This window comes from Magnolia sinica, chromosome 9, assembly GCF_029962835.1.
Source record: "Magnolia sinica isolate HGM2019 chromosome 9, MsV1, whole genome shotgun sequence".
Taxonomy (NCBI): Eukaryota; Viridiplantae; Streptophyta; class Magnoliopsida; order Magnoliales; family Magnoliaceae; genus Magnolia; species Magnolia sinica.
The window spans coordinates 38,009,260-38,153,438 of record NC_080581.1 but is presented as its reverse complement, the minus strand read 5'-3'; the positions used below and the strand labels follow the sequence as shown (position 1 = coordinate 38,153,438).

At 39.8% G+C, this 144,179-nt stretch overlaps 1 protein-coding gene across 4 annotated transcripts; it reads left to right on the top strand.

Annotated features, from left to right (window-relative positions):
• Positions 1-76,239: 76,239 nt before the first annotated feature.
• Positions 76,240-123,588, top strand: LOC131255288 (uncharacterized). Of its 4 annotated transcripts, XM_058255983.1 has the most exons (10): positions 76,240-76,969; positions 77,073-77,372; positions 99,524-99,712; positions 105,667-105,759; positions 105,883-106,065; positions 106,151-106,253; positions 111,945-112,130; positions 118,353-120,889; positions 122,007-122,602; positions 123,207-123,588. In XM_058255983.1, the coding sequence occupies exons 2-10, from the start codon at positions 77,157-77,159 to the stop codon at positions 123,265-123,267; spliced, it is 4,164 nt and encodes a 1,387-aa protein (XP_058111966.1). In that variant the 5' UTR covers positions 76,240-76,969; positions 77,073-77,156; the 3' UTR covers positions 123,268-123,588. The 4 variants fall into 4 exon arrangements, with proteins under 4 accessions (XP_058111966.1, XP_058111968.1, XP_058111965.1 ...); XM_058255985.1 differs by having other exon boundaries at positions 76,240-77,372; positions 111,945-112,049; XM_058255982.1 differs by having other exon boundaries at positions 76,240-77,372.
• Positions 123,589-144,179: the final 20,591 nt, after the last annotated feature.

The window sequence follows — 144,179 nt, the reverse complement described above, 5'->3', positions numbered from 1 at the left end:
TTCCTTGGTGCAAAATTCTAGTCCTCGGCTTGTTTGATATGTCATCATGTATTTTAAATGTTGATAATTGTCAATTTTGTCCGTATACGATAGTCTCACCTGTAAGTGCTTATACCTAAAGCACAGTTATGATTGTCAAATTTCGTAGTTCCGAATGGATCACAATCACTCATGAAGATGTTCTTCGACGATCATGGAGACTACGTAAAGACTAGATTAACATCTCAAGGAACACTCATTATCACAAGCTTTATATTGGCTTGGTTCGAAGTTTAAAGCATCTGTATGTGTTAACCATCAGGTGGTATAACCTTAGATTGACACTAGGTTATGTGTATTTCATATGGTATCATAATAAACATAATTCTAATTAAAATACATTGAACTTAGGCCAACCCGACGTCTGTTTCAGCCAGCCTAATCCAACACATTTCGGGCAAGTATACAGCAAGATAAGCATTTTTCGTGTCAAGTTCGGCCAGCCCAACTTGTCAATTCGGCCAGCCTGAAGTGTTCGGTCAAGTTTCCAGTAGCCTTAAATTTTTGGATCTGAGGGAGATTCATCCAGCTGAACCCTATATTTGGCCAATCGAATTTTTGAAAAATCTTATCCCGTGAAATCAGAATGGATCAATATCATTGGAATTCAGCCAACCGAACCGAAAATCTGACCAACTAAATTTCCAAGACCTTTGGCTATAAATAGAGGCCTTCTCTCATTCATTTCAATAATGAAAAATAGTGAGCAATATACTTTAGTAAGGAGAGAAAGTCAAGGCCTTTTTAAGTTATTCGTGCGGTAAAACTTATTTTAATTTAACTTATTCTATTCTCTTTTCTCAAGTTAGTTTTAATCATTTTCAATAGAGTAATCTGTACTCCACTTGAGAATTAGAGAATTGAATTTGCAGCATTAACGTTTTTATTCATTGAAAATACATTAAAACCTATACACTTTTTGGGTTGAACATATATATGTCTTCATCAATATCCCAATAAAGAAGATCACTACAATCAAGCTACAGTTACATCTTCGACTCGACATCAAAAGATAAAAACTTTAATTTCTTTTATTGTCTTTTGGGTTTTTCTGAGATAGCCCAGAAATCTCAACAGGTTGTTTTGTGGTGATCTCGTGAAAATCATAAAGTGGGTTTTGTTGTGATAGCCCGTGAAAATCACAAGAACTATATCAAATTGCTAAGGTGACCCTATGAAAACCTTGAAATAATGAAAGCCACATTTATAAGGTAGTAATTTGGGAGGAGTAGGTGTGGGGTTAAGCACCGAACCACTATAACTCCTTTAGTAGTGGTGGTGAATGAGTATTTATTTATTGCTTTCCTTGCGATTGATTGTCTTTTTCTAAATTTGGTATTTTGATCTCAAAGACATCGTGAAATGAGGTTAAATCTTTTAGGTGAAGGTTGTCTTACGAACTATTTAGATTCAAGATTTCAATACTCTAAGCTATTGAGAATATTTGTATTATTATTTCACATTATATCAAATTATTTTGTATTGTCCTATTCACCTCTCCCCCCCTCTAGGACATTTATAGCTCGTCCTTTCAAGTGGTATCATAGCGATGTTACTCTTTTTGGGATTAACCTCCTAGAGCAAGATCTAGAGCTATTAGAATGTCAAATTTTGATAGTTTGTTCTTTACCAGGCCACCTTCCTTTGATGGCTCAAATTATTCCTATTGGAAAGCCAGAATGAAGGTTTTCCTCTATTGAGGAAAACCCTTATTTTGGCTTTTCCTCAAATCTATTGGTTGATGATGAAACCACATACTTGAAAGAAACTGCTTATACTTTTTGGACTACCATTCAGAAAAGTGAAAGCAGCGCTAATGCAAAAGCCTTAAATGCAATTATATGTGCTCTATCACCAGATGAATTCAAAAGAATCATTTCCTGTGATACAGCTAAAAAACATGGGATATTCTCGAAATGACACATGAAGGAACTAACATTGTCAAAAAATCTAAGATTCAAATCATCATAACTAAGTTTGAAGAAATTCGTATGGAAGAAAGTGAGTCATTCATGAACTTCTATATGAAACTAAATGACATTGTTAATTCGATGTGGGGTCTTGGAGAAAAAGTCCTTGAAAGCAAGGTTTGTGCTAAGATACTACGATTTCTTATTCCTGATAGGTTCAATTCTAAAGTCATTGCTATATAGGAATTGAGAGATACCGATGTTATGAAAGTCAAGGAATTAGTTGGATCTCTACAAACCTATGAACTGAATTTCAAAGCTCCTAAAAACAAGTTCATAGCTCTTAAATCCTCTAAATTTAAATCGAAAGATACAAATATAAATTCTGATAATGAAATGGGTTCCAAAGGTTAAGTGTCTTATCATCCACATAGCTTTCAAAGCAAGTAGCCATTCGAGATGGTACCTGGATAGTGGATGTTCTAGACATATGACAGGTGATAAGGAGATTTTATCAGACATCAATCAAATCGATGGTGGCTTAGTTACTTTTATAGATGGTAGCAACTGCGAAATCATCGGAAGAGGTAATGTAAAACTTCTCAACCTACCTATCTTTAAGGATGTGCTATATGTTAAAGGATTAAAACATAATTTGTTGAGCATATCTTAAATTTGTAATAATAATCATAGTGTAAAATTTACAGATCACGAATGTGAGATAATTAACAATAAAGGTCATATAATATTAAATGGTCGCGGGACCTCTAAAAATTGTTATACCATTGATGACTCTTTCTCTACAAATCATTCTTGTTACATGGTCCAAACAGACGAAACTGAACTTTGGCATCAATGTCTTGGACATGTAAATTACAAAGACCTATATAAATTGAGCAAAAGAGATCATCTACATGGTCTACCCAAATTGAAAAAGGCAGAAAATAAAATATGTGGTGCTTGTTGAATAGGCAAACAAATTAGGAGTAGTCACAAAAAGGTAAACTCTTTAGCCACTATAAGACCTCTTGAACTACTTCATATAGACTTAGTTGGACCAACTCGAATGGAGAGTAGAGGCTGAAAGAAATACTTTCTAGTTGTAGTAAATGACTACACTAAATATTCTTGGGTAGCTTTCTTAAAAGAAAATTCAGATGCTTTTGACGAAGTCAAAAAATTAATTAAACGCATCCTAACTGAAAAAGAACTGTTTGTAATTAGAATAAGAAGTGACCATGGTTCTGAATTTGAAAATAACAATTTTGAGAAATACTGAAATGATCATGGAATTTTACATGAGTTTTATGCTCCTAAAACTCCTCGCAAAATGGAGTTGGTGAGAGAAAAAAATAGAGTTTTACAAGATATGGCGAGTGTTATGCTTAACAGCCTGAAATTAGTTAAAAATCTATGGGCTGAAGTTGTTATACCACTTGTTATATTATTAACCATGTATATATAAGGGCAGGTAAAAATAAAACAGCTTATGAACTTTGGTTTAATAAAAAACCTTCTCTGAAATATTTTCATACCTTTGGAAGCAAGTGTTTAATTTTACAAGATCAGGAACATTTGGAAAAGTTTGAAGCTAAAAGCGATGAGGATATATTCTTAGGATAAGCTTTAAACAACAGAGCATATCGTGCCCTAAATAAAAGAACTAGGGTGATATAAGAATCTATAAATGTTGTTATCGATGATCAAACTATCACACCTAAACTTGATCAAGATGATGAAATTACTATAGTCAATCAATCTGAATCATCATTAAAATCAGATTTAACTGAGATAAGATTAATTAAGGATCATTTGATTAATCAAATACTTGGTAACCCTCACATTTGAGTTCAAACCAGAAGATAGTTAGAAAACTTATGTAATCATTTTTGCTTCACTTCCCAGGTAGAACCAACTAATGTAAATGAAGCCCTGGCTGATGAAAGTTGGATTTTGGCCATGCAAGATGAATTAAATCAGTTTGTTAGAAATGATGTTTTGTATTTGGTTCCTAGACCTTCTAACAAATATGTGATTGGAACTAAATGGATTTTCAAAAATAAATCTGATGAATTATGTAATATTATAAGAAATAAGGCACGATTGGTTGTACAAGCTTACCCTCAAATTGAAGGGATTGACTATGATGAGACCTTTGCACCAGTCGCTCATCTTGAATCTATAAGATTATTTATTTCTATTGCATGCCATAAAAATTTTAAAATATATTAAATGGAGGTTAAAAGTGTCTTTTTAAATGGTGACTTAAACGAGGAAGTATATGTTAAACAATCTAAGGGCTTTAAAGATCCCAAACTTCCTAATAATGTTTATCATCTTAAAAAGGCTCTGTATGGTTTAAAACAAGCCCCAAGAACATGGTATGAAGAACTGACTAAATTTCTTCTTAGTCAAAAGTTTAAAATGGGGAGTGTTGATAAACCTTATTTATCAAAAAATGTAATGAAGATATGTTAATTGTGCAAATATATGTTGATGATAGTATTTATGGATCAACTTGTACTGACCTCTCCTCTAAGTTTGCAGATTCGATGAAATCAGAATTCGAAATCAATATGGTTGGTGAGCTAAATTATTTCATTGGTCTCCAAGTGAAACAGCTCAAAGATGTGACCCTATTTTCTCTATTTCCTTGCATTTTCTTTCATGGAACCGTGATACAAACGCACCATTCGTAAACCTCACTCTGATTCCACTTTCCGCTCTGCTCCTCTGGTTGTCCGGACCATACGTGCACCAAAGGATGATCCAGAGAATGTACGGGAATTCCGTACTCGGAGCATTATCATTGAGCGATTGGTTAATATCAATCACATCGCTCAATATGGTCTTGTTGAACTTCTCTCCGAGGTAAGATAGGAGAAAATTTTAAAATGGGGCGGGGCAACTTACCGATCCATTTCACAAGGGATGTACACATCCATCAATAAAGTTTCTTTTGATAACTTAATGTTTTATATTCAATTTCTGGAAGACACTATCACGATAACACCCTCCATCATATCGTCCCTTATGAACTTTGAGATGGCGAATGATGGAGTACTAATTCCTACTCTCTCTGAAGATATGATCAATTCGAAAAGAAATTCACTTACTCGGGTGTTTTGTAGTTTTGACGCCCAATGACGATCCAGTAACTCTCTCCCCACTTATAATTTACTTCCAAAATACTGCATTCTTCACCACATCTTCACATCTAATGTCTATCCTAGGGCGGGGAATAAGACCAACCTTACTCCCTTCATGATGCGTGTTATGCATGTTATTGCATCCAAAATTCATATTTGTCTTCCATCGTTGATTTCCTTCCTGATTATCCAATATCGCCTCCATCCACGTCGTGGCTCTATTCCTTTTGCATTCCTCATGAATTCCCGTACTTTACACTTTAATGTTCAATTCTTGCGATCAAAGCACTAGAATCCGAACTCCCATTTGGAAATGTAAACTTGAACATGATGAAGTTATATCTAAGGCCTGAGCAGCAAGGCAATCAAGAAGAGGATCTCGATGCTGATATCAACATGGATGACATTTTTACTAATTAGGATGAGTCAGGAGACATGAATGATTTTAATTTCCGGCCTTCTCAATTTAGCGATAGGTTGGAGAGTTTAGAGAAGAAGGTGGACGCTTTACAAGTATCCGAGGACTTACTCCATCAAGCTCAAAAATAGCACATGAAGTACATCAAAAAGTACTTTCATCACTTCAATAGTAGTTTGAGGATTAATGATCCCGAGATGCCTGCACCATCCTCCTCTAAATCAGAATGATTTAACAGTTATGGTCTATAATAAATTTTTATTACTCCTTGGATTTGCTACACTCATACTTTGATTTTTCTCTAGATTACTTAGATAATTGTCTTGATACATTTGGATGATCTTATTATTGATCTTTATAACATTATCTTTGTTATTTATGCCTTCTATTATGCATCTTTTGATTTCATTCTTCCTTTGTCAACTTCTAACAATGGGGGGGTGGGGGAGACTATGATATTCAGGGATATATCAATCTTGGTTTCTTTGATGCATGCATGATATATATATATATATATGGAGATCGATGAATGATTACATGATATGAGATGAATGATTTTTTTATGATTTGAAATTATATTTGTTTGCATTGGATTGCATATGGTGAAAAAATGGATATATATTTTTCTTCTTAATCGAGCTACTGATGCATATTATAAGGGGGAGCATCAAGTAAGAACTTCATGTATATGGCGTGGTGATGTGTTAGGCTCTGTGGGGCCCACCTTGATGTGTGTGTGTGTGTCTATATATATATATATATATATATATATATATATATATATATATATATATATATATATATGGAGATCGATGAATGATTACATGATATGAGATGAAGGATTTTTTGATTATTTGAAATTATATTTGTTTACATTGGATTGCATATGGTGAAAAAATGGATATATATTTTTCTTCTTAATCGAGCTACTGATGCATATTATAAGGGGGAGCATCAAGTAAGAACTTCATGTATAATACTTCAGGTGTTGTACAAATGATCTTTTGAACCGGAGCATATTTTGTATGATGAGTTTGTGAGAAGTTGTAATGTTGTGTGATGAGTTTTGTGTGATTGTGTTTTGTCATGAAATTGACAAAAGGGGATATTGTAAGTGCTTATACTTAAAGCACAATTAAGATTGCCAAATTTCATAGTCCTGAATGTGTCACAAGCACTCATGAAGACTACGTAAAAACTAGTCTTCATCGCAAGCACTCAAGGAAGACTCATCATCGCAAGCTTTATAGTGGCTTGGTTCAAAGTTTAAATCATCTTTATCTGTCAACCATCAGGTGGTATAACCTTAGATTGACCCTAGGTTAGGTGTTTTTCACATGGTATCATAATGAACATAATTCTAAGTAAAATATACTGAAGTTAGGCCAGCCCGACTTCTGGTTCGACAAACCTAAGCACTCAAGGAAGACTCATCATTGCAAGCTTTATATTGGTATGGTTCGAAGTTTAAAGCATCTGTATGTGTCAACCGTCAGGTGGTATAACCTTAGATTGACCCTAGGTTAGGTGTTTTTCATATGGTATCATACTGAACATAATTCTAAGTAAAATATACTGAAGTTAGGCCAGCCCGACTTTTGGTTCAGCCAGCCTAACTACCTTCGGCTAACCCAACACATTTCGGGAAAGTATACAGCAAGATAAGGATTTTTCACGTCAAGTTCATCCAGCCCAACCTGTCAGTTCGATCAGTCCTAAGTGTTCAGTCAGGTTTCCAGTAGCCTTAAATTTTTTGATATATAGCTCGTCCTTTCATCACCTAATTTGTGTCTGACTTGATTCTTGGATTAAGCATAAGTTGTAGGTGAGGTTTCCAAAGCCCACATGTGTGTGGAGCATTGCCCAACCAAATACAACCACATGCACCAATGTAGCATAAGAGTGTTACATAGGACCTTTCCATCAAGAAGGTCAATTTTTTTAGAACTTCCAACTTAAAAATAAGTGTTTCCTCCTCAAGTGGATCACTGTGTATAAACAGATGGATGTTCACAAAGAGTTGTATTAGCTATTCATTTCTTTTGTATATTGTGCCTAACTTAAGGGCAGAAAAGCTTAATTCTTACATGTGGCTCATCTAATGAAAAGTTGGGATCTCACTCACGTTCCATATTGGTATGTGTCGCCGCATGTGGATGGTCACGATTCCACATGCACATGGGCTTAACCTCCGTTTTATGTTTACTTCATATGGTTTTAGACTTCTTTGGTCCCATATGATATATAGCTGGCATCATAGCATGTATAAATGTTTAATTATAGTAGCTTAGTTTTTTTGTCTTGGTGCTAGACTCATAAGAGTTTCAACACGAGGTCATGGGTTCGAGTACCCATTGTGGTAAAATCCCACTATGATATGAGTGCGTGTGGGTTGTGAATGCGTGTGTAAAAAAAAGGTAGCTTAGTTTTTTATTTGTGCATAGAGACTCATTGAGAAGCCAATGTGTCTGGATTTATATATTTTTTTCAGTCAATCTATCATTTGAAGCTCATATTGGATGAGTATAGTAATTTCACATCTTGAGTATGAAATATAACTGTGTTAGTCATATTCTTATAAAGAGTTATCTTTTTGTTATGACTTAAGAAAATTTAATTGAGAATTCTTGCCATATAAACTTTAGCCATCTTTTTTATAGGCAATTGATTTATTATTTTTTAAACCTTTTTTTAGGACATTTATTTAAGATTAGGAACTTCGATCTGTAAGATTTTTGGAGCATCTTCCATCTATGGCAAAGCCTATCAAATTACGGTTCGGATTTTTAAACCATTAACCCACTTGTAACAAGCATCAAGACACTTGGACCGAATGCCCTAGGAACTTATACTTCCTGTTTAATCCATGATTAGTTTCTAAAGTTAGTTATATACTTTGAATTCCTTTATAAATTTTGAGCAACTAAATTCTAGCATACAACTTTCAAGTTTTAATCACAATTTTCACTTTCAGACATTTTTCTCATTGCAGAGAATGCAATGGTCTGCACATGCAAATTGACTAAACTAAATGAAGAATGGTGGAATGGTGACTAGGCGGTGATGAAATGTTTGGATGATATCTTGTAGTTGTAACATGAGGGCATGGATGTTTTGTTTCGGATCTTTTAATATGTAACCATGTGCTAATATTTGTTATATGTTCTATACTTTAATTAGCACAAACAGTTCAATTAATGTTTGATTTATTTCACTGTAGGCATTGTCTGCCTGTAATATGTTTGTTAAAAGCTAAAATAGGAAGTAATTTCTTTACAGTATATGCCTATTTGGGCTTCCAAGATTTTTCATTTTTTAGATATCAAATACTTAGAATTGGTAGATCTCCCTACTGATTTCCCATGTGCCCAAAAAATCTCTATATTGAAAGATCCTATGGTGTGGAATGTTTAGTCCTTTCTTATTAAACATGAATTGTGATGCAAGGATGAACGTGATGAGGTCAATCACCGTCTTCCTCAAGGATAACTACTCCGAATCCATTGAGCTTCTCTGGACTCCTCACAGAGACTTCTCGAATCCACAAGAAAAAAATAAGGAAAATAGAAATAAATTCTATAAAATTCATAATTTCATTGATGAATGAAATAAATGAGTTCACAACCCTTTAAATAGGGATACTAAGTAATGGGAGAGGTTTCAGAATCAAATTACAACTAAAACTCCTAGAATTTGCAACTTACTATAAATAGTAAACTTACTATTTATAGACAGTCGTGATGTCTACTAGTGCACAAGTTTTCAGCCAAAAATAGTGTCTTATTTAGCTTCACCATGTTTTTCTCCTAATTATTCTAAGCACTTTTCACATTAGGTGCAACTCCTAAAGCCCAACGGTGAAGAGTTATAATCAAACTAAAAGTTAATATTATAGTAAAAACGGAATTAAAATAAGGAAACAACCGTCGATCTAATGGTATTTCAAAAATATGGCTTGCGCAACCTGACATAGTGGGTTGGGTGGCTAAAGTAACTCGTTTTACCCCAAAATCATATATTTTACGTCTGATAGCTCATTCTGGATTGCGAGATACACCAATGTAAGGTCTAATGGTCCGAATCACTTCTATCGTTGACCGGGCCTTTTCTAATCCATCTTGGCCATGAAATTGTCCCCTCCACTTCAAAAGAACTCATCCTCGAGTTCTCATCTTATTTTAGTTTATGATACTCGGTCAGGTCCACGATGTTGAAAGTCCATAAGATTACCATGTCATCTGGAAGATCAATAACGTAAGCATTGTCATTGATCTTTCGAATGATTGGTACTAGTCCAACATTCTTATTCTTTAATTTGTTGTATATCCTATTAGAAAATCTTTCTTTCAGCAGATGGACCATAACATGGTCGCCCACCTCGAACACTTTTCGTTATTGATGCTTGTCCGCTTGCTCCTCGTACTTCTCATTTGAAGCATGTAGCTTGGTCTACACCTCCGCATGAATGCCCATAATCCTGTCTGCCATATGTTCTGCTACAATGCTCATACCTGGGAGCTTGGACAAAGGGACCAAGTCAAGTGTATGGCGAGACACTCTTATTTAAATAATCTAGAATGGGAATTTCCCTGTCGAGTGATTCACCATATTGTTGAATGCAAACTCCGCTTGAGACAAGGCCAAATCCCACTTCTTTATTTTTTTCTCCTCAAAATACATCGAAGGAGGTTTCCCAACATGCAATTCACAACCTCGGTCTGGCCATCAGTCTGTGGATTGTAGGCGTTGCTGAACTGAAGTCATGTATTAAATCGAGTCTACAAAGTCCGTCAAAAGTGGCTAATGAACTTCTTGTCATGGTCAGAAGTAATAGTTTTGAGAACCCCGTGTAGCCGCACAACCTCTCTGAAGAATAGATTTGTCACATGTGTTACATTGAGTCTTCTTGCACGTGATAAAGTGCGTCATCTTAGAGAAACGATCTACCACCACGAACACTGAATCCATGCTGTGTTGTGTTCTTGGGAGACCAAGCACGAAGTCCATAGATAAATCTTCCCAAGGTCCGTCAGGCACAGGTAATGGGGTGTAGAGGCCCATATTTTGAGATTTTTCCTTTAAGATCTAACAAACATGACAATGTTATACTTCTTTTCCCACATCATGTACTAATTGCGGTCAGTAATATCGCTCTTCTACAAGAGCTCACGTCTTGTCTCGTCCAAGGTGTAAGGCCTATGTCCTAGTCCGTATCATTCCCCCAACTCCCGCGATCCTCCCGGTTGAATTCCAGCGACCCACGACCTATACACGGCATTTTCCCGTGACCCTAAGTCACATTCCAAAGATCTGAGTCAACTTGACTCGAAACCTATACCCTAACGACACGTCGTCGCAGCGGTTCCAACGCCGTGTCTCGTGGCCAATGCGATACCCAGGCTACAAGTTATAGGCCCGCTCATATTTCGAGAAAAATGCTATGCATTGCGAATCTTGAGAAAATCTCTACCCACTTATCACATCAATCAATCAAGTACAAGTCAAGTACACATCCCATCACAACCCATGCTTTCTTTCTCCCCAAGACAAGCAACCCACCCTAAAGTCAACCCTCATGTCTCCTCTCTTACACACCCATCACTCCACCCATCACTCTACCATCACTCCATCCCATCTCCCTTACAACCCATCATCTCATGCTCATTCTTCACCCATTCCCCAAGAAACTAAGGAGAGAAAACGTCCAAGCATTCCAAGGAGAGATTAGCTAAGTGTGTGGCCCACTTCCTACCCCAAAACTCTCAATCCAACCCTTCAATCTTCATCTTCCACCATTAAAGGTTGAGCCAAGGAGCTTAGCATTCCAATCAACCAAGAAGAAGATCCAACGGTGGGCGTTTTGTAGGATTATATTGTAATTTTAGTGATGGCCCAAGTGGGGCCTACCAATTGATGGTATGGATCTCATTTTGGACCCAAGGTGTCACCAATGGCCTACCATGATATGATATATTTAATCCATGATGGGGTCATTCTCCATGGACCCCACCATGATGTTTATTTGATAATCAACATATAGTGGTCATCTAGACCCTTGATCTTATGGTGGCTGGTATCCCCACCTTGATTTCATATTTGTAGGCCCACATGTGGTGGGACCCATTTGATGTATGTGTTGTAATGCTTGGAGGGGAGCTCATAGTGGCGGAGCTCCTCCCTCACACATGATTTCTCTCTCTCTCTCTCTCTCTCTCTCTCTCTCTCTCTCTCTCTCTCCATCTTCTTGTGGCCCACTTGATGTGTGCACGATTGATCAAGACCATCCAGCAGGTGGGACGGCCTTACTGTCCAGATTTCTAGACGTTTGGCCAGCCCACCTTGTTGTCCCTTGTGCACAGTTGAAGGGAAACACAAATATTAGTTTGATTGAGTAGGGTGGCCCACTCATGTGGACCCCACCTTGATGTATGTGCGATGACCACACCATCCAACCCCAACAGGCCAACGGCCCAGCAGGCCCGTGCTGTCCAGCAGCACCATCGCTGGCCGTTTTTGGGCAGGCCCTGTATGGAGAGAAAATACAAGTATCAGCTTGATTAAATAAAATATATAGTAGGTGGGCCACAACCACGTGGACCCACATGATATATGTATTGCATCCACCACTGTCCATTGCCCTAACTTGATATATGTATTACATCCACCACCGTCCAGCAATGGACGGTGGGGCCACATGATGTAAGTGTTGTATCCTCACCGTCCAGAGGACGTGGGACCCACCCTTTGCACGTGTGGTGTCCACACCGTCCAGCTGGGACGGTGAGACCCACCCTCTGCACGTGTGGTATCCACACCATCCAACAAGGATGGTGGGATCCACCATGATGTATGTATTTCATATCCGCGCCATCCATCTGAGGACGTGGGACCCACAGATGTATGGGTTTTATCCTCATCGTCCATCTGAGGATGTGGACCCCACCTTGATGTATGTGCTCCATCTCCACCATCCATAGGACGTGGGATCCACCTTGATATATGTGTTTTGTACACACCGTCCAGATGGGACGGCGCTGCGCCACCTGTTGTATGCAGGGCCCACTTGTTGTATGAGGCCCATGTGATGAGGCCCAATGTGATGATCCATGGCCCTTGTGTGAGGCCCAATATGATGTATGTAAGGCCCATATGGTGAGGCCCAATGCGATGTATATGTGGCCCTTGTGTGAGGCCCAATGTGATGTAATGAGGCACAATGTGATGTATATAAGGCCCTTGTGTGAGGTCCATTGTGGTGCATATGAGGCTTATGTGATGAGGCCCAATTGTGATGTATGATTCCATCATGATGTATGTGATAATGTTTATGATGCCCATCCATCTCCTAGCTAGAATAAGGGTCGTGGGCCCCATTGTAGTTAGATTCTAGGTTTTAAATGGGCCACACCTTAAGAGCAATGGTGGTTAAATGTCCACGTTGTAAACGGTGGTTAAATGTCCACCGTTAGGAACCATCCTAAGGCCCACCATGAAGCCCATCTCCCCATCCTCTCTTTTACCCCAACCTTGAGTAGAGTCCCACCATAATGTATGTGTTATTTATACGTTGTTCATCCACTCTTCCAAATCTCATAGGGCTGTGGGCCCCATTGAGAGTCAGATCCAAATCCCAAGTGGACCGCATCATAGGAATAGTGATGGTTAAACGCCCACCATTGAAAACCATACCTTGTAGGGCCCACTGTGATACCCAATTTTCAACCCACCTTCCCTTATTGGGCTATCCCAAATCATTAGGCCCCATGGATGTTAATACTACCCGTCTTTCTTATTGGGCTAACCCAAATCATTGGGCCCCCATTAATGTAGAGGTGACCACCTTCTCTTATTGGGCTAACCTAAACCGTTGGGTCTCCATTGATGCTAATACCTTCCCACCATGCCCTGTAAGATTGTCCAAACCTTGGAGCCCACATTATGTTTATATCGGGCCTTCCAAAGAAATGTGACTCACCTAGATTCATGTTTTGCCTAAGTTTAGTGACCATACCCAAGGTCCACTTAGGAGTTGAGTGGGCTACCCAATCTGTTAGAAGGACACATAGTCTTAAATGTATGAACTCTACCAAGCCCACTATGTGTATGTAATGGGCCTCATAAGGAAGCCCAGTTTATTCATGATAAGAGATTAAAAAAGCCTAATTGTTCAGCTGATTAGCTCACCCTGTGAACTCACCTTGTTGTATACCCACTTCACTCCTCACGAGAGATGTATCCTACCCTTGTACCCCATTTGCTAGGACCTCGTGACATATACATATCTTTTACACCGTCCATCTCCTTGTTGAGACAAGTGTGAGTCCATCCTTAACATTAGTGCATCATCATCCCTTGCTGTAGATGGAAGAATACATGGTATTAAATTTGGTATATCCACTATGTGGAAACTACCTTAATGCATGGATTAGACCCACCATCCTTTCAGTGGACCCCACCTTAAGACATATTATATGCTAGTACCCAGAGTAGGTTATGATAGTCTAACATGGACCATTCCATATAAACTTCTATATGTCTAATGGGGCGTATTGTTCAGCCCCTACTCTCGTAAGAAATATATCGGTTAAGGCCGATCATCGCCTATTATATTTGATAATCATGCTACTGTACTTAGTCTAACAGGACACACTAAGTTCGTGCTAGCATAGCATCGTGATATATGCCCATACGCATCATATGTATGCTTGGTATGAGGAGTGACTGATTATAGCATATGTCATTGGGAAGATTGTTTATGGGACTCCCTAATAAATGGAGTTGCCCCACATGAGCGCGCGGTATATGCAGGATTGATGTATGACTAGATAGTATGACTCATGCATCTTGCATTGTGTGATATGATCATTGTACACCCTAGCGACATCAGGGTTGTGACCTCTGCAGGTATATCATGGATGGAAGGATTGGATACCGAAAATACTTTGGTTCTAGCACTGGGGTGCAAGGGTGTCCTAGGGTGAAAGTCCTTAAACCCTTATGGTACCAGGAGGTTGCTCCAATGTCGAGACTAAGTAGATACATGAGCGCATGAGGGCCGTGTACTGTTAGGTTGTGTCTCCCACTGTGTCGTGGTCGGTTAAAAGGTGGTGTGGCCTTATCCGCCCAAGGGTAGGGGGCATAGCTAGGCTGAGTTTCACCAGCTCATAAATGGGTCCTCTATCAACATGCCAGGTAGATATTAGCCGACTACTGGCCAGACGGATAGTGTGGTGTCTTCCACTTACATGGTTGCGCATCTAGTGGGTGGCGATCAGGTATAGAGTGTACTAGACCCCAGTGATATTCCAGAGTTGAGCTATATTAATATGTGGATTCGAATGAAGATTGGTATGTTTGAGTTGCATCTTACATATAACATTGGCCATGTAAGCATTGGATTACATAGCCTTGGTATAGCTGATAGCATTCATGGATTTACCAGCATGTTTTCACATTACTCTGATATTACATACTTGGCACTTACCTTGCGCACACACTTTATCACCCTCTAAGTTTTCTATAAGTTTATGCACAATCGTTGCGTGCAAGTGACGCTAGGACGTAGTCAAGCTGAGGCAGGAACGTGCGGGTGAGCTTCTTGAGCTTTGATATCTATCTTGTATTTCCCCTTTATGTATTATATTCTAAAGTTTTTTATTATAGTGGATATGTGGTAATGTTGTCGTTTGTGACTTGGTTATGCTTGTGGTTATGCTCCTTTTAAAAAAATCACACTGAAAATCCTCTTTGTAGGATCCCAGGATCGGAATCGGGCGTATGGGCACTGGAAGCAAAGAATAGGATACTACAGAGGCTGTCGGTGCTAGATTCGGTGATCAGGAATTCTATGAGCCCAGTTTTCGAGTTTGGGGTGTGACACAAGGTGTCCACCAAAGCCACCTCCATGTAGCTCTTGAATAATCTGCTCTCTCAGAGAACTTTTGGGGATACACAATCGATTCCCTTTGAAGAGGAAATCATCCTATATATGTAGGTCATTGAGATGACCTTCTTGGCATTTCATCCAAGAATCTTTGAAGTCCTTGTCGTCGGCATACAGCTCCTTGAGATAGTCAAAGCTGACCACTTCATTGCTTATTGTAATAAGTAGTGTTGCACGACAGGTAAGTGCATCAGCCACCTTGTTCTGCTACCCTGACTTGTGCTTCAGAATGAATGTGAATTCCTGTAAAAATACAACCCATCTAGCATGCACATGATTTACGTTAGTCTGACTATTAATTAACTTTAATGTTTGATGGTCAGTGTACAGAACGAACTCTCTTTAAATCAGATAATGCTGCCAATGTCGTAGTACCTGAATAACTGTATACAACTCAAGCTCATACGTTGACTACTTCTTTCAAGCTTCGTTGAGCTTCTCACTGTAGAAGGCTATTGGCCTGCCTTCCTATGATAATACTCCTCCAATTCCATCATAAGAAGTGTTAAACTCAACCTTAAATAGCTTGCCGAAATTAGGAAGAACCAAGACTGGTGTTGTCAACAACCGATGCTTGATTTCATGAAAGCTCTTGTCAGCCTCATCGGTCCACTGAAACGGTCTTTTTTCATACAATATGTAATAGATGCGACTATCATGCTAAAATTTCGTATGAATCGACGATAGAAGGTTGCCAACCCGTGGAAACTCCTCACCTCATGAGTGTTTGTTGGGATCGGTCATTCCCTAATGGATCACAACTTTTCATCGCCCACAAGGATGCTCGTGGACATTGCAACGAATCCTAGGAACAACAAGTTGTCCATTATAAACTACAATTTTTCAAGTTGAGGTACAACTTATTAACTTGTAGGACCTGCAGCACCTGCCTGAGATGTTCCCTGCGCTCAATCTCATCATGGATATATATCAGGATGTCATTAAAATATACTACCACAAATTGGCTTGTGAACAGTTTTAGTACTTTATTCATTAAACACATAAAAGTGCTTGGTGTGTTCGATAGACCGAAGGGCATGACCAACCACTCATACAACCCTTCCTTGGTCTTGCATGTCGTCTTTCACTCATCACCGAGTCGGATACGAATCTGATGGTACCCGCTCCTTGGTCTAGCTTAGAGAACACCTTAGCCCCTTCTAGCATATCGAACATGTCATCGAACCATGGTCTTAGGAATCGATATTTGATGGTAATTTTGTTGATTGCCTAGCTGTCGATACACATGCACTAGCTCCCATCTTTTTTAAACATTAATAACACTGGTATGACACATGGGCTCATGCTCCCTCTCAAAAGACCCTTACGGATCAATTCCTCCACTTGCCCCTAAAATATCTCACACTCCTTCGGACTTATCCGATAATGAGGGCGATTGGGCAAGCTAGCCCCAGGGACGAGGTCTATGTGATGTTGGATGTCCCTCATGGGGAGCAATCCATCAGATAAATCTTCAGGCCAAACTTCTTTGAATTCGTTTAGTAATAGTCTTAAACTTAGAGGAATGTTTGAGGGCTCTGATTCCTTGCCCTTCACCACTACGGCATATACCTTGCCTGTTTCCTTAGATTCCTCCATGAAATCTCAAATGGTCAAAAGGGAACTCTTCTCCACTTTAGAGGCTTCAGGGTGGTTCTCTGGTGCCATAGGGGGAAGGATTATTTTTCAACTATCCTTGACGAAGACGTAAACATTGTCTCGTCGTCGATGGGTCGTATCATGGTTGATGCAGGGATTAACATGATAAGGTCGATCACCATCTTCCTCAAGGATAACTACTTCAAATCCACGGAGCTTGTCTAAACTCTGAAATTGCGGTAAGACCGTTACTATTGAAGTATGGATATATGTCCAAGTGTCCTAGAGGGGGGTGAATAGGACGTTTAAAACTTTACGCCTTCTTAACTGTAAATTCTACCAATTTTAAAATAAGTTAAGTAGGATTATCAAGAAGTCATTCATATTCAACTACTAAGATAGTGAAAATCTAAGTGTTGCATTATATCAAACATGTATTGTACATAATATAAACATTCAAACAGTTAATACATATAGGCAAGATCAATCATCACAAATGCAACAATGTATAATGGTTTAGCTACTTGCCTACTCCATTACCAACTGACGCACTCCACCCTAAAGTGTGCTGGATTTCACTATTCAATAGTTTTAAATCATGTTAACCGTAAACCTTTACAACCTACACAAGGTTAGCTAAGGAGTCTACACAAGACAACTTTAGGAGCCTACACAAGGCAACTCATTATGCCTATAGAAGGCAAACATACTATACCTACACAAGGCAAACACACAAGCCTACACAAGGCAATGCCCACTCAAGGCAATATGTCTTATACAAGGACACTATAAGTATTCTCCCGTCGGAGGCCTACAAAAGGTCTTAACGAGTTTCAGAACAAACTCTGAAACCAAATTCTACACAAGGAAGAGGCCTCAAACTCTTTAGACTCTTACATTTACTTGTAAGTGAGTAAGCCCCTTGTCAGCACATGTTGATGAAGATCTTCCTGTTGATGAATATAATGATCAGTGAATATAATGATCTTGGACATATCAAGTATGACATAAACTTGTCCAAAGCGAATACCACGGCTAGGAGCTTTTCTATAGTGGATTAATTCACTTAGGTAGGACTCACAAAGTAAATGACGTAGGGTTTCTTCTCTTTTCTCTTGCCTAGCATCATCCCAATTGCATTGTCGCTTGTATCACACATAATTTCGAAAGGTAAACTCTAATCGGGTAGTTGCATGATGGGAGTGTTATTCGACATAACCTTTAGATTGGTTAAAGTTGTTTGACATTCTTCGCTCCACTCAAAGAGGGTTTCCTTTTGAAAAAGGTTACACAAAGGATGAGAGACGAGACTAAAATTCTTTATGAACCTTTGACAAAATCTAGTCTGTTCTAAAAGGATCACATGTCGTGTATGCTCTTAGGTGGAAGTAAGTTAGAGATTGAGTCGATTTTGTTTTTATTTACAATAATTCCATCGGATGATATAATGTGTCCAAGGATTATCCCTTTCTGAACCATAAAATAACATTTCCTCCAATTTAGCACAAGTTTTTTTTTTAATCTCTTTAACACTAATTACAAGTGTTCAAGGCATTCGATGAAGGATGAACCAAAGACATAGAAGTCATCCATAAAGACCTTTAAAAACTACCCCACTATGTTAGAAAAATACTCAACACGCATTTCTGGAATGTGACAAGAGCATTGCATGGTCCCAATGTAATCCTTCGGTATGTGAAAGTGTCAAAAGGACATGTGAACGTGGATTTTCTTGGTCTTCAAGGGCCATCTCTAAATAATTGTAGCCTGAATACCCGTAAATGAAGTAGTTATAGGAATGGCCCGCTAGACTTTCTAAATTTTGATTAACAAAAGGCAAAGGAAGGTGGTCTTTCCTTATGATAGTATTCAATTTTCGATAGACAATGCACATTCTCCAACCAATAGTGACTCTAGTTGGCATGAGTTTATTATCCACATTATTTATGGTGGTCATCCTGAACTTCTTGGGCACCACCTGAGTTGGACTCACCCATTGGCCATCGGATATAAGGTATATGATCCCCACATCCAATAATGTTCATACATCAGATTTAACCACCTCTTTCATGTTTGGATTTAAACAACATTGTAGTTGTCTGGACGTTTTTGCATTATCATTGAGTTGAATATGGTGGGCGTAAATCAAAGGATTGATTCCCTTAAGGTCCACAATCGACCATCTAAGGGTTCCTTTATATTCTTTGAGAGTATAAATGAGCATACTCTCTTGTTCCTCATACAAGTGAGAAAAAATCACCACTAGATATATTTCATCTTCACCAAAATAGGCATATTTAAGATCAGTAGGCAATGGTTTTAGGTCAAGCTTCGGTGCCTTGACACTAGACGATAGAGGCTTTTCGTCAGTTTGAGGTAATCTTTCAAATTTCGGCCTCCACTGGTTAGTTTCAAGTATCAGTGTAGCATCAAGCAAGGCATCCATCTCCATAATCATGTCATTATCTAAATAAGTGGAGTGGGCCAGGCACATCTCTAAAGTGTCGGAGTATAGAGTCAAAAGTGAATTATCTTCCACGAATGAATCTATACATTTATTTCATGGAAATCATCACCATCCTCTGGTTGTTTACACGTGTTAAACATGTTCAGCTCAAGAGGCATGTTCCCAAAGGATAATATCATAACCCCATTCCTACAATTGATTATGGAGTTTGATGTGGCTAGGAATGGTCGGCCAAGGATGACAGGAATTTGAGTGTTAACATCAATGATGGGTTGTGTGTCCAAAATAATAAAATCTACTTACTGGTAGAATTTATCAACTTGGACTACCATGTCCTTTATCATCCCTCTCGGTATACGAACTGAACGATAGTTAGTTGAAGTATGGTCCTGGTGGATTTTAATTCACCTAGGCCAAACTGTATATAAATTGAGTATGGGATTAAATTCACACTTGACCCTAAATCAAGTAGTGCATGTTCAATCCGATGATCCCCAATCACACAAGAGATGGTAGGGCTACCGAGATCTTTGTATTTTTGAGGGACATCTCATTTGATGATGGTGCTGACTTTCTTCATCAAAAATACTTTTTTCTGAATATAATTTTGTCTCTTGTCTTTACATAAATCTTTTAAGAACTTGGCATCGATACATCGAACAGAGGGATGTTGATTTTCACATGTTTTAACACCTCTAAGATATCCTAGGTATTTGGTCTGGTTTTAGTAAGATCAACCTTTGTGGGAACGGGGCAACTGGCTTGTATTGTTTCTCCAGTTCTTTCTCATATGTAGTGTTGTTGGGCACATTATTCCTCTCAAATTCTTTTAAGTCATTAGGCTTCTCAGCCCTTGTCAAGGTGTTTTTGTCAATTATCTTTCCACTTCTAATAGTGGTGATGTACTTTACTTGCTTCACATGCTAATTCGAAGAGTTTGGGTCACTTATTTCACATTGTGGTTTTGGGTTAGGTAAAGGTTGGGCTGGAAGAGTACATTTTTCCCTAATAGCAAGTTGTGACTCTATTATTTTAATGCACGATGCAAATACTCCCAAGGATATTTTAATATCTTAGAATGCCTGCAACATGTTTTGATTGAACTACTCCTGGTTATGGACAAAATTTTGAATTGTATCCTCTTAGGCTCTTGTCTAATTAACAATGGATTGAAGGTCAAAGGAAGAGCACCTTGAGGATTTCTATCTGTATTGTCCATTTTTCCATTTCTTCAACTAAAGTTCGGGTGGTTCTGCCAACAAGAATTGTACGTCTTTGAGATGAAAGCATTGAACAGCCTTTGATAATTGTTCATGGCATTAGTTTTCTCATGTAACAACTCTTGGAATGCAAGAATTATAAGACACTCCTGCATCAAGTGTATGTTACTAACATAAATACCACAAATAATTTCAACAGTATTGTCGGGTTTGACCATTTCTACTCTTTTCAATTCCATGGCCTTGACTTTTCGCGTGAAATTTTCCACCCTAACATTGACATCATCCTCCTCCCTTAAGATAAAAATCCCTCCATTCTACTTGGATTGAGTTGAAATGGGGATAGTGGGCTTAGATAAAGAATCCCATGACTGTGCATTTTTAGCAAGCATATCAAAATAATCCCACGCGTCATTGGAATTTTTGTTCATGAATTCCCCATTGCACATCATCTTTATGAATTGGCGCATGGGCAAAGTCAGTCCGTCATAAAAAAAAGCTTAAGACTCACCAAAGTTAGTAGCCATGATGTGGGCACGCATTTAGAATTTTCTTGAACCTTTCCCAGCTTTAGAAGAAGGTTTCCTCCACTTTCTTTAAGAAATTCATAATTGCCCTTCGAACGGTGTTGGTTTTATGAACTGGTAAGAACTTTTTAAGGAACTCTTAGACCATGTCCCAATCAATCTCGATCTCAAGAAGTGAAGTCATGACTTGGCCTTCTTTAAATAGAAAAGAAACAATTTTAATCTTAAGGTGTCATCTGACAAATTATGGAAGTGCAAGGTTGTTACAATCTCATCAAATTCTTTAAGATGTAGGTATGGACTCTCAGAATCTAGTACATGAAACTTTGGGAGAAGTTGGATTACTACCGACTTGAAATCCACATTTCCTATATTATGCGGGAATACCATGTAGGAAGGTGTACTCGTCCTTGCTGGTTGTAAATAGTCACGTAATGTTCTAGGTGGATGAACATTGTATGCATCGTTCTCATCTTGTTGCTCCTTAGTGGGACAATGAGCTTGATTTTTAGCCATATTTTCTGGTAACTTAGAAGGTCTTAGGTATTGTCTAATCCAATGATGGATAGACAAACTTTCAACTAATCATCCTTCACTTAAGAGACGTAGAGTGTTGTCACGGACCCACTTAGGTACGACACACGCTCAGACTGACTTTTAAACTCAACCTACTTCTATTAAAAAAATTAATTACAAGAAAAACAATAAATCAAAAATACTAGAGCAAGAGGGTTGGAAGGATAATACCCAATTGCCGATTCTAGGTTAGATTCTACAAAATAGAAGAAACAATGTTAGTGTCCAATATTTCAAAAAACCCTAATCTATAAACATAGTGGAAAACTAAACATAATCCTACACTAATTTTAATACTAATGTATTTTAGAAAAAATGTAGCATAAGTCCCCGGTAACAGTGCTAAAAACTTGTTCAGACAACCCCAAGTGCAGGGCTACGATTTAATAATAACTTGGTGAGACCGAGGTCGTACTTATAAGGACTTATGATTATGTGATTTCTAGAAAACTTTAGAACTAGACTAAACTAACTACTAGGATTTACTTTAAGGAATAATTGTGAGAGAAACTATCAATGATAAAACACTAGTCTTGAGGATCCACTTATAATTATATGTTAATGTTAACTCACTTGATTCAATTATATAACTCAATTGGAATCAAAGTCCTATCTTACCATCCAGATAATGGAGTGGTTAGATCATCATTCATGTACCAAAGCAGAATTGAACTTCAATTGAATTGGTTCCCACACCATGCACCAAAAAATTAATCGTAGGGAATTCAAAGCATCTATCATCCCCATAGTCTATGATAGATTAATGGATTTTACATAGTAAACTCTTGCAAAATAAATAAGTATTACTTTTAGCTTTCCTAAGCAGCCAATGTGACCGGAGTCGACAATGGATTAAAGTAAACCAAAAATAAATCTTCATACAAACAAAATATCAATGAATTATTCAACAATCAAATCAAATACTTGATTCAAAGTAAACCAAAATATTAAGAATAACTACAAGCTTCGCCTCTTAGCCTTAACTACGAGATTAGCCAACTAAAGACATGATTGAACTAAAACTTTAAAAAAACATAAAAACTAACAAGAACTGAAGAATTGCAGGACTCCTTAAAGTCTCCATAACTCCTCGATCTACCCCTTCTACCCTAATTGTATCTAAGAAAGCCTAAAGCATTCCTTAAAATAGGAAAAATCGCAACCAACTTGTAAATGACTTCAATTTACGCACTTTGGTTGTGCTTCAACTGCGGTCGATGATACACTTCAGTCACATCGAACATAGCCTTCAGTTGCACCAGATTAACTCTCGGTTGCAGCTGAATTTCCTTGATTTACATCTGAAGTCTTTATCTTCCTTAGGTCACATCGAAGGAATCTTTGGTGGCATCGAACCTAGCTTCGGTTGGACCAAATGTTGAGCCGAATTAACTTTAAAAAATCATAGTTTCTTGTTGGACTGTTCTGTGCACATTTGGTCGGACCAAACCAACCTTAAATGGCACCGAACAATATGTTTATTATGTTGTCGAGCTCTACGATTTCGCCAGTCTTTTCTCTCTCCTTTGTACTTAGTTTCCTTGAATCTTTGGCACTTGAATTCTTCATTAATCACTTCCAAATCTTCCCTTGGTCATTCTTTGAGCATTAAATCTTTTCTTTAATCACTCTTTTCATCCTAGCTCTCCAAATCATCTCGCATAGGAAAACATATGTAATTAGAATGATTAAGCACATCTATGCTTATAAAACCAACGCATAACAAGGGGAAAATATACAATATTTCTCACTCAACGTTTCTATACACTTTCTACTCTAATTCGTATTTAAGAAAGTTTAAAACTTCCCTTTAAATAGAAAAATTCGCACCGTCTTGGAATCGACTTCAATTTATGCACTTTTGTTACACTTCGATTGCAGCCAACTGGGAGCTTCAGTCTCACTAAACATAGCCTTCGGTCGCACCAAATTAACTCTTGGTTACAGCCGAATTTCACTAATTTCCATCTGAAGTCTTTGTCTTCCTTAGGTCACACCGAAGGCAGGTTTGGAGGCACCGAACCTGACTTCAATCAAACCGAATATCGAACCGAATTATCTCTGAAAATCATAGTTTGTTACTAGACTATTCTGTGAGCATTCGGTTGGACCGAATAAACTTTAGGTGACATTGAACAGTCTGTTATTTCTATTGTAGAACTTTGTGATTTCGCTAGTCTTTTCTCTCTCCTTTGCACTTAGTTTTCTTAGATCTTTGCACTTGATTTCTTCATTAAATACTCATAAATCTCTAAATCTTCACTTGGTCATTTTTTAAACATTAAAACTTCTCTTTAGTCGTTCTTTTCATCTTAGCTCTCCAAATCGCCTCGCATAGGAAAACATATGCAATTGGATCGATTAAGTGCATCTATACTTATAAAACTAATGCAAAACAAGGGGGAAATATACAATATTTCATACTCAACAAAGACTCAAAGACCAAACTTTAAGGCCGAAGTCAACAAGTAAATCATGAGGTGCCTTGGTAACCCTAGCCCAGGGCCCCTTTAGGTCTAAAACAACCTATTCTGGATGACTTGATCCATATAGGAAAACCCTTAGTCATCAAGTTAGTGTCGATTAGTTCATGTGCAAAAGAAAGTAAACCATATGAACAAGTTCGATCGAACCTCAATCAATCGAACGAATCCTTGATCAGTCTCAATTAATCGAAGGCACTTTGCTTGATCGATCAATGGTGCACTCAATCGTCCAGTGAGTTGTTCACCTTATTTCATAGAAATCTCAATTGATCGACATATCGAGCTTTATCAATCGAAAGTTCACAAAAGTGTCCAACGAGCTTTCTGCCTTTTTATCAAACCAAGTTTGATTGATCAAAGGGGTCGCTCGATCAATCAAAGCTAACTATTATAGATCCATTAGAGCCTTCTTTTATAAATTCAGCAACCAGATCTTTTCACAAATGATGGATTATGGTGTTTTAGATACCCTAGTATATCCTACACTCTACCATACCTCCTAGGCTCTATCCCAAAGAGATTTATGCTCTCATCTTAGTAATTCTTTATTCTAATGAGTATTCAAAACTCCATTCCAAAAAGAGCATGATCTCAAGTCTTCTCTAGAGTGTAAACATCAATCGCATAGGTAAATCCTAATGTCTATCAATCTTTAGAGTATCCATCTAGATAAATCCCTACTAGGAACAAACTAAAACTATTTTTGTAGTAGATTTAACCCAACTCCTATTACCTTGGTATCCTCATTAGAGCATCAAATGCAAAGTGATTGATCATAGGATCTAAAGCATCCACATCAACGAGCAAGAGAGCAAATGAGAAGTTGTTTCAAGCATGGGAAATCATTACAAAAACATCCCAAGAAGGCACATCAATGGGGCTCAATCCGATAAGTAAGGTTTTCAATTATGAGAGTCCACATACTCTTTCCTTGTGTAGCATTGAGTATAGAGTTTGTGACCCAAATCGTGTAAGTTCTTGTGTATAACCGTATTGCCACCAACTCTAGTGAGTACATGTGTAAGTCCTTTTATAGGCCTACGATGATAGTGTACTTATGTTAAGTCCTTGTGTAGGCCTCCAATGAGAGTATACATTTGTCAAGTCCTTGTGTAGGCCTTCGGTGGGAGTATACACTTGTAAAGATTAGGGGTAAACCTATTGAAAACTTTTAAGAAAGTAAAATCTAGTACACTTAAGGAGAGTGCATCTGGATTTTTTAATTGGTTTTATTCATCCAACTCTAGAACTTAAACGTAATCCTAAGCTCCGCTAAGCTTATACGTGCCATAGTAGACAGTCTACGCAATTTCAACTTTGGCTTCTTTATAGACTTAACCATCTAAAGTAAGATTCATCGAGAGCTTTAGAATTATATCTACCTATGAAAGTAAAAGAACTCTTAGGTTCCTTATAAACTTATGACCTATAGTTTAGTACCCCCTCTAGAGTAAAGAAACTAGTCATTTTTAAAATATCTCATAAACTCTCACATAGGCATAAAATTGTTGAATCAGATAGTGATAGTGATGATAAGGATGATGATGAGGATTAGGATTTCGAAAGAAAATTTAAGAAATTCTTCAAATTGAATAGAGGGAAGAGTTATAATAAAAGGGATAAGAGGGTTGAAAATCGTAAAGGTAAATTTGTTAAACAACCTAAGTAGGTCCAATGTTACAACTGAGGGTTATGGACACATTACCACCGATTGCCGTAGTAAAATAAGATCTAAAGGTAAGGCTATGGCGGTAACATGAGATGATGCGGAGGAGCTTGAATGCACGTCAAAAGACTCTTCTAGTATTGAAGACCTTAGTCATGTGTCTTAACATCCTACACCACAATATCCCTCCTTAGAGACTTAGGAGACGATAACACCTCAGGTATGTGACCTTAGAAGGTTCCCTTTGGCTGAATTGTTAAATCAGAGGATTTCAGCCTCTTTAGTGAGTACTATAAGAAAATGCAAGGATTATAACCTCATTTGCTTTTTTATTGTTTAAGCTTTAAAGTTGCTAAATTTTGATATCATATGTTTTTGCTCAGACTATCATTAGTCATTTCTAATTCAATTGGTATATCCTTTAAATGACCGTAATAAGCATGTTTCATATATTTAATGTTTATAGACACCTTATTCCCTTGTTAGTATGTGCTTATAGTAACATATGTGACTTATTGAGTTTTTTAGATTATGTTTTTTTGGTATATTTATGGAACTAACCCTTTTTCAAATATTGACAAAAGGGAGGAGAAAGATCAAGTCCCATAAAAAATGAATTATGTATTGCAGGATTTATTTATTTTATGTAGGGATTGATGAAGATGGGGGGAGCATAGCAAGTGTTACATGTCTTAGTATATTCGAGTTGTAAATCTATTTTTTTAATATGTAATATTTTATGTTATTTTGGTATGTCATTGGTATGGAATATCACATTATCTAGGTTAGATTTTTATCATGTAATTGACAAAAGGGGAGATTGTTAGTGTACTGATTTGTACACCTTATTTTTCAATCACGTAAGTCATTTTGTCAGGGAGTCGATTGAGCCCTCAAAAGCTGAAAATAGAAGACATGAGTGGATATGAGCATCAAGGAGGAAAGAATAGTTATATTAGGTGCCTTGGTGGCCCTAACCCTTAACCCAAAATAATCCTTGAACTTCTACATGATCCTAGGCTTGATAGGTATACTTTGTTAATCATCCCTTAGCCTTTGGAGCCTTATTGAAACATGATAAGAAAAGGTATAAGAGGTCTCGAGCTACTGTAAATCAAACTTTCCAAACCAGCAGACTCAAAGGTGTGCTCGAGCAAAGCTTGATGGATTGAATTGATCAACCGAACATACCAAAAAACATCCAGCAAACATCTGGCCTAAATTAACTCAGTTTAAATTCTCGAGGCACAAGCTCAATCAATCAAGGGATCTTATATTCCTCTCGAATGATTGAGCTTGATCAATCGAACATGGCCAAAACAGTGTCGCAAGTTCACTAATCAATTTTTGGCCTAGCTTGATTAAATGAGGGCCAGACTTGATTGCTTAAGCCTAGTCATTAGAGATCCATTAAAGCCTTTTTGTTATAAATATTGCATTCGAATCTTTGAGTGAATCATAAATTTTGGCATTTTAGAGACCTTAATGCATCACAAGCTCTATTAAACCTCACATGCTCTATCCCAATGAAATTCATGCTTTTTTCTTTGTGATATTCACTCTAATGAGCATTCGGATCTCCTCTACAAGAATATTATGATATCAAGCCTTCACTAGAGTTTAGACACTAATTCTATTTGTAAATTCTAATGTCTATCAACCTCTAGAGTGTCCGTCAAGTAGAATCCCCTACAAATTCAACTTCCCATTAGTAGGAGATATACCCAACCTCCATTAACATTGGTCACCTTAAAGGAGCACTAAATATAAGGTTTTTGATCTTTGATCTGAAGCCCTAGCAAAGCATTGGCATCAACAATCGGGGAAGCAAAAGGGGAGCTTCTTGAAGCACGAGAGAGCATCAATCAAGCAACCCAAGATGGCACATAAACGGGACTTAATCCCATAAGTAAGGTTATCATTCGAAGAATTCATGTATACTCCTTCCTTGTATAGGATTAAGTGTAAGAGTTTGATTGAAAAACTCAATTAGGTTATTATATAAAATGTTGGTTCTTGTGTATGACCTAAATCAAGACATTGTGTAGGCCACCAGACACGGGTGTTTATGTATTAGTCTCTGTGGGAACCTCCAACGGGAGTAAATGTAAGTCCTTAAACTGGGACCAAGGTTTGTAGCTAGCCTATAGAAAACTATAAAAGTCTCCAAGGGAGTCAGTCCTTATGTAGGATAGTAAAGGTTAGAGGTGAACCTGATTTAAAACCTTCGATAGTGAAATCCGGTACACTCATGGATCAAGTGCATCTGCCGACAATGGAGTAGGGAAACCGAATCACTATACATGCTTCTGTTTGAGATTGTCTTTTAGCACTTCTTTAATTATGCTTATGTGATTGATTGATGAATTATATGTATGGATGATTAGATAATTGCTAGGAGTTAACAGTTAGCACATCCCAGACACACATGTACACTATCTTTTTAGTCTATGTAATTGGACCCACTAATGGCTTAAAAGCATTAGTGTTAAATTGTATTACTTATCATGAATGACATATTATTTAAAATAAGAAATTGTGTGTTAAATGACTAAAATTTTATTTGGTCTTAATCCCCCCCCCCCCCCCTCCTTTGGGACATAGCTACCATTCTATCGCCCTACCAAGCTTCCTCACGCATAGCCCATGGGCCCACCACGTGCAATTTCAATAATGACTGAGAAATTAGAAAACCAATGGAGAATCACTCCTAGAGGATCACCAGAAAAGGAGAAGAAGTTTTCGACCCCTCCTAAAATGACTAATCATATTAGGAAGTTGTTAAAATAGGTTGCCCTCCTAAATAAGAAAGGTAGAAAAATGCTTATTTGGGAAAACTACAACTAGGGGAGGAATAACATAGGTAAATCTCCTACCAAACATAGATCTCCAAATAGGACTTTACGTAGGAGAGAATAATATGGGAAAGAAAATCTCTCTCCCAAACATATCTAGGACCTAAGAAATTCACACCCAAATAGATTGTAAAACAGGATAGGTGATCCATGTGGATCTATGTGAGCTTGTATGTAAATCTGAGAATTTTAGCCTCATTATAATGCTTAATAGGTAAATCTGAGGATCTTAGCTTCTTTTATTTTTTGTAGTTTAGCTTTAAATATGCTTAATTTTGGTATCGTATGTTTTTGTTAAACTATCATTAGTCATGTTGCTTAATTGTAATATCTTTTAAATGATCATAATATGCATTCTTCCTATTTTTAATGATTATATGCACCTTACATTCCCTTATTAGTATATGCTTATAGGTAAATCTATTATTTATAGAGCTTACCATATTTTTTATTTCATTAGAATATTTATAGAATTAACTCTTTCTAAAATATTGACAAAAGGGAAGAGAAAGATCAAGTCCCACCAAAACAAGTAAAATTTTATTTTACAGGTTTTATTTGCTGTTGCGGGGAATTGATGAAGATAGTGGAAGCAATTAAGGCGGATAATTGAATTTTTATATGTCAAGTCCTGTATTTATGTTGTAAATCATTGTAATTTTGACTTTAATATTTTGAGTTATTTTAGTTTGTCATTGGTATGGACCATGACACGGTCTAGGTTAGTTTTGTCACATAATTGACAAAGGGGAAGATTGTTAGTGCCTCACTTTTGGCAATGACATGAGATAGGGTGTCTTGAGTTGGTTGAGCCTCCATAGGAAGACATTGAAGACTGAAGGCTCGAAGACTTGAAGCATGGTCACGCCCCAGACTCGGTAACTGGATTCATAAGGAACCCGATGGCCGGTTCTAACCTCAACAGCCTCCGTAGTACCCCATTCTCGGCTCCTGAAGCAGGTTCCGATCCTGGGATCCTACAAGGAGGTTTCCATAAAATATAACCATTTCCAATACGAGCATACCTAAGATCATAACAAGTAAATCTGAGAATAAAAAAAGGCACATACCACAAAATACACTATGAATTTGAACTTTTACAAGTTTACATAAGGTCCAAAAGGACATACATAAGATAATAGAAGAAAGAAAGGAAGGATGCAATACTGGGTCCTCAAGCTCAGCTTTAATCCAAACTCTGCCACTGCGACACCTACCTAGAATCTCCTGCACGCATCAATCGTGCATAAGATTATAGAAGCTTAAAGGGTGGTGTAAGTGTGTGATAATAGTGCACAGAAGAATAATAGGAGATACAGGAAGGAGACATGCTCAATTAGAATATCACTAGCCTTACCAAGGCTTATCATGAATATGATGCAATGAGTACTGGACGCCATACCAAGGCAATATATGAAGGGGCTTACATAACCAATACTAATGCGATGCAAGTAATGCCAGTGCTCATAACCAAACCGTATATCAAGTATATTTCTAATCATAAGGAAATCACCGGGGTCCATTACATTGCTGGATGACTGCCGCTCTACAGACCCCGCACAGTCAAACGAGCATAAGAGACCTCACTACCTGCCTGTGGACAACCAATCACCAGTAAGGCCTGATGGTAGTAGACCCATTCACGAGCTGGTCAGACTCAGCCTAGCAATGCCCTCTTACATCAAGCGAGTAAGGCCACACCCCTATCCAACCGACTACACGACAGTGGGAGTCGCGGCCTAATGGTATAAGGCCCTCTTACGCTCATATATTCCACCCGGTCACAGCGTTGGAGCAGATCCTTGGTACCATGGAAGTTTTGGAAATTTCACCCATGGGCATCCTATGCACCCGGTATGCTCAAATAACATTTTCGGTGTCCAAACATGGCCATCCACGATGTATCTGTGGAGGCTACAACCTTGATGAAGCAAGGGTAATAATGCTCATATATTATGCAATGCTAGATGCATGAATCACACAATCAACTATGCATCAATTCCAAGCATCCAACATGCTCAAGAGGGAATATTACGTCCCTCGGGAAGATAGCATCTAATGCCCAATGGCACAATCATAACCACACACACAGTGTCATCCAAGCATACAGTGATGCACATGGGCCATGAAGATGGGTCTAAGCGCATCATGTGACGATATACAAATTAAATTACATTCCTCCTATCCAGGAAGGAACCAAGACTAGGTACTTAGACAATATCCATAAGGAATCCCACCTCTAGTGGGGGCCCATTTACCTGGGGTAGCCCACGAGACTAAGCATACAACTACGGGTCTAAGTAATATAGAAATGAGCCTAGCAACTGTCTAAGATAAGTATCCAATCACTCTTAAATACAACCGGACCTAGAGGGGTCCATAATGGGGACATTTAACCACCATTCCCCAAAAAGGCATATCAACCATGAACTATATGGATAAAAGGCCCAAGGCCTACATTTAAGATAAAAATAAAAGTAACCACATACATATATTCCTCATAATAGGCCATAAAAAGATATAATACCACTTTTAACAACATGGGCTCTAAGAGGGGAATTAAAGCCCAAGGCCCAATTCCCAATGGCCATAGAATCCATGCATTAAGTTGGACTTGGTGGGCAGCCCGCGTACACAATATATGGCCCAAAAAAATAGGTTTAAGTTTGGATGAAATGGGCCCCACTACATCAGCCCAATAACTAGCAATTTAAGTGGGCAACCGAGGGCCCAATACTATCCTTACCTCAGCCCACAAGTCCATCAAAATGGTGGAAGTCAGCCCAATGTATGGTTGGGCCAAGCTGGGATGTCCCTGCCCAATCTGGGCTCACTGGATGTCCCAAAATTTTGATCTTAAGAATGGGTCCTCATAAGATCACTAAAAGTGATCCAAAAGAATGCACTGATTAAGCCCAAAGATTATAAGAAAGCATAAGCATGTAACACGTACACAAGTTCTCAATATGGTGAGCCCCACAGCCAAATAAAGTTGTAACCATAAAATTGTACATCGAAGGCCTTTTGATAAACTTTTGGCCCGTTTGACTTCCTGGGCCTGCTAAGGTCCATAAATTAGTTGAGTATGTGGAAATAATCTCATGAAGGCCAACTATACTCACTGGGGGACCCCACAAGATGGAGAGTGTGTATATATCATGAAAAGATCAAGTAGGCCTGCTACTGGATTGTGAGTCCAGCAGTAACCCAAGGCAGAGAGTGCTTCCACAATCGGGCGATCCAAGGCTTGGATGGCCTGGACCAAACATGCATTAAGGTAGGTTCCACATACATGCACATTGAGCCTTAAATAAATGGCTTAAGGTCTATGGTGGGCCTTTAACCACCCATAGAGAAACCTATGAGCTTACCTTAGGATCACCCAGGAGGACATCCAACCTCAACTGGTTTCCAAGAGGTAGCTCGCCACTACCCATATAATGAAAGATCTAAGGCCTAAGCAATGTGTGGACTAGTAGGCCATACACCAAGCCCAACTCATAGGCCATATAGTTGGCCCTCAAGTAAGGTTTGGGCCCAACCACAAAGGTCATAATTCCACATATTGTGGTGGGCTTCATGGGCAGCCCAGTAATTCATTTACATGGGCAAGTTTCACATTTAACACAAGTGAGTTGGGCCTCACTTTTGGCCTAAGTATAGGGTCAGTTTAGTGGGCAGACAAGGGCCCGACTTCTTGTGTATCATTGCCCCTAAGCCCATTACAATAGATATTAGAGTATAGGCCCAAGATCAATGGGCCTATAGGCCCAAGATCAATGGGCCTATCCAAAAGAACTGAGTTCACTTGCTAACACAAACATGCATATACTATATCACATAATGGGCCCTAAAGAAATGGCCCAAAACAAAAGTCATCCAATTCATACATTATGGTGGGCTTGAGGGTAGCCCATAAACTCAAGAATACACATAGGCAAGGCCTATACTGACAGTATGGGCCTTGCCACAACAGCCCAAAGACTTAGTAAGGCCCTCCACAATATACATTTATGTGGGCCCTGCAAGTCAGCCCATAATTAAGCATTTCATGAGGGCATCATGGCTAATAAATACACACGGTCAGCCTGTAGACGGCCCGTTGGGCCCGTGAAACAATAAGGTCAGGCCCTGCACGATCTTGGAAATAGGTTTCCAACCCATTGGGCCTATAAAGTACCAAAAATCTGGTTAAGGCTAACTCCCAACATCACCACAAAGGTGGGCCTTAAGAGGAACTAATTATGCCCAAAAATGTCTAAGGAAATAAGACAAGGAGTGTGTGCAATACTCCCTTAAATCTGGTGGGCCACAACAGCTCCAAAACAATATCAACTATGGAGCAAATTTGGGCCCCTTACTGGAATTCCAACCCACCCACTTCCAGGGCATGCTGGAATCCAGAAATTTATGTAATTCAAATGGGTTACTAGCCCATGGTGACCCACACATATCACAGTGGGTCCCACCGGATGAGAGGGGAATGTACAACACACATTAGAAGTGGGCCATGCCGTTGGAATACAGGCCCAGCAACAGCCCAAGGTAGGGGCGTCCCGTGGTGGGTAGTCCTATGGGCCTGAGTATCTGGCCCAAAACTAACCCAAGCTTGCAGGCCACACCACGGTCAGTACAGGGGCCTGATGGCCATGAAAATTTACAAGATGGTCCTCCCATAAGTATACCATGAACTCTCAAAATTTTGTGATTTTTGGACGGTCAAAAGTATTTTAATTAATTTAAATAAAACAGACCATCAAGAAAATCTGGTGAATCGGGACACCTGAACGTGGTGAGCCAGTTCAGCACTTGCCACGGTGTGCATAGGACTCAATTGGCCCCAAAAATTTGTAGGTGAGTCCCACCATGGGTAGATCACCTCCCTGTAAATTTTAATAATTTTAGGATACTCAAAAGTATTTAAATTAATTTAGAGAATACAATCTATACAGGGTGAAATATTGCTGGAATATAACTGTCCTGAATTTGGGCCATCCAATGGGTGGGTTCTGGGCCTCCAAAATTCTTGAAATTTGGACTTAAGGTCTCTCATCAAGCCTAAAACAAGGTGGGATCCATAAATATGGCCCACCTTCTTAGAAATTATTTTTTTTTAATATTATTTTTATGGGACTATGCTGCTGGATTGCACAGCAGAAATTTCTGGCAGTCCAGTATGTTGGCCCACCCTTTTGGATGCCCAAATAAGATTCCTTGGCCCTGAAATTGTGTGGATAGGTCCTAATATGGGTGGGACACCTCCCTACAAAAATTTAAGATTTTTGGAATAGTAAAAATATTTTATTTAACTCATGCAATTTATGGATAGCAAGGTCCAGATTTTTATTTTCCTGTTGTAGCAATGTTGTTGTCCCTGACTTTAGCACCCCATTTGAGTGGGCCCAAGTCTATGTAAATTTGGAAAAATGCAAGGCCAACCTTCCTATATAAGTATACAGTAAGGTGGGGTCTACAAAGGTGGCCCACCATTTCAAAATCAGGCTGATATTTATGATTTTCCAGCAAACAGTGTGGCTGGACAGTCCAGAAAAATCTGGACCGTCCACCCTCCTTGGCCCACCCTTTTGGGTGATCAAATAGGGACATTTGAAGGTGAGGTTTAGTATACTTTTAGGTGGGGTCTACACCTCAAAGAAAAGTCTAATAAATCAGGAAAAAAGAGACCACAAACAAGGCCTACAACCCATACATTACAGCATAAAAAAAATTTCAGCAATCTGGACAGCAACATGTTGCTGTCTAGATCAGCCCAAAAAATTAATAAATAGGAAATAAATCATAGATTCCACAAGGTGGAGTCCACCCTGATGTGTCACACAACTCCCAGGCCCAGCCCCTCCCCAAGAAAATCCATAAAATCAGGCCCAAAGGCTTTCCAAATCAAGCAGCAAAACTAGGCAGCACAGTTGGGCCTGGGTGTCCAACAACTTGGGCCTGGATGTCCCAAAAATTTAAAAATTCTGGTTGCATGGCACATTAGGTGGGCCACATAATCATTACATCCAAACCACAGAAAGGGGAGAAGAGAAGAAGAAATGAAATCTCATCAAGATGGGGTCCATGGAGAATGGCCCCATCAAGATCACATGCATGCAAGTGATGGCTAAAAAAAACCTTATCCAAGGAGTGGTGGACCTTCACCATTGATGTGGTGAGTCCTACACTCTCCATATGAAGCAACAAAAGATCTATGAAAATAAGAACCATACAATCTATCTTACATGCTCACCCACCCGTTGGATCTTCAAGATTCTTCAACCACCTTGCTCCTTAAGCTTCAAGGAAGGAGGTTCAATGGTGATGATGGATCTTTGATGGTTAGATCTAGGGGGAAAGAAGAGGAAAGAGAGCTGGAAAAGTTTAGCAATGGAGGACATTGGAGGGCATTTGCAAAGAGGAGAAGAGAGAAATGAAGAAAGAGAGAGGGAGATGAGAGAGTTTCTAAAGTTGAAATGATTATTTTCTTACAAAAAAGATGAGTTTTTGAAAAGAGAAAATAATCATTGCTCATGGGATAGGGTGGCTCATCATTGCCTAGAGAAGCTAATCTCATCATGGTTTTCTTGAGAAAAGAAGCCATCATTGCTAGGCTAAAGGTGGCTTACATGGGGAATAGTGCACAGGGGAAATGTGCAATCAGGTGGGTCCCACCAAAAATGCAATCAACGGTCCAAATAATGCGCGGCCCATAACTTTTGATGGACACGCCGAATTTACATATGAGACGCAGCGCTGGAACCGCGGCGACGATGCGGTCGCAATGGCATAGGTCTTGGGTCAATCCGAGTCAGGTCTACGTGACCAAACTCAAGGGTGACTGCAATCACTATCCGAAGGTCGCGGGTCACCGAAATTTGACCGGTAGGACCGCGGGACCAAAATACACGAGATGCATACTCACACACACACATGCACACATGCGAACTCGGGACAGGTCTCACAAGCATCAAGGCCAAAAATAGCTTACCCCTAATAACCCTAGCCTTAGACCCCTTTAGGTCCAAAACAACCTACCCTTGATGACTTTATCCATTATGAAAACCCTTAGTCATCGAGGTAGTGCCAACTAGTTCATGTCCAAAAGAAAGAAAGCCACATGCACAAGTTCGATCAATCCTTGATCAATCGAGCGAATACTTGATCAATTAAAGGCCCTTCGCTCGATCGATCGAAGGTGCGTTAAATCATCCAGCAAGCTTACTGCCTATTTCATAGAAACCTCGATCAATCAACATATCAAGCTCAATCAATAGAAAGTGTACAAAAGTGCCCTGAGAGCTTTCTGCATTTTTATCGAACCAAGTTCGATCGACCAAAGGGTCACTTGATCAATCGAAGCTAGCAGTTATAGATCCGTTGGAGCCTTTTTCTATAAAGTTGGTAACCAGATCTTTTTATGAATAATGGTTCTTTGTGTTTTAAAGACCCTAGTATATCATATGCTCTATCATACCTCTTAGGCTCCACCCCAAAGAGATTCATGTTATTTCTTAGTGATTCTTCACTCTAATAAGCATTTCAAGCTCAATTCCAAGAAGAACATAATCTTAAGCCTTCTCTAGAATGTAGACATCAATTCCATATGTAATTCCTAATGTTTATCAACCTCTAGAGTATCTATCTAGGTGAATCCTTAGTACAAACCAACTAAAATAACTAGTTATAGAAGATTCAATCCAACTCTCATAACTTCATATCCTCATTGGATCATCAAATGCAATGTGATTAATCATAAGAGCTGAAGCATCCACATCAACGATCAATGGAGAAAATGAGAAGCTGATTTAAGCACAAGAGAGCATTGAAAAAGAATCTCAGGAAAGCGTATCACGGGGCTCAATCCGACAAGTAAGGTTATCAATTGTAAGAGTCCACATACTCTTTACTTGTGTAAGATTGAGTATAGAGTTTGTGACTCAAACTCACGTAGATTCTTGGGTAGGAGCGTATTACCACCAACACAGGTGAGTATGTGTGTAAGTCCTTGTGTAAGCCTCCGACTGGAGTGTATGTGTGTTAGTCATTGTGTAGGCCTGCAAAGGGAGTGTACCATTGTCAAGCCCCTATATAGGCCTCTGGTGGGAGTATATGCTTGTAAAGGTTAAGAGTGAACCTATTAAAAACTCTTAAGAAGATAAAATTTGGTACACTCAAGGAGAGTGCATCTGTCGAGAGTAGAGTAGGCCAGTAATTAAACCACCATATATCATTGTGTTTGCGATTGTGATTTGAGAACATTTATATTCATGCTTATGAGTTTTATTGGTTAAATTATATGAATACTTGATTAGAATATATACTAGGCATTTGATTGATAGCACATGCACACACAAGATATCTATCTCACACATAAACTAGTACTCAACTTGTTGTACAATTTATAGTATATCCAATTGGACTCACTTGGCTTGGAGGCCTAAGTGTTAATTTTTTTTATTTATGAATATTTTTAAGTGGTCCTGTTCACCCGCCTAGGACTTAGTCGTAATCCTAAGCACTGATAAGCTTCCACATGCTGTGGTAGATAATCCATAAAATTTCAACTTTGGGGAGATATACAAGCCTTGAATATGAGCTTGAATTAGTTAAATCTATAAATCGAGGCCTGAGACAAGAGGTTAGCCAACTTAAATCTCTTCTTGTCAATACCAAGGCTAAGGTTACCTGAAAAGACTAAATAGGAAAATCTGTTAGTATGAGTAAGCCTTTGGAGGAAAAGGGAGGTTTTGAACGTGATAGTTACATCATTGTTACAACCCCCACCTCTCCAGTAATCCAAAAGGACTCATCTTCTTCAGGAAGTGGATCAAGAGCCTCTCCTGTGTGCCATGCTTGTGGAATGTGAAGTACTTAAAATTTGAATGTTTAATCTCTAAAATGTCCTAGTCTACCTTAGTCACGAACTGAATAGGTAAATATATCTTGACTGTGAAATTGGAACACCAATGGAGAAACCCCTTAGAGGATAGCTGAAAAAGAAGAAGAAGTTGCCAACCCCTTCAAAAATGAACAATCGCATGGTGGAGTTATTAAAGCAGGTTGCCCTTTCGAATAAGAAAACAACAAAAAAATGCTTAGTTGGGCCGACAACAACGAAGATAGGAACAACATAGAAAAATCTCCTACCAAACATATCTTCAAATAGGAATTCACTTAGTAGAGAAGAACTTAGGGAAGAAAATCTATGTCCAAAACATAGTCTGGGTCTTAAGAAATTCACACCCAAATTGATTGTGAAAAGGGATAGGTGACCTTAGAAGGTCTATGTGAGTTTATAGGTAAATTTGAGGATTTTAGTCTCTTTTTGTCTTGATAGTTTAGCTTTAAATTGCTTCATTCTTATCATATGTTTTTGCTAATCCATTATTGGTCATGTTGTTTGATTGGTACATCCTTTAAATGACTATGATATGCATGCTTTGTGTTTTTAATATTTATATGCACCCTACATTCCTGTGTTAGTATGTGCTTATAAGTATATTTATGATTTATAAAGCTTTCCATTTTATGTACTTATATGTATATTCATGGAATTGTCTCTTTGTCATTTACTGAAAAAATATGGGATAAAGATCAAGTCCCACCAAAATAAGTTAAATGTTGTTTTGCAGGTTCTATTTGTTATAGGGAATTAATGAAATTAGGGGGAGCATTTGAAGGGGACCCTTTTCTAATCCATTCTACGTAATCACTAGACGATCCATTCTCCAATAGGTAAACCTTTGTTTGATAATCACATTGCCTTAGAAGCCTTTACTTGATCATATCCTATTTAGCTTTAGAGGTGTAAAGTTGTTGTAAATTCATATCCCCAAAATGGCAGTTGTCGATTGGATCTCGATTCGATCAATAGTTCATCTATAGGACTTAATCGAATTGAAGACCCGGCTCAATTTGATTGAAGAAGCCCAAAACCATCCAGCAACCAAATGGCACATTCCTAGATTTTCTTGATCAGATCGAAAGCTTGTTCAATCTTATCAAAGGACCTTCGATCAAATCGAACTAGCCATTTTTTACCCATTTTATAACCGTTGAAAAAATTTCTCTATAAAATGGCATTTAAACCTTGGGCAAATGGATGGTTTTTCTTTTTTTTTCTTTTTTTTCTTTTTTTCTTTTTTTTTTTACAATTAGAGCTTAGGGGATTCTCTACTCATTATCCCTCTCCTAGATTCCAAACTAAAGAGATTCATGAAACTTTTATTGTGATTAATCACTTTAGCAAGCATTCTAATTTTCATTATAAAGGTGTTTATGTTCTCTCCCATTTTCTAAAGATTAGAAACAATCCTATAGGTAAATCATTGTTTAAATTCTCTAAAATACCCATCTAGGTGAATTCCCACTTAAAACCAACTATCCCATAGTTGTATGAGATTCAACTTCTCTTTCATTACCTTGGCATCTCATTAGGAAGATCGTTGCTAGTAGCCGATTCAAGAAAGTAGAAGAAGATTGACTTTAAAGATTGAAGGAGCAATTGAGAAGTTGATTCAATATTGAAGAAGCTCTCAAGAAGGTGCTACAACAGGGCTCAATTTGACTAACAACTAAGGGTCAATTTTAGAATCAATTGTATATTCTTTCCTTATGTATGATTAAGTATAAAGTTCATAACCCAAACTTGAATAGGTCCGTGTGTAGAAGCGTCTCCGATGGGAGTGTATGTGGGTTATTGTGTATGACTGCCACCGAGCATGGGTGTGTACATGTTAATATCTACAGGAGCCTCCGACGAGATTAAACATAAGTCCTTAGATTATGACCATAGGGGTTCTTGGTTAGCCAACAGAAAACCAAACAAGGCTTCGCGGGAGCTACCGATACATGTGGAAATGTGTTCCACCAACACAGGTGAGTACGAGTAGGTCTTTGTGTAGGATCATTATCGACATAGGTGTGTATGTGGTCCACCAACATGGGTGAGTACGTGTAGGTCTTTACGTAGGACCATCACCGACACAGGTGTGTATGTGGTCCACCGACACGGGTGAGTACGTGTAGGTTCTTGTGTAGGACCAAGGGTTTGTGGTGAACCTATTAAAAATCATCATAAAGATTGGAGGTAAACCTATTTAAAACTTACGATATAATGAAATCCAGTACACTCAAGGAGAGTACGTCTCTGGGACTGGAATAGGTATTTAACCAAACTACTATACATCCTTGTGTTTGTGATTATTTATGTGGTTGTAATTTTATTTATGCTTATGGATGATTTTCTTATATAAATGTATGAAATACATTATATGCTAGGCACTTAACTTGTGGCATACACAATTAGTATTTTCACATCTCATATCATAGACTAGTTATTCAATCAATTGCATATATTGTAGTCTATGTACTGAGACCTAATTAGCATGGAAGCCTAAGAGTTAATATCTTTTAATAGGTGAATATTTTTAAGTAGTCCTATTCACCTTCCCCCTTCTAGGACTTAGCAATAATTCTAAGCTTCATAAGCTTCTGTGTAGCGTGGTGTCGTGTTAGACTATTGACATAATTTCAAAGACCATCAAGGGCTGAAAAATGTTGCAATAAAGCTTGAAGGGGAGATTCTCACCTGAGCATTAGAAATCTCTAGGTTCCGATGCGACTCAGGTGTGAAATTTTGATGAAAATGTTCTAAACCTTAAGTCAATGGTGATTCCATCATTAACAACCTTGATTCTTCCCTAATTAAACCTTCAATTAGGTTTTAGGTTTTACCTACCTCAATTTGGAAACCCCAACTCAATTCAACGCATCGAGGCCCGAAACCAGTGCATGATCAATGCCCATATGAAGTTGCACTCTAATACAGCTCGCGAACAAGAATAGGCTATCACAAATCGATGGCCGGATGCTGAAACCTAACATGCACAAACCCTAACATCAAAGTGTCACGCCCCAAACCCAGAAATCGGATTCACAGGAATCCCGATCGCCGAATCTGGTGCCGACAGCCTCCATAGTACCCCATTCTCGGCTCCTAGCGTTCACACGCCAGATTCCGATCCTGGGATCCTATAAGGAGGATTTTTTTTATATAATGTACGTTTAACTTGTAACAAGCATAACCACAAGATTACCCAATTCACAAAGGCAACATCATCATCATATATCCACTAATATAATCATTTGAGTACAATGCTGAAAGGAAAATACATCAATCGAAAATCAAGCTCCAGAAGACTGCTGCACGCTCCAAGCTCAACACTGTTGTAACCTAACATCACCTGCACGCGTCTATCGTGCATAAGCTTATAGAAAGCTTAGAGGGTGGTGTAAGTGTGTGCACAAGGTAAGTGCCAAGTATTCAATGAAATGCCATTATCATACAAACTGGAAGTACTGGTAATCTATAAATCGTACAATATCGGAATAAGCAAAGATACTAGCAAGATCATGAATTATCTGAGTAAGCAGAAATACTGACAAGAGCAGGAATTATCAGAGTAAACAGAAATACTCACAAGATCATAGATCATACGATAACAGAGTAAGCGGAAATACGAGCAAGTCCATGAGCCAATCAATATCAGAATACGCAATATATAACAGCTACGCAAACGAAGAGTCATAAAGAGCCAAACATCAAATGCCGAGAATGCAATGGGGTATATAATTCCTTATGTGTTCACAAATGCGTCAGCCATATCTACACCATATAAATGCAGAAGCACAGTAACCCAAGATGTCGTATGTCGCGGATGTAATGCAATATGCGGTGCGATTGGAATGACCATGCTGGAGTGTGAAGTCGGGATGGTAGTACGTAGTATCGCAGGCTATGGGGTCCATCACAAGGGACCTCTATCCAAACCAGTCCCATACCTAAATTTGGATAGTCAGGCTCAATGTGGTAAATTCCTGATCTCAGGTTAGTCACGCGCCCCAACCGAAATCCTGGCCATTGCGAAGGCACACGTAACAACTAGTTGCATACCACCAACCCGAGTAGATAGTGAATGAATGAATGCATGAATGAGTATGCAACTCCTGCTCACTAAATCCACATATCAGTACAGTTCCTCTCTGGGATCATCACCGGGGTCACTGCCGCTCTCCTAGCCGTACAGTCCAAGTGAGCGTAAGAAACCTCACTATCCGCCTGGCCAATAGTCTGCCATTACCTATCTGGCACGTCGATAGCGGACCCATTCACGAGCTGGTCAAACTCAGCCTAGTATTGCCCCCTACCCTCGGGCGGGTAAGGCCACACCCCCTCCCAACCGACCATGACACAGTGGGAGACGCAGCCTCCTGGTATTCGGCACTCAGGCGCTCATGTATCCACTCGGTCTCGACATTGGGGCGTCTCCTAGCCACAGAGGTTTAGGAATTTTCACCTAGGGACATCTATGGCGCCCGTATGCTATAACAGATTTCCGGTGTCCCATCTAGTCATCCATGATATGCCTGTGGAGGCTACGGCCCTGATGTCACTAGGGCACACAATGCAAGATGCATGAGTCATACAATCCAGTCATGCATCAATCGTACGCATACCGTGCACTCATGTGAGATAACCTCCGCCTATCAAGGAGTCTCATAACAATCTGCCCAATGACATATGCAATGGTCAACCACATCTCATAACAAACATGCAGATGATGCGTATGGGCATGTATGATGATGCTATGCTGTCACATACTCATAATCGGTGTCAACAACCGGCATCGACAATCGACCTCGATAATATAGACATTTAACCAACATTACTCCCAAGGAATGACTCACATAGAGCTAAACACATAATGGGCCCACGGCCTCACACAAAAGCCTGATATACAACACAGTGGGCCTTACTCAAGGGCCACATATACACAACAGGCGGGCCCTAATCATGGGCCTCAAATACATGACGTGTGGGCCCTACACATGGGTCTCGAATACATCAAATGGGCTAGGCATCCTGGGCCATGAGTACATCACAATGGGCCTTTCTCATGGGCCTAGCATACATCTAATGGGCTCCATAGCCTGGTCTTCAAATGCACCCCAATGGGCCTCATCGCATAGGCCTCATATACATCATATTAGGCCTTAAACACGATCAAAATACACATTATAATAGGCCTCAAATACGAGCCACATATACATTACATTGGGCCGCAAACACGGGTAGAAGATACATCCCAATCGGAATCCATAATCGGCCACGATGATTGACCTCGATCGATAATCGGTCAATCGGCCGCGACAATCATAATCAATAATCGGCCACGATAATCAACCTCGATTGATAATCAGTCAATCGGCCATAACAATCATAATCGGAATCGGTCATGATAATCAACCTTGATTGATAATCAGTCAATCGGCCATGATAATCATAATCGGAATCGGCCTCGATCGGTAATCGGTCAATCGACCACAACAATCATAATCGGTAATCGGCCTCGATCGGTAATCGGTCAATCGACCACAACAATCATAATCGGTAATTGGCCTCGATCGGTAATCGTTCAATCGACCACAACAATCATAATCGGTAATCGGTCATGATAATTAGCCTCGTTGATTGGTCGAACATAGCCTATGGGAAGGTCACAATATAGACATTCAACCAACATCGCTCATCAAAGTGGACATTTAACCAACATTGCTCCTAAGGAGTGGCCCACATAGAGGTGAACATAAAGTGGGCCCATGGCCTCGTACAAAGGCCTAATACACATCACTATGGGCCACATCACATGGGCCTCGAATACATCATATGGGCCGAAATTACTATATCTATATATATCAAGGTGGGCCTTAATGGATGGCCACAGATACATCAAGATGGACCTTATAAATGGGTCGCTCCAATGGGCCGAGTCGAATAGGTTGAGTCAAATAGGGCGAGTTAAATGGACCGATTCAAATGGACCGAATCAATAGGCCAATTCAAATGGACCGAATCAAAAGGGCCAAGTCGAATAGGTTGAGTCAAATAGGGCGAGTTAAATGGACCGATTCAAATGGACCGGATCAATAGGCCGATTCAAATGGACCGAATCGAAAGGGCCAAGTCCAATATACCATAAGTACGCCGTTAGATACCATTGAAGAGCATAAAAATGAATCATGTTCGAATGATCATTTGGACCATACCACAAATGACAATGGTATTAAATTTCAATGACCGACCATAGTCTTTATCATCCATCCAGTCTGTGCATAAGGTTACAAAGACTTGGATATAGAGGAAAAACAAATATCATACTAGTTCAGAGCCCCATAGTCCCAAAGGGTTTTCAATGGTGGGCGTTTATCCCACTGTTCTCTACAGCATGGTCCACTTGATATTGGATCTGCTTTATTTACTTATTTATTTTTTTATTTTTTATTATTTATTTACTTATTTTTTTATCTCAAGCCGGGAGACAAGATCGCCAAATGGATAGACAGTAGGGATACATCACATACATCATGGTGAGGCCAATCATCAAATGGATGGACGGTAGGGACACGACACACACATCATAGTGCGGTCCACGTAGTGGCCTAGTATAACATATATCATATAATATATTATAATATGATATAATACCATATAATATAATATGATATATTATATTATAATATAATATGGCATATAGAAGAAGGCCACTGTCCAGAGACTCTCTGATACTCTGGACGGTGCTGATCTAATGCATGAGATCATGGTGGGGCGCATGAAGCAGATCAACAAGATGGACGGCGTGGGTGAAATAGATGAGACCCGCAGAACTAGCTAACATTGAGAAAGAGAGAGAAAGAAAGAGAGAGAGAGAGAGAGAGAGAGAGAGAGAGCAGCACGTGGCTCTCTTTTTCTTTTCTTTTTTCTTTTTTTTTTCACTTCTTTTTTTTTCCATGTGCTGAGACAAAACAGAGGTGGGTCCCACGTAGGGCCCACCACATTAGCATGTATTATAATATATTATAATATAATATAATATAATATGATATATATTATATACATCAAACGTCCAGGCCGTCCAGGGCCTGGACAGTACACACATTACGGTGCTGCCCCACACGTGGGGTGGGTCCACTCCACACGCACCACAGTGTGGCCCAACAAGTGGATGGACGGCGTGGAATAAGGTGGGTCCCACGGACCCTGGTGATTAGGAAAAACAAATTTCAAAATGATTCAAAACTTCAGCGTCTCAAGGGTTTCAATGGTGGACGCTCAATCCCACTATTTCCTACCGTGTGGGCCATCTGAGATCCGGATGAGGCAGATTTTTGGAGGGGACCCACTTCAAGCAGGGGCCCACATAATCAACGGTTGGAATGACATACAAACATCATGGTAAGGCCCACGAGTGGGACCCTATCCTGCACATAGCGCAGGCGTCCTGCGCTCGTCCTTACGTCTGACAGAAGCAGCAGCAGCAGCTGCTGCTTATAATTTTTGTTTTATTTTTTTTTTTAAAACTGTTTTCTTGTGGTTTTCCATATATGCGGCCAACATCAGGTAGATCCACACCGCTCATTGCATTCCATGGTCCGATACGGACTAAACAAGTCCAATATTCAAAGCATTGCAGTGTATAAGACCATCGAGATAGGTTTCAACGGTAAAAAAAACACCATTTAATATACTATGGCCCATCAGAACCTCGTATTGGCTCCATTTTTTTGGCTCAACGCCTAAAATGATGTAGGAAAGCGAATGGACGGCTTGGATTGAAAATATATATTAAGGGGGGCCTACACAAGTGGCCCACTCAAATCTCTTTTTTTTTTTTTCCATTGGCGTTAGTGCATACACACGTCAGCTCACACTTTACGGTGAAGCCCATCCAGCGTCCAGGACGCGGGATGGCTGAATATAACACACTTAAGGTGGGCCCCACCCATAAATGTGCTATCAGGGTGGGCCACCAAATGTTTGGATGGTGTGCATAAGACACACATCAAGGTGAGGTCCATTTGATAAACGGTTTGGACACTTCACAACACATTAAGTGGGCCACACAATCACACCTTCACATACAAGACAAAAGAAAAAGAGAGGGAGAGAGAGAGAAACACCCACATCATAAAAATGAAAATCTTCCCTAAAGATGCACCCACATTCCTTCTTTCTCCTCCATAGTGCTCCAAAGCTCCAATGAGGCTCCTTCAACGGTAGAGATGGACTTCTAGTGGTTGGATTGAAAGGGATCTAAGGTGGATGTGGCTAGAAATGGGAGGGTTACCATGGACGTTTTCACCCTTTTTTTTTGTTAGGGGAGAAAAATGAAGAAGAAGAAGAAAGAGAGAGTAATTAATTCATGTATGGCCATAAATGCTAGGGTTGACCCATGGGGAGAATAAATGCCATAATTGCTTGTAAGCATTTATTACTTGGCATGGGGTGATGACATCACCCCATGATAACCTAGGAAATGGTGCCATTGTGATATGTGGGCCCCACAAATGTGTGGTCCACAGCTATTACAATGCGCGAGCTACATCTCATGATCTAAGCGCCGCATTCACACACGAGACACGGCGTTGGAATCGCGGCGTCGGCACGGTCGTAATGGTATAGGTCTCGGGTTGAGCCGACTCAGATCGACAGGACGTAACTCAAGATTACGCGCAAACACCGATAATAGGCCGTGGGTCGCCGAAATTTGATCGGGAGGATCGCGGAAGCCTAAGGAATGGTACGGGCTAGGATACAGGTCTTACACAAAGCCCTAAAAATTAGATGGGAAAGAGGGATTTCTTACCCTAATCACCTCGAGGTTGCTATGAATTGAGGAAGGACGCATATGCACAGTGGGAACAGCTCCTACCCAGCAAATTAAAGGATTCTATGGCTGAAGGAGACACAAGACAACTTGTAAAACTCAACTTTGGTGAAGAACGGCCTGGTGCGGCAATCCAACCTGCTTCCCAATCTCCCACACAAGCTTCCTCACTCTCTCATATTCTCTCTCTCCATTACGCTCCCTTTCCCCTAAACTCTTCCTCTTCCCAAACTTAGGGAATGAAAGAAAGAGGGTGGAACCCCCTTTTATAAGCCCCAATGAAATTTTAGTGATTATAAGTGTTTTTGAAATTTGGAGGATATCAATCGGATCAATGATAATGTTCATCGAACCAAAGAGAACCGAAGGGAACCGACGATAGGTTAGTTATACTGACATATACCAATTATATCTTATTTTAGTACTACCTAAGTAGGTTGATCCAACAGGGGTAAGATCGGCCCCAAATTGGCCTAGCTCACTATTCTCGGGGTCTTATGGGTTTACCCTATCTGTCATGTGATCAATTCAGAAGGATGACAACCTCAAGTACAGGGTTGCGATGTAGTTTAACTCGGTAAGATCGATATCAATCCATGGAAAATTGGTAAGAACACAACTAGAACTAATTTGGATTGACTAGGTTTTTAATCCAACGAAGTAGAAAGGGTTTAAAATAATTAATAAAAAAGATTAAGGATCTTGGAATCCAATTGTAGCAATCATAATATCTAATTCATTGATTTAGCTCTTATAACTCAATTGGAATTGAAATTCTATCCTATTCAAACATTAATTGAATTAAACGATTCTCTCATGAAGCGCTCGAATCTCAATTACAGGGAATTCAGTCATGTATTGTGCCTAAGGTCTACAATAGATCAAGGAATTGTATATATTGATTCTTTCTCTAATCAAGCTAAGCAATTGCTCAATCAAAACATCTAATATAACTAGAGTTCACAAAGAATCAAAGAAATAAACAATTTAAAGATTTTTATAAAGTAAATTCAAACCAATCCAATCTAATATCATTATTCAAACCATTGTTATTGAATTAAATAAACTAAATATTATAATTAACTACAAGCTTCATCCCTTAGCCTTAGCTGAGAGATTAGCCTAGCATGGTTAACATCCTAGAATATGGTCGGACTGAGTATAGTCTTTAATTAAACCAAATATGGTCTTCAATCGAACCAAATATGATCTTTGGTTAGACTGAATGTGGCATTCGGTTACAATTGAATTACCTTGGATTTTTATCTTAGCATGCTAACCTGTTTTAGTCGATTTTGGTTGGACCAAAGGTGAATTTAGTGGGACCGAAGGTTACTGAAATTGTGCAGTTTGTTTTCTAATAACTCGTGACCTCTAAAGCTAATTTAAGCATATATAATTAAGGCTTCTAAGGCTAAGGGATAATCAATAAAAGGTATACCTATTAGGGTGAAGATCATCTAAACTTTTAAGTTGTTTTGAGGCAAGGGTTAGGGTCACTAAGGCACTTCATATATAGCTCTTTACTCCTTGATGATCTATGTCCACTTATGTCTTTGATCTTCAACTCTAAGGTCTCAATAGACTCCTTAATGTAATGACTCACATGATTGACAAACAAGGTGCACAAATCAATGCTTTAACAGTTGGGATCAGTGATTCCAAAAATGTTAACATGCCAACAAGCTAAAACTTACTCCTAAGCTTATTAGGATACATGTTCATATGGAATCTACAAGGTAAATATTTCACATAAGCATGTTACAAGGTGTGTGTATGTGCAACAACCTATACACGGGCCAACATGATACGTGATCATTTACTTGATTTTAAACATGTCCTGAATCTTAACAAATTATCCCCTATTTAACACATGTGAGGTAAATGACAAGGGTTATTGCATAATTCATAGGTTACTTAGCATAATTCTTCGAATGATGAGACTATCACAATACCAAAAATGTCGTAGGAAATCTTGAAAGGGAGATTCTCACCTTAGCATCGAAAATCTCTTTGTTCTGACACGGCTTAGGCGTGAAAATTTAGGGAAATTGCTCCGGACCCTAAATCAATGGCAATTTCATTGTTAACAACCTCGATTATTCCCTAATTAAACATTCAATTAGGGTTTTGGGTCTTACCTACCTTAATTTGATAAACCCCTAACTCGATTCGACGCATTGGGGCCTAGAATCGGTGCATAATCGATGCCCATATGAAGCTGCAGTTTAATACCGCACACAAATAAGAATAAGTCACTGTATATCGATGGTCGGACGCTAAAACCTAACACGCATAAACTCTAATATCAAAGCCCTAAGATTTGGATGGGAAAGGGGGATTTCTTATACCCTAATCACCTTGGGGTTGCTATGAACTAAGGAAGGATGCTCATGCACAGCGAGAAGAGCTCCTACTTGGCAAGTTAGAGGATTCCATGGCCAGAAGAGACGTAGGATAGCTTACGAAACCCGGATTTGGTGAAAAATGACCTAGTGTGGCGATCCGCACCCACTTTCAATCTCCAATATAAGCTCTCTCTCTCTCTCTCTCTCTCCCCCCCCCCCCCCCCATTACTCTACCTCTCCCCCAAACTCTTCCACTTCTCAAACCTAGGGAATGAAAGAAAGACGGTTGAACCCCTTTTTTTCCCAAATAAAATTTTGATGATTGCAAGTGCTTTTAAAATTTGGAGGCTGTCAGTCGGACCCACGACAACGTCAGTTGAATCGATGGGAACTGATGATAGGTCGGTTGGACCGATGATAATGTCGGTCGAACCGACGGGAATCTACAATAGGTCAATCAGACTGATAGATACCAAATTTGTCTTGTTTTAGTGTTACCTAAGTAGGTTGATCCGACAGGGGCTAAATTGGCCCTAGATCGGCCTAACTCACTATTCCCGGGGTCCTACAGGTTTACCTTGTATGTCACGACGACCATTCGCTTATATTGAGCAACTTATTCATTTGAAAAGTGACATCGACTCCCATGAATCGGGCACCGAAGTCCACGAAACTGGGAATTCAAGGTTCTCAGCTTTTGTTCTAATTCAATGGGATCGAAATATGACTTGATTGACCAGTGCTAAAGCCTGATCGAATGCATCTCATGGGCTAACATGCAGTTAAATATACACTTTTTTATATTTTGTGATAGACCCCACCGAATTGGACATCCGAACCTATAGGTAGGAGATTCGAATTAGGTCTCATAAGCGATCCAAAGTGATTCATCTAGTTAGGGTATAGGGTCCGGTTGAGCCATAGGCTCTTAGGTGAGGTACTAACTCATGAACCCTAAGTCTGCGAGTACGCACACATGTAAGCATGTGTGGCTTCCTATTTTAATCAAAATTCCTACGATAACACTTCATGTAACATCCTGAATTTTTGCAGCCCAAATACAAACTTGTGCCCGAGAATTCCGAGTGTTAATAATATAAAAATTGGATGCTTTAAAATCGCACCCTTTTTTTCATTTAGATCACATCCAGTTAGATTCATGAAGGTAACCATTAACGAGAATAAAATTAACCGTATATATTATTTTATTAGAATAAAAAGAGTAGAACTTTCTAATGCCCTCTCAAATGGGAGCTTATTACATTATTTAAAGTGTGCAGCCAAAAATAAATAAAATTAAACACAAAGCTATCTCCTCCTTTATTAAGAATAATCTTCCTTAGGGAGATCATCATCTGTATCTTAAATCTGTACATCACCTGCATCATCTGTATGGTTGGAGAGGGTCAATGGCCTACTTATAGTGATGGTTATCCTTTAAGATTAACAATAATTCAAGAGATTCATACGAATAATGTAAGGGTTCTGATACGTCTCATAATCCACCACTACGAGTGGTATTAGTATACGCAACCAATATATATATATAAATGCATGCCTAGTAAAGTGTGTGCGGCTCATCATACATAGTGATCATCTCAATGTGGAATATAATTCATAAAAAACCCGATTCGCCTCGCATCCTATAACTACAGAGATTCGTCGGCGTGTCCAATGCTACCATGGATTTGAAAGTGCCCTGGTTTGTCAATTAGTGTGAGTGTTGAGTCAGCAAGACAAGTGAACCCCATATGAAGATTGTTCAAGCGTCTACCTCAACAGGATGTGTGCTCGAACTCATCAAAGGTAAACTTAGCCTCACATCCCATGTCCCAAAACAGCAGGTATATAAAACTCTTAAAAATGGATAGAACATCTTAGGGTTTTAGGTGAGAAACCTATTTTGCAAAATCAGAAAAAAATCTTTAAGTTTTCTGCATTTATCGATTTATCGATACGTGGTTCGATGAAATCGAACCATGTTATCAGTGTCCTCGAAACTCACTCGATATTATCGAATTAAGGACTTCAGATGTCCAGCAACTACAAAGAATTCTCAACTAAATTATCGATGAATCGATGGAATATTCGATATCATTAAAATTTGGATCTCGAGTTCATCAAGACGGCTCGATAAAATCAACATCTGGTCAGTTGTGTCCAATATGTTGCTAAGGCAAATCATGTGATTTTCGATATCTCGAAGAGAGCCTCAATATCCTCGGAATTCAAACCTCGATGATATCAACAGACCTTCGATAATATCGGATTGGGACACAAAACTATCCAGCAAGCTTTTAGGTAAAATCTTTCAAGTATCGAGGATCACTCGATAAAAATGATAATCAAATATTGATCATATCGAGACCAGATCGATGTCATCGAAATAGGACACAAACTATCCAGTAAGCTTATAGGAAAATTCCTTGAAAATATCAATGAATCGACACTGTCATCGATATCATTGATATTCAAATTCTGATGATATCAAGGAATGCTCGATCACATCAAATACCTGTTAAGTTTCAAAGGCAACTGCTCTCATATTTTTAAATGTCAAGAAATCAAACCTTGTTTCGATGAAATCGGAGTTCGAAATCCAATGACATTAAAGAGTGTTCGATTTCCTCGACCAGTTGGCAAAAAGGTTTAAAAGCGTTTGACAAATTGAGTTCGTGTCATCGAGTGACCATTCGATGTTATCGAGAGTATACGCTCGATGATATTGAACTCTGTCAAAAATATGACTGTTTTATTTCCGTTGGAACTTTTTGGCTATTTAACGAGAGCTTGCCTTTGGTTGTTTGTAGAGAAAATAAATAGAGCTTTTAAGTGTTTAAATCCAGATCATATACCCTAAGACTTTTTCTCTCATGAGAGCTTATCCTCCAATCGACCCTCATCATTGATATTCAATAGAGTCGATTGGGGAATGAACTTCCACATTCAAGGATCCTACAGCTACCATCTTAATGGCAAATCATTGAGTTGGGATACCTTGAATGCATAGATGGTTGGAATCACTCTGTTTCTAATATAGGAAAATATTTAATATAGTAGGATTCTAACATAACCTTGACCCAACCCATTGCCTTACATTGGAGCATCATCTGTGTTGTGGTTCAAGGGAGTTGAAGATTCTTCGTCATCAAAGGAGGAGATCTTCATCAACATGCTAAATAGAGCTCATCTACTTATCTGTAAGTCAACTTATCTGTAAGTCATTAGAGTCCAAAGACCCTTTTAATCATTCCTTTTGTAGGATTAGGTTAAAGGTGTTTCTCACGCCTTTCAAGTCCTCATAGGAGGCCTCCGACGGGAGTATACGTGGGGGTGTTGTGCGTTGACCCTTACTCTGTGGAGAGTATAAACTTAGGTCCTTGTGTAGGCCCTTGACCTGTGTGGTCTAAAACCTAAGTGTTGTGTATTGACCTTTACTCTTGTGTAGGGCATAAACTATCAGGTTCCTTGTGTGGATCCTTGGCGTATGTGGCCTAAAATCTGGTGTTGTGTTGACCCTTGCTCCTGTGTGGGGCATAAACTTGTGTCGTGGAGACACGTTAGAGTCAGCCAGGTGTAGGTTGTACTGGTTTGAGGTGAACCTGATTTGAAACCTCCGTTAGTGAAGATCCGGTACACTCAAGGGTTGAGTGCGTCCGCTGGAAGTAGAGTAGACATGTAGTCGAACCACTATAAAAATGATTGTGTTTGAGAATGCTATTTACTTCTACTGCTTGTGTGATTTTTCTAAATGTTCTCATATTACATGTGTACATGATTATCTGAAACTAAGTAGAATCACACCTCACACATAGTCACATCCATTATGAACTACGTTGTACATCTCGTTTATCTTTTGAATAGTCTTATGATTAGATCCTCTATCTGGCTTGAAAGCCAGTAGAGTTACATTGAAGAAATCCTGCTATTTGCATATTAGGCAAGGATAGGGTTGATAGGTTTTAAATCATCATAAAATTTTAAAAGTCCTATTCACCCCCCTCTAGGACATCTTGGCATATTCCTACTTCAACTAAACCGGTCATTACCGCAATTTCAGGATTTACGTGAACACCTTAAGACGGCACAACACACGGATCAGATGAATTACGTGACATGATTTGTTCATAGAGTGACTATTTGCGACATCCATTCCCGAAAGTGATGTAACATGCATTGCAGATTACTTGCATTGATTTGTGTACCACTACCTAGAATTCAAGAAATTGTGCGTCAACCAAGAGGGTCTCTACCCAAAGCGCATTATGTTCATAATAAAATATTTGAATCACTAGTTGTGAGACCTCTAACACATCACTTGCACCAAAGGAAAAATAAACTGAATCATGGGAGTTTTGGAATTCCAAGACACATGCCCAAGCCATAAGGGAGGTAGCACAAGGCTAACCTAATAAAGGAGAAAAGTAGTATTAAGTTATCTCAATAAAAGGGGAGAGTAGCACATAGACTAACTCAATAAAATAATGGGAGATGAGTAAAAGACTAACTCAATATAGAGTGGAAGCACGCGTCACTCTTAAAATTGGCAAAGGGCAAGGCTTGTATCTATCGCCCCACATAAATTCATAAAGATCATGCATAATTAAAATCATACCTTAACCATAATCCCAAAAGGGTAAATAATTGTTAATGGTAAATCAATCAATTGCATGGAGAATCATAGTAACATGAAGGCATGCAAAACAAGATAAATCATATCAACTCAAATTAGTGTAAGCTTAAAGGAATCCCTCACCTCTTTAAATCAAATTACCTTTAGCGTTGTTGAATGTCTGTAGACACACTTTGGACTTGATTACTCAATTTCTACGATGTGCCACAAAACCTGTATAATTGGGGTTTATTCTAGGATGTATTTCGTGATTTAGGGTTAGAATTGAGCTTAATTATTTATCAAATTAAAAGGACTTAAATCAGCCATTATTTAGATGGGTAACTTACCTTGCTTAACAACTATACTCAATAATGAACCCCACAGTTTGGAAATTACTTCCGCTGAGTCAACTCAGTTCGACTTAGCCTTTAGATAATCTATATTGTGCCCTTTAAGATGTTGGATTAAACCCAGGGTTGAACATGAAACTCTTTTCGACCAGGTGGATTAGCGTCGATCTCCCATTAACTCCTTTCTTCTTCGTTGCCGGTGGTTGGTTGGAATGGCTCCAACAGATCCTGGCTACTACTGAACTTAGTGGATCATGGGTGTCGATTCCGGCACCCGATCTCCTCTTCTTCTCCTTCTCACTCGTTTTCTTTCTTTCCCTTTCTTTTCTCTCTCTTGTTTGCTGTGTACATTCTCCAACATCAGGGAGTGGAGAAATTTATAATATTACAAGATTTCTAGAGTATTCCTGCGTGTAAAATACGCTAAAATGTATTGTGTGTCAATCCTACGTGCACACGGTGTGATGGTTTCGCTGGACGTTCGTCCTTCCTTATCATGTTGTTGCACCGACTTTCTCTCCCTCCTAATTACGCGGACTATCTCCTGATCATGTGGGCCATGTTATGGTCGATTAGAATTCGAAGATGATGTTCAAAAAGCCCCTTACAATCGCCACTCCTCAGTAGGGAAGATGACCATCGTTAATGGAAAATCTAAATTGTCGCCTCCTTTCAACATTCCAATTGCAGTGGAGGGCTCAGATTAGTCGTGGGGAGCTCCGGGATGTTTTAGATCGAAGCTCCAAGGTCGTTCACTCAGTGGGTTCAATCGAAGATGTGTGGCTACCGTTTTTGTAGTAGTTTCATAGCCGAACTGGGATTTTTTGAAATCCCAGCATCTTGGGGATTCTTCTACCCTCCTGATGCTTCGGGTTGGAGTCAGATCTCCCTTAAGTGGAGATTGAACGGCTAGGATTTCGTTGGGTTGCCGAACCTATGAGTTTCGGTGGTGAAACTCCGCGAATGTGGTTCGTCCAGATTCTGATGCGGCGAGCGGGGAAGTGCCTACTTGGTTCGGTCACTGGAGTAAGTGGGGTCCACTTTTGATGGTCTTAGGGAGATTAACTATGTTCGTCTGTTTTGCAGGGTCATGTTAGGCCATGGGCCAAATTATGGGGTGGATCTAAGTTTTGGATGGACCACACGATCGTTCAAGGTGCAGGACAATGCTCGTCGCCTACTCTTTCCACTCTCACTTATGTGGGTTGTTCGGAATAGGTGGGGTCCACTTACAATGACTTTATGGAGATCCATGCCATTCACCGGCTTTGCGAGGACATGTTGGGCCATGGGCCCAAATATGAAGTAAATCTAAGCCCTAGGTGGGCCACACGTTGCACAAACATATGGGTTTCACTCTCACGTAAAAACCTTCGTGAAACTACAGTTGTATGCTGTTGTTTATATTAGTTTTGGGTTTTTTATTACAAGTTTGCCATTTTCCATAGTCGTACCTTCTGCCATCCTTACTTATTAACTAGACCATCCAAATGTGACGAAACTTTACCACTGTTTGTTATTTTTTTACGCTCTTTCTAATGCCTAAGTTTGGGCCCTGATCTCTCGATGATGACTAAAATGCTCTTTTAATGGCTAACACGCTTCATAATTCTAAAATAGCATTTGTACACATCTAATTGTCACGTTACCTAGTGGTTTGGACCTAAACCCTAAGATCTTCATAATGATTAAGTTATCCTAATATTCGAATGGCCTGTTTGGGGGATCCAAATACGATGGATGGTCAAATGACATGTTAAAAATATGAAAACTTGATGGTTAGTACTATGATCATGTATGTAGGTGGGTGTACGGTCAATTTTGTAAATGAATGAACATAAGTAGGTTTTTGGAGCCATCAAGGGTTAGAATATGTTTACCATTAGATTCAAGTGACTTGTTTATATGTGTAAGTTTCTCATATTATAGTTTTAATGGTGGGTTAAGCATGTTCATAGGTGGTGAACAAGATGAACGGATCAGAATTTCAATTCGATATGTGTACGAGTGGATGTAGAAATCAGGTAGCTAGTTTGTCATGATTGGGTGGTCCAAACTCAAAGTGGATGATTAGATATCTTTACCTAGCGGTGAAAGTTAATTGAATGGTTAGTTATTATGAGCAAGTGAGAATGTTTGGATATATGATGATCTTCTCCTACAAATCAACGGTCGGATGACTTAATCTATGGATGGAGATTATTCCCAATGGTGAAATTTGGGTTAGAGAATATATGTAAGGTTAGGATAAGCTAAATTGGTGACATACACATGTATATATTAAATTAAATTTCATGGTAACACTCGAAAACTTTCAATACTCGGGTATTGAAAAGTTTGGGGTGTTACACTTAACGACATCCAATACCCGAGTATTAGAGGGTCGGGGAGTTACAAGGAGAGTGTGTGCGTGTGTGTGTGTGTGTGTGAGAGAGAGAGAGAGAGAGAGCCTCTAAACCCTCTGTTGAAATTTATGGTTATTTGAAAAATCAAATATATTTAAAAAAATTTGTATTTTCGTTTTGCTGCCAAAACACTTTTTAAAAATTTTCAAATGAAAAGTGCAGTGTATGCTTTTGTCCTACATCGGAAATGAAAAGAGAAAAATCATGGTTTATATGTGGAAGTGTGTGTAGTATTCTTACTTAGAGCTTTGGAGATTGAGATGTTCGGGTTGTGTGTTCGAATGCTTAGCACTGGAACGCACACATGCACGCGCGCGTGCTCGCGCTTGGGCATGGGTGTGGGCATTGTGGCTATAGTGGCGCTAGTTGATGCACTTTGCACTTCATACGTGCGCATTGTGTCGCAGATTGGTCTCTCCCTCACGACCTTACGCGAACTGTCACAAGACGGTTCGAGTAGTCTAGTACAAACCTAGGTGTGATGAGCCTGAAATGAGTCGGTGTTTTATAGGCAACTGAGAACGGTCGAATTATTAATCTAAAATGATCAGCCATTTTTTAAAATGACTAGCAACCTTGAAAGCCACAACGGTCTAAAAATGGATGGGCCATGATGATCCAACATTCAAATCTTTTGATCTGACGATTAGAAACGACTCAAATCTATGATCAACGGTCAGAAACATTTTTCAAACGTTCTGAACCATTAATGGTCACCTAGCAACGGTCCACTCCCTAATGCCTATATAAACTAGATCATTCCGGTCCAAATCCAAATCAACTCCAATAGATCTCTTATAATCTATCAGATCCTCCAAATAACATCTCCATCACAGAATACTGTAAACACATCCATTGTTTAAGTCCGACAGAAGAACTCCTCCATTGAATTGTTCCTAAGTGAACCCTTCGTGATTACTGCATGCAGGATCCAGACAGGCTTGTCTTATCCTAGAAGTAATTCGCCTGTAACCCATCAACAAATGATAAGGGGGTGAATCACGCTTTAAGGACAACGTAATTTTTACGTGATTCAGCCAGGTGAAACGAAAATAATTAAATTTATTTTATTTTAAATTTTTTGGTATTTCCAACACATTTTTACAACACCCTCATCCCTTCCAACTCCCTCTTCAACCTCCTCTAGCCCTCTCCTAGCCTCCTAGCTTCCTAGAATCATCCCTTTGAGTTTAGGTCCACCCAACCTACAAGTTCTAAGCCGCAAGTGAAGGATCAAGCCGATGTCATTTGCATTCATACTTTATTAATCACATCATCACATCCCTTCACAACCCCTTATTCCTCTAGGTTTCCATTAACATATGCTTTTTTACTTGCTGGAATCCTAGATTCTGTCACATTAGAAACTCATGGTAGCCAAGTCCTTCAACATATCATTCTAGCACCATCATCTCCTCTTAATTTCCTTACTTTTCTAAGTGTTCTCTAGATGTATGCTCTATAGCTCACTGAAATTCTGAATCCTACCACATCAAAAATCTTAATTTACCTAGTACTATTTTCAGTACTTTGCATTTCATCATCAAATCCCTTAAAATTAGCTAACTACATGAAGCAAATACTATACACTTGTTCGGGGTAGAATGGGTACCTAACGCCTTCTTTCCCTATAACTGAGATTCCTTACTTAGAATCTTAGGTCTTTCCTTTCTGGAATCTCAGGTCGTAGATCAAGAGTCACTTTTGAGCAAAAGACTCTTCAAATTCTTTAATTTCTATAGATTCTTTTGAAAATTTGAGCTAATTGATTAGTGGCTACTCCAAATCATCTATATCACAGTACAAGTCAACCCACATACATAAAAAGAGAGACAAAAACTAGTAGGCGCTATTTCTAATGTTCATACAACAAAATCATTAAAACTGCATCAATAGAATGATCTAAGCAGGCCAAACATTGGCCATGTAAATTAACGGTTAAAAGGTGTTGGTTAGTTGCTTAGTTGTGATCATACGCCAGTGGCTGATCCAATACTAGAGTTTCATCGTTTTTAGTTGAAGTACATATTTCAATGGGCTTATCACAATAATTATGTTAAGCATCACATAAATACACTAATTATGAATATTAAAGTTGATCTAGTAATTAAATTAAACTCCTATAAATATCATACATAATTTAAGTGCACAACTTTTTTTTAGGTTATAAGAGATTTTAAATCAAAATGCCAAACATAACTGGAGAATTCCGAATTCAGATATTCCAAATTTAGAGAATCCATAGTGCTAAAGGAGACAAAATGTTATGCCCCAAACTCGCAAACCGGGCTCACAAAATTCCTAATCACCGAATCCGGTGCCAACAGCCTCTGTAGTACCCTATTCTCGGCTCTTGGCGCCCATTCACCAAGTTCCAATCCTGGGATCCTATAAGGAGGATTTCTAAATCACAAGTCTGTTTCATAATCAGCATAACCACAGAAAATAACTATAGGAACACCATTACAAAATCCACTAAAAATAAAAACTTTTTACAATACAAGGCGCATAAGAAAGATACAATGACTAATAATCAGAACTCCAAAAGAAAGCTCCACTGCACGCTCATACTCGCTCGATTGCGTCCTATCAACACCTGCATGCATCTATCCTGCATAACCTTATAAAAAGCTTAGAGGGTGGTTGTCACGCCCCGGACTCGGTAATCGGACTCACATGGAACCCGATAGTCGGTTCTGGCTGTTATAGCTTCCGTAGTACCCCATTCTTAGCTCCTGAACCAGGTTCCGATCCTGAGATCCTATAAGGAGGATTTTCATAATCATACATCCATTCCAATATGAGCATACCCAAGATCACAGCAAGTAAATCTTACAAATAACAAAGGAACATAGCAAAATCCACTATAAATTTGAACTTTAGATACATGGCTGAAGGAAATACATATGGTAACATAAGCAAGGGGGAAAGATCTGCATCACTGGGGTCCTCGGCTCAACTCTTATCCAAGCTTTGCAACTACAACACCAACCTAAGATCTCCTACATGCATTAATAGTGCATAAGCTTATAGAAAGCATACAGGGTGGTGAAAGTGTGTGACAATGGTATGCAGAAGAATAATAAGGGATGTAGAAGGGAAACATGATCAATGTCAATATCACTAGCCTTACCAAGGCTAAGCCATAAATGCAAGAAGTCATACCAAGGTTATGCAATGCAATAAGGCTTATACAGCCAATACTAATGCAATGCGAAGTAATGTCAATGCTCATAACCAGTCCACATATCCAATACAGTTCCATCATAAGGAATATCACCGGGGTTTAATGCACTACAGAATGATTGCCGCTTTACAAACCCGCACAGTTAAATGAGCATAGGAGACCTCACTACCCTCCTGTGGACAACCAATCACCAGCAAGGCTCGGTGGTAGCGGACCCATTCATGAGCTAGTCAAACTCAGCCTAGCAATGCCCTCCCACTCAGGCGGATAAGGGCACATCACATCCCAACCGACTACACGACAGTGGGAGACGCGGCCTAACGATGTAAGGCACTCGGGCGCTCATGTTTCCACTCGGTCACGGCGCTGGGGCATATCCTTAGTACCATGGAAGTTTAGGGGCTTTCACCTAAGGGTATCCTATACACCCTAATGCTCAAGAAGAAAATTTTCAGTGTCCACATACGACCATCCACGAATATACTTGTGGAGGCAAGGCCCTAATGAAGTAAGGGCGATCATATCTATGAGATGCGATGCCAGATGCATGAGTCACACATCCCAATCATGCACTAGCTTCAAGCACTCAATGTCCATAAGAGGGGAACTCCATCCCTCTATCATATAAACCCAATGACCACGCATAAATGAAATCCAAACACATCATGATGCATATGGCTCATGAGGGTGCGTCATATGGTGATGATGACTTAGAACATACTCCTCATTCCTAAGGAGGGAATCAAGTCTAGGTACTTAATTAATCTAAGGAACAATCCTCTAGTGAGGGCCCAATACTTTGGGGTAGCCCGCAAAGCTAAGGAGGGCAATATATAAGCCTAAAGGAATAAGCGGTCCTAACGAGGGCCTATGGTGGGCCTTAAACCACCCATAGCAACCCATAGACTTACCTTAGGGCCACCAAGGAGGACATCCAACTTCAACTAGGTCCCAAAAGGTAGCCCGCCACTACTCGAATATGAAACAAGGCCCAAGGCCTAAGCAATCCATGGTCTAATGGGCTATACACCAAGCCCAACACATAGGCAATATGATGGGCCCTCAAGCAAGGTTTAAGCCCAACCATAAAGGTCGTAAACCCACATATTATGGTGGGCCTAATGGGCAGCCTGATAATCCAACCATAAGGGCAATCCTTATACTTATTTCAAGTAAGTTAGGCCTCACAACTTGGCCTAAGTATAAGGTTATTTTGGTGGGCAACCAAGGACCCAACTACTTACATATTACGGCCCACAAATCCATCACAATAAGTAGTAAATATAGACCCAAAGGTCAAAGGGCCTATCTAGAAAGTTCTAGGACAAAAAGGCCTAGGGAAATCCAACAATTAACTATGAACATTGATCTAGTAAAAACCCAACTGGGGTGGGCCTCAAGTGTGCATTAACTTAGCCCAAAGACACATTAGGAAAAAGACATGATATGTGTTTAAAACATTCTCAAATCTTGTGAGCCATGCTGCCCCAAAACATACAATTTATGGGCAGCAAGTTTGGGCTTGTTGCTGGAATTCCAGCCCACCTGCTTTTGGGCCTACTGGAGTCCAGCAACAATCGTTAATTTATAAAATTATAATTCCCTGGTGACCCGTACATATCACTGTGGGCCCCACCAGATAAATGGAGTACATAAAACACCTAAATCAGGTGGCCATGCTGCTGGACTAGGCATCCAGCAGCAGCCCAATGGGCCTTGACGTCCTAACTTGGGCAGTCCATGGGGCCATGGACGGCTGCCCCAGTGGACATCAAAGTGGGTCCCATATATGGACATCCCATAGGGAAGTGGGCCATGTTCCATGTGGACCACAATCTGGATGAATGGCATGGATACAAAACACGTCAAGGTGGGCCTAAAATAGGGTGGACGGCCAGCTCATGCTAGACGTCCCAGCCTTGGGAGTCCAGCCTGGTGGGACGGTCCAGCCCTTGCTGAAGATCGCTCAAGGGTCCGTTGGCCTCGAAATTTGGTAGGTGGGTCTTATCATGGGTGGGCCAGTCCCCGACAAATTTTTAGATTTTTTTAAATTAGCAAAGTATTTATTTGAATTAAAAGAAAACTGTCTGCCCAAAAATCTGGTTAGAGCAGAATATAGGTTGGCCCTGATCTGAGCTTCCAATGGTGTGAACTAAAGGCCTCTAAAAATTAGGAAAAAATAGTTTTTACATCACCTCAAATGTATACCATAGGGTGGGGTCCACAGAAGTGGCCCACCAATGCAAAAGTTATTTTATAATCAAAGATTTTCAAACTTACATGTTACTGGAACAGTCCAAAAAATCCAAACTGTCCACCTCACTTGGGCCACACTTTCGGGACCTCAATCAAGGTCAGATGAGGCTGAAATTTAGGGAACATCAAGATGGGATCCTCACCTTTCAGAAAAGTATATTTGATGGGTAAGAAAAATCCCTCAAACAATCCCAAAATCTGGTCCAAAATCAACCAGAAACTGTCCAGAGAATTCTGGACAGCAATATACACTTAGATTAAATTAAATGTATAAGTTAATTAAAAAGGAAATTACCCCAAAAACTAGGTGTTATGGCCCACCCTAGTGGACCCCACAAATGTCCAAATCAAATCCCAAAGTTACCACACTTGCATGCATCAATAAAAGTCAGCAAATAGGACACCTAAAACTATAGTGTAGGTGGGTATGGGCGTCCCACCCTAGCTGAACTTTCTGGACTATCTAGGCCCACCAAGTGGGCCACACTCATCATCATCAGAAATAGAAGAAAAGAGAGAGAAGAGGAAGAACATTCCGGCCATAGGGAGAAGACTCCACCACTATTGAGCCTTCCCCAACACAATCACACCCACACATTTCATTCACATTCATATTACATCATGGATCTTCATCATGCATGATCTATATTTAAGATGAATGGTTGGGATGCCATCCCCTCCATGATGCTAGGATCTAGATGACCCATCATGCTATGAAATTAGAAGAAACCTCCATGATGGGACCCATAAAGGAAAAACCCCATGCATGGAACATGCATGCATAAGGTAGGCCATTTGGTCACATCCAAGGGATTGTGTAGGATCTCCACCATTGATTGGTGGGTTCTACACTTCCCAAAGGAGGAAAAGAGAAGATCTAAGCTATGGAAAGGAATGTGTACATTTAGAGGAGCACTTACTTAAAGATCTTCACCAAAACTTAGATCACCAAGCTCCAAATGCTCCAAGGAATCAAGATTGATGGATGAGATGGGATTGGGATGGATGGATTAAAAGAGATTGGAGAAGAAAGGGGCTGAAATGGTGTGGACGTCCCACCCTCTCTAGTTTGGGAGAACGAGAATGAGAAGGGAGAAAATGAGAGGGAGAGAAGAGAGAGGGATGGTTGTAGTAATGTGATGATTACAAATAGCTAGAAAAGAACAAACATGATGGTTTCTCTCTAGGAAAGGGTGACTTGGTTAGAGAGCTCATGATGAGCTAGCAAAAGAAGGTTTATATGGGGGCTATAGACTAGGGATGGGTGGTGTTTGGGTAGTGGGTAGTGTAGGATATGGAATTTTGGGTGGTGTATGGGTGGTGTGTATTGAAAATTGCACAAGAGGGAGTGGGCCACCTTGAAAAACGTGCTCTTCACAATAGGTGGGCCACATGATCATGATCAAATGTTAGAAATGAGATGCATACAACTTATGATCAATACATCAAATGGATGTACAAGATGCTGCGTCAAAATCACAACGACGATGCGAATAAGATGGCATAGGTTTCGGCTCGATCCAAGTCGGGTTTATATGATCGAACTTAAGGATGACTGCAAACACTATCCGGGTGTCGTGGGTCACCGGAATTCGACCGGTAGGACTGTGGAAACAAGATAAATGAAATGCACACTCATACACACACATGCACACACATGCACTCGAGTCAGGTCTTACAGTGGTGTAAGTGTGTGCGCAATATAAGCATGATCAAGGTGCAATATCAAGTAATACGGAATCATACTGGTAAGTCCATAAGCACCATGTAATATAGAATCATAACAACTCAAATGTCATATACCAAGGGTGCAATGCAATATGTAATGCAAAAGGATAACGATGCTGGAGTGTGTAATCGGGATAGTAGTATGTGGTATCCCAAGCTATGGGATTTATCACAAGGGACTTCTATCCAAACCAGTCTCATACCTAAATTTGGATAGCCAGACTCAATGTGGTAAACTCCTTATCTTAGGTTGGTCGCGCCCCAACTGAAGATCCCGGCCATTGCGAAGGTACATATAATGATTGGGTTGCGCACCACCAGCCCGAGTGGATAGTGGATGAATGAATGAATGAGTCAAATGTTAAGTATGCAAACCCTTGCGTAGTAGCCTGCCAGCACAGTAACCTGCCAACCACAGGTAGCTTACCCAGGTCTTTAGAACCCGCCCACATCCGCGTCCTCTTACGTGTGCCGCTTATGAGTGCAACAGTGACAGGGTGTCATAATACCAGTACCAAACATCTCTAGGATTATCATCAAGATTTAGTATAATGTTGTCAACCATACGAAGGTTATGTGATGCAAGGCATGAATGCTATTGGTCATACCAAGGCTATGATGCGATGCAAGGCATGAATACTATCAGTCATACTAGGATTATGCGATGCGGGGCCTATATAGCCAAATGTCATATGCAACATGTAATACGATCATGCCAGTCCTTATATCAAATCCACATATCAGTACAGTTACTCTTTGGGAAATCACCGGGGTCAAATATACTACATGCTGGCTGCCGCCTTCCAAGCCGTGCAGCCCAGTGAGCATAAGAGACCTCACTACCCACCTGTGGACAGCCAATCACCAATAAGGCTCGACGGTAGCGGACTCATTTACGAGTTAGTCAAACTCAGTCTTACATACGCCCCCTTCATGTAGGCGGGTAAGGCCAAACCCTCATCCAACCTACTACGATACAGTGTAAGACCCGTGTCCTAATCCGTACCATTTCATTAGCTTCCGCGGTCCTTTCGGTCAAATTCCGGCAACCTTCGCACCGTATTCGGTATTTGCGCACGATCTTAAGCCAGGTCCCGCACACCGACGTCGGCTCGATCCGAAACTTATGTCTTGGTGATCGCGTCGTCGCCGCGGTTCCAACGCCGTGACTTGCGCACCGAACCGATACCCAGGTAAGAAGATGCCGATCAGCGTTTATTCCGAAGAAACACCGCGCGTTGCGGATTTCGAGGGAATCTCTACACAATTAGTCCCACTAATTAAACATAAATGCAACCATACCTCAAAGTACCTCACCCATTCCCTCTTTTTCCAAAAGTCCACCATCTTTCCACCTCACCATTCCTCTTTTCTCATTTTCAACCTCAACCATCCCTCTTCTCCACCAATTTCAAACTAAACCATACCCCTCATCACTTCTTTCTTACAACCATCACTCCACCCATCCCTCCACCCATTATTTCTATCTCTCCCTCTCATTCTCTAGCAAATTTTCCAAATCCCATGAGAAATTTCACTCATCCAACACTCCTCTCTCAACTTCAAGTGTGGCCCACCCTCTCATCTCCAATCTCAACCATTCATCCTTCATCAATCTCCATTAAAAGTGAAGGTAAGGAGCTAAGGTGTCCAAGGGAGCTAGGAGAAGGAAGATAAGGTGGGTGACCCACCGTTGAAATCTTATCTTTAGGGCCCACTTACTGGTGGGACCCATTTTGTTGTATTTGATTTAATCAAGAGGGGCCCATAGTGGCGGGGTCCCTCTGTCTCACCGCATCTCTCTCTCCTTCTTTATAATGGTGTGGATCCCACCAATATGTGTTATATCGACCCCGTCCATCTACATCAGACGGTGTGGCCCATTCTATTGCAGGTGATGATCCACACCATCCATTGTTTAGATGGCCCAATGTTTTTTTTTTATCTTTATATGTATATATATATGTATATACATATATGTTATATAAAATATATATAATATAATATGTATCATATATATAATATAATATATATTATATACATATATGATGGTGGGCCACATTTACGTGGGACCCACCGTAGCAATCTGATAAGGAGCTTGGTCGTTGGACGTTGGAAGTGGAGTGCACTGGACATTGGAAGTGGAGTGTGTGCACTGACGTGGATGTGTACCAGCAACACAAAAAAAAGAGAAAAAGGGGTTAGTTACCTTTTTGGGGTGGGCCACCTATGTAGGTCCCACCTTGATATATGTGCTCAATCCAATCCGTCCATCCTTCTCTCCAGCTCATTTTAGGCGTTGAGCCGAAATTGGAGGGTAATCTGATTCTCAAGTGGGCCATACCAAAAGAAATAGCGGTATCACCCTTGAAAACCACCTAGATCCCTGTATTCGCCAAAAATAGGCCGTATATTAGACTCATTTGATCGGTCTTGGACCGTGGAATCCGATGGCTGGAGTGGATTTATCCGATGTGGGCCCCACGCAGGAGTTTTTGCAAAAAATTGATTTAAAAAAAAAAAAACAGCAAGGCTAGGCAGCAGCGCCTGCTGCTGCCATCGTCAGGGACGCCAGAGGGCGGGCGGACGGGCTGGATCCACGTCCAGCCGTGGGCCCCACCATGATGTGTATTTTGCACATCCACACCGTCCATTCGTCGACCATCTCCCTGGCCGTGGGCCATTCAAAAAAATCAGCCTTATACGGAACTCATGTGGGCCATACTATTTAAAATCATGTAAAGACATGTCAAAACATATAAAATCACTTGGTGGGGCCTACCTGAGTTTTGGATGTCGTTGAAACTTGGTCTGTACGGTCATTTAGATGGGACCCACACAATGGATGGGCTGGATTGTGAATCACATCTCGGTGGGCCCCAAAACAAAAAAAAAGTAAAGAAAAAAAAAAAAAAAAAAAAAAAATTCCCCACATAGGCCAAGAGGCAGGGACCCACGGCTCCATCCGTGGGCCCCACCATGATGTATATTTTGTATCCACACCGTCCATTTGGTGGGCCACTATTTGACATGGACCCCCCTCAAAAATCAGGCCAATCCAACGCTCGGGCGGCCCACATCACAAGAAACAGTGTGAATTGAACTCTACCATTGAAACCCTTTCTGGGTCCACAGAAGTTCCAGATCAAGCTGGAAATTGTTGTTCCCCTCCTCCCTGGCCCGTGTGACCTTATGAATAAGTTGGATTTCAAATGAACATTTCAGTGGGCCTTACCCAAGGTCCAAGTGACCTTATGAATAGGTTGGATTTCAAATAAATATTATGGTGGGCCCTAGGCCCATGTGGTGGAGCCATATTGATGTATTTCTGGCCGTTGGGGAGGCCCACCTTGATATATATATAAGGCCCATGAGGTTAGGCCCATTCGACGGATTGGTGGCCCGATGTCGAGGCCCACTCTGATATCCATAAAGGCCATGTTACGAGACCCATTGTGATGTTTTCAAAGGCTCATGGAGTATGACCCATTGCAATGTACATAAGGCCCACTAATGCGGCCCACTTGATTTATATAAGGCCCATATGAGATGGCCCATTTGATGTATCTGAGAACTATGGGTCGAGGCCCAATGAGATGTATATTAGTCCATTGCAATGTGTGATTTCCTATGGTTTGTGTAATGGTGCTTTATGGCGGGCTAAGCCTTGGGAACAATGTTGGTTTGACGTCCACATTGTAAGGACAATGTTGGTTAAATGTCCGCATTGTCACACTCCTTAAAGCCACTGATAGGTTCATACTTATACTCTGCAGGCCGTCTAGGCCCATTTCTGTGATACGCAGAGCCCATCCCTAAATGCATGTTTAGTATAGATCCATGATTTATCATCATACGCATCATATGTATGACTGGTATGAGGAGTGATTGATCATAGCATATGCCTTCGAGCAGACTGTTTATGGTCTCCCTGATAGGCGGAGTTGCCCCATATAAGTGCATGGTACATACAGACTGTTGCATGACTGATAATGTGACTCATGCACTTGCATTTGTGTGATTATAGTTACTATATGCCCTAGCGACATCAGGGCCATAGCCTCCACAGATACATCGTGGATGGCAGGATTGGAGACCGGAAATATTTGATTCTAGCATACGGGCACCATAGATGTCCCTGGGTGAAAATCTCTAAACCCGATGGTACCAGAGGATGACTCCAACGTCGAGACCGAGTGGATATACGAACGCATGAGGGCCGAATACCAGGAGGCCGCGTCTCCCACTGTGTCGTGGTCGGTTGGAAAGGAGTGTGGCCTTACTCGCCCGAGGGTAGGGGGCAATACTAGGCTGAGTTTGACCAGCTCGTGAATGGGTCCGCTATCGACGTGCCGGATAGGTATTGGCAGACTATTGATCAGGCGGATAGTGAGGTTTCTTACGCTTACTTGGACAGTGCGGCTAGGAGAGCGACAGTGCCATTTGGAGTGTATTGGACCCCGGTGATTATCCAGAATGAGAACTGTACTGATACGTGTTGAGGATTGGCATGCTTGAGTTGCATCTTGCATCGCATGGCCGTGTTATGGCCGATAACATTCATATCTTGCACCGCATAGCCTTGGTACGGCTGATTGCATTCATGTGCTCATCACCATGATTCCGCATCACTCTGACCTTGAATTTTGAGTACGTTTATATTGCGCACACACTTACACCACCCTCTAAGCTTTCCATAAGCTTATGCACGATTGATGCGTGCAGGTGACGCCAGGACGCAGTCGCAGCCATAGTCTCGCTGTAGTTGGAGCGTGCAGCTGAGCTTCTGGAGTTTGCTTCTTTTGTTACATTGTATTTTTCCCTTTTGTCACATTGTACTAAAAAGTTTTTGATCATAGTGGATTTTGTGGTGGTGTTCTTGTGGTTATTAGTTGTGGGTTATGCTTGTGTTATGCTCATTATGAATCAGACTGATGATTTGAAATCCTCCTTGTAGTATCCCAGGATCGGAACCTGGTGAATGGGTGCCGGGATCCGAAAATGGGGTTCTACGGAGGCTGTCGGCGCCGGATTCGGCGATCGGAAATTTTGTGAGCCCGGTTTCCGAGTTCGGGGCGTGACATACAGTGAGAGATGTGACCTAATGGTAAAGGCACCAGCGCTCATGTTTTCCACTCGGTCTCGGCATTGGAGCATCTCCTGGTACCATGAAGGTTCTGAGACTTTCACCCAAGGACATCCTACGTGCCTTAAGTGTTCACACAAACATTTTTAGTGTCCACATCTGGCCATCCACGATATACCTGTGGAGGCTACAACCTTGATGAAGCAAGGGCGAATATCAACGTGTTATGCAATGTTAGATGCATAAATCACACCAATCAACCATGCATCCAATCCCGCGTATACAGCGTGCTCATGTGGGACATTCCCACCTATCAGAGGATCCCATAAACAATCAGCCCAATGGCACATGCTATGCTCAATCACTCCTCATAACAAGCATGCGAATGATGCGTATGGGCATGGATCATGAGGTGTACCAAGCATGAATATAATCACATACATCATGGTGGGCCTGTATAAGGTAGCCTATGGCCCGTAATAATGAATGGGTGGTGTGCACATAATCACACACATATGGTAGGCCTCACGCGTCACAATTGGGCTTCACCCACACAATGGGCTTCACGTATATAATGGATCTCACACAAGGGTCTCATACATCATAAGGGACCTAATCACATGGGCCTTATACAACTAAGATGGGCCTCATATAATCACAATGAGCCTCATCAAATCCCAATGGGCCTCATATAATCACAATAGGCCGCATATAATCACAATGGGCCCCATATAATCCCACGATGGGCCTCATACAATCACAATGGACCCCATACACAATGGGCCGCATATAATCATAACGCTATACTAACTCACACATAGTGCGTATACTTAGTTGTAGTCAATAATCGGCCTATATATAACGGGGTCCATAGAAGGACAGCAGATCTAATTCATAACATGAGGACCGGTCCTCAACAGTGGATATACCAAACTTAATATCACAGATCCTTGCATCTATAGCATGCAGTGATGTTGTACTCTCCTCATAACTAGGATGGGCCTATATGGCCTAATCATGTCAAGAATGGGCCCGGGTGGCCTGCTCATACCAAGAATGGGTTTAAGGACAAGGGGTGGGCTTCCTCGCCCGCTTCATCACATAGTAAACCGGGCTTCCTAAGGGCCCAATAAGCGCAAGGTGGGCTCTACAAGGCATGGTGGAAGCACAATCCATAATGGGGGCTCAACGGTTTGGGTTAACCCACTAAAGCTAGTTGGGAATGAGCCTAATAATTATGGGGGCCCAATGATTTGGGATAACCCATGAAGGTGAGATGAATCATTCTAATAACGGTGAGGGCCCAATTGCTTAGGTTAGCCCACTAAGAGGAGATGAGGATGGGCCTAATTAACGGATTATAGGGAGGATTACGATGTGGACATTTAACCATCATTGCTCTCAAGGCATGACCCATTTAGAACCTATCCTATAATGGGGTCCATGATCTTATATCAACTAGGAAGATGGATGGGCATCATAGTCATCATCACATACACCATGATGGATTCACATATCAAGATTGGGCCATATAGGTACAATGAAATGGGTCATACATCACAATAGGCCTCACACAAGGGCCTCACACACTCCACATTGGGCCTCATACAAGGGCCACACATACTCCATATTGGGCCTCATCTACATCACAATGGGTCTCATCATATAGGCCTTATCACATGGTTCCTACATACATTACAATGGCCTTACCATATGGGCCCCACATACATCACATTGGGCCACATTTCATGGTACTTACATTCATCTCATTAGGCCACATCCCATGGGCTTCACATACATAACATTGGGCTCATCACATAGGCCTCATGGGACAGGCCATGGCCCAAAAGAATAGATGGGCAGCAAGCATATACACATAACTCATGGTGGGCCTCACAAGGCAATGGGGCCCACGACCCTAAGGATAAATGGACAGTGTGTGTAACACACATTTATTATGGTGTGTAAGAACTATAACCAATGGTGGGGGCCCAACGGTTTGGGGTAGCCCACAAAGTCTAAGAAAACATTACTATGGGCCTAAAGGGTGAGAATGAGCCCAAACAAGGTCTAAGGTGCACATCCAACCACAAATAGATGAGAATAGACCTAACAAATGGGCCTAAGGTGGACATTCAACCACCAATAGACCTAGAGGGGTCCACAATGGGGACATTTAACTACCATTGTCCCTAAGAAGGTGGCCCAACAAGAAAACAAGCCAAAACAAGGCCCAAGGCCCGAATACCACCATGTAAATATAATGAGCAACAATAATTACATATCACAACACATAATGGGCCCCATGAGAAAGGCCTAAAGCCTACATATATTATCATGGACCCAATAAGGGCATATCATGGCCCAAGTACACATCATTATGGGCTAAATGAGGCAACCATGACCCAACCCTCAATGGCCACCGGATCCATGCATTAAATGGATCAAATGGGCAACCCATAAGCTTAAGGATACAAGGCCAAGGCCTAAATTATTTGTGGGCCCCACAACATCAGCGCATGACTTGGCGAGGCCTAACAAACAAGTTATAAAGTGGGCCTTGCAAGTTAGCCCATACTAGGGATTTAAGACTGGGCATTCAAGATTCATTTGCTCAAGTTGGGCTCATAGATAGCTCATTGGGCCCATAATATGATAAGGTCAGCCCTTGCACAATACTAGGCTCGAATGGAGGATTTCCAACCCATCTGGGCCTATTAGACCATAAAAATCTGGATTATAGTTGGTCCACAACATACCACTTAGAGTGGGCCTTATAAAGCATTAATTAAGCCCAAAAATATGCCTAAAAAATAGACTGATTATGTGTGTACTCAATACTCCATTTAGTGGGCCACACATCCCTCAAAACATCCCAACATGAATCATACAATTTCTAGTATATTGCTGGACTTTTAGCCCACCCAGCTTCCTGGGCTTGCTGAGGTCTAGTAGGTGGGATTTATAGAAGAAAATAGATCTAGTGGTGGTTCTTAATAATCATTGTGGGCCCCAACAGATGGAGAGCATGGATACATCACTCAAAAGAAGGTGGGTCTGCTGCTGGACTGCAAGTCTAGCAGCACCACCAACAAGCTAGACGTTCAGGTGGGCCTAGGCGTCCGAGGGCCTGGACGGCCTAGAATACGTATATCAAAGTGGGTTCCATGAGGTGGGCATCCCTCTAGGGAGTGGTCCACACATTAGTGGGCCACCCCTAGGGAGGACGACCTAGATAAAACACATACATCAAATGAGCCTCAAGGTGGACGGCCAACCCACACCCTTGGGCGTCCCAAGGGTGGGACGGTTGGCCCATCTAGAGGTCCAAGTGGGCCCCACTTTGGGACGTCCCCCCTATGGGCTGGTCCCTTACTAAGTGGGCCACACAATGGATGGAAGGTTAGGATAAAAATAAACCCAAAGCTGGGCCTAAGGTTGGGTGGATGGTCAGCCTATTGCTGGACATTCAGCCCAACTGGATGTCCAGCAAGGTGCTACTGTCCCAACCCCAAAAACACCCCAAAATATGATCAGGTATGTGGCCCACAAGCACTTGAGGTTATCCTCTACAAGGTGGGCAACAAATAGGGTGAATGGGAGGGCCACCACCACACAAAAGCTTAGGCAAACATGCATGGACAACAAGGTAAAACAATTACAACAGAAAATTAAAAACATTGTTGTCCCTGTTGTGAGCACTCAAGGGGTGGACCTAAGTTCTCCAAAAATTGGGGAAAAATATTTTTAACCTCCCCATATATGTGTATTATAAGATAGGGTCCACAAAAGTGGCTCACCATTACAAAAACTATTTTATATTTAAGGATTTCCAAACTGTAATGTTGTTGGACAGTCCAGAAAATCTAGGTTGTCTACCCCACTTGGGTTACTCCTTTGGGACCTCAATAAAAGTCAGATGGAGCTGAAATTTGGGGTACATATAGGTGGGATCCACACCTTCAAGAAAAGTATATTTAAGGGATATATAGCCCAAAAATTTGTCCCAAAAACAACCAGAAACCGTCCAGAAAATTTCTGGACAACAACATGAATATGAAATAAACTGAGTATATAATTCAGATTAAGGGGAAAACACCCCATGAAACTTGAGTTGTAGTCCACCTCGGTGGGCCCCATAAACATCCAGACCTATTCCTCACATAAAAATTCATTGCATATGCCCTTAAAAGGGCAAACAAGTCATCACCATCCATAGAGTGGACTGCCATGGGCGTCCACTCTCCTTGGATGATCTGGATATTTCCAAGCCATATGGTGGGCCACACACCTCAGAAAAATAAGAGATTATTAAGAGAAGAAAGAGAATCGGCCATAAGGGCAGGAGCTCCGCCACATTGAGGCCCTTCCCTTCATCATAAACCACACATATATCACTATATTGATGGAATGACAAGATCTACCCATGCATGCAACTTCTAGTCAAAATCCAATGGTGGAGATGCTATCTCCATTAAGGATCAAGGGTCTAGATAACCCAAGAATCTTTCTAACTAAGAAAAGAAACCATGGTGGGGTCCATGGAGAATGGCTCCACCCATGGGTTATGTATGCACAAAAGGATGGGCCAATGGCCACATCTAAGAAGACATGGGGCTTCCACCATCATTTGGTGGGCCCCGCATGCTTTAAACATGAGGTGAAGAAGAGAAATAAAAAGAAGGAATGCAAATCCTAAGATTCTAAGTACATGTACACCCATCTACAAGGTCTTCAAGCAAACACCTCCAAGATAGTCTTCAACCTCCAAGGAAAGAGATTTAATGGTCAAGATGTTAGACTAAGGGCTGGATTATGGGGTAGAAGGGAGGATGAAGGGCTGAAAAATGGGTGGAGGGTGGGACATCCAAGAGCTTGGAGAGGGAGAGGGAGAGGGAGAGATGAGGAGAAGAGAGGGAGAGAGGGAAATGAGGTGGATTGCTAGCAATTAGGGGTTTTTACTCAAACTAATGATGGCATTGCTAGAAAAGCGAGGGCATGATGGTCTCTCTCTCTCTCTAGAAAAGAGGGAAGCCAGAATTTTTCAGATTTGGGAAGAGTAAAAGGTGGCTAATACATGTGATAGAGAAAAAGAAGCTTTCTTGGTAAGAGAAATAATCATGACTTGCTAGCTAGGGGGTCTAGCAACCTAGCCTAGTCTAGCTACTCTAATGATAGCCTATGGTGATGAAATAAATGTCTAGGGATTTGTACAAATCTTAGGTGGGCCTCATAATCGCGATTTACGGCTTAAATCATGCACGACCCACAACTCATGCTCTACAACTTGGATTGCCGCACGAGACGCGGCGTTGGAACCGCGGCGACGATGTGGTCGCCATGGCACTAGTTTTGGGTCAATCTGGGTCGGATTTATATGATGAAGCTTAAGGGTCGTCACAAATGCAATCCGTAGTCTGAGGGTCGCCGGAATTCGACCGGTAGGACCAGGGACCCAACGGAGTGAAATGGATACTAAGGTTAAGGATCTCACACAAAAGGCTACCACCTTGCCATTGTTCCTAAAAATTAATTATTGAAATTTGAAATTTGAAATTTTTTTTAATTTTCCACTACCTTGTTCAGATTTTAAATCAGTAGGTATTAATATGCATGCACGTGTATCAGTAAGATATACAATAATGTCGTTGTAATAAAAGAAGATTTACCTAGTTGCCTTTCGCTGCAGTAAAACAAGCTGGTGTAAATAAACCCTCTCAAGCGTGATTTGTTAGTCAAGATCAATCATTTAGATTACATTGTCTCCGTGTTTCAAACACACACGCTAACCGTTCACACATATTAGTATCACCGACCAGTACAAGCTTGGCATATCGTTAGATAACAGCTCATGAAGACTCCTTTGGCTCGAATCATTAAATCACAACTGCATTTTGTGCGCCACTTGATTGCCACACCTATGTTTATCAGCTCCAGCGTCAATTTGGAGTGACATGATCCGATAGGTCCGAACCTTGTCCCAGAGCCAATCTGCTTCCGTACATGATCGACTGCACCACGGCTGATCCAACAATAGAGCTGAAAGTGGGACAGGTTGGGAGGGTTGGTGCTAAACCCTAGCCCAACCCAAGGTTCCTATACCTCAACCGTAACTTAACCCAACTCAATCTTGGGTTAGGAATTCTCAACCCAAGCCCAATCCAAGAGGGCTTGATCGGGTTGATATATGCTAATATTTTCTTTATTATATTAATCTATTATATTTTCAATACACATCCTTTTTTTAACCATAATTTTATGAATTATACATATAGCTATTTATCATAAAAACTTCACTTTTTTTAAACAAACAAGTTAAAATATAAAATTATGCATTTAAAAGTCATATTGTATAGCATGCAATCTATCTAAAAGAGAGAAATCTAGCTTGTGTTGTTAACTTGAGTAATTAGAAATGACGTGGACCAATGACACCTGACTACTTTGGAATTTCTTGGGCCTTCAACATAGAAGATGGGCACTCAATTTTAATTTCTAAGTTATTTATATAATGATCGGGTTCAAGTTAGGTCAGGTGACTTGGGACCTCAACTCAAGCTAAACCCAAGTTTTATCTGGCTGGCATTTGTATATCCCAAGTCTGAAACGGAACCCAGTACATCCTGCTCAAGCTCAACCCAATATCAGGTTAGTCACAGGTCAGTCCGTTAAACCAGCCCAACTTGTGGCCAAATCCAACAGCCCCTTCTACGCCGTTACAGTTAGCCAGCGTTCAACCGGCGCATGTTAGCAAAAACCTACGCCCATGCTCCCTCCGACGTAAGCAAACGTAAGCAATGAGAACTGAACTGACGGCGATTATAAGATCTCCAGGCCGAGTATACTACGCAGTATACTCGGGCTTTTTGTTTGTATAAGTTGCAAAATGGTTCGGTGATACAGAACCATTGGTCTTATGTGATCCACCGCGGATTCACGATAAATATCCGAGACAGGAACATCCTAGCAGCCTTTGGCCATTTTGAAGTTGAATGTGGACCGTTGCTGCATTTTTATTATTAACAGTTTATTTTAAGGTCACATATTGTACGTACAGGATTGTTCTGTCGAGAATACATTGAGTTCATGCGTCATCCACCGTAGGTTCCAATGTATAAACGTTTGGATCATCGATACATAGGCCCCACTTGTACAAAATAAACTCCCGAGTACATACATGGTTGATGGATTTTATTATGTAATAAATCGTATAGTTGATAACCCCGCGGGGAGCATTTCCCATCCCTGCCATCAATTGGGCCATCATCAGAAGACGATAAATTATATGGTACTCTATCAGATTATGGTAGACAAAACTCATGCACGGAAGCACTTAAACGTAGTGTACGTGTACTCAATCCAAACCATACAATCTGTTAGGAACATTCTGAATATTCAATCTTAGCCATCGAATCTGTGAGAACTTTCACATTGGATCTGGACCAATGAGCATCATTCCTTGAGGTGTTTATTTGATATTCACCGATCGAACCATTCTTGCCTTCTGATCTTTGGACGTGGGCCAATCCAAAACAGATGTCCTGATTTTGGCAGATCGAGTTAGAGAGATTCATGACAAGTGTGTAGTAGATATGTTACTGTGTATAATACAGCGTGTTTCGCCAGAGTATCAGAGAATTCCTCATAGAAAGACAACCCCAAGATAAGGAAGGAACCAACTTCCATTAAACCTTAACAGAATACCGTAAAATACAGTAAACCCCATTTTCTTTCTTTCAACTCTCTCTCTCTCTCTCTCTCTCATCGCTTCCCTTTCAATCTTTTCTAAACCCCCTTTCTATAGCTCACCAAAAATCCCCAATCTCTCAATCGATTCGTTCTTACAAACTCAATTCGCAGCAGCTGAAATCCATCTTCAATAAACGACCTCTTTTTCTGTAAATTTTCGTGGTTTTCTCACTCGTCTTTTCTCCCTCTTTTTTTTTCCTTGTTTGATTCTGCTTTTCGAATTGGGATTTTTTGCATATATTAATCTAATCCCAATTTGTCGATTGGAGCAATATTCTCGAGTTTGGAGGTGGTTCGTCGAATTCCTGACGATTGTCGTGTTTTGGGTCTCGATTTGATTTTCGGGCCCCGCGGCAGGTTTGCCAGCGTCATCGTCGGGAGCCTTTGATTGTGTTGACTTTCAGTCAGTATCTCTTTTGTTCTTCATTTTTTCGACGGTGAGCATGGGAATCGTGGGAATGCGGATTGGGGTTTTAGATTTATCGATTCTTGAGTAGAAATCTTTTCAATTTCGGGCCAAGGTTTTTGGGTTTTCTGTTGTGGCGATTTCCATTTTTTCCTTTTCATTGTGACTTTTGTTTTATGCTGTTGGATACTCAAATTGGAAGTTCTGTCGAAGCGGAAGTGTTGAAATTTGAGGTCGTTGGAGAATTGGGCTTTATAGGTAAATGCTCGTTTGTTGGAGAATTGAGGACTTTGGTTTGTTTCGAATGATCATTCTGCAAATCTCCATTTGAGAGAACTGGAAGGTTTACGCTGTTTTCTAGAAAGAGATTGTCCGAGGGTGCTCTCTCACAAGAGGGAGAGAAGCGTTCCGGACAGAACGGGTTTGACACGGGTGAGTTCTTTGCATGGGCGATCATGAAGGCTGGGCACTGCCGAATGGCCTCTTGCCCAACGAAGTGGCCGGTGTGACCAGGGTCCTTGACGCGGAGAGATGGTCCAAAGCTGAGGAGAGAACTGCAGAGCTGATAGCTTGCATCCAGCCCAACCAGCCTTCCGAAGAGCGGAGGAATGCAGTCGCATATTACGTGCAGCATCTTATCATGAAGTGCTTCTCCTGTCAGGTGGGCTCCACTTGGCTATTGCTTTCCTTCTTGATGTTTTTTCCCCCTTACTTGTTTTATGCCATTACAATGATTTGGGCATGCCCTTTGCAACTGTAGCCATGTAAGAGCAAATGAAGAAAGGAAAGTGCTAGTGCTTGACTGTGTTGCGTCTATAGGTTCTTACTGATGCTTTTATTGGATTGCCACAACAACAGCTGCACTGTCTTGGTTGTAAAAAATGGGCTGACAAAAGGGTGCCAAACTGCTGCTATTTTGACCCATTTTGATTGCTAGCAGCAGTGTGACACAAAATTCATTATGCTTTTGGTTATTCATTACTACCAAGTCATACTATTGATAACCAAAAATAGAAATGAAAAGGCGCTGCTAGCAGTCATAGTGTGTGTAAATAATAATTCCCTAAATTTAAGTAATTCCTCCTTTATCTACTGACAGTATGTGCATATAGAGTAACTGGAGTGTGACGACTATGTGTTGCTTGTGATCAAAGATGGATTAATGTTGGGCATCATCTCATGTCATGGCTTACGGAAGCATTTTCCAAATAGAGGAGCCTTGGGATTGCAAAGGACCATCCATTCAACCAGCAGTGAGATTGAATGTGGACGCATTTAAGACCCAACAAATCTCAAACAGGCCAAAAAAAGCGGGTGTTAATTCTCTGGTTTAGAGTTCTTATTTCATTGAATCCTTATATATAGGTTTTATTTTGTTGAATCCTTGGATCTTTGATTTCTAAGGGGGACCTTACTTGTAAGCTGTAACCATTCATTGTTATTATTTTAGTAAATAAAAATTAGAAATGGCTATGTTATTTTTGCTCTACGTATGTATGTTTTGATATGTAAATGTATCGGGTTTGTTTCATTTTATCACTGGATCACATGCATTTTAAAGGACTTGTGACCATTCAATGCTATTATCTTTGTAAGTAAGAAATGACTATTTTCATCTATGTTTTTCACAAACTAGTTTCCTCGGCTGTGTTTCTTACATTGTAGTATCATGATTTTTAGGTGCAGAGGTTCCTGAAAGAGCTTATCTTTTTTTCCCCCTTTTATTGCAAGGTATTGCTGTTACTGTTTCCTTTAAAAAAAAAAAAAAATCTGAAAAAAGCTATTTTGACCATGTAAAAAGGGACCATTATGGGGCCATTACAGATCAATTTTTCTGTAACAGCCATTATGACCCCATAATGTGTAACGGTCACCATCATTACTGTTATATAACCTTTTTGGAATACCGTGTTTTATTGTCTTTCCCCTTCATCACCTACTTGTGCTCCTTGCCACTTCTAAGAACTGAGATTTGATTGGGCATTAGTTACCCCTGAATGTCTCGAATAGACACAAAGCTAGAAAATCAGGGACATTTTGCAAGTTAGATATGGAAAAAGCTAGGTTTATGTTGATTGGAACTTTTTTGATTATGTTGAGAAGGATAGGGTTTAGATCAAATGGAGATGTTTGATGAAACAATACATTGCATTAGCTTTTTAATTAGTCCTTAGCAACAAATCCTAAAAGGTTTTTCTGGGGGTGGAGAGGCTTGAGATGATTGGACTCTCTTTCTTCCGAGTTGTGCTAAAGGCAATTAGCAGAATGGTCAGTAAAGAAAACCTGGAAGGAATTATTAATGGCCTTAAAATGGACAGATTTGATCTTCAAGTTACTCATCTTCAGTTTGTGGATGACAATTTGTTGCTTTGTGATTCCTCAAGGGAGCAGGTTATGTGTCTGTCAGACCATTTTGAGATGCTATGAAGCCATACTAATCAAAAGGTTGGCAGAGGGTGTTTGGAGAAAAAAAAGGGATTTGGGTGTGAAAGTCAAAGATGAACCACAAATCGAGTTTGAAATGATGGGTCAGAATAATCACAGTTGGCCGAAGGAAGGATGGAGATGATTGGTGGGAAGTATAGGCATGATTCTCGCCTGAGGATTTGTGCGGAGGAATGCAAGAGGGAAAAAGTGAGCTCATCGGAGAGGAGTGACCGAAAGAAGACCCTTGATAGTAGGAGGGAATTTTCTCCATCATTGTCTAGTTCTCGTTCTCATGATGATGCCTTCCTCCCTGATAAGGAGTTCCATGACTTGAGGACTTCGGAGAGATATCGTTGGTTGGAGATGGAAGACGAGATTAGATTGGGTGAGGTGGTCTTCCTTAATGGTCCTCTTGGTCTTGGAATGGTGGTGGTGAATCGCAAGGGAGAAGCAAGAGGTCATTGGGAGATGGAATATTTGGCTCTGTCGGTGGTAGAGAAAGAGAGACCTACTCTCCTTCATAGGGCAATCGGGTCCTCAGCCAAGTCAGTTTCCATTCATAACCAAGCCATTCGAGCCAAAGGAAGAGGTCTCCCCCATCTTGATTGTGGGCAAGAAGGCATCTTGGGGAGAGCGCCTATCCATTCCTAGAGTTAGTAGACTATGTTGGAGAAAGGTTGGACTATAGTTTTGAAGAAGAAATCTATGGTCAAGCTAAGTCGAACCCCTTCTCCATCTCTACATCGGTCACCCAACCTTGTTTCTAATATGCCGGATAGCTACAATGAATTCATGCTTTCCAAGTTTTTTCTTAAAGTGGGTGAGATTAAAGAGATAGTCCTCCTGTGAAGAAAAGGATTGACTCAGTCTAGAGGGATCGCCTTCATTAAGATGTGGACATTGGAGGAAGCCTATAAATCCATCTCCTCACCGCATGGTGCCGGGTTTAATAGTCAACGGATCTATGTCAAAATGGCGAAGTACGGTCCCATATTTGCCCTACCTCCATCCAAGGACGTCGGCAGATCTCCGCCTCCTTCGGGTGTAACATCAACCCACGTGGAGATGAATGCCAACCCTTGGACTGTAGGTTGCTCCTTCAAAGAGGTTCTCATTGGGAGGTCTAGCCCCCCTCCTGGTTTCTCGCCCTAGGCCATAGTCCAAAATGCTCTCGGATTTAGAAATTCTTTCCAAATTTGGCCCTAAAATCGTGGTGGATCAAACCATGGTTTTTGAAGTGGCAGAAGCCTACCAAGGTATCTATTGCTACAAAGGGGCGTCCTTGACAGATATCAAGGATTGGTTGCTTCGTTGATACATTTTCTCGGAGGGAATTACAGTCTGAAGCCCTTGGGAGAGACAGAGCTCCTCCTCAGTCTAATGTCAGGATGTAGTCTCGACTCCATTCTTTTGGGGGCAGCTCTTCATGGGGATGGCTTAATGTCCTTGATTCGTAGATAGGAGCATTTCTCCTTTGGCTATGAAGATGCTTGGTATCACTTTGGTGGAATTCCTATTGAGCGATGGAACTTGGAGTTCCTTCTTGCTATTGATTTGTTCATTGGCTAAGTCCTTCAGTTTGATCCCGCGACGGAGTCTGGCTGGGAGCTCCGCTTGGCTCGCATTTAGATATGCAAAAAGAAGCTCTCTTCCTCGATATCCAACATTCCTATTGTGGTGGGATATGATTGATTGATTGTTCGGGTTTGACCTGAGATCTCTTCCTGCATTTCTGCCGGATTCCATGGAGACGAGGTGACGACGCCCTTCAAAGATGGTGTAGAAGAGGCTAGATTCTTCGGCAGAGTAGCAAACAATCCTGAACGCCGCATGGGCGAAGACGTGACACCCCATCTCTCTCCCGTGGTGATCCACACCATTAATCCCATAATCACGACGAGTGGCTAGGATCATCCTCTGATCGTCCCAAGTAGACAAATCATTGGTGGCCCGTTGCTCTTAGGCATTAAATGCCTCGAACCAAGCAACACTGATATTGTCAGAGATCCTCTTAGTTTTCTTGAATGTCGTCTCCTTGATGTAGACACGCTTCCTCCTCTTGATAATTGTCATGCTATTGCTCCAGTCGCTGATAACTCGGGCATACATGCCAAGATCCCATCGGCTCTTGTTGGGCTTGAGGAGTCCCAAGCCTAGAAGTCAGATGCGTTAATGTCATCTTTTAAGGCTGTCGACGTTAGCCATTTTAATGAGGTTTCAGCTCTGCCGACAGAAGGTTCGGCACGTGGCAGAGAGAGAGAGAGAGAGAGAGAGAGAGAGAGAGAGATGACGTCAGAGGTGGCTACGTGTTCCCTTCGTATGGCTCTACCCTCACCTCGAGTGAGACATATGTCGATTCTTGTATCTCGCCCTTAGATTCTGATATTTCTTCCTATCCGAGACTCTTGCCTCCCGTGTCGATTTAGTTTAGTTCTGAGCCATGATCCTCAGTATCTCGACCAAGCCGTGGTGGTTATCCTTTCCGATCATGGAAGAGCTCCTTCTCTCCCCTCCTTCATTTTCCTTTTTTTTTTTTTCCATACCCCAGATATGGTTGTAACATCCTCGCCCATTTGCCTTCCTCTATTTAGAGGTCTGATAGGTCCCCTAGTTTGGAACATTCGTCCCTCACCCTATCTAGGGTGCTTCCCTGAGCCCCTTACCCCATTTTTAAATATCTTGTACCATTCTTGAGGTTCCCGGGAGGGAGCTCTTGACCCTTTCCCCACCCGAGTCCCGACCCCCAATGTTGGGCTTTAGTGCCTGGGTTGTTTTTCCCCTTTATCTCCTTTACCCTCCTTGACCCAGGCCTCATCCTCCCATTCTACCCACCATTTAGCTGTTAACACCCCTAACCCTTTAATTATGGATATTGCACCAATCCAAGTCTGTCCGACAGACAACCCCACTCCCAATCTCTTTGAGAGCTTCCATCTCATGTTAAACATGCATTCCAACTCAATCATTTCTTGTTGTAATGATCCCCAACGAATCCGTGAAGCTTTCATGGACTTTGGCTCATTAATAAGTTTGTCCATTGGGAACAAGGAGGGATACAATATTGCTCTGTTTCAGTACATTGAGGAGCGAAGAGCTCAAACAGCCTTGGTAGCTAAAAAATCCTCTAAATCCTTCTGAGGATGGAGGGAATTGGTAAGTCTCTCTTCTTTGGTCAACTATGAGATCGGTTCGAGCTCGCAGACGGCCAACAAAGCATGTGGGGGCAAGTCGGTAGTGCTTTGAAGATCATATCTTGGAATGTTTGGGGCGTCGGTAGCAAAAGGAAAAGAGCTTAAGTCAAAGCTTTTCTTTGCAAATACAAAGGAAATATTCTTACTCTTCAGGAATCCAAGCTTCATTCAGTAAGTCGCTTAGACTTAGATGATATTTGGAGTAATAGGCATAAAGAATGGATCTCGCTCGACGCGGTGGGCTTGTAAGGGGGATTCTCATTGCTTAGGACTCTATATCCTAGGTAAAACCGTAAAAGAAGACTCCTTGATAGGAGCTTTCTCCATCTCTGTTGTTCTTAAAAGTCCTTAAGATTTTAGATGGATTTTCTCTTCTGTTTATGGTTTGTGCTCCTCTCCTCTCCTCCCTTCTTAGACCCCTTCCCTGGAATGATATGAATGGCATTAGGCTTAGATGGAATTACCCATGGTGCATTTGCGGGGATTTCAATGTTACTCGATTCTCTTTTGAAAAATCGAATAACAACCGCATCTCCAAGAGCATGAGAGCATTTTCCAACTAGGTGGGGGCTAATGATCTTATTGACCTTCCGCTCCTTGGCGTTAAATTTACTTGGACCAATGGTCAATCCCCCCATTCTCCTTATGTTGGATCGCTTACTTGTCTCCCCGAACTGATTGGAATCCTTTCCCAATTCCCATGGTCTTTCAACAGGGCCTCCCCAAGCTTGTCTTCGATCACTGCCCAATCTTGTTGGACATGGTAGAGATCTAGGACCCTAAGCTATTTTGTTTTGAACTCTCTTGGCTTGAGGTTGAAGGCTTCAATGATTTAGTTACTTCTTGGTGGTCCTCTTTTGAAGTTTCAGGTAGGTCGAGCATCATTATGATTCGTAAGCTTAAATTGCTCAAATCCTACCTTCTTAACTAGAGAAAAGAGTCTTAGGAGGATCTTGAGGCTATGACGTGTAATTTCCTTTTGGCCATCCAGTCATTGGATAAGCAAGAGGAATCCAACATCATCTCGTTAGAAGAGAGCTAAAAGAGAATCCCTTAAAGAATCCTACACTAGGTCAGTTCATCACAAGAAATCAAATGGAGGCAAAGATTTAGGGCTCTTTGGCTGAAATCAAGTGACAAAAATACTCCTTTCTTTCATGCTATTGTTGGAGCGAGGTTTTGCTCTAACAAAATTTCTAGTGTTACTATCAATGGCTCTAGGATTGAATGTATGCAGCAGGTTTCTAGTCACATTGTCTCTTATTACTCATTCCTGCTCTCTTTCAGAAACTTGTTGAGGCCTAGATTCAGATTGGACAACTTGGAATTCTTGCAGATTTCTACTGAAGAAAAAGGAGTGTTGGAAGCTCCCTTTTTTGAGGAAGTCAAGGATGTTGTTTCCTCTCTCGTCTGAGACAAATCCCTAGGCCCTGATGGGTTTCCCTTGGTTTTCTTTCAAGTTTTTTCGGATATTTTGAAATCAGATGTCATGCTTTCCTTCATGAATTCGACTGGTGCCTCCTTTATTGCTAGAGGTGTACACGAGTCGAGCTTTGCCCAGCGGCTCGACTCGGCCAGCAAGATACCCCAACTTGAACTCGGCTTGGCTCGGTCCTCGAGCTTGACTGGCTAGCTCGGCTCGGTTCGGTTCTGTCAGCAGCTCGGGCCAATTTGAGCCCGAGTTCGAGCCGAGTTCACCTGTGCAACATTTTCACAAACACATGGACTGCACCTTCAAAATCTCACTGTATGTAAAACAACAACAATGGTTTTACAGGTATTTCATCAAACACCTTGTAAGCAACATAAAAATCAAGAAAAAAAGGGTATTTGTTTCATATACATACCTTCCTTGCCACCAGCTACACTTCGTTGAGTCATTTCATCAAACACTTGGTGAGCAACATCAATATCAAAGTAACCGAGTCACCGAACTGGTTCGATCCGAGTTCGATTCGAGTTGGGTTTGATTCGAGTCGAGTCGAGCACAGGCAAGCTCGAACTCGGTTCGAAATTTTTTCGGGCTCAAAAAATCAGCTCGACTTGAAAAAAATCAGCTCGACTCGAACTCAGTTTCGAACCGAGTCGAATCGAGTCGAGTCGAGTCAAGCGAGCTAACCGAGCTAACTGGGTTCGTGTACAACCCTATTTATTGCTCTCATTCCTAAAATAGAAGGGGCTTTAGATTTGAAGGACTTTCGTCCTATTAGTATGCTTGGAGCTCCTTAGAAACTTCTTGCTAAATTACTGGCTTCAAGAATCGGGCTTGTTCTTTCTTATACTATTTCGAAAGCTTAAGGGGCATTTATGGCAAATAGACAAATGCTGGATTGTGCTTCATTAGGTTTTTTTTTTTTTTTTTGGTGGGGGGGTGGGTTTGTGTGTATAAGTTGGATATTAAGAAAATAGTCCTTAATAGTCGACCATGTTGACTGGGGTTACATTGAGTACATGCTTGGCAGGTCTGGCTTTGGGTCGAAATGGTGCAATTGGATTTCATCTTGCCTTTCCTTAGCCTCATTCTTATTAATGGTTCCCCTAAGGTTTCTTCCCTTCTTCAAGAGGTTTTAGATAGGGGGATCCTCTCTCCCCGTTTCTGTTTGTGCTAGCTACTGATGGGCTTAGCAGAATGCTAATAAAAGGGGAGTCCATTGGCATATTCAGTGGTCTCAAAGTGGCTACCTCTAGTTAATCCATTTCGCATATCCAATTTGCTGATGACACTCCTCTTTTGTGAAGCCACTGGATTGACAATGGGCAACCTCAGGAAGGTTATTCGTTGCTTCGAGGCCATCTTTGATTCGCAGTCGGCAATCTCTTTAAAAGTGAATTGCTTAGTATAAACATCTTTGATTCTGTTTCGACAAGAAACAAGTATTGCAGATTGGAATATCTACATTTAATAATCAACAAAGGAACATCGAAGAACAAAGATCATCAATCATTTTATTAATTTTGAATTCTTATTACACCCCTCGCGTTTCCCTTGATTCTGAAACAAAGTACATTTCATCAATAAACAAAATAGTTCAATAGTGATTTCAGCAACATCTTGGTTTGTATGGCGTCCGTTGCAATGACCGAGGAGTTGCGCGGGTTGTCTATAAGTTGGATATTAAGAAAATAGTCGACCATGTAGACTGGGGTTACATTGAGTACATGCTTGGCAGGTTTGGCTTTGGGTCGAAATGGTGCAATTGGATTTCATCTTGCCTTTCCTCGGCCACATTCTCTGTGCTTATTAATGGTTCCCTTAAGGTTTCTACCCTTCTTCAAGGGGTTTTAGATAGGGGGATCCTCTCTCCCCATTTCTGTTTGTGCTAGCTACTGATGGGCTTAGCAGAATGCTAATAAAAGGGGAGTCCATTGGCATATTCAGTGGTCTCAAAGTGGCTACCTCTAGTTAATCCATTTTGCATATCCAATTTGCTGATGACACTCCTCTTTTGTGAAATCACTGGATTGGCAATGGGCAACCTCAGGAAGGTTATTCGTTGCTTCGAGGCCAACTTTGATTCGTAGTCGGCAGTCTCTTTAAAAGTGAATTGCTTAGTATAAACATCTTTGATTCTGCTTCGACAAGAAACAAGTATTGCAGATTGGAATATCTACATTTAATAATCAACAAAGGAACATCGAAGAACAAACATCATCAATCATTTTATTAATTTTGAATTCTTATTACACCCCTCTCGTTCCCCTTGATTCTGAAACAAAGTACATTTCATCAATAAACAAAATAATTCAACAGTGATTTCGGCAACATCTTGGTGTGTATGGCGTCCGTCACAATCATCGAGGAGTTGCGCGGGTTCGAAACCCTTATTCCGCATCGATATATGCAAAATACATGCATAAAAGATCAATTCGCTGGGAAAATCTTGAATCTCGCGGGAAAACATATAACAATCAATAAGTAGTCTTGGAGACTATTGTTTCGCAGCCGCGCAAGCAATCTCTGTTGCGCGACTCTTGCTCTGCACTGCACTGCATCTTCTTCTTCTTCTTCACTCGCATATTGCGCCGCGGGATAACTGAAGATTGCTCTGAAACTCTTGGAGATTCTCTGGGATGTCCCTGACCTCTCTGAAGCTCCTCACTTGTGAAAGAGTGAAATGAGAGGGTGAGGGGGTATTTATAGGCCTCCGCATGTGTGAACTGTAAATCTGCACAACAGAGCACTGTCGCACGGTCGCGCAACAGGCCTCTGTTGCATGGGCGCGCAACAAGCTATCTACCCAATCTGGGCAGTTTGCCCCCAAGCCAATTATATGACAATACTCTTTGTATTATGCGGCTGCGCAAGTATGGTGTGCCGTAAAGGCTGTTACGTAAAGGTAACGGTGGCAACCGTTACTCGTTACGGGCCGTAAAGATTGTTACGTAAAGGTAATGGTGGTAACTGTTACACGTTATGGGGTCGTAAAGGCCGTTACGGATAAAATGACCCGTAAAGGCCGTACAGCCCCCGTAACGGCCCGTTACATCCCTCGTAAAGGCTATAATGAACCCGTAACGGGCCGTTATGGGCCTGATACATGTTTTTCGGGTTTTTTTTTCAATAGGAAAAAGAGAGAGAGCGTAACAGCTGTTACGAGGGCTGTAACGGCCGTTACAACTCGTATCGTAAAGGTAACAATAGTGGCCATTACGACCACCGTTACCGTTACAGAATACCTTGTGTGCAACACATCTCTATTGCGCAGTCGCGCAACAATTTCTTACGTTAATTTGTTGCATTTTATGCTCTAACTGATTCCTCTCTCTTTTCCCTTGCGGAAGTGTTTGGTTGCAAAGCTGGTTCTTTTCCTTTTAAATATTTGGGCCTTCCTCTCTATATTGGAAAGCTTGCTACCCACCTTTGTAATATTGTTATTGAAAGATTATAAAGGAAATTAGTCTGCTGGAAATGTTGTTACTTATCTTTGGGGGGTCGCCTCACCTTGGCTTGATCAAAGCGGTTCTCTCGAATCTCTGTTCCTACTTTCTTTTGCTGTTCTGTTGCCCATAACCAGTCATTTCCAAGATCAACAAACTCAAGAGGGACTTCCTATGGAGAGGGAAGTTCTCTAACCATAAATTCCATTTGCTTTGGTCTGAAGTTTGCAAACCCTACATTGAGGGGGGAAGCAGGTATTAGAGACATTTCTGACATCAACTCCATCCTCTTAGGGAAATGGTTGTGACATGTCGGATCAGAGGCTGAAAATTGGAGGGAGATAATAGTTGACAAATAGGGGTTGGAGGAGGGAGGGTGGTTCACCAAACCTTCCTTTAACTATTGTGCATCCTCACCATGGAAAGCAATCACCAACCTTAAATGGTCCTTCCTAAAAGGTGTTTCGTTTAGCTTAGGTGATGGGACGGGGATCCATTTCTGGCTTGACCTATGGACCTCTAACACCCTCCTTTCCTCTAGGTTTCCAAGGTTAGCCAGAATTTCCACCAACCCCTCAATCTCTGTTTCTGATTGCCTCTCTTTGGATGGCTCAGTGGTGTGGTGTCCTCCATGTAGAAGAGCCCTCATGGAGGAAGAAGCAGAAGAAGAGCTCATGCAGCTGCTCAATGGCGTTTGCCCTATCGCAGGAGAAGCCAACTGCTTATCTTGGACTCCTTTAGCTTTTAGCAATATCATGGCAAAATCGTTCTTCAAGCTTATCAAAGGACCTCATTCCAATCTAAGTATCAAATTTCCTTCCTTCATTTGGTCATCCAAGACTCCTATCTCGGCCTTAACTTGGCTTCTCGCTAGAGGGAGAGTTCTAACTGCGGACAACCTTCAATGTCTAGGCCTCAACCTTCCAAATAAATACCTTCCGTGTATGGGCAACATGGAATCCATTTCTCACCTTTTCCTCCATTGTCCTTATGCTATGGAGGTCTAGTCCTTCATCTTCAATAGATTCCAAATCCCTTGGGTCATGCCTGATTGGATTCCCTCTCTTATGCTTGCTTCGCTTGGAATCGTTCTCGAGAAGAATTCGAAGATGGCGTGGAATATGGCAGTTATGGCCACCCTGTGGGCTATTTGGAAAGAAAGGAACTATCGCTGCTTTCAAGATCAAGCCTCCTCTTCTTCCTTTTCTAAGTTGATCATTTGGGATATGAAGGATGGCTGATTAGTCCAAACCTTTTAGACATTTTCCCTTCTCCATCTTCGACTAGTGCTTTCGCGCCTGCTTTTGTCTCGAGTTGTATAGTGTTTTTTTAGGTTTTTAGGCCATTTGGTTTTTTGTTTCTTTTGTTCTTGTTTCTGTTTGTTTTTGGTTTTGTTTTGCTTCTTGTTTTCTTGGCTTTTGCCTTCTTAATGGATTTCTTTTCAATCTAAAAAAAAGCTAATCAAAAGGTGAAATGGTCCAAACATAAGTGCTTGGTATTAGGCAAGAGGAACAAGCATCATGAGCCTTGCTTCTACTGTGGGGTTAAGGTAGGTTCTTTTATGTTGAGTTATATTGGGACCCAATTGTGGAAATTGTAGACAAAAAGTTATTTGTGTGGAAAAAAGTTCTTATTTGTCGATGGGATATGATGAGGACATTAGACCCTTCAAAGTTTATCAAAGATGAAGGCGGCCGATGAATACATCTTTATGGTTTGATGATGGTTCATGGCACAACCAAGGATGATTTTGAAGACCTGGTTAATGGCACAAGTAAGGATGATTTTGAAGACCTGGTTAATGGCACAACTAAGGATGATTTTGAATAATTTACACGTGTCTTTGGATTAATTGGAGGCCCTGCAATAGGAGGACACACGTGTAGGATGAGTTAGAAGACTGATATGTTACACGGGATATTTTTTTTTTTAGAAAGCTTTGTTTTGCGCATTTTTTTTTTTCCTTTTGTTATAGGGGTAGTTTAGTCATTTTCTTTTAAATCCGAATTTTATAAATAGGGTGCTTTCTACCCTAAACCTAATAATGTTTATTTATTTATTTATTTATTTATAAATTTTATTTTTAATGAAAGCTTGGTGCCTCCTTCCCCTTTCTCTCTGTGGTAAGTTTTTCTCTTCCTGTAATCTCTTTTCTTCTTCTAAATTCTATTTCTAGCCCTTCAACCTTCTTCTTCTCTTTCTATGCCTTTTTTTTTTTTTTTTTGCTATTGACCCTGAAAATTTGAGAATTGATCCCAAATTTGAGAATTGATCCCAACTATCTCTCGATTTTCCAGCCGTCCCTATTCTAGAAATCCTTTGATTTTCGGGACTAGAGAAGCTACATTGATTGTTGGATTGAAACCATGCAAGATCGGGAGGTCCCATCCCTCGTTGGACCCAATCCACACATGATTTGAATTCGGTACTGCAGGATTTGATGATGGTTAGCAACCATTGCATGTTCCCTTTATTATTATCTTCACTATGATGTGGACTACGAATATTTCAATTGATTTGCTTAGTTTATTTCATTGGATAATTTTTGTGCTCACACATGCATTGTAGTTTAGACCGTCCTGCATCAGGATACCATCTAGTTGGCCCATTCCTATTCACTCATGTAGTAGATGGATTGGAAAAGCTTTAGAGGGACTTCATATGAAAAGGAAAGGAAGATAAAAGGAAAGTGTTACTTGGTTGAGTGGGTAGAAGTCTATAAATTGAAGATAATGGGAGCATTGGGCATTATAGAAGGTTGAGGATGATGAACCCTTGAATAAAAGGAGGTTGAGGACAATGAACTGACGTTAGTAGGTAAATGGTTTTCTAGTCCATATAAAAATGACGATATTCTTTTGGAGCTAGATGCAAGTGGTAACTACATGCAAAGAGATTAAGGATGGGACCCTTGCCCTTACCTTACCTACAAAATGCTTATTCAGAAGGAGAATTTGTTGAAAGAAGGTACCATGTTCGTGTTAGTGCACTTATTTGTGTGCCTTATTTGTCACATGCGTCTGTGTGTTAGGGAGTCAGTTAAGGCATTGGAAGTTGAAGACCGAAGACATATGAAGATTTGGAGCATCAGGGAGTTGGTGGCCCTAAACCTTAGCCCAAAACAACCTATACCTCTAGATTATCCTAAACTTAATAGGTAAACCCTTGGTGATCATCCCTTAGCCTTAGAATCTCAATTGGAACATGATAAGTTAGGCTATAAGAGGTGCAAAGATGCTATAAATGTAATTACCCGAAAAAGTAGTTTTCGATGGGTTCATGATCCCATCAAGTCATCCTCGATTGATTGAAGGTGCCTAAAAATGTCCAGCAACAAAATGCCTATTTTTTGGAATTTCTTGATGCCATCGAAACGATTTTCGATCCCATCGAAGGGGAGTTCGATCGATCAAAGGCATCACTCGATCGATCGAGAGAGGCGTTTTTTGCCCGTTGGAACTCGGTTTCTTTATATAGGGCATTCGGTTCTTGGGCTTTGATGGGTTTTGGGTGCAATAGAAGTTTAGGAGATTCCCCATGCATATCTCACATTCCTAGCCTATAAATCCATGAGATTTGATTCTTCTTGAGCTTAACACTCTAATGAGGATTCCAACCTCGGTGTTGAAGATGAACTCAATTTCCACCTTGTTATAGAGATTAGACCTATGCTTATTGACAAAACCTTTGTCTAAATCCTCTAGAATACCCATCTAGGTGAATCCCTAGGATTTCAACTATCCTCCCACCCTCCCATCACCTTGGTCACTTCAAATGGAGCATCGCATGTAATGTGTTTGATTTTAGACCTGAAGCATTGGCAAACATCGACATCAACGATCGGAGGAGCGATTAAGGAACAAATTCAAGCACGGGAGAGCTTTAAAGAAACGACTCAAGCACAGTACGTCAAATGGGCTCAATTCGTCAAGTGTTAATTAGTGAGTCCATATACTCCTTTCCTTGTGTAGGATTGAGGGTAAGAGTTTGTAACCCAAATTCGATAGGTTCTTGTGTAAGACCTAGGCTCGTGTAGGGCCGAATTCACTGGACATGGGTGCGTACGTGTTAGTCTTCGTGGGAGCCTCCAGAGGGAGTAAACGTAGGTCCTTGGACTAGGACTGAGGTTGTTGGTTAGTCGATAGAAAACCAATTGAAGTCTTTTGCGGGAGCCTCTAGCAGGAGTGTATGCTATGTCCTTGTGTAGGGTTGTATAGGTTAGATGTGAACTTGATTTAAAACCTCCGATAGTGAATACTAGTATACTCAAGGAGAGTGCGTCTGCCGGGAATGGAGTAGGGACACCGAACCACTATACATGCTTGTGTTTGGGATTGTCATTTGAACACTTTTCTTATTATGCTTATGTAATTGATTAATGAATTATATGTATGCATGATTAGATTAATGCTAGGATTTGAGTAGTTAGCACATCCCACACATGTACACTATCGTTTATAGACTAGTTGCTTGAATTGGAAAATCATATGTAGTCTATGTGATTGGATCGACTATTGGCTTGGAAGCCCAAGTGTTAAATTGCCTTACTTAGTTTAATTTCGTATATTACTTTATGTAGGCAATTGTGTTTTGAATTGGCATAATTTTAATTGGTCCTATTCAACCCCACTCTAGGAGAGCCATTCATTCTATAGCTCTTTAAGCTTCCACATAGAGTGGTGTCGTGTTAGACAACCGATGCAATTTCAATACGATGTTAGAAATTGATCTAATATTTGTTTCTATGAGGATGTCTAGTGCTCAGATTGTTCTCTTTAACGGATCTTAAAACCTGTGTAGGCTGTTGACCGTGAAAGCTATGATGGTTGGATATTTCACGCTAATGTGAGATCAAGTGGTTCGTAACTTCCATTTCAAAAGAAATTTGAGTGATGAGGAGATAGAATCTTATGCTATGAAAAAGTTATTGGAGGAAGTTTTCATCCTAATAACAAGTTTGAAGACATGGCAAGTGGCAGAATTTGTTGTTTGCTAGGAATGGATCGTTTCTTGCTCTTATGTGTTGAAGAGATGGTTGGGTATCAATTCTCTTATTAGTGACATGAGTCCTCTTGGTTTTGTTGGCTAGATTTCTTGTATCGATTGAGTACCTTGGTCTATATTGTGGTATTATGACCAATGTCTCTAAGTTACTAGATATGTATGGTAGATAAAGTACCTTCAAATTCTCAATGGATGGGGTTTGTGCTATTTTCCTCAACTGCCATCATTGGATGCTTTGGAAGTCGGGAGTCAGTTGATGCTACCCCATTTAGGTTTTCTTTCCGTAAAGGATGATTTAGTGGAATGCTCTATACTACAATACACTCTAGGAGATGAAACTATAGATTGCATATCAAGTTCAAAAGTGAGGTGCCTTCGATAGTCCTTAGGGCCGGTATCAATGAGGAAGGAAAGGGAATTTGGAGAGGAAAGACAATTTTGGTAAGAGAAGTGTCATTAGGCCTGGTTATTGGTATCATTGTGGAAGAGAAGGAAGTTTGGAATCCCGTTGTTGGTTTCAAACGATGAACCAGAGGCCGGAGAGTTGTAATTGATGTAGATATCTTGTTATGGGTTGATTTATCCCTCAAGAGAAAAAAAGAGCAAGGGTTGATTAAAAACTTGAACCAGTCAAACTTCTAGCTATCTGCTGCAGCGTATGTCGGTGAAAATTGTGTATTGTTTCGCATGTTGGCGTATTAAGCGAAAGCGGGAATTACGAAATCTAGTTTCCTTAATGGATTGTTGATTTTCCATAAGGAAAGTCACTGAAGAAGGTGCAACTCTCATCTAATCTTCTATGCAAGTCATATTTTATGATAGTGTACTGGTGTAATTTTTTATTTTTTATTTTAAAATTAAAGTGGCAGTTTAGCACTTTATTGGAAAGCAAAAGCTTGATATAGTTGTGTTGTAAAAATCTTAATTGGAGATAGTTTAAGATGGTATGGTAATACCCTTTTGTTGGATATAGCACCTGTAAGGTTCCAAATTTTGATACATATTATAGGCTACCGGGACTTTATCATTAGGCACTGAGAAGTGATTGGAGCCATAATGACGTCTAGAGTGTGCTGGGCATGTATCCCCCCAATATGGTGTTGTCATGCTATGAGGCTTCCCCCCCCAATTTTCAAATATTATTTCTTATTCCTTTTTTTGTTTGCTTTCAATTGTGGCGGTTTTAATAAAATTATTCACCTTAAAAAAAAAAAATTCACATTTTAGGCGTGCCCCCCTTGAACCCCCTTACCCCACCCTATCTAGGTCTGGGATTAATTTGGGGTAACATGCATGCAATTACTTATAATAGCATGCTGTTCACTATATTGCATTCAATATTAATGATTGTGATTTGCAGGTATTTTAATTCTGTGAAAGCTATGGTGATACCCACGATTGTGCATCACATGATTTTTATGATCAGTGTTTGCTATGGTTCAGCAAAGCATCTTTTGGTAATCAATTTGGTTGGGCCATGGGTTTTCTAGGAAGTATGAAGGGAACACAATGTACGCAGGTTTTAGTGGATATGTGTCGTTGTCATCATCATCTTCATTTAAGACTTATCCCAGGTAATTGGAGTTGTCTATGTAAAGCTGTTTTAGCCCTCCACCCACTCTAGTACCATGTCATTAATTAAACCATTGGTCATTAAGTTTTTTATTAATACCTCCACCCACCACTTTTCGGGCCTTTCCCTTTCCCCTTCAGAGCGTCAACTTGAATAAACTCACTCTTGACCAGTGTAGTTCTCTCTGTTCCACATGGCAAGGTTTACCAGTGACTTTCATTATGTAATTTAATTTGATACAGTGCCAAGTGGTAATACTAATAGGAGAATTATCTTGTCAGTCCATGATATTTAAAAGAACGGGGTTGTCTAGGGAATGCTCTATCTTGAACAAGCTTTCATTATGTATTTTGAGAGTGGGTAACAGCGCCACACATGTCCATAGGGTACATGGAGTATCCATTTTTTTTTTTTTGTACATGTCACATGTGCCAGTGTGCCTCAAGTGAGACATGGTCCCCACATGTCACATCCAAAAGTTCAAGAGCCACACATGTTCCATATATGCCAATATATACCCATGCTGCATAAACCATAGGTGCCATCATACATTATCAAGCACCTACATGTGCCAAATGTGCCAACATGCATATTTAATGACCCACATGTGCTAGATATGCTACTATGAATCTACATGCACCTGCATGTCCACCTGTGCCAATGTGTCAAATTTGACGAGCACCACATGCCTTTATCCATCCATATCTATTCCAGGGAGTTTGACAAACAACAATCAGGATAATAGAGTAGCCTATCCATGCAAGCCTTTCCAAATAGGTATCAGCTTGAGTTCTTGATAAATGTGTCTAAAATAACTTAACTGGATAGAACTTTGATGACAACCAAATAGGCTGTGACATCAGAGCTTTGTTGGAAGGGTTGTACGTTTGCATATCTAAGTGCGTCTCAAGTTTAATAGTAGAAAGTGACTCACAGCGACTCCACCATCGCAGTGAGGTCTACTGCAACATGGGCCTTGGCACTATCCTTGAGTGACTGCAAAAGGAGGCATAGGTCTTCTCTCATGGATATGAATGACTCAATGTTTAGGTTACTAAGCAACCTTGGTACGTAGGTTGCATACATTTCACTAGTACAGACCATACTCAGTGAAGGCCAAGTCCACACTCTGATAAGGCTTTAGTTTAGCCTTCGGCATCTACAGCTTCACCACAAGCCTATAACCAGCCCAACCTTCCACCCGGAAAGACTGCCACCACCCTTGAACCAATTCCACCAATCCCTTCTCCTCCAGCTACATTAACTCTAATCTAAAAGGAGAAGGGCCCCATGAGTCTATCAAAGAGTCGAGAACAATAGGACAATGATCTCCCAACCTCAATCATCAATGTATTAGTAAACACGAGATTGTGGGTCTCGAGGAATTGCTGGGCTGCTTCAGAGGACAATATGATTGTGGTTAACTTAAATGATCGAGCAATACTTATGGCTAATCTGGAGAGGTCACAATAAGGGAATGGGCCTAACACGTGAAGGTTCTCCTATAATGGGAAGCCTTGTGGCCCAGTAAGTAACCTACCATTGGTTCCTAGACTGGTGGGTGGGCCTCTTCACTCCCCTCTCATTGAAAGTAGGAGATAGGCGAAGGACCATACTCGTTGTACTACCTTGAGGAGGGCAATGCATGAAGCCTTGTAAGTGATGAAATCTATTAAAACCAAGAAAAAGATAAAGAAATATGTTATTGGAGAGGCAAAGAGTTGTGTCTCCCATGTTACTCTCTAGTCACTAAAGCAAAGAATTGGCAACTTTTTATTTTTATTTATTTTTAATCTTTCAATACATAATAGAAAGAAACATTGGAAAAAAGAAGAGATGCTCTGGATCTTCCTAAGAGTAAAGTAATTTCGTGGGCTTTGAATCCAATGGTGAAGCCCTTGATAGCATTAGATGAATCCCCTTCCCCTTCCAAAATTGAAGGGTTGACATGGAAACGGTGAAAAGATGAGGGCCTCCATGAAGAGCTTTCATTTTTACTTTGTTGGAATTTGATTTCCAGAGCGCCGCAAAAGGCCCTTAAAAAAAAAAAAAAAAAAAAAAAAAAATCCAAAATTGTGACCTATAAACGCTCACCCAATGTCAGGTTCCTGATTTTCCAAGGAGCAACCCTCAGAATTGAACCTTCAGTGGCCAATGGTAGGATTGCACATAGGCTTAAGTAGACTTAAGTTTGTCTTTCCTCTACTGAATCCATCATTGCCTTCCATTAACTATGAAAGTCAGAAGTGGTTTTACCTCAAAACTCAGCTTCTGTCAAATCACATGTAAAAATGATGCTCGAAAGGGCTTTATTATATCCCTATTGCTTAAAAACATTAAGCAAAGTGAAGAGTCTACTCACAATTGTGACATTCCAAAGTTATAGATTCATGTAACTCCATTAGTTTAAGTGATTTTTGAGTTGAATAGTTTGACTTTGGGTACATTTGTGTCTTTTGGCAGTGGATGAGATGCGTTCCATCAGTGTGGCTGTGAGCTGTTGTTATCTCATTTGATATTTGTGTTGATGAGATGTGTTCCATTGGTAGTAACTGTGGCTCCAAGCTGTCATTATCTCATTTGATATTTGTGTCGCAAAGCAGGAAAATTCCATCCTGCCTAATTTGGGCTTATTTCTGTGCTGTCCAAATGTACATATTGTATGGCGGAATGGTTCTAGACGGAAACAAAATCAATCGCAATTATGGGTAAACCCCAGCCCTGAGTAAATAATCATAGGATTCACATGTATGGTGATTCGGATGAGGGATTTTCATTCATTGGTTTGAAAGGGACCTTGAGGAAGATAAGTTCACTCCAAGGTTAAAAGAATGGTTAGGCATAAGGCACCAGGGCCAGATGACATTTCAATGGCTTTCTTTTGAGATTGTTGGAAATTATCAAAGATGACTTGTGTTCTTTGCAAAGGAATTCCCAGAATGAGCTATTTTGGGCAAAGGAATCTATGCTATGTTCATCTGTCTCATTCCCAAGATCGATAGAGCTGGCTGCGTTACTGATTTTAGGCCAATAAGTCTAGTTGGCAGTCCATACAAAATCTTGCTATAAGTGCCTCTCTATTTGGCCAAGGATGACAATGAGCCAAACAATCTCTTCTTCCTAAGTTGCTTCTGTGAAAGATAGGAAACCATTCAATGGAATATTGGCTTCTAATGAAGTTTATTTACTGCAGGAAAGTAATATGGAGAAGCTGGTATCCTTTGCAAGTAGATATAGAGAAAGCTTGTGATTATGTAGATTTGGGTTTTCTGTATTAATAATCTCTTCAGAAAATGGTTTTTGGTGCTGGATGGTGTACATGGATTAAGGATGCATATCCTCGGCGAATTTCTTGGTGCTCGTGAAGGGCTGTCTGGATGGTTTCTTTTCTAGCTCTAGAGGGGGAGGCAAGGACATCCGCCATCTCCTTTTCTCTCCTTGATCACAGTTTTTTAGTGGACAGAGCTTCTAGTATTGGCCTTATTAAAGTCTTCTCAATTGGAGAGAATGGTATTTCGATATCTCATTTGCAGTTTGCGGAGGACACTCTTATCATGTGCGGTGCCTTGCGCGACCAAGTGAAAAATCTCAAAGGGATTCGCAGATGTTTTGAAGCAGTCTCAGGTTACGAGTTAATGTGAAGAAAAGTGGAATCTTGGCATGGCAACTAGTGAGAAAATTGTGCAAATGATTTCTAAGAGGATGGGATGCTCTTGAGTCTCTCCTCCCATTCACTATGCTATCTTTGTTTAGGAGGCAATGCCTTGTTCCTTAGTTTTGGGACCCTATCACTGAGAGAAATGAGAAAGAACAAGCAATGTGGAAGAAATCTTTATTTTCTTTGGGAGGAAGAATCACCCTCATCAATTTAGCTCTAATAGTCCACCCTATATGTAGTCTCTCTTCAAAATGCCAGCAAAGGTTGTAGAGCATATAGAGAGAATTCAGAGAAACTTTGAGATGGAAAAAGGTGATCGTCATAGTCTTCACTTAGTGATGTGGGAGACGTGCAAAAGCCTAAAAAGGAAGGTGTCATTGGGACAAGAAGAATGAGAGAGTAATTTAGCTTTGCTTGGGAAGTGGTGGTGAAGGCTTGGGAGCTGGGCATTTTGGAGGAAGGTCATTAGCTCTAAATATGGGGAATTTGTAGGGAGTTGGTTTCCAGGGATCTCAGCTCCAACATGTGGTGAGACATTAGCCTCTTTGGCTGTGTCCTCAATGATGATAATCAGAAGATTACAACAAAGGAAAGTAAGGCTTTCAAAAAAGGGATTCGTTTTTTGTTGGCAAGTAATAGGCTGTGGTTTTGGATTAATGCTTGGTTAGGTGAGACTCCTCTAGTGGAATCTTTTAGCAACCCATACACAATATTTGGTCTGTAAAGAGGCTAAGGTGACGTATTGCTATACATCAGAGAGAGTAGTAGTGGTTTGGAATGTGCTGATGAGGACATCTTAGATATAAAGAAATCGAGCTTTTTAATAGGCATATTGGGTAGTGACACAAAATGGGAATCAATCCTCAAGTTGAAGATAAGAATATTCGGTTGTGGTCGGAAGATGGGAAATTCTCTTCAAAGCCTTATTTTTGGTCGATGTTCGAGAGGGGTGATCATCCATATCCACTTGCTAGGGTGTAGAAGCCATCCATCCCTTGTAGAGTTCAAGCATTCTTGTGGATAGGTGTGGGCAACAAAATCCTCAAGGTTGACAATCTTAAAAGAAGAATGTCGTAATCCCAAACATGTGAGGTTGTGAGGGACATATGGAGCCATTAAAAAAAAAAACCTTTTCAGAGTTCCTTGGGTTCTGAATGATTTTATCCTAGCTCTGCTAAATGCGTGGGAAAAAGACCCTTTCATTCCTAGAGGGGCTATCTTATGGGTGGTACTTTTTGCAATTCTTTGGGGTGTTCGGAAAGAGAGGAACCTCAGGATTTTGAGGATAAGCATCCTAGCCACCGTCCTTTCAGTGGAAGATTCATTTTATGGTTTTAGAATAGGTTAAATCGGCATTTTAAGAAAGGGATGATCCTCATGACAATCCATTTTTATTGGGGAAAGGGTGGCTGTTGTTTGGGGTGGGAGTTCTCTTTAGTCTTTGGAGATGCCTTCTCATGGTCTCCATTGTTTTGTTTTGTTTTTTGTTTTTTTTTTTTTTTTTTTTTTTTTTTTTTTTTTTTTTTTGTTTTTCAATGGAGTTACAATTTAAAAAAAAAGAAATAAAAGAAAAAAAGAGAGAGTCTCAAATTGGGATTTTTACATCAGTGGGTACTGGGTTCAACATGGGCAAACAATGTGTCCAATTTTCAGTTATGGTTGTAGAATTGTTTTTATGGTACGGACAACCCCCCCCAAAGGTTTGTCTTACTCTGTTATTGGAATTTAGATTTTGGGCTTAGAATAGGTCGACGCCAATTTTCACAGTCGCATGTTTGGGTTTGGCTTATTCCTAAACATGGCATTCTCTACTTGAAGCTCTAGTCTGTTTATATGGTATGCCCTCCAGCAAAATGGATGATGAAAGTGGAATCATGTAATGGTTTCTCTAAAGGTTTTAACTTTTGCAATATTTATGCTTGATTTAAGTGGAGATTATTTCTGAATTTAAGAGAGGAGGCTTCTGATTTCCTTTTTCCCACTTACCAAAAAGAACTGTCAAGTTAAATTTAGAGTTATTTAATTTGTTTTTCCAATCACTATAGAAATCTTTTAATGGTCTGCATCTGCATGGTTTACAGGTGTTCACTTTTGGGTCTGTGCCTCTTAAGACCTATCTACCTGATGGGGACATCGACCTGACAGCTTTCAGCAAGAATCAAAATCTGAAGGATACATGGGCACAGGAAGTTCGTGATGTGCTTGAGATGGAAGAGAAGAGTGAGAATGCTGAATTCCGTGTCAAAGAAGTTCAGTACATTCAGGCTGAAGTACGCCCTTTCAGGACTCCCCATTCTGGATTTCCCAAACAATATGGACTGGTCTCCTGCATTTCTTGTTCCTATGCACGCTATTTACTAAATTTATCGACATTTTACATACGATCATTAACGTACTTTTTTCTTCTTCATTTGCTTTCCTTGCTGGTAATTTATTTTTTGGTCTTGATGGGCTATCACTGGCTGACAAAGATGTATTGCGCAACCAAGTTTATCGGGATCTACTAGGAGTGCTGTGGCAACATCTTGGAACATTTATTTGAATAATCTGCATCTGAGTAGAAAGGAAAATAGAATATCAAAGTGACGAGATGGGCACTGGATTTATTTATCCCAAATATGCTAAAGTTTTCAACATGACACGTATTATTTGGCCTTACTCATATAACATATTGTACCCTTCGTTCATAACTCCACCTTATTCAAAATATGTTCTCGCATGTCTGCACTAACACCCTCTTATTTGATTCTTGTCAATTTTCTTCCATGGCTTCTTGCTTTCTTTCATCTTTTTCTTTTTGGTGAGAAAGGAATCTTAATGTAGTCGTCGTTGTCGTCATCATCATCATCATCAAAGCATTATCTCGACTGGTTGGGGTCAGCAATGTAGTGACATGTAATATTAGTAGAAAAAGTTTAAAGGAAAGGGAAGATATCGGAAAGAATAAAGGAGGATTGGGGCTTCGGCCAGGTGCGGGATGATCGTCTGATTGAGCCAAGCTTTTCACCACCAGAGTTGTCATTGATCTTTTTGCAAGACGAGTAGGCGGGCATTTGATTGTGGAGTGAGACTTTGGTAATGCAATTGTGTTCACTTCTGGGAAATGTCCCCTGTGGAAGTTGGCCTTCATTTTGAATGAATTGAGAATTCTATGATATGCTGATTGTGTATAATCAAATCATTGGTGAATTCCAATGCATTGTCAATTCTTTGGCAATGGAAGGAGTCTTCTCCACTCCATATAGGGGACTTATCCATGACCTTGATCGATTTTCTCTCCTTTCTCCTTTGTGATTTTCTAATGAAATCCTTTGTGGCTGATTAAGAAAAGAATAATGAAAAAAAAGTTCAAAGGGTAAAAGAAAGGATGTGTAGGTCTTTGATGCCCTTTTATTTTCTTTATTATTTTGGTTTTATTTTCTTTATTATTTTGGTTTCTACTTTAAGGTTAATCCCCAATCCCATTAGTTTAATAACTTATACTTTTGACAGTTATACAAATTGCTTTGTAATGTATTAATTAAATCGTTTGATATTATCAGTATCACACAATATTGATATGATACTGGGCTTAAGTTGGATTTTTTATTTTATTTTATTTTATTTTATTTTATTTATTTAAAGGATCGGTCGATATATCGCAATGTATCACTATGTATCACAATGTATCGACAATACCATAAGTGTGTCAGTCCCCTTTGTGAAATTATTGGAAAAAATCACCAAAAATCCCAAAACATTTGATTTTTTTTTTTTTTTTTTTTGCTTTCATCACGTTACTAAGGAAATTTCTACCATCAATTTTCGATTGTTTGAAGAGGAAAGGGGATTTGGTAGCAGAAATCAAGATCAGAGCTTGTGGTACCAGAACCCAAATTGGTGAGTTTTTGTGGATTTGAACAGTTTTTTCTTGTTTAAAATCCTTGAATCAGTGGAATGGAGTTCATAATTCATGATTTTGCCTGTTTTGCATGCTTAATTGAGGGTTTCGACCTTTGATTTTTGAATTTGGGATAATTGGGGAAATCTGAATTTTCCTCTATTTTACCCATTTAACTTGAAATTAGAAGTTGAAAAAAAATCACATTAGAGTGCTTGGAGGTTGTGTACAAATTGACAAAACTTTTTTATTTTTTTATTTATTTAAAATATTCTTGATTAAAAAATGTTGAAAATTAACTAAAAATAAATTTATTGGAAAACAATTGGATTGACTAGATGTTATGTACGCTTCATATTTTGTATTATGAGTATATACTATTCTTAACATTAGTCACACTTGTTTATTTATTTTAAAAAATTAATTTAATTTTTTAAAAACTTATAAAAAAATACTTAAAAATATATTTTTATATAAATGCACCATATATTGTAGGACATATTTAGTGTTAGTATTTAGTAAATTCGATATGCTAATAGGTGTATAAATTATAGAAATATTAGTGATTTCTCTATTTATTATTTTATATGAACTAATTTTTAACACAGTTGCATCACTTCTATTGGGCAGGGGGGTAGTTTAGTACCCTATACAAAGAAAACTTGATGTGTGTACTTGGTTTTTGTAATCTTTTGAGTTCTAAGTGTGTAATGATGTCTTTTTTAACATCTCCAGAAGTTTCAATGAAAAATTTGACCAATTTCCTAATGTTTCCAAAAAACAATGATACATTATGCGATACATCTGACATTTTCCATGCGATACCCGATATGTTTCCATATCCCAAGGGTGTGGTACCTCCAACGGTACTGATACTGAAAATATTGGTATAATAAAAAGGCTAATTCAATAGATTACACCTTAGGACTGCTTCAATGGATATTATTTTGTGCTTGTACTTGGGATAAGAAGTATTATGGACGCAGCGAGAAATGCAAAGTGGATCAAAGATAGAAAAATCGATTATTGTAGGAAAGCACAACAATCCGCTTGCTGATTGCAAGGGGTCACCAGTGTTCGAAGTATCGGTATCGCTATAAGTTTCGTTGGTTGGGGATATGGAAACAATATCGATATCGCCAGTAATATCGCTGATAACCGGAAATGTGGGAAAACATGGGGAAAATGGTAGAATAGTTAGTGAAACTTCAGGAGATGCTAAAATACACATTTGCATATTTATGAATAAAAATTTGCAAAAGGAATGTATACATAATAAGTTTCCATTTAATGGTTGCTTAAAGGCATGTGTCGTCGTAAGAAACAGTCTAACCATCCCATCCATCCATCCAATCATCCATCCAAAAATCCATCGGTATTGCAGAATATCAACAACTCACAATATTTTGCCAAGAAATCATCAACAACTGAAAATGAAACAAAATATTGTGGTCTTGATATTAGGCATGTTGTGATAACGATAATGTTGAGATATTATCAATATTAGCAATGACAAATTGAAAATTGCATGCGACAATGTGCTCATAAAATATTTGAAATAGATTTTTTTTTTTTTTTTTTTTTTTTTTTTTTTGTTTTTGTTTTTAATAAACAAACTTTCTGTGATGTCTCTATGTCGATGATGTTATTGAAATATCGCCGATACAAGGGTTGTTTTGGGTTAAGGTTAGGATCATCAATGCACCTCATATACTTGTTTTTCACTTCCTTGATGCTCTAGTCTTCATGTCTCTTTGGTCTTCAACTTCCAAGGGCTCAACCGACTCTTGACGCATGGACACACTTGATTGACAAACAAGGTGCACAAATCAATGCACTAACAATAACCCCAAAGGTAGTCCATGCTAAGGTCTTCTCATAGTCCATTCGATGCAGGTAATGGAGTGTACAAAGCAGTGTTCTATTCTTGTCCTTTCCCAAGCTAATATTGACATGCTTGACATTCTCAAAAAACGGTTGTGGCATCTTTCTTGATTCTAGGACAGAGAAATGATCTTCAACCATTGTGGTTGTCTTGTGAATCCCGAAATGACCATCCAGACCATTGGAATGTAACTTGCGCACTACTAGCTGTTGCGATGAGCCGTTTGGAATGCATAGCCTTGTACCATAAAATAGGTAACCATCCTCCAAGGAAAATTGTGAATACTCATCATCTCATTTGTCAGATAAGTGGAGAAAAGTTCCCTAAGTTTTTATCATCATTGTAATTTCTCGATTTCCTCAAGTCCAACTATGGATATTGAGAGTGGAATCAAGAGATGCATTTTCCTATTGAAGTCATCTACTACCTTGTTCTCCAACCTGCTTGGTATATGGCATTAAAGGTGAACTCTTAAATATGCATGCCACATAGTGTATCATGCAGGCAATTTCTTCTGGGAGTTTAGGTACCTCAGGGCCTCATGGTTCGAATAGATTACAAACTTTCAGTGCACTAGATAATGTCTCAAGTGCGTCAAGGCTTGAACCACAAGATAAGGCTCGATGTCATAGCAGAATATCTTTTCCATGCGTCATTGAGTTTCTTGTTGAAGTACGCAGTAGGTGCACTTCTGGCTTAGGACACTTCATGCTCACATGAGAGGCAGCATAAGCTTTTTTCAAAGACTAGGAGGAATAAAACTAGTGCCTCAGTTTTGATTTGCTTTCATCTCGTCCTAGTTGCCAACTAGGGATAGACCACAACATTGTCGGTTTCCTTCGATCGCATACCACCAGTCTTGTGCTGCGCCATTGAGCTTCAAAGATGCAAAAATGCAACTCAACAGCTTTCAACACCTTGTATCAATGGAAATATTTTTCCATTGACTTCAACCAATCATTGAAGATATCCTTCTTTATGCACCTGGTTGGTGCCTCAATGCATTAATTTTATCCTCCCCTATGATTGACTAGGTATTCTCGTTGAGGGGAATGGGAGCTCTGGACTCTACCGGGTAGTGAGGTTGTTGAAGCCCTTGGTGCAGAATCGCAGATCCTGCGCACTGTCAGAGTTCATCCCATTCATTTCAGGTTTTCTTGTGGAGGCATTCCTGGACTCCATGACACCTTCTAACTGGAGATGCATGGTTGACCAAAGGTTGAAGAATCAATGAGTTCGGGAAAGGCAACGATCCACTAGTCAATAGTGATTGCAAACTCACTCTCCTCATCTTCCAAAAGCACAAGCACAAACAAAGAAAACTGAACTTTTATTTCTCACAAGCATAATGACATTAAGCATTCCATTGGGATGCTTCTATAGACTTAACAATATAGACTTAACAAATTTCCTTGAGGTGAGACACTCTGAGCTGATCCATGTGGCAAGAGTTTGAATTATAGTAGATATGGTTTCAGGTCTGGCAAAATCAAAGATCGAAGTTCTCGCAAAATGCTTAGTTACCCAGATGACATCTACCATCCTTTACATGGGCTGGGGATGAGCAGGTGCAAATGCTACCAGGCTTAATTCCCATGCTACTTGTTGATACCATTACAAGTTACAACCAATCATGGTGTGCTGTAACGGCCGTTAAGGGGCCGTATCAGCCGCTATATAATGGGAATAGCGCCAACTGTTATGTGTTACAGGGTTGTAATGGGCATAACGGCTGTTATGGAAAAAAAACCCATGTCGGCCTTGTAACAGCCATTATGGCCCCTGTTACAGACCGTTACAGCCCCCCATAATGGCCATAATGGTCAATACAGATGTTTTTTTCTTCAGTTTTTTCAAAAAAAAAAAAAAAAAAGAAGAAGAAAAGAAAAGAAAAAGAAAAAAAAAGAAGAAGAAAAAAAGAGAAGAAAAAGAAAAAGAGGTTATGGCCTGTATCATAAGGGTAATGGTGGTGGCTGTTACGGTCACCCTTACTGTTACGGCACACCTTGTAACCAATGGTGGGGGTTTAGAAAATAATGAACCTAATACAATCTGATGCTGTTTAATTGTATGATACAAGTATCCATGTTAGGTACCGGTATTGTTGTTGTCTTTGACACTTCCCTGAGCATTTGTACCTCTATCTGGGATCCTAGTTGATTGTTCATGTCACTGGCCAAGTAGTGTCGGTGTCTTGATACAGGTACTCTGGACATATCTAAACTACTGCGTATCCTGGTTGATTGTTCATAATACTGACCTATATTATATTGTTTATTTTGGGAACCTTTGCCTATTCATATTTTATATTTTATCTCTGTTACTTAGTCCTCATATATCCCCATTCATGAATTCAGTGTTTTTTTTCTTCTTCTTGATTTTATATTTGTTTTTAGTCTGGAGTCTTTTTTACATTATTCTATATGCTAAATTGCATTCCATTTCATCTTTTTTCTCAGGTTAAGATAATAAAATGTCTTGTTGAAAACATTGTGGTAGACATATCTTGTAACCAGCTTGGTGGGCTGTGCACCCTTTGTTTCCTTGAGGAGGTGAGCTGCTGGTCTTTGATTCATGTGACCTTAGACCCCTTGATCTGAAGCAATAGATCCCAACTTAATTGAAAAGTTTTCTGCATGGGACCTTGTATTTACAGCCAATCCCCGTGTCTGCAGGTTGACCATTTGATAAATCAAAATCATTTATTTAAGCGCAGCATCATATTGATTAAGGCCTGGTGTTACTACGAGAGCCGTATATTGGGAGCTCATCATGGACTTATTTCTACTTATGCTTTGGAGACATTGGTCCTATACATATTTCATGTATTTAACAATTCCTTCGCTGGACCACTTGAGGTAACTACTGACTTCAGGATTTTCAATAAGGCAAGTTGTATGGATTAAGCTATAGTCTGATCATGGTTCTGCCGTGCGTGTCAAGGTCCTTTATCGCTTTCTGGAATTTTTCAGCAACTTCGATTGGGACAACTTTTGTGTTAGCGTATGGGGCCCTGTCCCTATTAGTTCACTTCCAGATACGACAGGTACTTATCTATTCTTATAGGTAAATCCGCAGAATGACAGATAGAAGAGGAGACTTGCAGCACATGTGCCCATATGGCACACTAATGTGAAATCTGGGCCATTCACAGGTGGGGCCCATCATCAAGGTATCCCGTATCGGTATCGGTTGGCATAACGGTGCCCTTCGAAACCGATATGGATATGGGGGCGTAACGGCAATACAGGGGCGTAACGGCCCGTAACGGCGCAAATTTTTTTTTTTTTGCCTAAAAAATATGAAAAAATATGGATTAAATCCGGAATATTCTAAGTATTCCAAATATGCATTCATTTATAAATTGGAATATGTTTATGGTGGTGTAACGGTCCACTCTTTGGTGAGAAGTTGTATCGGATTGTCTGATGAATTTATGAACCAGATAACTTGAATTTGACTACAAAATTCATATATTTAATTTTCTAACTATCTACTATCAATGATAGATATATTAGAATGAATGTAATATGAAAATATCTTACATTAGGTGTTTGCAATTATTTTTGAGGAATTTCTCGAACATACCTGTGCACGTGACTATGATTCCTGTCTATGACCTGTCATCCTCAAGTCAAGAATATTAAAAAAAAATAGTAGTGTCTGATATACTGCCCTGCAACTTGATTAAGGATCACTTGATTGGTTGTCAGGGGAGCTATTTTAAATACAAGTTCGGCAGTGTCAATTGTATGCTTGGCTTCTTGCAATAATATTGCCGTGAGCTGTCTGCTGCAAATACTTACCGTAATACAAATATATACTCACAATCACGAGTCACCACCAAAATGAAAATCTGGTTTTTTGTGGTTGCTCGACCTCCACATCATCGTCATCGTCACCATCAGGTTGAGGCTGTCCAATAGGTGTAGGTACTGCATATCCATAATATCCAGTGCCAGAAGGAAATACTAGATCAACGAAACCAGAGGATGACTGATCTTGACTAGGTAACGACTTTGACCCCGAGTAAGGATGTCCACCAGCGCTCGTCGAATAGCCATACTGTTGCCCATACTCAGGCTGTTGAGAATCTTGAGATTGAGAGTGCATCTGCTGTGATGAGTAACTTGGATTTGGATATAGATATCTATAATCATATGGATATTGATTGGGAGGACTACTCCAACATGAATGTGATGGAACAGGCTCAGTATAACCACCATAATCATAATCCAATTGAACATAAGAATATCCATCATAATAACTAAGACCATGAGCCTGCTGATGTTCTGGACCTCCCGGACCCGGTGCACCATTGGATGTACCCTCCTCCTGCTGGCTGTATCGTGACTCAGTACACTCATAAGTCCGACCTCGTGTACTACCTCGTCGATGTTCATCGGCATCGCGATCTGTAGACGGCTGTATAGGGCGCTGAGCAACTCCAGAAGTGCTAGCACCAGGGGCAGGGGGGTCATCGTCACCATCATCCGACACGTTCACGCTACCACTGCTTGTACTCTTTTGTTGATCTTGAGCCGTACCCATACTTGGCATAAACGTTGCTCCTCTTACAGGGTCTAACACATTTGCACAACTCTCTTGTTGCGCTTTACGTATTTCTGGGTCATCAATTTCCTATTCTTCACTATCCTCTTCAATTTGCTTTTCCCTTGTTTCCAACTAAGGTAGAAGCGGGTCATCCTCATTATAAATATTGTCCAAGTTTATTGGACAGTAGTCTCCGTCATCGACAGCTGTAATGCTCCTATGATATCGTCGCATTCTTAGTTTTATATTGTAGTGCATGAAAACAAGTCTATTTAATGTTCTAGTTTACAATATATTCCTATTCTTTGAATGAATAAGTGCAAAACAACTCCAATTCCTTTCGCAGCTAGATGAAGATGTTGTCTGGCTTATAACTTTTACTGCAATTTTTTGGAGAGCCTTCGTATTCTCTCCGAAATTAATCCACCATTCGGCCTGTTGCAACCTAGATACTGCACGCTGTGCAAGAGCATCTCTAAAGTTACCAAGGCAATTTCCAAACGTATCTAATTCATTCAACGCCTTTATTTGCAGATCTAAGTTAGGCTGTAATCTCTTTATCACATTTTTTAGCCCGACACGAACTTCATCATCCTCAACAAATGATTGGGCATATCTATATCTAGGATTTAGATAACAACCTTCTGCATGAAGATCGTGATGGAGTTGTTTTGTCCATCTCCTGTCGATCATCCTCTAATAAGACTCAGCTTCTACAATCACGTTGAATTGCCAACTTTGCCTTATCCATGGCATCGTATAGGAAGTTCATGGTAGGTGCTTCGTCGGTTTCAACAAGACGGAGTACCCTCATTAGTGGCTCCATTACCTTTAGGATCGACTTGACCCTCTTCCAAAATTTGTTGTTCCGTATGGTGTTCATAACTTCAATCAGTGTCCTTGATCTCTTCTGCCCATGTTTTGTGTTGAGCCATTCTCGGAAAACGAACATCTCACTTAACTCTCCCCTATGCTGGAATAAACTCTCTAATGCAATAAAGTTTGTTGCGAATCTAGTAGCCGCAGGCCTCAACAACTCTCGTCCTTTCATGAACTTTCTCATTATTGCGACTACTTGATTATGGTTGTAAATAAACGTCGTCACTTTTCTTGCCCTTTCGACCATTTCCTTAACATTTTTCTTCTTCCCAATATCTTCCAATATAGGATCAATACAATGGGTAGCACATGGTGACCAAAAAAGATGTTTTCTCGTATTCATCAACATGTCCTGCAAGCTTATATAATGCTTCATTATCTGTCACAATCTGTACTATATTCTCCTCTCCAATCTCATCCATAACTTTATTCATTAGTCCATTAATATAAGTATAATTTTTTGTTGCCTCTGAGGCATCAATTGACTTGTGGTATATAGTTCCTAAGTGGCAGCATACCATGAAGTTAATCATGCTGCGTCTGGTTGGGCCAGTCCAACTATCACACATGATCGTGCATCCTCTGGCTTGCCATACAGGTTTAAAGGTAGCCACGTATGCTTTCACATCCGCATACTCTGCATCCGTCCATTTTCCTCTAATCTCCTTAGCCGTGAGAGCTTTTATTCCTTCACCTGCTTCTGCTGCTGCATCAATTACCACCTACCAATATGGAGAATTGGCCGCGTTAGGAGGTATGTTGACATGTATAAATAACTTTGTTGCTGCTCTACCTAATTTCTCAACAGAAGTTCTACTCCACATGTCTTATCTTCTTTTGTTTAGTTGATTCTTTCCTTAACAAGATTGGATCAATAGAGGGTCTCCTAGGCTCATTTACTTCTTCATCCAAATGTATAGGGGCATCACGTGAAGATGCCTGTCGTCGACTCCCAAACACATGTCGTAACCCACCAAACCTACCCCCCCTCCCAAAGAAGCAGTTGCACTTCCAGTTGTACTCCTACTCCCACTCTCACTGCCCCTCCCTGTATCACGCACTGACCCATGCGTGCCAAACATGCGGCGACGTTCTTCCTCTTCATGAGCTAGACGCAAGCTCTCTCCTAGCTATAGTTAATTCCCGATCTGAATTTTCGTCAGAATTAATAATATCTTCATCACGAACGCCCATATAATCAGGACCAAACACCTCCTGTCGAGCTGCATCCAAAACATCATCTTTCTTTTTTTGTACAGCAGCACGCTTACCCTTCGACTCATCCAGACTAGCTTACATTAAAAGCATTATCTCTTTCGGTACTCTAATACATACCGCAACTTGACTCTTTCGATGTGCCAAATGTTGTTTGAGACGGGTAATTCCACCAGTCACTATTCTATCACAATACTTGCACCTCATTTGGTGCCTAGTACCACCAACCCTCTCACAATGTTGCCATCCAATATCCTCACTCACTTATTGTTGTCCAGACCCAGACATTTCTTTAAGTTTAGGTAGATACTTGATAATTAGATATAGATTAGATATGAGTGTATGATCTATGTCAATAAAGATGACTTAATGTTCTAACTAAACCCTAAGAAGCTCTAAAACCTGTCCAATATAAGCAAATAAAAACATAAAGTCACTAATTCGAAAATAGAAAAAAAATATAAAATGACACCACAAATCTATAAAATGCACATTAACATGTTCTACTATGATTAACACATCATATTGTATGATTAAAACAGCAAAACATACATTAAAAAATGATTTTTCGAATTAAAAAAAAGGGCCATAATTATTGCGTAACTAGAAAAAAATAGAAAAAAATATAAAATGACACCACAAATCTGTAAAATGCACATTAACATGTTCTACTATGATTAACATATCACATTGTATGATTAAAACAGCAAAACATACTAAAAAATGATTTTTCAAATTTAAAAAAAAGGGCCATAATTATTGCGTAAATAGAAAAAAATAAAAAAAATATAAAATGACATCACAAATCTGTAAAATGCACATTAACATGTTCTACTATGATTAACACATCATATTGTATGATTAAAACAGCAAAACATACATTAAAAAATGATTTTTCGAATTTTAAAAAAAAGGGCCATAATTATTGCATAAATAGAAAAAAATATAAAATTACACCACAAATCTGTACAATGCACATTAACATGTTTTACTATGATTAACACATCATATTATATGATTAAAACAGCAAAACATACGTTAAAATATGATTTTTCGAATTTTAAAAAAAGGGCCATAATTATTGCGTAAATAGAAAAGAAATAAAATGACACCACAAATCTGTAAAATGCACATTAACATGTTATACTATGATTAACACATTATATTGTATGATTAAAACAACAAAACATACATTAAAAAATGATTTTTCGAATTTTTTGAAAAAAGGGCCATAATTATTGTGTAAATAGAAAAAAATATAAAATGATACCACAAATCTGTAAAATGCACATTAACATGTTCTACTATGATTAATACATCATATTGTATGATTAAAACAGTAAAACATACAATAAAAAGTATAAATACCTATTTTTGACGAATTTCTGAAAAATGGCCTACCAAGCTTCGATTCAAGAAAATCCGTAGTATAATCTGTTTTTATCTCAAATACCAAGCCAAGGTTGGTCGAAAATAGTAGTAGAAGGATTGAGTGAGAGTTTGGAAGCAAATAGTTTCAAAAAAAAAATGAAAAAACGGAGCTTAAAAAGGCAAAAAACATATGAACGTTACTCGACCGTTACGGGCTAGCCGTTACAGGTCTGTAACGGCCGTTACGCCCATAACGGGCCCGTAACAGCCGTTATGGTAGTAAAATCGGGGCATCGCCCGTTACGACCCTGTATCGCGTAACGGATCCTACCGTTACCGTTATGTATCGGCCGTTACAGCCGATACGTAACCGATATGGGACACCTTGCCCATCATGAACGTGTCCTGGGACAAATCAAGGTCAGGCCATGTGTATGAGAAAAATGGTCAGTTAGTGAAAAAGGGAAATGACCAATGCTACTTCTATGGTCCACTTGATGACTGGACCAGCCTATTTTTCGCCAGAGCAACGCTGGCCCCACCTAATGATGGGCATGGATCTCACAATTGTGCCACAAATCTCCTCTTCAGTCTTCTGTACTCTGAATTTTCTTTTGTTTATATCCTTCATATATACTTATGCTCTCTGATTGAGTGGCTTCCGGTTTCTCATTTCTTATATTCACCTTCTATAATTTTGTTTCGAAATATTGTGCAGCTGAACCACCTCGAAGGGATAGTGGAGGGTTATTGCTTAGCAAACTCTTTCTTGATGCATGTAGCTCAGTATATGCAGTTTTCCCTGGTGGCCAAGAAAATCAAGGTCAACCCTTTGTGTCTAAGCATTTCAATGTTATTGATCCTTTACGTACAAACAACAACCTTGGGCGTAGTGTCAGTAAAGGTATTCTGATTCTTCACTACTATTAAATTCTTGGAAAATAGCCTGCTTTTAAGTGTGAATGATGTTTCTATTTTCATTCTTTGAACTTCTGCTTGCATGCTGACTCTCCAATTGGTCAGTTTCCTTGAATTTTGACTTCTTTATGTTGCATCATTCTTTGTTTGCAAATTGCCTGTGAATGTCGCAGTCTGGAATATAATAGTGTTATAGGCTTTCAGCATTGTCATTCTCTATTAGGAACAATTTTTTCTTGTCATACATCTAATATTTTCAAAACTTTCATTCCCAAACTTTTGGATTTGCAAGGATTTTTTACTTGCACTATTTGAGCATCGTGCAATTCTAGTTTCATATGTTTGGTTTCATTATTGCTTTTTACTTCTACTTGGAGAATTCATGTGTCAGTAGAAGTGAGCAATTTTATCACAAGAGGAGAGGACATGTTGTTGTGAGATCTAAATCTCATATAAAAGAAGAAAGAAACAAAAGAAAAGAAAGAAGATGATGAGGAGAGAAGAAGGGATGTCTCACAAAGCCATGAAAAGGTTCCTCGTTTTTCCCCCCCCCCTTCAAAACTAGGGCCAATAGATGAAATCTGACAGTCAAAATCTCCAATAAGAGCAACCCACATGCATCTTCCCAGTATGTGGTCTTTCAGATGCACAAAATATGCATGTGGGGTCTTCAATGCAGCTCACTAGGCCCCACATAGCAATCCTCCAACCGTAGCGAAACCGGAGCTTCAGTTGGGGTCTTCCTCCTCCGCTGGTAGATAAGATAGGATGATGCTCTGATGTCCTCATCAAATGGTTTCCATCGTTATTGTTATGTGTAACGGGTGTTATGCCCGTATATATATATATATATATATGCAAAAAAATTTGAAAAAATATGGATTAAAAAAAATATTTAGTGAATTCTAAATATGTATTCTTTTTTGGTTTTGAACATGTTTATAATAGTGTAACAATCGACATTTTAATAGGGATGTTGTATTGATTTGTTTGATAATTTTATGAATTTGATAGGCTTATATTGACTATAAAACTCCCACATTTAATTTCGTAATTATCTAATATCAATGATAAATTATATTAGCATGATAAAATTATATTAATAATGAGATAATTAATTATTTATATTTATATAACCATGGACAACATGTCAACAGATTCGAAACATAAGTGATAAGTTATAAAATAATGCTACTTAAAGCCCAATGGACAAACATATATACAAAGATATTAACTAGTCAATCACCACCATGATGAAAATCTTAATGCCTGTGGTTATTTAACCTCCACGTCCTTGTCATTATTCGGTTACAACTTTGGAACACATGTTCCCATATCAATAATAACTAGAGTTGGAGGGAAAGTTCATGTCAATGACATCTGAAGATGATTGATCACGATCCTTACTGGGCATCTGTTGACCCCGAGTAGGAATATCCACCATTGCTAGACAAAGACCCATATCCATAGTCATAGCCACTAGACCCACTACCATGGTTGTGTCCATAACCATACTGCAGCTGCCCCTAGTACGGTTGCTCGTACTTGTTTTGCTGAGAGTGAGATTGCGACGAAGAATAACTCGGATATGAATTCGGATGTGCAGCCCCATATCAACCTGCTCCACATGGATACATTGATGATTAGGAGTAGTCCAACATGAAAGTGGCTCAACAGGCTCTGTATGCTATCCATAGTCATATCCAGATCCATTTCCATAAGCGATCTGATGTCCCGACTTCCCACTGCACCATTTCCTCCAGTGCCACTAGTGCCAACCTCCTCATAATTGTCTCCTCTGGCTGGTTGTATTGTGACTCACCATACTCATAAGTTTGGATTTGTCTAACCCATCAATCCTCATCGGCTTCGTGACTTGTAGTCGGCTGTACCTCCGTGTGCCAAGCAACACTAGAAGCAAGTGCATCATCATCATCATTACCGCTATTATCATTTGTTTCGGTTTCGTTGTTGTTGCCTTCTAGTACTCTTTTATTGGGCCAAAATTAATCCTCTTTGAGTCCAAGATAGTTGCACGATTTTCTTCTTGCCCCGTGTGTATTGCTGGGTCATGCACCTCACTTCACTTGTCTCACTTGTCTCTTCTACCTATTTCTCCCTTTATTCCAACCAAGGTAGAAGTGGGTCTTCCTCTTCATAAATGTGGTCCAAGTTTATTAGACAAAAGTTGCATTCGTCAATAAAATTTGCAACACATCTCGCATTCTGTAATCTTGGTGTTACTTTGTATTACATGTAAACAGGCTGATCCAAGGTCCTGACCTGCAATCTATTTCTATTCTTTAGTGTGGATGTGTGTAAAATAGCTCTAGTTCCTCTTACAGCTAGAGGAAGTTGTTGTGCAAAAAGAAGCTGCCTTAACGAAGTGCATATACTTCTAACTGTGGGCAGCATTTCAAAACATTTATATTATTTTTTATCACTGTAATAACAAAACTAAAGACCACTAATTTAAGACTTCTACTCACTTTGTTTAGCGTCCTTATATGCCCATCTAAGTCGGGCTCTAATCGCTTTATCATAATTTTCAGCGTGACACGAACCTCATCATCCTCACAAATGAAGCAACATATCTGTATCTCAGATTTAGATAGTATCCTACAGTACAATAATGAAAACAAAGACTTTTAATGATTACACTATAAAAATAACTGACTAATAACTAACAACAAGTGCATGATAACAAAGCGTTATATTTGCTGCCACATGAAGATTGTGGTGAAACTGATTTGTCCAATGCTTGTTGATCATCTTCCAGTAATTTGTATAATGTGTACAATTACGACGAATAACAAGTTTCAGGAAGCCTACGGTAGGTTTTTCATCAGATTTTATAAGATGAAGGACTTCCATTAGTGGTTCCGTCACTTTGAGAATGTTTGTGACCTTCTTCTGAGAATGTTTGCGACGTTCTTCCAATATTTGTTGTTCTTGATGGTCACTACAACCTCAACTGTTGTCCCTAATGTCTTTTGCCTATGTTGTGTTGAGCAACTCTTGAGAAGCAAACATTTCACTCAACTCAACTCTCCTCAATGCTGGTACAAACTCTCAAGGGCTATAAAGTTTGTTACAAATTTAGTTGCTGCAGGCCTAAGTGGCTCTCTCCCATTCGTGAAATTCCTCAATATTGCAACTAGTTGTTTATGGTTGTAGATGAATGTCATCAATTGTCTTCCCCTTTCAACCAATTTTACGATATTCTTTCCAATATCTTCCAATATGAGATCGATGTAATGTATGACATATGATGACCAAAATAAATATTGTCTCCTCGTCATCAATATTCTTCCTGCAGAGTGTATGTTGCTTCGTTGTTGGTCATAATCTGCACCACATTCTCCTCTCCAATCTTAGTGAGTTTGGATAACCTAGTGAGTTTGTTGATTTGCTTAATGTCTTATGTCAGAAGGGAGGGGGAAATTTGGAGAATGAAATCATCTTCGGGGATTTTCTCTACTTCTTGTTTTTATAGTCCTAGTGGATAGTAATGATATCCAGGTCCAGCTCTTAAGGGTATGGTCATTTTGTGTCCTCATAGGGTCTAAACTCTTTTTTTTTTTTTTTTTTTTTTTTTTGCAGTAGGTTTGGATAAAATTCTTACCATCTATCATTTGAAACTTCTGGAAATGCAAATGCAAACAAGTTCACGTGCAAGGAAAATGTAAAGTTTTCTTTTAATGAATATCTTGAATTTTATTAAAAGAAAAAGGGGAAACTAAATACAGAGAAAACAACCAATTAGGAGGCAGCAAAGCAAACGACTGGAGCTACTAAATCTGTTCTGACTGGCTGATGAATTCTTCATAAACTGGACCTAAGAGGCCTTTCCTTAGCCAATCTATCTGCAGGCCCTTTAATAAACTTGAGAATTTGCTTCATGGTGAACATGTGAAAATGGCATGGGGAATGAATTAAATCAACTACTCTTCAACTATATTCTTGATTCCCCAGTCTGTTGTCTGATTTTGCCCACTTAATAGCATTAGCATAGTCACCTTCAATGATTACTGGAAAATGTGAAGTCTGCCAATCATTTTAATCATTCAAGTTTTCCTATCAGTATCAGTGTTTATTTTGGATCTTTGGAGGACAAACTGGCATTTTGGATCTTTGGAGGACAAATTGGCCAACAAAGGCCTCAATAGGGGCTATGTTGTAGCCTGTAGGAACAAAATCCTTTTAACAATCACTTTGAAGGCGAAGGATGTCGAAATGACAGAGTTGATCACTCCTAAAAGCTTATCAAGATACTCTTTCAGTGTGGCTTGATCATGCAATTCTGACATCAAACTATGATCAGGCTGTACAGTGGTAGCAGAATCAAAGTGGCAGAATCAGGCTGTACTGTGGTAGCAGAATCAAACTATGATACCCACGTGAGTTGTGGGAACCACCAGAAGGCCATTTTGATTAGGCAGGGTCATTTTGAATAGGCAGGTGGTTCTTGATTGATTTCCAAATTGGTTTGGCTTAGGAATCCTAAGAATTCCTAGAAGTTGCTAGATTTGATTTGGTTTGTGAAAAGATAGTTAAAAGATATTCCTTTGCTTTGTTAACAAATTATCACATCAGTCTTTTGCAGTTGTGGTCTTCATCAAAGAAGAATAAGTTTGTAAATAGGATTTTAGGATAGTTCTTGTGGTTGAAGTTCACCTAATTCAGGATCTATTTTAGAATAAATTAAGCTTCAGGAAGTACCAGTTTGACAGTAAGTTGAATTGGGACTGTCTTAGAACTAGAAAGCTTCGTTTTAGAGTTGCCAGGTGGCTGTAAACATGGGTCCTTGAATATTTGAATTCCGTCTTAGTTTCATGCTCTCATGCTAAAGTGTCATCCCCTAAATCTATTGTTCACCTTTTAGTGTAAATGTTTGTGAGATCATTGTATCATTAAAAGGATTCATTTTTTTCTTTCTCGTTGCCAACCATGATATTATTAGTTGTGGGACCCTCAACCCATTATCTCATCTAGTTGGCACAATGGGATCCTCAACCCATTACACACTAGCAGTCTAGCACCCTAACCTATCAGTGGATTGAGTTCTTTAGCACTTGCACAACATTGCTCATGTCACTATCTTACTACCATTCTAAAATCTAAATGGCAAGTTAATGCAGGGGCATTTTCACACCAGGCTCGAGTGGGGTGGCCTGTGAGATGTAGGGGCACACTCAGGGTGGGTGGCCCATGTGAGGCGGTCCCCACCCGTGTGAGGCAAGTGGTTCGTATGAGGCGGAACTCATTTGATGTGGAGCCCACGAGGAGGGTTCGGCCGAGGACCTAACTCATGGGATGTGGGTTCTTGGCTATGAGATAAATGGATTAATTTTCCACGCTTAATCAATTCGAGCTTTTATATAAAGTGGTTAGTTGTACTGCATCAAAGTGGTATCAGAGTAGGAAGTCTTGTGTTCGAGACTCTGCTTATGTGCGAGCAAAGGGGTGGGTGGCTTGGGTGGGCCTCACCGTGAAGTTTTTTTTTCTTTCAAATCCATTGTGACCATTAGGTGCATGAACCAATTGTAGGCCTGGGGCTAAAAAACCAGCCTGATCCGTGATTCTGGGGGACCGTACGATTGGAAACAGTGTATAGGGCAACGTCCACCTTTTAAATTGTTTCCCTTGGTGTGTCTCACTTGAATCACATACAGGCCTAATCTTCAGGCCTCTGACATAAAGTCTTGTTTGGCGTCTAATGGTTCAAGTGGATTTCACATAATCATCATGGCGGGCCCTGAAAAAAATCAACAGTGGAATTCTCTCTCCCAATCGTTTCCTTTGGTGCAGCCCACCTAAATCACCAGTCAATATGATTTTTGTGCCCTAGGACTAAAAATGGCAGGATCCATAAAAGATAAAAGGTGGGCATCCCCCTACCAACTGTTTCCATTGGTGTGGCCCACTTGAATCATGGATGTTGCTGATTGTTGGGCCTTGGGCCTAACATGAGATGATGCATCCAAAGGTTGGTGTGGATTACAGAAACACATCATGGTGGCGCTCACCCGAGCCGACCGCCCCTTTGCTCACACATATAAGTTCCCTTTGTGTGTGTGTGTGTGTGTGTGTGTGTGTGTGTCTCATGCCTTACGGATTTTGGTTACTGATATACATGCAAATTTTATTTGAAGAAACCCTTATCTATGTGCATCGTCATTTTACAGTGCTGCATTTTTTTCTCCAGGTAATTTCTTTAGGATACGCAGTGCCTTTGCGTTTGGAGCTAAAAGGTTAGCCAGGTTACTTGAATGCCCGAAAGAGAATCTAATTGCTGAAGTAAATCAGTTCTTCATGAATACATGGGAGAGACATGGCAGCGGTCATCGCCCTGATGCTCCTAGTCCTGATTTATGGCCCTCACAACCTTTGAACCCAGATCCCTTCCATGGCTCTGAGAATTTCAGGAACCATTTGTCCATGAAGAAAAAAGGTGACCATGTTGGATTATCAGCTGGTCATGAATCTCAGGCTGAGGGAGCTCTTGCTTTCCATGGCATCTCCTCATATCCCATTAAAACCATAAACCATCACCCAGAGAACATGTCTAGGACCACTAACGTGCCTGTGGTTTCTCGTACTCAGAGCCATAGAGGTTATACCAACCAAACAAGCTCGAGAATGTCTGATAAGATTGTGAGGCATGTAAGCTCCAGTGAAGCTACACATGCTGAAAAGGAACAGAATATTTCTCAGCCAGATAAATTGGTCAGTGAACATGAAGGGCAGGGCCGATACCTCTTTGCAAGGACTCAGTCTAGTCCTGAGCTTACAGACACATCTCGTGAGGTTACATCTCGAGGTCGGCATAACAGGGCCCCTGAAACAGGTAAGAACCAGTTTGTGGCCACAAGACCAGAACATGTCAGCAGAAGGAAGGTCTCGGGTGGATCTGAGGTTTCAGCCAGTCATAGCACAAGATCATCAATTGATGATCCGTCATCGCTGGGGCATAGCCCATCCCATCAGAGCCTTGATGCTACTGTTGCTGCTGACTCTAACAGCGTTTCGAATAGTTACCACGACGACCTTGGCTCGGGTGGTGTAATGGGGGAAGACCGTGCTTCTGTCTCCGGGACGATTGAAATGTACCAGGAAGAGCAAAATCTTGTCAACATGATGGCATCTTCCAGGGTTCCTAACTTCAACGGACAGGTTCAGTTGCCGTTGAATTTGGCTTCTGCTCATCTACCTCTTCCGATATCACCTTCTGTTCTAGCATCAATGGGTTATGCTCAAAGAAATTTGGCAGGAATGGTCCCTGCAAATATTCCCTTGATAGAGCCTCCGTGGGGATCGAACATGCATTTTCCCCAAGGTTTTGTTTCTTCTCCATTATCCCATTACCTTCCTACAGTTGGGTTTCCGTCGAATCCTGAAGGAATGTTTGAATCCGGTAATGAGAACTCAAGCCTGACAGATACGAACCAAGAGGATGGAGATGGTTTCTGGTATGAACAGGATGCTGCTTCTTCCAGAGGGTTTGATCCCGACAATGGGAGTTTTCAGATGCTGCAGTCTGAAGACAAACCACAGTCTAATTCTGGTGAGTTAAACCGCATTTCTTCACGGGCTAGCAATTCTGGGAGTTCTTTAGTGAGAGTTCAACAGAAGTTTGTTAAAGAGAACAGGCTACGGAGTGATGATCAGGGTGATGCTTTCCAATACCAATACAACAGGAGCGATGTTTACTCCACAGACCGGAATGCCAACTCGAGATATTTACCAGTGGCACAAGCTAGTTCTTCAAGAAGCAAATCGGCTTCTGAAAGTTCTTGGGATGGGTCATCTACAAAAAGCTCCAAGTCAGCAAGGGATAAGAAGGGGAGAAAAGCAGCTCCCTCCACAGTTGCTTCTAGTTATGGGAAAACCCAGAGCATGTGGCACTATGAGGGAGCATTGTCTGATCGTGCTTCTTCTCAAGCGGATGATGACAACAGAGACTGGATTCCTCTTTCAACCATGGGTACTGAAATGGTTGAAAAAAGCACGGGACCCACATCTGTGGCCCTGCCACATGTGCAGACACATCAATTATCTGGCCACATAAGTGGTTCAGATTCAATGATGCCCATTGGTCCGATGCTCATGGGTTCTGGTTCACATCAGAGGGTAGTTGATAATTCTGGGGTGGTACCCTTTGCATTTTTTCCAACAGGACCGCCCGTTCCATTCTTAACCATGCTTCCTGTCTATAATTTCCCACCCGAGACAGGAAGCTCTGAAGGATCAACCAGCCAGTTTGATAGGGATGATGGATCAGATAACAGCCGTGTTAATCGGTCCGATCAGAACTTCGATTCTGCGGAGAGCCTTGATCAATCCCCAACTTATGCAGATTCAAGTTCTATCAGAAGTGCCTCGATGGAGCCTTCTGAGGAACAGCATAAATCTGACATTCTTAACAGTGACTTTGCCACCCATTGGCAGAATCTGCAATATGGGAGGTTGTGCCAAAACTCACGGTCCCATGCCCCCTTCATTTATCCTTCGTCTGTTGCGGTGCCACGAGTGTATTTGCAAGGTCATTTCCCTTGGGACGGTCCCGGCAGACCTCTTTCCGCCAACACCAATCTTGTCACTCAGCTCATGAGTTATGGCCCTCGCCTTGTTCCTGTCGCACCTCTCCAGCCTCGTTCTAGTCGGCCTGCTGGTGTTTATCAGCGTTATGGAGACGAGTTTCCTAGATCTCGTGGTGGAACCGGAACTTATTTGCCAAATCCTGTAAGATAATCTTTCACCTGTTATCCTGTGCCTCTTTTTCTTCCACTATTCTGAATAATTATGAGGATGCTTTTATTTTTCTACCGAAAAATATTTTGAGGTTTCTTTTTGTTGATTGCATCTGGCTGCACCAAAAATCATGATATTTGGTGCGACCAAACATACCTGTTCCCATATCATCATTGTCATCGTCGTCATTGTCGTTGTCTTTGTCATCACTATCATTATCATTATCATTATCTATAATGGTCACATCGCAACATGTCACTTCCTTTCTGGTGGAATCACAGAATTGCAGTTGGTACTTTGAGATGGACTAAAAGGTTTTTAGCTTTGTAACACACTATTCTTAAAAAAATTTCATGGTGGAAAAGGGTTTATGCTGTGTCCTTGTTTGAACCTATTATCAAGCTGCTTGGAAAAGGTAGGAGTACTTCACAACTTTCAATTAAAGGATAGTTGTACATGCCCATGGTTCATTAGAAAAGTTGGGTGGACTTGTCTTTTGTTTTCCAATGAAGCTGGTTCCAGCTTAGACACAAGGTTCAGCTGAAGTTGCTGATGCTGACACATGGTTTGCATCAAAAGACGGTCATAATGCCCATCTAAGGAACACCACACATGAGTGCCACTTCAAACCACGACAAAGTTCACATGAAAAGACGAGATGCAAAGGGTATTTGCAAGAGCTGGGATTTTGGATCCTACTGTCATCACATTTTCTGAATTTAATACATGCAAGACCTGAGCCACTCATCAGGAATGTCCCACTCTCTCTGTGCCTTAGCCCAAAGGCTATCCGGTGGGCTATATGCCTATATGTATATAAGAAAATGGACAGTTTGAAAATATAAGGTCAAATGATCACCTCATGATCCGACTGGCTTGGTGGGGACAACCTGACGAATGGCCAGGATTTCACTTGTTCGTGTCCCATTTATAATGTGTGGCGAGAGTAGGACTTGGAATCCTAGTCTTGCAGGCAACCTTGGCATGCCTCCAAAAGATTAGGATGAGGTGAGGATTAGATCCACATGCATCTTTTCTTTCTTCCATTCGTGAATTTGATTGTTTTGTTGTCACATCAGTTGATAGAGGTTTTTGTTTGAATTTTCAGAAGGTTTCTTTCAGAGATCGACAATCTTCGAGTACCAGAAACCACAGAGGAAATCACAGGTATGACAGGAATGACCACACAGACAGAGAAGGGAACTGGAATATTGAATCAAAATCGAGAGCTGCAGGACGCAGCCATGGGCGCAACCAAGTTGAGAAACCAAGCTCGAGGCCTGACCGACTGACAGCAACTGACAACCGCTCTGACAGGTGGTGGGATTCATATAGGCACGAACCATTTACCTCGTACCAGGCCCAGAATGGTCCATTGAATTCTTCCACTTCTATGCACAGCTCGGCCAACATGGCGTATGGCATGTATCCTGTGAGCTCAAATGGTGTTACTCCTGGACCAGCTGTTCCTTCTGTTGTCATGCTATATTCATATGATCACAACTCTGGCTATGGTTCACCCTCAGAGCAGCTTGAGTTTGGCTCTCTTGGACCGGTGCATTTATCAGGTGTTAATGAACCGCTATCACAGCTTGGCGATGGAGGTTCGATAAGAAGTATGTATGCGCAGAGGCACAGTACATACCAAGGAGGGTCTCCTGTATGCTCATCACCGGATCAGCCCTCTTCTCCCCAATGCCAAAGGTAATCCAGCATCACAGTTCATGATCTCACTGCATATCTACTCATTTACTTGTGTATTTTAACTTTTTAGTACGGTTGTTTTGGAAACCACAATGATAAGCTGAATTTTTGGAGGAAATCATTGGGTTCTGAGCTAGGCACAATATTCCGTACATGTGGTGCCCATGGTTTGGTGGTCCTCACTGATGGCCCTACTTTGCTTTCTCATCCTTATAGTTGGGCTGTGAATAACTCTGCTACCAAACTGCTGGGAGAGGCTAATTTGATGGACTGCCTATGTATTCGTAGACCCAAGATTGAAAGGACAGGATGTTTCGATCTGGGAGATGTTCAGGACATCCCCCATCCATGTGGTGATCATTAGATCATCAGTCTGGATTACTGAACCATGGGTCCCAGCTATAAGAAATCCTTATCGTTTGTAAACTACACTTGCTGAGATTCAGGATCCTTTCATTCCTCTAAATTTGGGTGGTTTACCTTCAGTATTTGATTTGCATTGCTTACGATTCGCAATCTATTTATTCATTCATATGATCTACTGGGATTGCTCGTGATGCTGTTAATTTATTATCTTAACAGGGGGATTTGATTATTTTGCCAGATCGGCTGCCCAAAAGAATTATCAGTTGAAAGAAAATGATTTCCCACCTCTATCATTTTGACGAAACCGAGGTAATAGCAGTGGGGGTGAGAATGACTATAACAGCGAACCTCCCCATTACCAGACTGCCTACTTCTTCGCCCCTCACTCTTAAAATGGATAACAACCTTTTTCTCTGTTCTGCTCTCTGTATATTTTTCCTCAAGTGAATGGCATCCTTCCACACTAACGTACGTAGGTGTTTGTCTGTGTACACTACGACATCCAATTCTTAACCTAACCCATTTTACAAGGGCATTGTGGAGCGGAGGGATGGTGGGCGGGCATGAAGAGGTGGAGAAAGGGTCTCTCTTTGCCTTAGTTTTTAGGGTTTTTAGTTTTTTTTTTTCTCTCTCCATAATTCCAGTAATCAATGTAGCATCTACACTACTTGGGTTTTAAGGGTTTGTTTGCACGAGCTGTTCTTGCTAGGGTTTCGTCTGATGATATTAGTGCTTTTGATTCGTCACCCTTTCTTTACTTGGTAGGGTTCTCTATTAAGTTTCTTTTCTCATAATTTCTTGTCCTGACTTTTCATGTAGCATATTTTGTCAAGATAAATCAGATAAGGAAATTTTCTTTTGTGCCCTCAGAACATGATATGGTGCTCTCTCTCTTTTTTTTTTAATCATGCTATGTTAGTTTTAGCCTTGCTATGCAGGTGACTGCTCTGATCTATTCATCAGGCTAGCCACTCATCTGGTATTCTACGCAAATACATGTTGCACATGCAACTGTAAATTTGTATCACAAACATCATAACGTGATGGATGGACCCACCTGATTGATGGCCTGGATGCTGCATGTGTGCTTTGAATAGCTTCTTCAATCAACCCCTCATGCGAAGTGCACTTGCACTTTTCTTTCATTCGTTAATAGCTTTACACATTATACGAGCATCGGGATTTTCTTCAACCCCGATGTGAAATTTTAGATCAATCAATTTTTAGGTAGGACCCATTTTGCTTAGTATGTGCTTGGGGTGTCAATAGGCCGGGTGACTACCTAAGCCTGGCCCAACGGGCTCTCTGGTATGGGTCTAGCTGAATGGCTGTGGGTGTCTTTATTTTTTTTAGCCTGATTAATTACTGTGCTTGGTGTGGGTCATACCCAAACCTGATAATATATAGTTAATAAATAATAAATAATTTATATATGTTCCTTGTATTAAAATAGTGGGCCATATGGATCAAACAAACCATAATTTTTTGGGCTCATCTGAGGTGTAAAAAAGGCCTACAGCACATGCCAACATGTGGGACCCATGTCCAATTTATATACCAAAATGAAAGTTTTCGCATATAATTTACTTGCCAAATCAAGAGTTGTAATAAAATGGGGAATTAATAATATTCAGGTTGTGGGGAATTAATAAAATGTGGGGAAACAATATCTCAAATTAAAATAAATAAATTATGGAAATTACTGTCGCTAAGTAATAGACCTAAAATCAAATTGGTTGACCAATCTTAACCTCCAACTGTCAGACCCTTGTTGGAATATGATCGTCCGATATTTTTCACTTTTAACTGTCCAAAAAAGGGTCACTAATCCAATAAACATATAAAAATAAGCTTAATTTATTGTTCATTCTATATTTTATCTGGGGCCCATAATTTGACTGTTTAAATTTTAATTACTTGCACTTCAAGCATGTGATTTCACTGTGATAATTTTAGTTTTTACCATGTTATGTATAAAATTCAAGATGGAAGTTATTTTTTAGTCTGTTAATCCAAAAAAGCTTGCTGGCAGGTTATATTTTATGGTTTTTGAATTAAAAAACTATAATTTTTAAATTGTCTACACACACACACACACACACACACACACACTCAGCTATACTCAGCTGAGTTTGGAGTCAAGGATGCAGCACAAATAAATTATATCTTTGAGTTCCTCTCCATTTAATAAGATGAGAAATGCAACTGTGCTTTCAGAGAAAGAAATACAAGTCACAGTGCTAGTGGCATCGGGATAAATGGTCAATTCCATTGATCTGACTGTTCATTAGGTCGAACAAATTTCATGGATCACACCAAGCAGACAAATATTAATCATTTGATAAAATAGCCTTTAATATGGATGGTCAAGATCGTTCACACTGAAGTAGGTTGAATCAACATTTGATCCATTTATTTTCTTAGGGACACATGATGAATTGGTAATTATAACCATCCCATCCATATCTTTAGAAAATAACACCAAATCTCAAGGATTGATTGAATAATCTTATAGTGTGATTTGGCATCATAGCCCATGAAATGCATTCTGGAATTTATTGACAGTTCAGATTGATTGATTGGACTGTCCAAGTGAACCATTGCAGCTAGGACTAGGAGCACTATAACTCAATAGCCCTGGAGAATTTCTCAAATAAAACAAATGCTTCAGTGCTCTAGACTGTTCATTTGGTCTAGCACATACCATGGACTAGGATGCAAATATCATGCCAACTAACAAATTTTAACCATTTCATCCGTGGCCTTTAATATAAACGGTCATGACAAAAATAGGTCCAATCAACAATTTAATCCATCTATTTGGTAGGGCCCATAATAACTTATAATTCTAAGGAATTACTTATCTTAGGCAATCGTAGCCATCCACTTCATGTATTGGAAAAAAAAAACAGAAGAAGAAGAAGAGGCCAAATCAAGGATAGATTGGATCATCTGATCAGAGCAAAATTTTCATGCTAGCCTATGGGAAGTGTTCTGGACTTAGTGGACGATTCAGATTGATTGATTGATTGATTGAACTGTCCAAGTAAACCATGCAACTAGGATCCGTATAACTCTTAGTGCTCTGAGAGGAATGGAGCATTGTAGTTACCAAAATGGAAAAACTCAAACATTCATGTACCTGACCTGAACCCATTTCTAATCGAGTCAGCATTAGTAGAGTTCCAAATACTACTTGAGCTCAAAATCTGGATCCTCCATATCTGATCAATCCAGGACGGATACCGCTGGCATCCACAGTTGGCAGTAACAACTGATCACCCTACATTTAGCTATGGAAAATTTCAATTCTCTAAAAGGTGATAAAAAAATGAAAATCATTAGAAAACTTTTTTCTATAATTTTAATCCATGGTACAGATACCAAATTTTTGTGGAAGCAAATGAAAAGAATATTCTAAAATTTTGATAACATGGCCCATGCTTACATGACAGGGCATGCCAGACAGGCTCACGCATAAATACACAGCGACAAGCTTGTATCCTTTTCTGAAACTGATACACCCTCAAAAGTTCCATTTCAACTATGGTTTTGTGCGCGTTTGGATGCACTTCTGCAAGCCATCTTCTGATCCCCACTCGATGAAATTAGGGCTAAAAAGCCCACTCATTGAATAATTTTCATCAAGTCTAGTGAATATATATATATATATGTTGGAAACCTTCTTTTGCGAGAGTTATGTCCAAATGGGCCGACAGCTTGGTCTCTTTCTGTGCTATGAAATGAGACCCGGCACAAAATACTATTAAATTTCATGAACATTTCAAGATTGATCAGTCTAATTTGGTGCAACCAAACGCTCCCTCAATAATGACCTTTTCAGAGTCTTGTATACACAGTGAATTTTGTTTCAATTCCTTGAGATTTCAAAACTACTACAGTACTACTACTTCCAGTTAAGGGCGCATTGGATGTCATGGTATTTAGCTTATGTGATTCGTAGGAAATGCCAACTCAAAGATCATGAGTTCTAATCTAACAAGAAGATCCCGACTGTTGGTTGAAGTCGATTAATAACTGACAACCCCACCTTCAAAAGAACTATAGTATAATTTCACCAAATCATTTGAATGGCACTCTGGTACGAACAAACCACTGATCCAGATTGTCCATTCATTTGTGCCACTTATTTGAAATGCATGTGCGAAAATTCGCACACATTGGATGGTTATAATCCTCTAAAGGTTAGGTCACTCTGATAACCCTAGATCGGATGGTCGCCATCATCAAACTAGAGTGCATCTTCGGAATCATCCAATTAAGTGTGCGTCTATGTTTCTCCTTTGAATTTTGACTATCCATTTTCATGCTATTGATTGGATGGTTTGGATTATGCTATCAGCGCAATGTTTACACCATGTGTTGCCTTGGTCAAATGAGTGAGTGGACTGTCAAAATCTACCATTGGCTGGATGTTAGAGGAAATCAGCATCTTAGGTTTCAAATTTTTGAATTTTCAGTCTAAGATACTTACAAGACACTTTTTCATAACCAACTACTTGGTGGACCCACCATAGATTGGACACCATAAAAAATGTTGCCAAGTGATCCTTCATTGTGATGGTATTTAATTTTGTGTAGTTAATGCATATTTTCTATCCAGTAGTGACTCTAGTTGGCATGAGTTCATTATCTACAGTGGCTACGATGGTGATTCCGGATTTCCTGAGAACCACTTGAGTTGGACTTATCCATTGACTGTCATATATAAGATATATGATACCCACGTCCAATAATTTAAACACCTCAATTTTAACTTCTTTCATGTTTAGATTTAATTGGCATTGTGGTTGTCTAGAAGTTTTCGCATTGTCATTGAGGTAAATGCGATGAATGCGAATAAAAGGATTGATTCCCTTGAGGTCCGGATCGTTCATCCAAGGGCTTTTTTGTGTTCCTTAAAAGTAGAAATAAACACATTCTCTTGTTTCTCATATAGGAAGAAATCGCCACCGGATATGTTTAATCTTGAATCAAATAAGCATATTTAAGATTAGTGGGTAATGAGTAATGTTTTCCATGTAAGAAATGGTTCCAAAATGAACCTTTGGGGCCCATGTGTACTTTGGTGGGTCCAAGCTTCACTTTGGTTCCTTATTTTCATTTCCTTTTTTATGTTCCTACTTTCTCATTCATTACTTCCTCTCATTTTTTCATTTCTTTTTGAATGTGGTTGGGTGCAAATAAGTTTAGAGAGGCCCACATCTGATTTTTTGCTTCTCAAAATTCTTTAAAATGGCCCAAGCTCTCCCATGAGGCTAAATGGGTAAGAGGGAAGCCCATGACTTTTTTGATCACTTTAAATTCAAGTGGGCTTGAAGTTCATCGTCCAGCCCATGTGGTTATGGACAATTGAGCAAGCCCATTTGAATTTGAGTGAACCCCTCTCCAAATTGATTTTTTTGGGTTCGAACGATTTGGACTAAAGTAATCAAACTTCTTTGTCTTTGGATTTTTGAGAAGGACCTACAATCGTTTGTTTATTATATCCACACCGTTCATCCATTTGGAAAATATCATTTTATAGCATGAGCCCAAAAATGAGTCATATCCAAAGCTCAAGTGGACCACACCACAAATAGCAGTGGGGATAATGATTCTCACCGTTAAAACTTTCGTAGGGCCCACCATAATGTTTATTTTCCGTCCAATCTGTTCATAAGGTCATACAGAATTGGATGAAGAGGAAAAGCAAATATCATATTGGTCCAAAACTTATGTGACCCCCAAAAGATTTTCAATGGTAGACGTGCAATCCCCTACTGCTTTTTACAGTGTGGTCCACTTGATCTTTGGATCTGCCTTATTTTTTTGGCTAAATCCTTATGACGAGCTCCCCAAATAGACACGGACAGTTTGGACGTAACACGTAACTCATGATGGGACCCACAAAACGTGGCGACGTGAACATACTAGCCAGGTTGGTGGTGTGTGGCACACCTTCCAATCCGCTTCCATTATCATGAGTCTTGACTTGTCCTCCCAAAGGCATGGGGTTATTAATCCCTTTTTCAAATTTTGGATTCATGTGGCCCTTAGTCGCTTTCTGGGCTTATGTGGCAAAGATGGGAGGCCTCAAATCCTTTGGATTTTCAGATTGAAATGTGTCACGGTTTGGCCTTTTTGGCCCATATGGAAACTTCTCTTTGGTTTGCCTTTCTTTCTCATTTGAATGTGCCATAAGTATCTTTTTAAGCCATCTTGGCATGTGCTTTCTCTTTGGACTTTGTGGGTCGCAAATTGTCTTTTCTAACCCACCTAACAGACTTGATGCTTGATTTATCCCTTTTAAGGACCTGCATGTACATGTGAGAGGAAAGTTAATAATCTTTTGAAAGCTTACTAGATTAACTTTTTGGCAATTTAGCAAGTGGGGCATTCTTGGACTTATGATGGGCTTTCATCTTTCCTTTGTGACAGACGAATCTTCTTGATTAATTAAAAGGGCAAGAGCTTTCCCTTTATCAAAGTGCACGTGGTAGGATTTACCTTTTTTTGGTGGTAAGCTGGATCCACCGGGGTCTTGTGTTCTACATAGATTAACTTGGACCATTCTCATCTTCTGTACTTGCGGCTCTTTTAAAGAGACAAACCTCAAATGTGCCTTCCTTTCTTCACCTGGGCTCCCACCTTGTTACACTTCACATCATTGTGGTGCATGGGGTAAGATTCTCTGCTCCTGCATTGTACTTTGATCCTAACCAGATGGTTTTCTCCCGTGACCCACCCACTTAGATGCAACAAGTTACTTAAATATTAGTGAAGAAGGGGTTGTTGGAAAAAATAACAATTTAGAGCACAAGGAGGATAGAGAAAACAGATAATGAGACAATAAGATCTATCGGGTTCAAGGCTCGACTTGAATAGTTAATTTCTCAAGACAGATTTACTACTATTTTTTTGGTAGTTCTAGCTAGTGCAAACGTAGGAAATATGCAAATTGTTTCTAGGATACAATGAACTCTCAATCCGAATTTCAACATGAAAATTTGCACAATTAAGTTTTGAATAGATCTATAGTTTTGATACCGAAATGCCTTTAAAAAGTTCTGAATAAACACAACAAGATATAAGATTTTAGCATACTTTGCAATGGATGGTTTATCTAGAAAAATGGAGAGAATGTAATATATCTCTGGATTATAGTATTCAGGATTTATATCAATTGAATGGTCATGAAATTCTTCCTGAAGAGATACCAATGTGTCTCTTTAAAACATCTACACCCATTCACAGTAAACAACATTATTTCATGAAATGACACAACCCCTTGTCCTATGATAGTTATTTATGTATCATTTTAAATAGAAAAGTCATCTAACAGTTTAAAACTGTTTCCACATGAGTGACATGTCAGATTACGTCTTATATAAGGCACACAAAATGTATCTACTAGATCCAATAAATGATCTGACCTTAACCTAAGCCTGCAGATTCCAACTGCCTCCACGTCGACTTTAACGCCATTGCGTACGTATATTGAGCTTTCCGCATCAGTTGGTGCCTGCACTGTAACAAGTCTTGCACATAATTACATATGTGAATAGTTGTTCCCGAATCTATCTACCAAGAATCCGCCGACACATCAGTTATATTAGATTCAAGACAGACTAGAATTGTATTATTGTCATTCCTTATGAGCTACTGTTTGTACTTTATGCAGTCTTTCTTCAGATGGCCTAGCTTCGTGTAAAAGAAGTAATTTTCCCTTTTAGCCTGCTTGCGACTCGGTTGAATTATAGGTTGATTGTCAACTGGAGAACCTGGAGGACCTAAGGATCCCTCATTATCACCATGTTTTTTTTAAAAAAAGATTTTTTTTTAAAAATTTTAAAATTTTTTTTAATTTTTTTTAAATGTTTTCATTATGTCCAGATATATGTCCTGAGGTTACAAGATTAATATTTTGACTGTTTTCAAAGGATTTTGAAGGTTTAGATTTTTCTGAAGTAATGTTCAAATGTAACCATCCCAAGACTGTCTTTATGGACTCTATTTGTTGAACATAATCAAATCTGGTTAGGACAAAAACTGAATGCGTTTGAGTTGGAATTATAACTGGTTGCAAAATATACTCACACTAGTAGATTGTTTACATAAACAATTTATGAATTAAAACTAAATATCAGGCAAATTTTATCAATTCAATTGATTGGGGTCCTCAATTGAATTATCCAGGATAAAGATGAGCCTAAACATCCGATCCTGGCGGGAGTTGGTTACATCATTATTACTCATCTTATGGGAGGTAGTGATAATATGCAAGTGACCCTCCTGAACATGAAGCTAAGCAATGCCAATTATGCAAATTAGAGACACTCAACACTTATGGGTAAGTTGAGTCTTTCATCTTTATATCATAAGTACCATTAACTCCACCCCGTTCATGCACATGACAAACGGTGAACGTCTGCGTTTTCGTCATCGTCCGCATAAAACATCAACGTAACTACATGCAATCCTCTAACTTAATCCCAATATCACAAGTTTGGACCCGTAAAACTTTCTCCGATTGAGGTTATTATGGTGGCTAACACAACCGAATTAAATCTCACCGGTACGGACTTAGGATTGCGATTTTAATCCTGCCCTCAATGGATTAAATACTAATCAGTCCGATTTGGCCCATAAGGCGGTTGTTATTGATCGTTGGGAAAAATGAGGAACCCTAAAGAGAAACAGACAAGTAGGTTTCACCGTACTCATTCCAATGGTCTATATCAATTCCTAAAGAATGTGTAATGGGTTCACAATTAAGGCGAACAGACGGGTAGGTTCCACCTTACTCATTCTAATTGTTTATATCAATTCCTAAAGGATGGGTAATGGGTTCACAATTAAGCCGAATCGAGACCTATATGATCTGATCATCATCAATGAGTGATGCACATCTGGCCCTTAACATTCACAGGGCCCACTCAACCAAACAATTGGCCCATCTCACAATACACACAAACAAAAAAAAAAAAGAAAAAGAAAAAAGAAAAAAGAAAAGAGCCTGAGAGGGGCTCTCACCCGAACTAAGGAAAAAGAGAGGAGGCACGCCTTCACTTCACCAATCTACTGTAATTCGGTATTTAATTAATCTCCAGAATTAAAGGCTATTGGCCAGATTTTGCTATGATCCCCACACGATAAAACTGTCGACGCTACTGGTCGAGCTCTATGTGACCCCGCGACTATAGTTGGAGGGATCTGATAAGGTTTGAAGAAGCCATCTCCATTTGAGCAACAATGGTGGTCACCATAAGTGATAACAACAATATGGATAATTGCATGATAAATTTGAGGGAGATGCCCAAGGTGCGACTATTATCCCCTTAGTTATTATTAGTTGGATCAACTATAAGGTCTCAGGAATAACTGAATCAGAGACCTTGATCTCGTTGAAAATTCTTTGTGATGAATGGATTTTGAAATTCCTAATTTCTAATTTGGGAATTGGAATCCCTAATGTCTGGATTTAGGGATCGAAATTCCTAATCTCTGGATTGGGAATTCAAAAGAAAAAAAAAATCCCTAATTGCTATATTTGGGATTCAAATATGAAATTCTCAATTTAGGTTTCCAGATTCAAAATAATAATCTAGCTGATTTGGAAATTTGAAAGACCCTAATGTATATCTGGATAACCAAATTCCAGATGGGGAATACAAAGAATCTTAGTTGTCTGTATTTCGGAGTCAAAATCCCAATGGCTGGATTTGATCCTCCATACCAGATGCACAGTGGCTCTGATACCATCTGTAAGTGTTGGATGCAAAATAGCCATAAGATCTACTATGCATTGGATATGAAGGACCAATGAAGAAGATAACTTACCTTGTTGTGTCGCCATTGTTATGAAATCGAATTGTTGAGATCTTCCCATCCTTACACATTAGAGAAGTTGTGATGGGGCTGTAACTTCTGTCGGTGGTGTTGGATTGAAGACCTAGCCTTGATTTATAATGTAGAGGTTAGAGGAGTTTGAAACGCATCAAAACTCCTCCCTAAAGGCTCCACACGAATTTGCAATCCCAATTCCACTTGGATACTATTTGTGTATTACAGCTATAGCATTCTGCTCCTTACACTAATTCTTGAAATATCACAACTTAGTGGGGTTGATTGGTGCACCCGACCACATCATCCAACCCTAACCCTTAGGACCATCTAGACCGTTGATAAATAAGTCACACCTTATAGAATTCTTACATGCACATCATACTTTCAACGGTTTCTTCCATTTTGCTTGTTGAATTTTGTAACTCTACTGCATATATCGTGCGAAGTTGGAAAACATTTCTAATATTTATGTGAACCGGGGATATTTCTGACGTTATAATTTTTCAAGAGAGTATCCGACCCCTTTTTTCAATGTAACCCACTCAGCCGCAACTCTTAAAAGCCCTTCAAACACAAAAAGCATGTGGGACCCACTGTCGTGGATCCCACGTGCCTTATCCACCAAGTGTTTAATAAGCTTAGACTGTGGTGATGGAAGTGAATTGCCTGTGGCCGTCCACAAGATATCCCTGTGGCACTACATCGCCCTAGCTTTGTATGAGCCATTCTGATGTATGTATTTTATCCATGCCGTCCATCTGTTTTACTAGCTCATTTTAAGGCATGAGCCCAAAATTGACGTGGATCCAAAGATTAAGTGATTCACACCATAGAAAACAGTGGGTAGAATGCCCACCGTTAAAAGCTTATGTATAGAAAATACATACATGATGGTGGCCCCATAGAGCTTGCGCAACGTCGTGCCACAGGGATATCCCCTGGCGGGTGGCACCGGCAATCCACTTCCTATGGTGATAGTTCACGTGTCAGCAGAGAGAAGCCGGAGAACATGAGTGAGGCTTTTAATCTCTTGCAACAAGGATTTCATATGTACAAGAATTACTTTTTTCTAGCATTAGATCCACCAAATTCTTGTCTTAAATACAGAAGCATGCATCCAACCACGTGGTTTCATGCCTATTCGTGATAATTTAATGTTAGAATCTCGTGTCCGTTTTAAATGAAACGGTTCAGGAACATGACGTTCTATATATATATATATATTACAAAGGGTGCTGTTGGTATCGAATTCGGCCGCGGGAACAATGGTCAAGGTTGCAGGCGTCTCAGTATTGATTGGATACAATTTAAATTGTTATCATCGACCATGTCGTTGAGATGGAGTGAGGTTCAATTATAAATTTGATCGTTCGTCTATTCAGTTAACTATTGTGCGCTTGTTACTCAGGTGATTGGTGAAAATTTGGGCTCTTTCCAAATGAGCTCTTTTTTATTTTGAAAATTTTAAAACTTCCGAAGGTGCATTAGATGTATGGTCAAAATGTAAAAGATTATAAAGAGATGAATGTAGGAAAAAGACGCGTGTCTTATCACTACAACGGGATCGCCGACTTAGCTGAGAGCATTATGGTGCTTCCATGATCAGCGTGTTGATGAGAAAGTGAAAGACAATGTCGGGAATTACAACTAAAGTTGGCCTAGCGTATAAGCCTATGCAGACAGATTCCTAAGCTAAGGTCTTCCTTCAGTTTTGGCACAAACACATATGTAACGGAATCACAGCTAATGACTATGGCCTAAAGTCAATCCATCATATACGCAGGGACAGACTGAGACTAGATTTACACTAAGGGTTCATTGCTACTCTGCAGGGGAGAACTAAACCTAAATACACAACGTTGTGCTGGATTTGTAATTGAGTATTTTGGATTCAGAAAGTGAGAGGGCCTTCTTTCTGGATCTGCTTCTACTATTTATAGCTTTCTGAAGAGAAATAGAAGAACAACTGCCAGCCCACATGGTGCCTTCACATGTAACCAATTGGGAATAGACCGGTTACTGATCGAACCCAAGGGTTGACAACACCAAGTGCAGGGCTGCGATGCAATAATAACTTGGTAAGACAATGTCGATCCACATGGACTTTGGTGAGAACATACTTAAAAGTAATCGAGTTTGTCTATGTTTTTAATTCAATAAAATAGAAGGGTTTAAAACACTTAATAACAACAACTAAGGATTCATGAATCCCTAATCAATGAAATTTGAAGTTATTTCATCATCCTAGTTGATAACTCAACTAGATTTAGATTCCAATCCGTTTTAATCGAAAGATAATGCGGTAATATCAATAACAAACATCTAACATATATTAGAATCACGATAGCTGTTCGCTTGTACCCCAAGTGCAAGGTTGCAAAATAGTAATAATCTCGATGAGATTGAGGTCAAACCCACATAGATTGAATATATGTGATTTTCTAAGTTACTTTAGATTTAGAATCAATATCTAAATCTAAAAATTTAAGAGAATGTTGAGATAAAACTATCAATGTAATGGAAACTAGAGCGTCAAGGATCCACTTGTAGCCATCTTAATGCATCCTCACTTGATTCAACATTGATTACTCAATTGGATTCGAAGTCTTAATCTATCCAGTCTGATGATTTAGTGATTAAAGCATCATAAAACAATTCCAACATAAATTTAGACATTCATAGTAACAATCCATGTATAACAGTCTTATTGAATTAATTGTAGAGAGTTCAAAGCATTCACAATGCCCTTAGTCAATAGTAGATCATGGAATTCTACTGATCAAACAATCAAAAATAGAGAAGAAAGTATTCATGTAAGTTCCTAAGCATCTACCATTCCTAGAGTCAATGATAGATCAAAGGAAATCCAAAAAACAAGTATATATTGAATCATAAAATATGATATATCCATTATGAAGATCATAAAACATGAATCAAAGTAAGAATAACATCAAAATAAACTACAAGTTTCACTTCTTAGCTCTAGCTAAGAGATTAGCCAATCCTAGACATGATTGAACTAAAAATCTCAAACAAAAACATAAATACCAACTAGAATAAGAAGATTGGAGAAAAAGAAGGACTCTTTGAGTTTCCACCACTCTTTGAACTACTCTTTTAACCCTAATTTGTACTTAGGAGGACCTAGAAAACCACTATTTATCGGCAATATTCCAACCGACTTCAATTTAAGAAGCTTCATGCAGCTTCGATGACACCTTCGATGGGACTTTGATGACATCAAAACCCTGTCTTTGAGTTCAAATCGAATTTGGAAACTAACACTAACCATCTGCATAAGTCCTTCATTGAGATCTCCCAACCTTCGATGACATTGAACTGGCTTCGATGTCATTGAAAATGTGCTCGATGGGATCGAGAATCGTTCAAAACAATCCAACGAGTTTATCCCAAAATTGATGATAATTTCGATGTTATCGAACTGGCTTTAATGGCATCGAACTAAGCTTCAATGGGATCGAAAGTTGCATCTTTTTATCCAACAACCAAACTTGATTTTCTTTAAATTTCCAATGTGACCGAGCCTCCTTTGATGGCATCAAATACTTACTCCGATAGCATCGAAGCTGTATTCGATATCATCGAATTGTCAAGTTCAGCAGTTCCAAATTTCTTCACTTTGCAATCTCGATTTTCTTCCTTCTTCACTTGGTTTTCTTGAATCTTGGACTCTTGAATTCTTCAATCTTGACCACCAAAGATCCAATCCTTACTTTGGTAATTCTCTAGCATCAAATCCATGCTTTTAGCATCCATTTTACCTTAAGTTCTCAAAATCACCTCGCAAGAGAGAACAAGTGTAATAAGTTTAATTAAGCACATTACATCTATCACAATTCAACATAAATAACCTAAAACTTTCATTGAAAATGAATTAAATATCAAATATGTATAACAAAAAGTTTATCTCTTAGTCATATATAAGAGATTAGCCAACCATGACTAACATGTTAAAAAAAGGAAAATAAAAATAAACTAGGGAGGATGGGTTGATGAGGAACGCCGCCGAAAGACCTTCACCTCACTTAAAATCACCTCCCAAACCTAACTTTATATCTAAATACATTCTAAGAACTCCTTTTTATATGGACCGCCTCACAAAAATTGTAAATCAACATTGAATTTACGTAGTCGCGCGCTCTGTCAATGGGTCTTCAATGGCATCGACCTCCTATCAAACCTTTATCGACGACATCAAAGATCTCCTCGATGTATTGAGTAGGAATATAAAAATTGTCCAACAACATTAAAAAAATAATTAGGAATCTATAGATGGCATCAATTAGGAACACATATTTTGTCCAGAAAGCTTTTGAGAAATTTGGAACACAGATTTTGTCCAGAAAGCTTTTGAGAAATTCTAGAATTCCTCAATTTATACTCGATGGCATTGAAGGGAAGAAGATCTGACCATCAGGGTGGCCCCCACCACTATAAGGTCCACCACACATAATTATCACATACACCAAGTGGGTCCCACCCTTGTGGGCCCATGAAAAAGGAACGAAAGTAAGGAAAGATGGAGAGTTTGTCCTCCCTTACACTCATAATGGTGGATGGACGGTCGGATTGGGCCGGATCGTCGATCGGACGGCTCAGATAGTGAAGTTCCTCCCCTAACTCCTATAACCTTCCCTCAAGCTCTAATCTCTCTTGAACGCATCCCTCTCTCTTAAGCACTTTCTCCTCTCTCTAATCTCTCTCTAATTTCTTCTCTTTCTCCCTAATCTCCTCTCTCTCTCTAATCTCTTTTCTCTCACTCTCATTTTCTAGGAAATGTTGTAGAAATAAGAGGGGTTTGGAAGCTTTTTTGTAGAACTTTTTGAGTAGATAGGGAATTATGAAAAGAGTGAGGTAAAATGGGGAGAAAAAGAAGTAAAGAATGATAGCTAGCATCGGTGAGGGTATGAGTTACATTAGAAAGGTATGGGCTTGTTTGACTAATGTAAAGAGAGAGTAACATGAGTGATGGTTGGGTTGATTACTGACTTGATTGATGGATTGATTGATTTAACAACATTATGATTTATGCAAGTGGGGCCCACATGCGTTGCGCGGCCCACCTCATATTGTGCCAAAATTGCAACTTCTAATCTAGATGTCGCAATGAAGCGTGCTGTACGATGTTAGAATCATAGTGCCTGCGTGGTCGATAGGGTAAAAGTCTCGTGGTGTTGCGGTACTAAATTAAGGTCGCGATTAAAACTCATCGATCTGGTCCACCAGGAATGTGCTTGCACTAAAAATGAAGTGTATGCTTGGTCTCACAAGGTTACAGGTTTTACACTAGCTACTTTGAAGATGCGTGGGTACTTAACAATTTTGTGTGAGTTGTCACTAGAGCTCGTACTTGCTATACTTTCGCTGGTGATTAGTCACTAACACAATCGAACTATATCCAGTGGTTGCATGAGATGTAAATGATGGGCATGTTGGTACTCATGGGGAGCATGAGGAGCTGGATGATCTTGCAGCTCTAGAATCTAGATTTCATTTGTATCGATTTTGTACGTTCCTATACTTGTAAAATTTGAGACAGTGGTTTGTATAAGCCCTATAGGCACCCGCTCGTATATCTTTGAATGTGTATTCAACTTTTCTTTATGCTTGACTTGTTTCTCTTCTACTGCAATGCTTACTAATAAAAAAGAAAAGAAAAGAAAATATGAAATGTGGGTTATCTTTAAAGGTTAACACTTGGATTTTGAAAAATGAGTAGTATACTTGGGTTATGAAGACTAGGGCATTATAAAGTGGTATTAGAGCGGAGTTTAGACAAGTCATGCCTTGGGGAATGAGCTTATACAAACCCTAAATGTCTCATGTTGGGATGCTAGAATTACCAATTTGAACTTATGTGAATCTCCCCGAAACTTAGAGAAATTTGGGGAACATAGAAACCCAAACTTACATTCCCTTAAAAATGATTAGGATAGCCATTTGAACTTAGAAACTAAACTTAGGTACCGTGGGAGGAAAAATACCCACTATGGTGTAATTAAGATCAAACAAGAACATTCCTTGAACTTGACTTCCAAAGAACAATTTTTAGAAATCTAGAATTTGAATTTTCCCTAAAAATTTTCTTAGTTAGAAATAACATTGTTAGAACATTCAGCAAATGAAACAACCTTAGGCATCAGGGAAACTCCTTACCCACCATATTAACCTCAAGGGAATAATGTCATACAATGAGAACAATCAAATTATAAGTAAGTGGATGGTATAAAGTACTTGAGAGACGAAAAATATATAAGTGTTAGTACGAACTTCTTCCCAGTTGGTGCTTTAGTAACTAAAACTAAACTAACAAAGCAAATTAATCCTAAGAAAGTAATTAAACTACTAATCTAGGAAAAAGAATGGAAAAACTACTCATTCAGGTAGAGTTTTTCTCCTCTGGCTAATATCTCAATAAATTTCTCAGTAGGCTTCTCAACAGGATAATCCAAATGCTCATTTTATAGTATGCTTGGATATCCTGGAGTATGAATGTCCAGAGAAATTTATGAAGCTCAGTAAAAAATCTCCGATAAAAATTTTGAAGTATTCAGATTGTATAGAATTTACCAGTGGCAGAAAAGTTTTCAATATCAGTACACCACGGTGAATTAGAGACTATAATTAATTATAAATCAGAAAAAGTTTCTTTAGCCAGTGTAGTCTTCATAAATTTTGAAGTTTCACACTTCGGGTCAAATTTCAGCTCCTCCATCCTAAATGGTAAACATTCAGGATCAATGGAAGGAGGCACTTCAAAACAATGATTTCATCGCTCATTGTCAGATATTGAGGTAAAGTTTTTTAAGGCATTCATTATGTCTTTAATGATGTCATCGTTTGAATTTTCAAAGAGTGCTAAGAAAACTTCTAGAGAGAATGAACTTTCAGTTAAAAGGGACTTGTCTTCCATAAATGAATCTATTAAATTAATTTCGTGGACCTCATCATAATTAAATTAAATATATTCAACTCAAGTATTATATTCCCAAAGGACAACTTTGTGATCCCATTACTACAATTGATTATAGTGGTTGACGTAGTAGAGAAAACTAATCCTAATCCTAACCAACCTATAACCCTAAAGTATTTTAGAAAAATACAGTTGAAGAACTCGGCAATGATGCCAAAAACTTGATTAATCCAAAAGGATGACTGTTAAGGGTCAAATATTGCATATTATCCCCCATTTATATCTTGGTTTTATGAACATGATAATGCTTAATGTTCTATTTTACTCATGTTTGTGTTGCAAGGTGAATTTAAGAACTTGTATTGAAAAGGGTGCTAAAAGCATATATTTGATACTCAAGAATCACCAAGGTAAGGGATGGATTTTAGGAGACCAAGATTGAAGAATTCACATGCTAAAGATCCAAGAAAACCAAGTGAGGAATAAAGAGAATCAAAGATTTGAAGTGAAGAAAAGGAATCTTGAAATTGTTCTGAAAAATCATATTTAGAAACTCTGGGTCATTTTGTGAAATTGCGCAGAGTGAAGTCTATTTTGGAAAACTGCACAGAGTGAAGTCTATTTTAGCAAACTGCGTAAATTTGAGGTGGTTTCTAGAGTTTTCCAACTAGGTGCAAAAGTTGGAGTTCCACAACTATAAATAAGACTCCCTAGGATGTTCATAGGCATCTTCTAGGGTTGAAGGAGTGGAGCAAAAAGGTGGAGAAGTCGTCGCCAAGAGTTTTTCTTCTTCTTTCTTAGTTGTTTTCATGCTTTTCTTAAGAGACTTTGGTCCAATCATATCTATAGTTGGCTAAACCTCTTAACTAGGGCTAAGAGGTGAAGCTTGTAGTGTGATGGGATGTTTCTCTTACTTTAATTCATGTTTATGTTGAACCTTCTTTGATTCTAATTTGATTTTAAAGGAATACTTTCAGTTTTTAATGATTTATTGTGACTTAAATTTTAGTAGATTTGTAATAGCTTTGAGTATCTTCTTTTACTTACTTTGAGATTGTGGGATTGGTAAATCTTGTCGTTGGCCATCGTCTCATGGGCATGGTTTAGTGATGGAATCCCTTCCAAGTATCACAATTCTCCTCCTTTGAGAATTAGATTAATAAAATTTCAGATTTGGTTTTATTGATATATCTTCCAATTGGATAGGATATGAGTCTAATTCCAATTGTGTTACTTGAATCATGTAAGAGGGCTCCATGATCACCACAACTGGATCCTTGGCACCTAGTTCCCACCTTTAAATTCTTAGTTTTAATTACTCTATTCACAATTACTCTCTCAAATACTTCAGAATTAGTTTCATATCTTCTTCTAGTTATACTTTTAGTTAATTTCATAAACGTACAAGTTTCAGTCCCTATGGATTCGACTTGGGTCTTATGAAGATTATTACTACATCGCGACCCTATACTTGGGGTTGTGAATAAGTTTTTGGCGCCGTTGTCAGGGATTGACAGTTGTGTTTTCTGCATTTGATTAGTTTTGAAATTAGGTTAAGATTATGATTTATTTACTTTCTATTTTTAGGTTAGGGTTCTTTCTAATTTATTTTTAGAAACTAGCTTTTTTTTTTTTTTTTCTATTTCTAGATTTAGAAACTTTTCTATTTTTTTTAGAAACTAATTTTTCTTTCTATTTCTAGATTTAGAAACTTTCATAGTATTTTTTAGAAACTAACTTTTCTTTCTATTTGCAGATTTAGAAACTTTCCTAATTTTTTTTAGAAACTAACTTTTCTTTCTATTTCTAGATTTAGAAACTTTCTTAATTTTTTTTAGAAACTAATTTTTTTCACTTTGTTTTGCAGGATCTCAATATAAAAACTTCTAATTCTCTCTCTCTCTCTCTCTCTCTCTCTCTCTCTCTCTTTCTATATCTAGATTCCTTACTACTTCAGGTTCCTTCCTTTTTAGGGTTAGGTTAGAATTTGAACTTGAGGACTGAGAGTGTTTCATGCCCAAGTGGGTCCGTGATGACACTCTACGTCTCTTAAGTGAAGAAGGATTAGTCGAGGGGTTATCTATCCATCGTAGGGTTAGACACCACTTGAGATCATCAGAGTCAATTGAAGTGATGGCTGCCAATCAACTAGCAAGGCAACCGCAACCTCCGATTGCAGAAACCCAGGATGAGAACGAGGTGTATCATGCACCCCCACCTCGTACTTTATGAGATTATTACAACCGGTTGGGGGTGACCCCTTCCTGTCTGATCTTTTCAAAAAATACAGGAAACATGGATATCAAGCTAGGAGTGATACAACTCCTTCTAAAGTTCCTTGGACTTGAATATGAAAGTCCATACCTACACTTGAAAGAGTTTGACGAGATTATAGCTACTTTATATTTTCCTAACGTGTATGAGGACACAGTTAGGCTGAAACTCTTTCCTTTCTCCTTGAAGAAAAAGCTAAGACATGATTGTACTCACTACGTCCGTGATTTATTGACACATGGAGTGACATGATGGAGTTCATAAATTTTTTTCCATACCATAAGACGAACACCATTAGGAAGTCGGTCATGAACTTTGCCCAAAGGAAGATGAAACATTCTTCCAATATTGGGAGCGGTTCAAGGATCTTATCAGTTCATGGCCACAACACGATTTTGAAACGTGGTACATAACAAGTTTCTTTCATGACAGACTGACATCTTCCATACGCCAATTCGTCGAGACAATGTGCAATGGGGAATTCATGAACAAAAATGTTGATGAAGTGTGGGATTACTTTGATAAACACACTGAAACTGCACACATCTAAGCATAATCAATTAAAGGAGAGGGGTGGAATATACTTGTTGAAGGAGGATAACGATCTAAATGCTAAAATGGCCAGTCTCACAAGAAAACTCAAAGCCATGAAACTTAGGAAGGATAAGGGTAAGGAAGTTGTCTGCAGTATTTATGCGTGCAATATTCATACAACTGAAAATTGTCCAACAATACCTGCATTTCAAGAAATATTGAATGAGTAGTTGAATGCCATAAACAACTACCAAAGGCCTTTCAAAGGACTTACTTCAAACACATACAATCATGGTTGGAGAAATCACCCAAATTTCAGTTGGAGGAATGGACAATCGGCTATACCTCAAGGTATCCCTAATTAATTCTTAAATCAAGGGAAACCTCAAGAGGAATTGGTTCAAAACCCTCAAGAGCTTATCCAGCAAAGTACTCTTCAAGCCTTACAAGAACTCACAAAGGCTATCCAAAAGATAGACTCACGTGTTACGTTTATGGAGAAAGGGATACTCCTAGCTCGAGCTATCCCCAACCCTAAACCGCAATACGAGGTTAATGAACCAAGCTCTTCAAATTCAATGGAGCAAGCTAAGTCTATCACCACTCTTAGGAGTAGGAAGATAGTTGACATATCTATTCCGGTAAGGGCTGGAAAGCCTAATGACCCGAAAGTAGATGAAATTGATAGACCTAGGGCCTGTTTGTTAATGCTGAATTTTTGCACTTAACGTGGAATTGGGAAAATGTTCCGTCTTTAGTGGTGTTTGTTAATATGTTGTTAACTTGGAAGAAGGAAAATGCTAAGTGGTTTCTCATTGAATTCTTTCCGTGATAAGAGTCTGGCTTAATGGTGAATGCGGAATGCGCTCCATGAATTTTTCATTAAACAAAAATTTTTGCTTCCAAAATTACCCCATTTCAAGTTACTACTGCAATTTTTTCTCTTTAAATTATTTGCGTAATACAAAATCAACTTTTAACATGTGAAACTTCTTTATGCCCCACCATGATTTATGTGTTTGATCCACACAGTCCATTAACTTTTTCAGATCATTCTAGAGCATGAGCCCAAAAAAATGAAGTACATGTAAAACTCAAGTCGACCACACCATAGAAACCAACGGAAATTGAATAAAATTATTTTTGAAACTTTCTTAGAATCCAATGTAATGTTTATTTCTCATATAACCTCTTCATAAGGTCACACGTACCTTGATGAAAAAGGAAAAATACAAATTTCAACATGATCAGGGCCTTCTATGGCCTTGAGAAAATTTTAATGGTAGGCGCCCAATTTTCACTATTTCCTGCAATGTGGCCCACTTGAGCCTTATATCTACCTCATTTTTTATTTTATGCCACCAAATGATATGAAAAAGTGGATAGACTGTGTGGATAAATCATATACATCACTGTAAGCCTTGCAAAGCCACTAACACAGCTCACCTAGAATTCATTGGTAGAAAATTCCTTCGAAGCCTTATGTTTTCTTATGGTGTGGCCCACCTACGATTTATATCCCTCTCATTTTTTGTGTGAAACCCTAAAATGATATGTAAAAATGGATGAAACACATACATCATGGTGGGGCCCACAGAGCACCCACCAGTCAGTTTCATC

What these genes read in the sequence shown, in the direction of transcription:
- LOC131255288 (XM_058255983.1), top strand. Translation starts at nt 77,157, where the DNA reads ATGGGCGATCATGAAGGCTGGGCACTGCCGAATGGCCTCTTGCCCAAC. An exon ending in TGAAGTGCTTCTCCTGTCAG is followed by an intron (nt 77,373 to 99,523) that starts GTGGGCTCCACT and finishes CATGGTTTACAG; the next exon opens with GTGTTCACTTTTGGGTCTGT. An exon ending in TCTTCTCCCCAATGCCAAAG is followed by an intron (nt 122,603 to 123,206) that starts GTAATCCAGCAT and finishes TTATTTTGCCAG; the next exon opens with ATCGGCTGCCCAAAAGAATT.